At 38.9% G+C, this 144,179-nt stretch overlaps 4 protein-coding genes and 1 long non-coding RNA gene across 9 annotated transcripts; 3 read left to right on the top strand and 2 right to left on the bottom strand.

Moving 5' to 3' along the window:
* The first annotated feature begins 30,803 nt into the window (after window positions 1-30,803).
* On the top strand, window positions 30,804-34,754 carry COMMD3 (COMM domain containing 3). Its single transcript, XM_027593321.2, has 8 exons — window positions 30,804-30,986; window positions 32,303-32,414; window positions 32,520-32,583; window positions 32,673-32,707; window positions 33,071-33,131; window positions 33,224-33,280; window positions 33,374-33,433; window positions 34,372-34,754. The coding sequence occupies exons 1-8, from the start codon at window positions 30,848-30,850 to the stop codon at window positions 34,429-34,431; spliced, it is 588 nt and encodes a 195-aa protein (XP_027449122.1). The 5' UTR covers window positions 30,804-30,847; the 3' UTR covers window positions 34,432-34,754.
* Window positions 34,755-36,005: 1,251 nt separating this feature from the next.
* On the top strand, window positions 36,006-46,353 carry BMI1 (BMI1 proto-oncogene, polycomb ring finger). 4 transcript variants are annotated; one of them, XM_027593316.2, is made up of 10 exons: window positions 36,006-36,255; window positions 41,060-41,190; window positions 41,521-41,617; window positions 42,213-42,268; window positions 42,365-42,415; window positions 42,582-42,690; window positions 42,769-42,814; window positions 43,254-43,352; window positions 43,719-43,799; window positions 43,886-46,142. In XM_027593316.2, the coding sequence occupies exons 2-10, from the start codon at window positions 41,079-41,081 to the stop codon at window positions 44,213-44,215; spliced, it is 981 nt and encodes a 326-aa protein (XP_027449117.1). In that variant the 5' UTR covers window positions 36,006-36,255; window positions 41,060-41,078; the 3' UTR covers window positions 44,216-46,142. The 4 variants fall into 4 exon arrangements, with proteins under 4 accessions (XP_027449117.1, XP_027449119.1, XP_027449120.1 ...); XM_027593318.1 differs by lacking the exon at window positions 36,006-36,255 and adding an exon at window positions 36,637-36,755 and having other exon boundaries at window positions 43,886-46,353; XM_027593319.1 differs by lacking the exon at window positions 36,006-36,255 and adding an exon at window positions 40,233-40,317 and having other exon boundaries at window positions 43,886-46,353.
* A 14,135-nt stretch (window positions 46,354-60,488) lies between these two features.
* Window positions 60,489-122,304, top strand: SPAG6 (sperm associated antigen 6). 2 transcript variants are annotated; one of them, XM_027595445.2, is made up of 11 exons: window positions 60,489-60,651; window positions 60,745-60,840; window positions 76,028-76,194; window positions 79,677-79,860; window positions 96,990-97,195; window positions 98,080-98,253; window positions 99,412-99,564; window positions 102,250-102,441; window positions 110,862-110,978; window positions 114,809-114,954; window positions 121,304-121,509. In XM_027595445.2, the coding sequence occupies exons 1-11, from the start codon at window positions 60,627-60,629 to the stop codon at window positions 121,371-121,373; spliced, it is 1,530 nt and encodes a 509-aa protein (XP_027451246.1). In that variant the 5' UTR covers window positions 60,489-60,626; the 3' UTR covers window positions 121,374-121,509. The 2 variants fall into 2 exon arrangements, with proteins under 2 accessions (XP_027451246.1, XP_027451247.1); XM_027595446.1 differs by lacking the exon at window positions 114,809-114,954 and having other exon boundaries at window positions 121,304-122,304.
* Window positions 122,305-128,971: 6,667 nt separating this feature from the next.
* Window positions 128,972-129,782, bottom strand: LOC118357364 (histone-binding protein RBBP4-like). The gene has a single exon (XM_035729341.1). It carries the CDS (start codon window positions 129,701-129,703, stop codon window positions 128,972-128,974), a length of 732 nt encoding a protein of 243 aa, XP_035585234.1. The 5' UTR covers window positions 129,704-129,782.
* A 3,782-nt stretch (window positions 129,783-133,564) lies between these two features.
* On the bottom strand, window positions 133,565-141,752 carry LOC113922999. The gene is made up of 3 exons (XR_003520135.1): window positions 141,365-141,752; window positions 134,579-134,634; window positions 133,565-133,962 (listed from the first exon to the last, which is right to left on the bottom strand). It is a non-coding gene; the product is annotated as an uncharacterized LOC113922999 (long non-coding RNA).
* Window positions 141,753-144,179: the final 2,427 nt, after the last annotated feature.

Raw genomic sequence — 144,179 nt, 5'->3', positions numbered from 1 at the left:
ACATCTAATCTGGGAGGAAAGCCTAGGGGTTCTACCTTAATAATCTCTCCACACTTTGACCACGCTTACTACCTCTGTCACAGTGCAGGCTGCCATTATCTCTCACCTAAATTCTGGCAATAGTCTCCTAACTGGTTTCCCTGCTTCAACCTTCTTCTCTAACCCCCATACCTAAAGTCTACTTTGGATACAGCAGCCGAGATGATCCTTTTAAAGTCTCCTCCTCTGCTTACAACCCTCCAAAGTATTCCCATCTCAGGCAGAGTCAAGGTCAAAGTCTTCACAACTACCTCAGGTGCCCCACCTGTGCCCTAGCCACACCAGCTTCCTTGCTATCCCTCCAGGCACTCTCTCTCCTCAAGATCTTCGCAATGGTTGGTCCACTACCAATATGGTCTTTCTCCACATAGCTTCATAGATATTTTCAGGTCTGTATTCAAAGTCATCTTGTCAGTGAGTCTTTAGCTGACCTGCCCATTTAAAAGTGCCACTTCCACCTTCCCCCAGCCCTCTGCCTCTTGTCTCCACTTTTCTCCATAGCACTTACTACCTTCTGATGTATATTTTACTTATTAGTTGATTGCCTATCTCCCCTCACTCGAATGCCAGCTCCATGATGGCAGGAAATTTTGTTTATTCATCTAGAGCCATGCCTAGCACATAATAAGTGATCAATAGATATAAGTTGAGCAAATAAATAAGTAAATAGAGAGTATTTATGACTAAGGCAAAAGCATAATTAACAAGTGTGCTTTCATGAAGAATAGACCCCTTAAAAGAAGCCACCGTAACTTTTTCTCTTTGCGATCACGATTATCTAACAGTGTCCGTCATATTGTAGGCATTCATTAAATACTTGTTGGGGGCGCTTGGGGGCTCCGTAGTTAAGCGTCTGCCTTCTGCTCAGGTCGTGGTCCCGGGGTACTGGGATGGAGCCCCTGCTGAGCAGGGAGTCTGCTTCTCCCTCTCGCACTCCCCCTGCTTGTGTTCCCTCTCTTGCTGTGTCTCTCTCTGTCAAATAAATACATAAAATCTTTTTAAAAAAATCAAATAACAAAGTAAAGAATTTTCTAGAAATGGATGATGGTAATCTTTCTAGGGATCAATATGCCTCCCATTTTTACCATGCTTTGTGATTTTCAAAGAGCTTTTACATAGCCTACTTGTTTATAACCATGACCACATTAAAAAGAAACCAAGGCAGGAAAAAAAAAGGAGAGAGGGAAACAAACCATAAGAGATGCTTAAGAATAGAGAACAAACTGAGGGTTGATGGAGGGAGGTGGGTGTGGGATGGGTATTAAGGAGGGCACTTGTTATGATTAGCACTGGGTGTTGTATGTGAGTGATGAATCACTGAATTCTACTCCAGAAACAAATATTGCACTGTATGTGAACTACTAAAATTTAAATTAAAAAAAATAATAAAAGAAAAAGAAAAATTAAAATAAAAAAAGCAAAACCAGGGTAAACATCATTATTTTCATTTTACAGATAAAGAAAGTAAAATTCGGAGAGAAAAAGTGAATTGTTTGAGGTTTCATAGCTGGCAATTGGCATATCCAGGACTAGAAAACTGATTCTTCTGAGACTGAATTCAGGGTTTTTTTTTTAACCATAATCTTCTATTGATAAACCACTGAATTTAATGAGTGGATTTTATATCCCTTTTATATTTAGCACATGTGAGGTATATAATAGATGCTTAATACATGTTTACTAATCAATTAAGGTAAAAGTATATATATTTAATTTTTCACTCTCACTACAGACTTGTCATAGAAAAGGTAATTCACAGGGGTGCCTGGGTGGCACAGTTGGTTAAGCATCCGGCTCTTGGCTTCAGCTCCGGTCCTGATCTCAGGGTCATGGGATTGAGCCCCACATGGGGCTCTGCACTCAGCATGGAGTCTGTCTGAGGTTCTCGATCCCTCTCACTCTCCCTCTGCACTTCCTGCTCATGCTCTTCCCGCTCATGCTCTTTCTCTCTAAAATAATTAAAGAAATCTTAAAAAAAAAAAGATAATTCACATCTTCTGGCAGAAAATAAACAAGTCCTCAAATCTTGCTAACTTTCATACAAATTGAGTACTTTTCCAAGGCACAAAAGCAATTGTAATGGGCCCATGATTTCTATCAGTATTCATATTTACTATACATGTCTCAGGAGTTCTGCAAGATTAATGCCTGAGTTTCATGACTTAAGTCACTTTCTTTCGAACTAAAGAATAAATCATCAGATCTTATAAGATCTTGTATTCCCTTCTGCATATATGATTCTAGCTCCCTTTTCCTTGTATTTGAAGAGTCAGAGAGATTTAACTTTAAATTGTCTTATACCTTATGCTTTAACATTTCTTTCATACTCCTAACATTTTCTAGGAATAATTAAACATAGGAAATAGTACGATATTTACATTTAAGACTTATGTTTGAAAATAATCGTGTTTCGGGCGCCTGGGTGGCTCAGTTGGTTAAGCGACTGCCTTCGGCTCAGGTCATGATCCTGGAGTCCCAAGATCGAGCCCCACATTGGGCTCCCTGCTCAGCAGGGAGTCTGCTTCTCCCTCTGACCCTCCCCCCTCTCATGTTCTCTCTCTCATTCTCTCTCTCTCTCAAATAAATAAAATCTTTAAAAAAAAGAAAATAATCGTGTTTCTAAATGAGCTATGAACAGCACAGCAGATACTATATAATAGACTTTTATCTTTTCTTTTTTTAAGATTTTATTTATTTGACAGAGAAAGACACACCAGGAGAGGGAACACAAGCAGGGCGAGTGGGAGAGGGAGAAGCAGGCTTCCCACTGAGCAGGGAGCCCGATACGGGGCTTGATCCCAGGACCCTGGGATCATGACCCGAGCTGAAGGTAGACGCCTGACGACTGAGCCACCCGGGCGCCCCGACTTTTATCTTTTCTATTTCAACCACACTAAGTAGTAGTTTCTCCAAAGCCTAGAAAAAAACCTCTTTTTTTCTTGCCTGATATGAAGGGGCATCACAAACAAAAACTTTCAGGGAAAAAAAGAAAGCAAAAAAACAGCTTTTTGACCCTTTGGGTAATTTAAAGAAACAAGTATAGGGGCACCTGGACGGTGCAGTCAGTCGGCAGCCCACTGGGTTTAGCTTAGGTCCTAATCTCAGGTTGCGATCTCAGTTTGTGGGATTGAGCCCCACATCCGGTGGGCACTCAACACAGGGTCTGCTGAAGACTCTCTTTCCCTCTCCCTCTGCACCGCCCCGCGCCATGCTCGCACACGCTTGCGCACTCGCGCGCGCTCGCTCTCTCTAAAATAAATAAATAAATCTTAAAAAAATAAAAGAAAGAAACAAGTGTATAGTCTTTTGTAGGTCAGTTGTCTGCTCTAGCTGATCTCACAAGGGGTGGAGATGTTTCCTCCTATTGCCTATACCACTCTGGTGACACTTTGTGATGATTTTCATGCCTTGCCACGGTAGCTGCCACAGTAAAATTAACCTGCAGGCTTTAAAACCTTAAAGACCAGGATGCTCACTTCCCTCAGCCTCTTCTCTTCAACTTCCACTATTGTGTTCTGTGTGTCATCTGTCAAAACGTGTGATGAAAAATGTCATCTAACAAAGGGAGAGGCACTCAGCCCCAGGTTTAGTGGACACCACGTCTAGACATTGGGCAGAGAATACATTTACATTGTCGTGCAGGCTGCTCGTGTAAACTGTTATTCCCTGGCACCTACACACTAGGGCGGGAGTCCAAACTTGTGATGGGCACCAAGCCATGCCAACAGATGGGCACAGGGATGACAGCCAAGGGACTATGTATGTGCATCAAGTATAGGTGTTGAGAACAGGAATTCCAACTGAGAAGATCAAAATGACTGTCTCAAGCTTATGGTTAAGAGCTTGTCAATTCATGCCTTGTTTAATATAAATGGACTGGAATTCAGGAGAATTGACAGATTTTGACAAAATCTCAGATTTATTTTTTTTAAATAGAAATGCAAAAATAACTTGAACATTTGCAGAAAATGGTTTGGTGGTATTTTGTGAGCAGAAAATGTCTCAACTTCTCCAGAAAATTTCGTGATTATTAAAGCTTCTCATAAAGAAATATGGAATTGGAGCATTTTACAGAATTAGCTCATTAGCTTCTCATCTGTTATTAAAATCCTGTAGTGCATTTAATTCTATTATTTCAATGTCATGTATAATTCTTAAGGAAATTTATCATAACAAATCAATGAAATTGAATTTCCTAATTTAATCATCTGTTAGATCTCAAAACTGCCTGAGATTCACACTACTTTGTTTTTAATTTAAGAAAGACCACTCAGAGGGGACACTTTATTGGTGTTTTAAGTTTTCCTTTTAAAAAATAATTTCAAAGCTTCAAATCCGAAAATTATGTGATTTGAATCAGAAGTGGGAGGAGGGGAGATTTGGAATCCCTTAAGATCACTCATGTGAACGGAGAAGGAAACATGTGGTTTATATTACATAACTTCTCTGTGCTTTTTTCCCCTACCTAATAAAATTAGGGAATTGGACTAGACCATCTCAAAGGTCCTTTCCAGCTACAATTCCCTATTCCTAATGTGACCAAATGAAATGATGCTTTTCTTTCAAAATATGAATCAAAATTCCGAGGAGAAGTCACATGGCTGTTAAAACTCCAAAAGAAGGTAGAGCCCAAGGATTCCCGCTACACGATCCAAATTGCCCTGGATTCCTAAGTTTTTTTAGAGGTAAGGAAGTCTCGATTCATCTGCACTCTTTCCAAGGTCTTAGAGACAGGTGTCCCCAACCATTCAAAACTCCTCTGTAAAAATATTTTTTAATTTTTATTGAGGAATAATAATATAAACAGGAAAGAACACATATGATAAAAAAAATAGCTCATGAACTTTCATAAACAGAACATACCAATGGAAACAGCAACAGATCAAGAAACAGAATATCCTCAGCACCCCCAGGAGGCATTCACTACTCCTTCTAGTCACTACCTCAACAACAGCAACCACTAATGGGACGTCTACCCACATAGATTGGCCATAACTGTCTTTTTTTTTTTTTTAAAGATTTTATTTATTTATTTCAGAGAGAGAGAGAATGAGAGACAGAAAGCATGAGAGGGAAGAGGGTCAGAGGGAGAAGCAGACTCCCCGCCGAGCAGGGAGCCCGATGTGGGACTCCATCCCGGGACTCCAGGATCATGACCTGAGCCGAAGGTAGTCGCTTAACCAACTGAGCCACCCAGGCACCCTGTATTTTGAACTTTGTATAAATGGAATCATACAACACGCCCTCTTTTGTGTCGACTTTTTTTACTCGATATTATGTTCATGAGATTCACTCACATTGTTGCATGTAGTTTTAGACTGTTCTTTCTCGTTGCTATATGGTAATTCATTTATCTATACTACTGTTGACAGGCATTTGGCTGGTTTCTAGATTTGGGCTATTACAAATAGTATTCCTGTGAATTTTTGAGTACCCTTCTTTTTTAATAAATGTGTAGGTATGCATTTCTTTGGGGCATATGCTGAGGAGAAGATTTGCTAGGTCGTAGGGTATGCAAATGCAGCTCTGGTAGACCTTGTCAGTTTTCTCAAGGAATTGTAATCAATTTACACACCCACCTGGCAGTATATGAAAACTCCTGTTGCTCTACATCCCTGCCAAAATTTAGAATTTATGTCTTCTTTTTTCAGATTTGCTCTTCTGGTGGATATACCAAAGTGTATTTTTTAAACATTTGTTTTATTGAGGTGAATTCACATAACATAAAATTAACATTTTAAAAGTAAACAATTCAATAACATTTAGAACATTCACAATGTTGTACAATCACCATGTCTATCTAGCTCTAGAACATTTCATCACCCCACAAGGAAACTCTGTGCCTACTGAGCATTCACTCCCTGTTCCCTGAATCCTCCCCACCTGTCCATGGCAACCACCAATCTGCATTCTGTCAATATGGATTTGCTTATTCAGGATATTTCATATAAATGGAATCATATGTTTTCAAGGTTCATTCACACTGTATCAGTACTTCATTCTTTTTATAGCTGAATAATTCATTGTATGAATATACTACAATTGTTTATTTCTGCATCCACTGATGGACATTTGGGCTGTTTCCACCTTTTGGTTATGATGAATAATACTGCTGTACATACGTTGTACATGTATTTGGTTGAATCCCTCTTTTTGATTCTTTTGGAGATATATATATATGTATATGTGTATATATATATATATATATATATATATATATAAATCCTAGGAGTGGAATTCCTGGGCCACATGGTAATTCTGTTTAACTTATCAGGGAATTGCCAGAGTGTTTCAACAGCAGTCTAACCATTTTAGATTCCTACCCACAGTGTATCAGGGCTCCAATTTCTCCACATCCTCAGCAGAAAAATAATGCTTAAATATTTTCCAGATTTTATTTTATTTTATTAGAAGATTTTACTTATTTGACAGAGAGAGAGAGAGCAAGCAAAAGCAGGGGGAGTGGCAGGCAGAGGGAGAAGCAGGCCTCCTGGCTGAGCAGGGAGCCCAATGTGAGACTTGATCCGAGGACCCTGGGATTAGGACCTGAGCCAAGGGCAGTCGCTTATGACTATAAGCCACAGCCATCCTAATGGGTATGAAGAGGTACCTTATTGTGGTTTTGATTTACATTTCCCTAATGACTAATGATGTTGAGCATCTTTTCATGTGCTCCTTGGCCATTTACATATCTTGTTTGGAAATATGTCTGTTTAAGTCATTTGCCTGTATTAATATTAATTGGACTGTTTGTCTTTTTCCTGTTGAGTTGTGAGAGTTCTTAACATATTCTGGATACTAGACCTTTATCAGATATATTATTTGTGAATAATTTCTCACATTCTATAGGTTATCTTTTCCTTTCTTGATAATGTCCTTGAACATTAGCACAAAATGTTTAATTTTCATGAAGTCCAATTTATCTATTTTTGTTGTTGTTGCTTGTGCTTTTCATGTCATATCTAAGAATCCATTGTTAAATCTAAGGCTATGAAGAATTACTTTTATGCTTTCTTCCAAGACCTGTATGATTTTAGCTCTTATATGTAGATTATCAATCCATTTTGAATTAATTTTTAAATATAATGTGAAGTAGAGGACAACTTCATTCTTTTGCATCTGGTTATGACAGCACCATTTGTTGAAGAGAGTGTCCTTTCTCCCACTGAATGGTCTTACCATCCTGGTTGAAAACCAAGTGACCACAGATGTATGGGTTTATTTCTGGAATTTCTATTCTATTACATTGGTCTACGTATATGTCCTTATGTCAGTACCACAATGTTTTGGTTACTGTAGGTTTGTAGTTAAATTCTGAAACTGGGAAGTGTGAGTCCTTCAACTTTGTTCTTTTTCAATATTTTCTGGCTGTTCAGGGCCCCTTGTAATTCCACATGATTTTGAGAATTGATTTTTCCATTTCTACAAAAATTGTCATTAGGATGTTGACAGATTTCACTGAACTGTAGATCACTTTGAGTAGTATTACCATCTTAACAATATTACGACTTCCATTCAATGAGCACAGACTGTCTTTCCATTTATTTAGATCTTCTTTAATTTTTTAAAGCAATGTTTTATAGTTTTCAGTGTATGATTCTTTCACCGACTTGGTTAAATTTATTCCAGGCACTTTTTTCTTTTGGATGATCTTGAAAATGGAATTATTTTCTTAATTTCCTCATCAGATTGTTCATTGCTGGTGTATAGAAATGCAATTCTGTGTGTGTGTGTCTGTGTGTGTGTGTGTGAGACAGAGGGAGAGAGAATATGTGTGTGATCTTGCACTTTGAAACTTTGCCAAAATTTATTAGCACTAGCAGGTTATTTTTTTTCTTTTTGGAAGAGTCTTGGACATTTTTCACATGTAGGATCATGTCATCATGAACAGAGATAGTTTTACTTCTTCCTCTCCAATCTGGTTGCTTATCATTTCTTTTTCTTGCCCACTCACTCTGGATAGAACTCTCAGCACATTGTTGAATAGTAGTGGTTAAAACAGACATCCTTGTTTGTTAGCTCTTAGGGGGAAGTTTTCAGTCTCTCACCACTGAGGATGGTAGTAGTGGTTCTTCACAGATGCCCTTTATCATGTTGAAGACGTTCCCTTTTATTCCTAGTTTTCTGAGTGTTTTTTATCATGGAAGTGTTTTAGATTTTGTCAAACGCCTTTTCTGTATCAGTTGAGATGATCATGTAGTTTTTATCTTCATGCTATTAATGTGGCATGTCACATTGATTTTCTTATGTTCAATCACCCTTTCACTTCTGGGATATTTCCCACATTGTCATTGTATATAATGATTTTAACATGTTGTTGGATTTGATTTGCTAGTATTTTGTTGAGGATTTTTGAACTCATATTTGTAAGGAATATTGGCCTATACTTTTCTTTTTTGTGTGGTATCTCTGTCTGACTTTAGTATCAGAACAATACTGATTGTATAGTATGAGTCCATGTTTGTTCTTCCATTCTTCAGAAGAGTTTGAAAATAATTGTTATTAATTCTTCTTTAAATGTTTGTTTGTTTTTTAAACATTTTATTTATTTGACAGAGAGAGACACAGCAAGAGAGGGAACACAAGCAGGGGGAGTGGGAGAGGGAGAAGCAGGCTTCCCGCGGAGCAGGGAGCCCGATGCGGGGCCCGATGCGGGGCCCGATGCGGGGCTCGATGCGGGGCTCGATCCCAGGACCCTGGGATCACGACCTGAGCCAAAGGCAGATGCTTAATGACTGTGCCACCCAGGCGCCCCATTTCTTTAAATGTTTGGAGGAACCAATGTGGTTTTAATTTGCATTTCCCTATTGTCTAAAGAAGTTGAACATTTTCTCATAGGCTTCTTGGCCATTTTACCTCATCTTTTGTGAAAGTTTGTTCAATATTTTGTCCATTTTCTTATTGGTATTCTGTCCTTTTCTTGATTTATAGAAGTTTTTATATATTTGGATAAGTCTTTTGTCCATATATGTATTGTTGTATCTTTTCCCACACTATAGTTTGCCTTTTCATTTTCTTAAGGGTGAACTTTTTCTCCTTTTGATGAACAGGCTTCTTAATTTTAATATAGTCCTACTTATCATTTTTTTTCTTTTGTGGAAAGCCCTATTTGTATTGTGCTTAAACCATCTTTGCCTACTCTAATGTCATAAATATTTCTCCTGTACTTTCTTCTAAAAGCTCTATAATTTTACCTTTCACAATCTACCTGAGTCTGCCTGAAAACTTACTTTTGTGTAAGATGTGAGGTAAGGGTTAAGATTTTTTTTTTTCCATATAGACATCCAATTGACCCATGCCAATCCTCTCTCTACTGGCCTGCAGTATCACTTTTATCTTAAATCAGTAGCTTGTATATGTATGAATCTTCTCCCGAATTCTTTATTATGTTCTATATAATGGTTTATCTATGCACGAATACCACATTGGCCTAATTATTGTAGCTTTGTAATATACGTCCTAGTATCTGACAGTGAAAGTCCTCCAACCTTGTTTTTCAAGATTGCCTTGGGTATTCTTCACACTTTGCATTTCCATATTAATTTTAAAAACCAGCTTCTCAGTTTCTACAAAGGAAAAGAAAAGAATCTTCCTAGCATTTGGGGACAAGAGTAGGAGAAACATTGTAATTATTCAATGAATATTTGCTCAGTGCCTGATCTTAGCCATGCTCTCTAGGAGGTGTGGTAGTACATCGGGATACAGTAGGCAGGGAGACACAGTACTTGCCCCCAAGGATCAGCCTCACTAGTTTCTGAATTCCACACTGAGACTCTCCATAGAATTGATGCAGTGTGTGTGTTGCTTTTTAATCGTGACAGTTTTATAATGGGTGAGATTAGACACCTGCTGAGGCATTTTATGATCATTTGTAAATGTCTTCCTGATGAAATGGGGTGATTTCCAAAGCCTCATGAGGTTTCACTTAAGAAATAGGAGCTCAGAGTTTTCTGAGTTCTTTATAGATGATTTTATTTAATTCTCATGACACCATCACCCAACAATTAGGTAAACAGTATTATCCCCATTTTACAAATAAGGAAACTGAAGCTTAAAGAGTAATTTACCCAAGATTATACCACAAGCATATTATGGATCTAGGGTTGGAACCCAAGTCTTCCTAATTCTAAAGTATCAAAGTAGAAATATCAAGAATAGAAATTATATAAAATGACTTATCCCTATGATTTAATTTCTTGCAACATGTCTGCATGTGCAATGTCATAACAGAAGAGCCATGATATGAATGTGGTCTTAAATACAGAGATAAACATATTTGACTTTGTTGGTGTTTCTGCAGTGTTCCATGGGTGGGGACAAAATATCTAGAGTAATAGAGAAGATGGAATTAGTTATCTGGCCAGGTTGGGGCTAAATGGAGTAAAAATTCAAGTAGTATTGAAAGATGGGACTTTGGTATTACATGGTGCAGTTAACTATGGTCGCCTGGCATGAAGTGCTAATTCATATAAAGCATTGAAAGACCCAAGGCCTATTCCCAAGAAACAGTATGAAAGGTATGAAGAATTCTAAGACTATGGGGTAGAGTAGGTGCTTCTAATGGTATTGAAGAACTTAAAGGAAAAAAAAATGGCCAAACTCAAAGTTCTAACCAATTGGCATATATAAAGGACTAAAACTAGGAACTTCCTATGATTATTCTTGAAGAATCTCTTACCTATTGTTCATCAGAGCTGATAGACCCCCAAATAAAAACTGAGATTATTGAAAATCAAACATCAGCTTAGATCTTGTGAGTTATCTAATTTCAGAATCAGTTGAAGTACCAGCCTTATAGATTTCTCATGTTCAAGTTAAGGGACTGAATGAAAAAGTGTAGGACCCTGAGGATTGGAATATGGATATTCAGGAGGATTAGAATAACTCAGAATATACTAAACCTCCAACCCCCATTGAGTATCCCTTGCCAACTAAAGCTGATAAGACAGTTCTTGCTTTGCCAGAAGATTCTATAAAGACCTGACCTGATGAGAAATATTTCCCTCATACTTTACCTTCTAAACACCTCATTGTATCTGTCTATTTATCTATCTCTACAGTTATATATACGTTTGTGTGGATATATATGTAACTACAGTTATGTATACATATATAACTACATATACACATAAACATATATAACTGTATATAGTTATATATGTATATATTGTGATATTAACATATATGTCACTATAGTGATATTAAATCTAGTTAATATGATATACATAATATGATTAATTGTATAATTAATAATGATATTAATAATAACTAATTATTATTAATATGGTAGTAACATAATATCGCTATATGCATATATTAACATATTATTATATATACATATATAACTACTATACATACACATACAACTACTGTATATACATATATAGATCCTATAGCTCTATATAGTTACATATATACACATATACATAAATAACTATGTAGTATATGGAATACATGTATTAGTATATAGAATACATATAATTACATATGTTATATACATCCTAGTATGTCCTGAAGGTGATAGGCTATAGTAACACAATCCAATAAAAGAGATACCAACTATACATCAAGAGTTGTAAGATTATGCTAATTGATATTGCTAAACTTTGGAAATGGATTCTGAGGATGTTCGACCAAAGACAATGGGATGGAATTTTTGGTCAGACTGAATTTATTGGGTGCACTGCCTCAAGCAGCTGGGAATGTTTCTAATGGATTACCTAGCTGGTTGCCTGAAACCTGGCTAAATAAAGTTTAGATATCTGAAATTGCTTGATATAATGTCAAGGAAGAAATCCAAATAGTAGGGAAATAAAAATGTTGAAGCGGATTGCTCATGCAGAGGCTGTTCTCCCAACTCCTAACTGTGTCCCTTGAGGGGGTCCAAAAGATAATCCTTGGTGAGAGTTGTGTCAACATTGAAAAACAAATGAATAAACATTGTACTGGCTGTTCTGTGTAGCTGGGGGATGTAGTGATTGAAATGAGCCTTTGATTTCATTCCCCAATGAACTCACAAAGGGAGTACCAAGGTCCCAGTGTAGTATCACCTGGGAAGGTGTATGTGGCAGCAGAATGGGAGTGATAAATAGAATGAGCCTTACAGGAATCTTTGCTAGCAGCTATTTGAATATTGGGTCCCTAGAACCAAATCAGACAGTCAGCCCATTAAAGGCCTACTTGATCTAAATAACCAAAAGTTCTATCTGGTCAACAGAGATTTGCTGTGAGCTTTGATAGTGGGGACTCAGGCCACTCATCTGACTCCTGAGCTGAGTCAGTTAAGTGATCCAGAGTGCATTGAAAGAGAGGCAGGAACCTTTGGAGGAAGAACCCATAGCAACATCACATGTCCGTACTGTGTATCTTCCTCCTGGACTTGCAAGTCATTGATCAGTGTAAGAATATACTGTAAAGATGTTTGGAAGGTTATTGGAAACTGGTTCAGAACTAACTCTAATTCCTGAATGAAACTGTGGTTCATAGAACACGATGGGATTCCTTCCCTTGCTTGCTTTAATCTTAGCTCAAGTAAGTCCATCCCTGACCACCCTATAAAAAATGCAAACACCTTTCCATTTAGAATTCCTTAACCCCCTTCCTTGACTTATTAGTGTACTATATTAGTCAGTCAGTTATTGTCTGTTTCTTTTAGAACATAAGCTCCATTAAAGCAGGGATTTTTGTCTGTTTTTTTTTTTTCCTCGTTGCATTGCAAGCAACCAGAACAATGCCTTTATAAGTATTTATCGAATAAATAAAAAATGAGAAATAAAATTTTGATCTGATGAACTTAAAATATGAAAGGATCTCCACACTGACTCCTGTCATGGCAAGAGCAAGAGCTATTATGGCAGGAAGGGCCACATTCAGAGCTCTTGTAGCATCCCCTGTGAACCTCTCCATACCAACAAGTCACCATAAAGCAATATCCACCCCTGAGGGACCACAGAGGTAAGAGGCATCATAACAACCCTAACAGATGCAGGGTTAATGATTCTTTTTACATCACTGTTAACTAACCTGTATTGTCAGTGAAGCTGATAGATGTCTTGAAAAAGGAAGCACATTATCAAAAATTTAATCTCCTTTTTAGAAAAAGAGGTAAGACAGTGAGTTGAAAGCCATGGGATTCACTTATCTTATAGACATCACTCAGAAGTAGCTGGCCCTATTGAACAGTAGAATAATAATATCTGTCCTTGACAGATTGTTGTGCTCTCTTATGGGATGTAACAAATGTTTTTAACCAACAACCAATTCTCCCACAGCTTGAATAGATGGATTTGGGAACCAAGAAGAGGAAGTAAGAGTGGAATCTTTCACTATTACCCTTAATGATCCATCTGCAAAATGTTTCTTACTCTCCCAGTGACACTGGGCTCTGGCATAGAGGTCTTAGTACCCAAGGAAAGAATGTTTCCATTAGAGGTAAACCATAGATTCCCTTGAATTATAAACTGAGAGTGTCACATGGCCAACTTGGGCTTCTCATGCCACTGGATAACAGTTCAAAAACAAAGTATTACATTGTCTTATGGGGCAAATACCCCTGACTACTTACTCCTACTTAAGTAAAATAAGGTTGCCACGAGATAAAGAGTGAGGGAAGAGTATACACTGATTCTTGAGGATACAGCAGATCACCTCCTAATACTACTTTAACAGTGGTGAAAATTATAAAAACCCAAATATACTGGACCATTAAGGGCTCAGATCTTTCAGGACCATTGGTTTGAATCCCTTTGGGTTAAGAACCTTAACCAGCTGAAGGCAAAGGGAATGTGGAACATGTAGTAGAGGAGGAAAATCGTAACATCAACCCTTGCCTCGTGATTCGTGATATGAACAAGGATTAGTTTCTTCTTTCCTAAGTCAGGTATGTATCTATACGTTTTAACTAAGTTCCATTTTCTCTGCAGGTCTTTTTTCCCCATTATTTTCTACTGACTTTAAATTAATCTAGTGATTGACTTTACAACTTAGTCCATGGATTACAGAATATTGAGATGGGATGGTGATGAAACTAGAAAAGGAATGCACATCATCCCGGGATTCTGACTTGGAACTGGATGCGGTTACTAATGAGACTGGGTTGAGCATTCTGGCAAAGGAGGTGAACACATTTTCCATTGTCCTGGGGCTTGCTCATCATGTTAATTGGAATCATTTCTCTTCTTCTAAGATTCTTCTCCTTTCTCTCCCTCCTTTTTCTCCCTTGCTTCTTTCCACTTTGGGAAGTTTTGAGTATGGGAAGTAGATTGTATGCTGTTATTAGGCAGTCAAAGGGGTAAAATTTAGAGTTGAGCAGAAGCTTGTTATTCTTTTTGCACCCAATATCTGAACTCTTTTTCTGTATTTGTAGAACCCCTCATTTTATGACATGGAGCCTGACGCCAACTAAGCTGAAAATGCGAAATATTGTAGTTCTTTTTTCAGATTTCTTGCACCTACGTGAGAGCTACCAATCAGATGCCTCTACCAATTCAAAGTCTTGGGAGTGAGCAACACAAAGACACAAGTGTCATGGTGACAGATGTCAACTGCAGCCATTTCCTGAAACAACAAGGGGAGTAGTTCTGGCAGAACCCTCCTGGTCCAGCTTGACAGGTCCTGTGCCCAGTGATTCTGCCTGCTATCAGCTATTCCATGTGCAGTGCTATCTTCCATGGAGTGGTGCTGTGGGTGATTTGGTGTGCTGTTTCCTGGCTGGGTGGCCCCAAAGCAATGGTGTGCGAGAGACCATCATACCAGCTTGTAAAATGTGACTGCTAAGTTGCCAGAATTTTGTGAGCCAGTCATCAACCATTAAATGTAATACTAAATATTAAATTATGTAAACTTATACATAGCTAAATAAATTGTATATAAAACAAAGGTAAATACTCAAAACTCATTACTTCCTAATTATTTTTCTACATTTTACTGTTATCTATGGACTTAAGGTTATTTACATCTATTATATCTGTATGATACATCTCTTCCCAATTCCGTGTTCAGTGACATCACATGAGGAGCTTGAAATCAGCCATGATGGGAATATTTACACCACGGAAATTGGCAAACACCACAAAGTAGGGCTTGATTTATTGTTTTGTTGACTGTCTAGAGTTTAAGTTATGGAAAAATGTTAATAATACAGATTAAATTTAAAAGTGTGTTATGTCTATAATCATTACTTGTAAATAGCACAGAAATTAAGAAAGATTTTTTTTCCCAGAGGACTGGTTTCACTGCTCAAAAGCCTCATTATCTGATCTTCCCAGAGATCTGAGAGCAACTTAATATCCTTTTCAAAAATCTTTTACTGAATTAATCAGGTAGCATATGTTTCTAAGGACTAAGAAAACCCGTGGATGTACTAAGCTATCTGCCATGAGACAGTATCTTTTCAGTAGCGTGTAACAAAAATCTCTACCATGAGCCTACAATGTTCAAGGGAAGGCAAGATTCTGTCTTTCATTCTGAAGCTTAGCCTCGACTTGTAACAGGAATATTCCAACCCTTTGAACAACAGCCCAATTCCTACTTAAAATTGTTCATCTTTCTAGGGGTGCCTGGCTGGTTCAGTGGGTGGAACGTGCAACTCTTGCTCTCAGGGTAATGAGTTCAAGCCCCACATTGGGTGTAGAGATTACTTAAAAATACAATCTTTAAAGATAAAATAAAGTAAAATAGTTCATCTTTCTATGCATCCCCATTTAACTGCAATATCTCTTCTACATATTAAAACATATACCTACTGTCCCCAAGTATAGATTTATATTCTGATGTGGGACCGTTTTGCATATTTTTGAGGAAGTAAGCTACACATATTAAAAGTAACAAACATTTACTGAGTATCTACTGTCTGCAAAATACTGTGGCAGGGCTATTGGAGAATAAATAGGGCTTTCTGGACCTTAAAGAACTTTAACATTCAGTACTGGAGAGGACATATACACAATGACTGTAATTCAAAATAGAATGTGTTGGGAAACATGAAAGAGGTTCAAATTGCTATGAAACCTACCAATTTCAGCAAGATAACAACTAAGCAATCATACCATCTATAACAAGCAACACTTGATAATGAGTGTCATTCAAATAAAAGTCTTAATTGTTTTTTTTCCCCAAAATGAGAAGACTAATAGGCACCTAGGAGCCAGACAGATGGACTTGAGAAGATACCCAGCAATTTTCTTATTATATGTTATCAGTTAATAGTTCAATCAGGGAAGCAGAACCAGTAGGTGTAATGTGGAATAAGGAATACATTATAGAAATTGGAACTTACACAATTATGGGAGAAAATGTGGTAGTAAAGATCTGGAAAGGAGGAGATAATTGGAGGATCAGAGAAAGTCGCTACCCTGGGAGCATGAATGGGTCTGTAAAGGCTCCGTGGTGAGCCTGATGCTACTACAGATCAGTAGAGCTGAGTGGGAACCATACAAGTCAGGAAGTTTGGGGAATTCCAGCTTGGCTAAACTGACACAGCATAAAGCCACCATACTATGTTACCTCAAATAAGAGACTAAAACTGTCTTAGCCTCAGTTTCCTCATTGGAAAAGGGACTAATAGCACTTAACCTGGGAGAGTTATTGTAGCTGTAGTTGTAGGCTATAATATTATTTATCCCATGAAACCAATTCCTTTATTTTTATTTTTTTAATTTTTTTTGAGAGAGAGAGAGAGAGTGCATGAGTGCGTGCGTGGGTGGGGAGAGGGGCAGAGGGAGAGAGAGAGAGAATCTTAAGCAGCTTCCATGGCCAGTGCGGGGCTCCATCTCACAACCTGGAGATTGTGACCTGAGCTGAAATCCAGAGTTGGACACTTAACCGACTGGGCCACCCAGGTGCCCCAAAACAAATTCTTGTAAAGCCTTTAAGGCCAATTTTATGGTATTTTCCTCTTTTTTCAAATTATCTTTTTTGATAAGATTATCAGGATGATTTGCTATTTTTAAAAGAAACTACATTTAATTTTTTTTTGAAATACAGTTTAACATTGTGTTTAGTGTGTCCATTCCCTTGGCTATAAATGATTTTTAGTATTACTGAAAGTAAAATTTAGGTGCAGTTAACATTTATATTTACAGTCTAAAATTTGAAAATAGGCATATGATTTGGATAATATGAATTCTCTGTAATCACCAACAGCCTGGTCCTCAACCTATACTGTTTAGAATCTTTAGATTCCTCTAAAAGTTCTGTGATCCTCTATTTTTATTTTTTTACTTTTTTTTTTTTAAGTAATCTCTATACCTAACATGGGGCTCAAACTCATGACCCTGGGATCAAGTATAGGATGCTTTACCCACTGAGCCAGCCAGGCACCTTATGATCCTCTATTTTCATACTCTTTGAAATGAAGTCAAAGTTCTCAGATCCTAGGATTGCCACACTTAGCAATAAAAATATAGGATGCCCAATAAAATTTGAATTTAAGATAAACAATGGATAGTTTTTTTAATATAACTATGTCCAATGCAACATTTGGGACAAACTTATACCCCCCCACACACAATTATTCATTATTCATCAGAAATTTTAATTTAACTGAACATCCTGTTTTTTTATGGCAACCACTCTGACTCTTCATTCCTGCTAAGGCACCCTAGTCTCACAAATTAAGAAATCTCTTCCACAGTCATACTTTCTCATACTATTTTTGCCAACAATTTCCATAGCAGTTCATTTCACACTTAATATATTCCAAGATAAAACATGACCTTGAGCTCTAAAATGGTTACCCTTTCCATCAAGTCACCTCAGTCAGCATTATTGACATTCTTCACCTCTCTTCAGATAGAATCTTGGGTTCATTTTTTAGTGCCCTTCTCCATTTTTACCTACTTCCAGACATTACTAAGTTCTGTCAATTCCTTCTTTAAAGTGACATCCAAGTGCACACTTTCCTCTTCATTTTCACTGCTACAACCTCCGCCTTGACCCCCATCTGCTAGATAGTCTCAACTGCAGTCTTCTTTGATCCTGTTTGAATCCTACTCATCTTCCTAAAACACTATTGTTTCACTGTTCCACACTGCTCAAGAACTTATAACTGCTTGTTATTGTCTATTATATTAAGTAATATAAGCAGTATAAAATCTTTTGTTTTTTGAAGGACAATGTTAAGAAAATGAAAAGACAAGTGACAGTTTTTTCAAGAAAAAAATAGATAATCTGAATACAATTACATCCACTTTAAAAATAAATTCATGGCTCAAGACCTTAAAATAAAACTGCAGTCTCAGATGGCTTCCCCAGTGAATTCTACTAAATATTTATGGAAAAAATATCTACACAAACTCTTACAGAAAATAAAAAAAAGGAGAGAGGTCAGTGTTACCCTGATACCAAAAAGAGACAAAGACATTAGAGAAAAAGAAAACTATAGATCAATGTGCCTCGTGAACATACACACAAAATCTTCAACAAAATATTAGCAAATTTATATCCAGTGATATGTAAAGCAGCTAATACATCAAGACCAAGGGGGCTTTACCTCACAAATGCAAGTTTTTTCAGAATTTAAAAATCAATCAATGTAATTCAACATATCAACAGACTAGAGAAGCCAAACTCTATTGTCATCTCAATAGATACAGAAAAAGGTTTTGAAAAAATTCAACAACTATTCATAATTTTAAAAAAGCTCCCAGCATGCTAGGAATATAAGGGATGTTCCTCATGTTCTTCAACCTAAGAAAAGATATCTATGGAAAACCTACAATTAACGTCATAGTTACTGGTGAAAGATCAAATGCTTTCCCTGAAGATGAGAAACAAGATAAGGATGTCTAATTTCACCACTTTTATTCAACATCATACTGGAGGTCCTAACAAGGGCAATAAGGCATGAAAATAAAGACATACAGATTGGGAAGGAAAAAATAAAAATTAACTCTATTTACAGAAGATATGATTGTCTATGCAGAAAAATTCCAAATATAATCTATAAAAGATCTCCTAGAACTAATTAGTGAGTTTAGCAAGGTAATAGGATATAAGGTCAATAGGCAAAATCAATTGTATTTTTACATACTCACGATGAACAATTAGAAAGTAGACCTTTTAAAAGTATTGTTTAAAATAGCACCAAAAAGCATAAACTATTTAGATATAAATCTAATAAAATATGTACAAAATCTTCATGCTTAACTATAAAACAGTGATGAAAGAAATCCAAGAAGACATAAATAAAAGTAGAGATATGTCACACTCATGGATTGGAAAACTCAATATTGTCATTTCTCTTGGAATTGATCATAGAGTCAATATGATCCCAATCAAAATCCAGCAGGCTTTTTTGTAGAAATCAATAAGCAGATTCTAAAATTTCTGTGGAAAAAGCAAACAAAATGGAATTGTCAAAATGAGTTTGGGAAAAACAAGAATAAAGTTGGAAGACTCATACCACTTGATTTTAAGATTTAACTTTTATAAAGCTGCAATAACCAAGACTGTGTTGGTATTGGGAAAAGGTTAGACAAATAGATCAATGTGTCATAGAAGATCCAGAAATAGACCCACGTATATATCAATTGAATTTTGTCAAGAGTGGAAAGACAACTCAATGGAGACAGTTTGGCAACAAATAGGGCGAAATAATTGAATATGTGCAAAAAAAACCCACAACTTAATTAATATCTCAGACAATATGTAAAAATTGACACAAAATGGATCACAAACCTAAATGTAGAATCTGAAACTGTAAAACTATTGAAGGAAACATAGATGAAAATCTTTGTGAGCTTGGTTATGGAATAAATTCTTAGACACAACACAATAAGCACAATCCATAAAAGAAAAATTGGACTTAAAATTTAAAACTTCTGCTCTCTGAAAGACACTCTTTGTGAAAAGACTATCCACAAAATGTTCATGGAAATATTTGCAAAAACATATCTAATAAAGGACCTGTATCCAGAATATATAAAGAACTCTCAAAATCAATAAGAAGAAAACAAAACACCCCTATAAAAGATGGGCAAACGATTTGAATTCACACTTCACTAATAAAGATATATAGATGGCAGATAGGCACATGAAAAGATGCTCAACATCATTAGTCATTAAGTAAATGCAAATTAAAACCACAATCACATACCACTACACACCTGCTAAAATGTCTAAAATAACTCATAACACTGGGGCGCCTGGCTGGCTTAGTCAGCAGAGCATGCGACTCTTGATCTTGAGATTGTAAGTTGGAGCTCACATTGGGTATAGAGATTACTTTAAAATAATAAAATATTTAAAAAATATATTAAAAATAAAATAACTCATAACACCACATGTAAAAAGGATGTGAGGCAACTGAGACTGCCCTATAGTGCTGGCGGGAATGCAATAGTATATAGCTATGATGGAAGACAGTTCGACAGCGTCTTGTAAAGTTAAACATACACATATCATATAACCCGGCAGTTCCACACTGATAGTTATTTAAGAGAAATAAAAGCATATGTCTACACAAAATCAGCATGTAAATCTTTATAGAGGCTTTCTTCATAATCTCCAAAAACTGGAAACAATCTAAATGTCCATCAACTGGTGAATGGGTAAATAAAATACGATATATTCATACAATTAAATATTATTCTCAATAAGAAGGAAAGAACTACTGATACATGCATCAACATAGAGGAATCTCAAAAACATTTTACTTGGCAGGAGAAGCTAAACAAAAAAACTACAAACTCAATGATTCTATTTGTATGACATTCCAGAAGAAACAAAACTATAGCGAGACAAAGTAAATCAATGGCCTTAGGCTCACGGGTGGAGCAAGTATAATGACTACAAAAGGGAAGAGGGAAAATTGTTGGGATTATGGCAGTCTTTATATCTTCGGTGGGGTGTGGTTACATGACTGCATAAATTTGCCAAAACTCATTGAATTGTTCAGTACTTTGGAGTTGTAGAGTTTAAACCTCCACATTTCAAATTGTGTGTCCTCCATTCCATGGTAGGTAAGGGTTCTTTTTTTCTTATTGTTTTAAATGTGCTTAATTTTCTCAATACCTTATGAAGCACATGGCATTTGTAGAAGGTGTTCCAAGCAGAGCCAAAGGACCACAAGTTATGGATCACTCTAGATGATGTCTATGAGACAACTCCTTGAAACAAGACAAGAAATGTTCCAGAGGAAAATGTGAAGCCATCTTGATTTTGCTCCGAGAGACTTTCTAAAGAGCCGCTAACCACGAATATGATTCAAGAAAAACTAGAGTAAGAACCAGTGGGAAGAGAGGGAATGGCTCCCTAGGTCTTCTTAAGAGGGAGATGTTTACAGGTAGGCTGACCATAATGAATACTGGCCTGGATTCTGATATTTCTGGGGGGGGTCAAAAGATGACAGTAAGATAACTATTGTCATGGAGGTCTTTGAGTGTATCTTATGACTGCTGCTATTAAAAGAGCTCTTTCAGATTCACTTTAGAGTCCCTGAAAGCAAAGAAGTGCTAGGCAGCCCAGAAGGTTTTTATTTAATTTTCTAAATAGGGGCTTATGTGCTTGGGGTCCTCGAATGGTTACATCATGTGCACCACAGCTGTAAATTTGAATGAAAAAAAAAAAAACCTATGCCAGTAAAAACAAAACAATTACAGAATTACATTATTTGGTTATAATTGCATGCATGAAGCACATGCTAAGGCCAGGCACCGAATGTTCTTCAAGAGCCATATGTAAGAGATGCCATTATCACTTCCATTGTGCATTTGAGAAAAATGAGACTTAGAGAAAATAAGTCCAATGTTATAGAACTAGAAGCAGGTGGTATAAAGGTTTGAGCTAAATTTTCTATGACACTATGCTCCATACTACCTTTATTCATTCAATAAATATTCTTGACTATCCACCATGTACCAGGTACTTGTCTAATAAAAAGTGAAAACAAGTAAAAAAGAAACAACCATAAAGGTTCAAATCCCATGTTCTTCAGTATACTTTAAGAAGGCACTGGGGGCGCCTGGGTGGCTCAGTCGGTTAAGCGGCTACCTTTGGCTCAGGTCATGATCCTGGGGTCCTGGGATCGAGCCCCACATCCAGCTCCCTGCTCAGCGGAGAACCTGCTTCTCCCTCTCCCTCTGCCTGTCCCTCTGCCTACTTGTGCTCTCTCTCTCTGTCAAATAAATAAAATCTTTAAAAAAAAAAAGGCACTGTAACTTATAGAACTTTGCTAGTGATTCTATCTTAAGATAAAAAGAACATGTTAAACAAAGTTATGAAAATCTATTAAAAAACTGAATACATTTTTTGGGTAAATACCCCCAAAAGATTTTTTGTATTCCTTTTCACAGAATCTTGTTACCCTAATCAAGTATGTTATTCAAAAAATTGATATTCCACTTGAAACTAGAGATAAACTCTAATCCTTAGATTTGCCAGTTAAACTCTTGTATTTCCAAAATAATTATTCATATAATTATTCAGGTATATTAAAGAAAAAGAGAGAGTAACAACTATTTTCATTCAAAGAATGATACAATGTTATTCCAATACACAGTGTAGCATTATTTATTCTTCTATTATTATATTTAGCTGGAATGATCACTTAAAATTTTGCATAATATAAAACTATGCTGAAGATTCTGATAACTTTTCAATGTAAAGGTTTTTTTTTAAAAAAACCATCTCAGGAATCATGTTAAATATGTTTAAATCTAACCATGTCTTTATACTATTCTTAAAATCTTTAATAAAATAAAGGTAAGCTAAAAGAAAAAGCTTAAGATAAATACAATGAGTGTCTTTATGCCATTTGTGTCAATGGAAGGAGAGTAAAGGCTGAGCTAAAGATTTAAGTTTGACCTTCCCCCCTCTCATGTGCTCTCTCTCTCTCTCTCTCAAATAAATAAATTAAATCTTTTTAAAAAAATAAAATAAAATAAAGATTTAAGTTTGTTACTTTATGACATATTCTCCCCCTACCACCCGCCATTACTGGCCAGGATGTTCACTTACAAAATGACTACTTTCCTATAGTAGCTCTTGATTTTAATATAACAGACTATGATTATGACTCAACTTGAACATTAGTCATCATGGAATGTCATAGTTTCTACAAATAGACAAATATTGATCATAGCAACTTTTAAAAACAGAATAAAAGCAAAATAAAATTAAAATTAACTTAGAAGTATTAGTTTTAAAATGCTTTTAGGTTTCTAAAAACATATAATCATTGGTTAAAATATCTCACAAACATCTGAAATTTAGATCTTCATTTATGTCCACTTTGTTGCAAAAATAATTTAAGGCAAACTTCAAAACTACAATATATGGAATATTATTTTCTTTCTATTATAATTGGCAAATGTAAAATCAATGTTTTCAGTATGTGCTGTTGGCAGGAGATTTTTGTAAAGAATACATATTGTCTATAAAAATTTCTAAAATTGGGGCACCTGGGTGGCTCAGTTGGTTAAGCGTCTGCCTTCAGCTCAGTCATGATCCCAGGGTCCTGGGATCCAGACCTGGATGGGAGCCTGCCTCAGGGTCTCTGCTCAGCGGGGAGCTTGCCTCTCCCTCTCCCTCCTTCTGCACGCTCTCTCTCACTCATTCTCTCTCTCAAATACATAAAATCTTTTTTAAAAATTTCCAAAACAAAACACATATCTCTAATTGATACCATTGGTCTTATAAAATTCATTTCAATACACAAAAATTGTAATTAAATTACTATTTTAACAAAAACAAAAGTTATCTTAAACCTCTGTCAACTATTCACCTATATATTGTAGTGGATCTCATTTAAAATTTTCCATCACCTTCAAATTTTAAGAAAAGCATATGAAAATTTAAAGTTTTCATAGGCCTCATTTGCCCATGGATTTCCATCTACATTATTATTCTTTACCAAATTTCTCCTCATTTCTTGGTCTATAATTTACAGAGCACTGCAAATCACATAAACACTGCCAATTATCTGATTAATTTTGATTTAGAATACTATTGCTCCAAATGATCCAGGCCTGTTTCCTTTAGCACAAAATAAAAAGAAAATTGAGTAATCACCCAGATACCAGTAACCCAGGTTCGTTTCTAATTACATGGACTAAATTGACTATATTAATACAATTCTCCCTCTCCACTCTGTTGTTAGTCATTATTTTCTTGGTATTTTATGACATTAAAATGATTTTATAAGTCTTACTCTCCAATCCCTTTTCTTTTCTTTTTTTTTTAAAGATTTTATTTATTTGACAGAGAGAGACACAGCTAGAGAGGGAACACAAGCAGGGGGAGTGGGAGAGGGAGAAGCAGGCTTCCCACAGAGCAGGGAGCCCTATGCGGGGCTCGATGCCAGGACCTTGGGATCATGACCTGAGCCGAAGGCAGACACTTGATGACTGAGCCACTCAGGCACCCCTCCAATCCCTTTTCATAATATACAGATAAAATGCCTACATAAAGAAATGTGATTTTGAAAATAATACTTGAAAGAGTTAGAACAGCTATATTTATGTTATAACCTTAAGGAGAGAAAACTATGGGGGGAGGGACGGAAAAGTTTCATCTATTTTATAGGTGCTTGTTTTCATAGTCATCTATAAAATCACTTTCTGAGCATTTACCATGGTGTAAAAACTCAGTTATGCATAAACTATTTAAAGTACTTTCTGAATACTTCTATCGATACAAATAATAAAAGTGAGAGTGTTGAACACGATTATCTACTAAGGTTTCTTTAAAATATTTCTAGACTGGGCACCTGGGTGGCTCAGTCGTTAAGCATCTGCCTTGGGCTCAGGTCATGATCCCAGGGTCCTGGGATCAAGCCCTGGCATAGAGCTCCCTGCTCAGCGGGAAGCCTACTCCTCCCTCACCCACTCCCCCTGCTTGTGTTCCCTCTCTCCTTGTCTGTCAAATAAATAAATAAAATATTTCTAGACTGAATTTTGTGTAAAATGTTTTCAAGTCAACGTTTTGTCAAGGAAGATAAAATACATACTCTCTTGAAAATAGCATATTCAAAACAACTGTAATTAAAATGTTAAATTCTTAACCAGTTTTATTTAAAATGTCATATATATTTCAAGATATTAAAACATTTTTGGGGCACCTGGGTGGCTCAGTCAGTTGAACATCTGATTCTTGATCTCAGCTCAGGTCTTGATCTCAGCATTGTGAGTTCAAGCCCCACTTAAAAAAAACAACAACAAAAAACCCACTTTTACTTGGGCCTTTCTTTGCCAAAGAAATATTAATTCTGGTTTGAATGTTTAATTTAAATGAATTAAAAGCACATTGTGTATTTTTTTAGTGTTTGTAATGAATTTAATTCAGATTGTGCATTCTTATATATATAACTTTCGTTCTGAAATGATCTGTTAAGTGATGGTCATTTTTCTTTTTAAAATTACACTCCTTTACACAAAATAAATATGAATATTTGTACATTACTTAAATTTCCCAAAATTTAATATGTAAAAAGCATGCTCTCAAAATACCAACTTTTAAGAACTATTGGCTTTAAACAGTAATATTCCATAGAGTAGGCCCATTTGTTCCTTTTTTTTTTTTTGTCCGAATTCATGGAACTGGCTCAAACATCAATTTCTGAGGTATGAGAAAATACTGTTAGATCCCCAAACCAGAATCAAAAAGAAAGGGAATCTGTTAGATACTCTCTGTTGTTGCAGTCTAAACGTAGGACATCTTGAAACTAAGTTCTAGACGTGACGGATGACCTTCCAGTCCCTTCTGAACGTTATTGTGAGGCTCAGTTGAATTCATTGTAGCTAAGACAATCTCACTGTAATGGACTGTGTCAGAGAAAATAAACAGTAAATAAGCTTTTCATGATATTTCTCCTCTTTTCCTCACTCCCTCCCTCTCTTCCTTCCTTCCCTTCCTTCCTCCCTCTTTCTCTTTCCTTCCTTTTCCTTCTCTTTTTGAAAATATTCAATCTCTCTCTAAAGAACAGTTTATATACATAGGGAATAAGTAGATATATTCCTCAAAGTAAACTTATTTCAATGTGTCCATCTTTCACTTTTATTTTCTTATAGCTAGGCCATGGGTCGTTCTGGCTGAAACCAATCAATGAAGTAGGAAATTGAAGAGGTGATCTTTATAATTTAAGTAGAGAAAAAAAACCAACCTGCTGTTTATTGGCAAATATGTTTATTATCTAAGTTGTCTATTTGACAGAATTTATTGGATGATTGGCCAGCTCCTAATTTTCATAACACTTCACTGGTGAAATAGATATAAATTGTGTGTCTTAAGGAACAAACTTGTTTTCTTTAATCCATACAAAAGATAATTAAATTGTAATCTTTTAAATCATTTACTGAATTTAAAGGGAAACTTTTAGCTTTTTTCTATGCAGAGAATTCTGACACATAATTAAATCTGTTCTTTAAATGTAATATTGAGTATGATTGCTTTCTTTGTTTCTTTCTGATTTAACTTTAAAATTTGCCTTCATCCCTTGCCAAACTGCATTTATTTTTATTTCCTTTTAAAAAATCAATTCCTCATTTCTTCCTAGTTGAACACCACAATTTTAGTCAGTTCAACTCAGGTATTTCCATGTGACACATTAGTTGCTTTGTTTCAGAATAAGGGTTCAAACTTCTTAAACGAGCCCTAAAGAGAAGACATGGCTTTTCTAGTAAGCATAAATTTTTTTCAAAATTATAGGCTGGTTAGATACAAAGATTTGATATTAAAAAATTATCATTTGACTCTTAGGTACATTCCTTTAATGTTATAGAATTATCTCATTCTGACTCAAGTAGCTAACAAAATCATGGCATGGCAATCTTGATAATTTCCAAATTTTACTTCAGAAATTCAAGAAAATTCTCCTTTTTTGACAATATCTTGACTGTAGAATTTCCTATTTGCAAAGCTTAACAAAATTATAGTTTCCTAACTTTAAGAAATGCTTTGAGATTTATCTTTTTAAGAAACTTAATTTCTTACTAGTGTAACAATTTTGTTAAAACAGTTTTAAAATATTTAAGTTTGCTTATTCTTATATCACATTTTGAAGTTTTATACTTGATATTTCCCTGATACAACTATCTGAAAAATAAGTATTTTAAAAATGGTACTGATGAAATTATTGCTTAAATAAAAATTATACTATTTAGTCTAAATGTTTTGAATAAAAGTTTTAGGGGGAAAGTCCAATACATTCATGCAAAACCATAAGCATTAACACTGTATGATTGATTTTCATTCCTGTGGTTCCAGTTTCTCTAATGTAATTGGCATTTCACTTTCCCTCACATATTAAGGCACTAATTCCATTGAAATTAATTTGAGTTTATCTAAAAGTCCACATATATAAGATAGGCTATCTGATGTAAAGGAGGACAAAAGGTAATATTTGTCTGTATTGATTATTGTAGCAATGAAAATTTATAAATTAGTAGGGATTGGATTAAATGCTTTTACTTGAAAATAAGTTTTGTTGCTCCCTCTGAATTCTCAATGTGGTTTTTTGACAATGTATGTGACATAAGATTTAATTTGAAACCACTGAACTCTGTGATCATGAATGTACAAAAACTTGACCATTCAAATTCCAAGTCCTAATCTATGCCTTACCAAGTTAAGGTATTTAATAAGAGAATGCATATAGATCTTACAAACTTCACTGAAATAATTTTGACCTATATGCAGATGCCATGTATAACAGTTAAATATTCCTGTCAACTCTCCATTTTTGGTTAAAATAGCTTCAAAATAAATTCTATTTTCATTAATATATATCTCAAGGCTTTATGATCAGATCACTAACCATCACAGAATGAGTACTGGGGGCAGAGAGAAGATGGTTTCTTGTGTATAGGTAATTTTTAAGTGTTTTTAACTTTCTCTAGAAAATGAGCAGATATTCCATGGGCAAGGATAAAATAGAACCCCACTAGAACACATAGTATGTATGTCGGTTAACACTTCTAGATGTCTCATGAGCACTTAGGCATATTGGCTTCCCTCCCCCCTCCCCATGGATGTTCAATAAACTCTTCACTCTAAAGGAATACTTCCTTTCAACTTTCTTTGCACAAAAGCAACAGTCCTTACACAATCTAAAAAAAAAAAAGAATCCTAGAAAATACTTTATTTCATAAAACTAACAAATGTATCAATGAGGCCTTTGGGAAAAGTTGACCACGTAGATCTTGTAAATACCCCAGCAATTTTAATTGTACTCACAATGCAGAGGCCAATATTAAATTGGTTTCTTAAAAAAATGAACTAACAGCTCAAAGGATACAATAGATTTTAAAACACTCTAAAACATTGTTTTAAATACTTTCTAATTATTTAAGTAATTTCTAGATTCTGAAAAAGAAAAACAAATTTATCAGCATTGTCTATCTTAACATTTGCAATTTAGAAGGGAAAAAGTATTATAAAATGAAGATATTTGAGTATTTAGTTATTTTCAGCTGCACTTAAGTGTTATTTAAAAAGGTTCTGTTAAAGAGGCCAAATTTAGTCTGTTGGCTTTGAGCCTACAGAATTTTTTAAAGTCTAGTGAAAGCTCCAATGCTCTTTGCAGTAATCAAAGCAAAAATTTTAAAGTTTTTTTATACTTTCAGAATGTATTCATACATAGTTTTTCTAACAATATAAAATGCATTGATTTTATTGCTGCAAACAGTAGTCTACATCTGTGCAACCATGCTTTTTAATGATCATACTTCAATATATTTCAATGACTTATTTGTCGAGAGCATATTCTATCTACATTTAAACTTGCTTCCTTCAAAGGAAGTTGAAATAAATGTACCTATGATAGAAAAATTCAGCTTTTCTAGTATCAAAAAACATATAATTAAAATTTTTGTGTGAGCTGTGTCATCACTTGGGCCTAACACGTATTTAGGCAAAAGAGAACAAATAAATGCCCTGTAAGAGAAGGTAATTACATATGTATAAGAGAGTAACATGACAGCTATTTGGGAAACAATCCCTGTGAATTTCTTAACTTTTAGGACCTCCAAGTTACAACCATTTATGGTATTACTTTCCTCTTTTAAAATAACATTTTAAAATCTATGCTCAAGCATTAATGCTTTCTTTTTTGACATTACATTGAGTATGATTACAATTATCAACTCAAATTCTATTAGAGTATTAACAATCAATGTTATGCAGTCATAAAATATATGTGAAATAAATATAATGGTTTTGTGTGTTGTTAAAATTAACATTTACACAACTCTGCCCTGTAAAATATTCCCTACGTAAATCAGATATCTGGACATTTTTCAACTGACATTTTACTACTGATGAGAAACAAGGAGTTTAGGAAGAAGATGAGAGATGGAACAAAAGATGAACATGATTAATAGGTGTTTGTTTCATAAAGACTCTAGGGAGACTCTTAAATCCTTCACTGCTCCTATAAGCTCACGGAAGTGAGGAGTTAGTTCACATGCCTTTCAAAGCCTTGAAAGGAAAATTCAGTAGTTACTCAATCTGTTACTGATGCTAAATTATTCCATTTGTGTCCTGTTATGAAACCAGGTGCTCTCTATATAATGCTGCAAGGTTAAATGTTGACTGTATTCATTAGACACATTTTTTCCCCAAATAAGCACCTAAATTATTCCCACAGAAATGTTTCACGTTGAGTGTTTCAAATAATCGCACCTGAAGACTAAAACACCTTTCTTGTTCCTTATCCCTCCCCTCCACCATAAAGAACTTGCTTTTTAACTTTTCTTTTTAAATTCTTTTGATCAAAAATGCATAATCTACTTTGCTTCTCGTTTTATCCCCCCAAAGTATCACTCTTGTTCTCCAACTGTGTAGAAATATAAAGGGGAAGTTAGAAACTTTATACAATATCCGAGTCTTTAAAAGTATGGATATCCGAGACAATAATCTTGCCATTCCTAGCTGCCTGATATAAATATATGGAAGATTCTTTAATTAAAACCATAGAGATGTAATGAGTACAGTAGCACAAAATTTGTGTCAGCTTGCTTTTGGATGATATTTATTTGCAGCGGTATATAAGATTTTAATAATTCTGTCAAATATGTTTGTGGATAATTTACTAATCCAATTGTTTAGGTACAGTAAGAACACACGCGCACCATATGTATGCATATATGTGTGCACACATACATCCATGCAGGAAGGCATCAACTGCCATATCCCAGAAATGACAATGAAAAAGGAAAAATAAACAAGAATTATATCGTTAGTTGCCTACAGTCTCACTCACAAAAGGGTAATGCGGGGAGGTTAAGCTGTTGAGTAAAACAAAACAAAACAAAACAAAACAAAAAACCAAACCAAAAACCAAACAAAACACAACACAACCAGTTGCCTCAAATGGGAGCTTCCCGCAGGCTTTCGCGCTGAGGAACGAGGAAGACGAAGTTTTCGGGATCCCTCGGGCCGGGATCCCGACACCTTCCGCCAACGCGCCCCCCCCCCCCTCCAAGGGGGTCCTTTCAAGGAACGCTCCGGCGGAGCCCCGCAGGAGCTGGTGACAGACCTAGGTGAGCAGCGAGTGGAAGAGAAAGCACCGAGCGCGTCCACAAAGCGCCCGGGCCGCCCCTCTCGCCGAGGCGCCGCAGCTCTGGCGGCTGGCGCAGAGGGAAGAGCTGGACGGAAGCCGCGGCGCCGGGGACTACAGGGGTGGCGGGCGACGGACGGTGGGCGGCTGGGCGCGCGGGCCGAGGCGCGAGCCGGCAGGCGGGCGGGGAGGCTCCGGGCTGGGAGGCCCGCAGCCCGCGCCGCCGCCCCGAGCCGCGTGCGCGCGCGGCCGCATCAGCTGAGCGCGCGGCGCGTGTCACGTGGTGCGCGTGTCGAAGGTCACGGCGCGCTCACAATGGAGCTCTCGGAGTATGTGCAGAAAGGCTTCCAGATGCTGGCCGATCCTGGCTCCTTCGACTCCAACGCCTTCACGCTTCTCCTCCGGGCGGCTTTCCAGAGCCTGCTGGACGCCCAGGCGGACGAGGCCGTGTTAGGTAAGCCGCTCGGCTCTGAGCTAGATCGGCCTGGGTGGAGGGGCGCTCGGAGAAGAGGAGCGAGACCGAGCGAGAGGGGAAAACCTCGGGAAGAGGAAGTCTCCCGGCTTTGCCCTTCGCTCCGGACGGAGTGTGGGGATGTTAACCCGGAGCGGACCCTGACCATTGTTCTGTTCCCAGTTGGCACCTGCACATAGCCTGCTACACGTTTCTGGTCTGATTTCTCCTCCCAGTCTCTTTGTTCCTTTGTAAGGCCCGTGTTCAAGTCTTTTTTGTGGCCTAAACATATAAGGTTTTCAGCCTGGTCTGAGGCAAAGGCTGGTTGACACTTGGACTTCGTCAGGGTAGCTCCCTGCAATTCAGGCGTTCAGTGCTAGGCTGGCAAAGGTTTTAAAGAGTCTGTTTCCAAAGTAATTACTAGGTCACGTAGTCTTGACATTTCCAACTTAGAGAATACCTCAAGTTCCAATGATCACTCCAACACGCTAGTTAAGTATGTTTTGCACAGGTTCCACGCCTAGAATCTTAAACTATCGTGCAGAGTGTTTTGTTCCGCACCAGTTACCAGGAGAGGAGTCTCTTTTAAGTGGTCCGGTCAGTGATTGCCGAGTGTCCTGTCAGTATGGATTGAAGGCATATTTTAAGACAGATCGCTTTTAGATCATTTTCTTAAATATAAATATCCCAACAATTCAAATTTTGTTTTTTTCTGTAGTTTCATGATCTAAACACTTGTACAAAAAGTATGAAAGTGGAAGTTCTTTAAACGAAAATAGTAACCACCACCTGGGTTAATCTCAAAAAAAGGATAGCTGTCAAAATCTGAAAATATTTTGAAAATTGTATTTTATATTCTGAACTCGTTCACCGCCCCTGATACATTAATGTCCTTGGAGCCAGTTATCCTAAAAGTAACCATTCTTTAGAGGGAAAGTTTATTCATTCTTAAATTTACACCATGTAAAATATTTATCTTCTTTTCCTCTGAATATACTGCAACCAGCATTGTAATGACCACTGTGTAGTTATTTTTTTCTTTGGGGCTACAATGTTTTTTTAAAAACAGTAAGAAATTAAGGCAAAATAAAAGAAGGTAATTGAAACTGGTAACAGCAGAATTATTGATGTGTGTTCTTTTTTGTTTTCCATTGACCTTGTAGTTCATCTCATTTACTTATAATTACCAGTCCTTATAGTTGAATTCTTTTTGTGTTCTTGTTAAAGGGGATTTTTGCCCAAATGAAAATACCCATTTTAGAAATATGACTATAAAGAATTTATTATCACAGGCATCACTAGCAATTAATTTATTTTAGATCACCCAGACTTGAAACATATCGATCCTGTGGTTTTAAAACATTGTCACACAGCAGCTGCAACTTACATACTGGAGGCAGGAAAGCAAAGAGCTGACAAATCAACTCTAAGGTACAGGATTTATTTAAATATCCATTTATTTTCAAATAGTAACTTTAAGATTCAAATTTCAGTTTTTGAAATGGACACTAAACTTTGGCTTTTTCCCCCCTTTAGCACTTATCTAGAAGACTGTAAATTTGATAGAGAGCGAATAGAACTGTTTTGCACCGAATATCAGGTTACTTACTTAAAGTTTTTTAAATTAACAATTACTATTTTTCTTCTCTTTGCAAAGATGTGTTTTCTTTCTTTCTTTCCTCCCTCCAGAATAATAAGAATTCCCTAGAAAGCCTACTGGGAAGGTAGGTACTGTATAAGGTGTCAAGCTGAGCCACTTTTCACTTGCAGGTATGAATGGAGAGTGCTGGTGTGAAACAAAACAGGGAAAGAAGACAGGGATCTTGACCAAAAGAAAAGGGGCCAAAGGGCAAGTGAAACAATTGAAGTTAAGCTAATGTTTTTAAAGACAAAGTTTATTGAGATAATTTTTAAAATGCTCTTTTACTCTTCAGAACTTGAAAATAAAGTTTAACAATGTTTTAAATTCAGAGTAAATTGAAAATGTGTGTGTGTTGAGGGGAGGTAGACACCATTCTTGGTAAAAAATAAATACTGAAAGTTTTTTATGTAGATATTACGTACAAAATTATCATTGTATTTTTTAGTATAGGCAGATCTCTCCCTCATATAACTGATGTTTCTTGGCGTTTGGAATATCAGATAAAGGTAAAGTTTAATAAACTGTTCTCTAGGGGGATTTAGGGAACTTTAAAAAAAAATAGAATTAAAGACTGAAATTATGTATTGTGTTGTTTTAGACCAATCAACTTCATAAGATGTACAGACCGGCATATTTGGTGACCTTAAATGTAGAGGTATTTACATATAAGCCTTATCTAAAATTTAAATGAGAAATGAAATTTTAAATGTCCTTGATTTACATAAACAGCATTTTTTTTCTTCCCTAGAACACTGATTCCCGATCCCACCCAGAGATTAGTTTTAGTTGCAACATGGAACAATTACAGGTACAGTATTAGGATCTGTGAATATACTTCTCTGTTTATAGATGTTTAATTGAGAATTATGCTTATGGAAAGTTCAAAAGAAAAATTAACCATCTGTCAGCAGATAATGAAGGTTGGTTAAGGATTTAATGGGAAATGGCTTCAAAAGCAGTATTTTAAAGTAGGCTTCACTTTTGAAATTAAGATGTTACTCATAAAGAATTGGTTTTATATTTGCTTTTCCCTCTAAGATAAATTTCTGAATTGTAGTATTGAGTATTGTAGTATTGTAGTATTCCTTCTATTTGTGATTAGTTTGATCCAATAGGACAAAGCAAAATTAAGAACATATCTTTGAAAATGTCTTTACTTTCGGAAATTGAATTAAACTTTCAAACAGGATTTTCAATAATTTTTAAATGAGTTTTTATAAAGGAGGAAGTATACATAAAATTCTAAAACTCTTTATGTTGCCAATATAAGACTGGAAAAATTCAAAACTACATTGGTTAATGGACATGATAACGAATTTATTTCTTACCTCTTAAAAAGATGAAGAGCATTACTTGATATTTTGATGAATTTTGAATTTTTCAAAAGGCATCTCCTGTGGAATTATTTTAATGTAACCATTAATCAAACTTTAAACTTTCAGAAAGTATGAATACAGCATAGTTTTTGTTAGGTAACTTGAGAAATTTAGTTTTAACAGGCAATACCTTGCCTGTTAACGAGGATTCGATTGGAAATTATATTTCAAATCTGAGGGAAAGCCCACTTGAAGATGAGATATTTTAGAGGAAAACCTTTTGATCGATAGTAGCTTGTCAAAGGTTAAAATCCTCGTGAATTTTAAACTCGTTTAGAAAGTGCCCCGACTTTTTTCTTGCATCTTTCTCAAACTTGGATACTTGTCTTGTGTTTTATCCTAAAAACGTGGTATTATAAACGTCTTTTAGGACTTAGTGGGGAAACTTAAAGATGCTTCGAAAAGTCTGGAAAGAGCAACTCAGTTGTAACGTGGGGAAGTTAACGATCCGCCCGGGTCTAGAAGACCAGGAACGCCTTGTCGTCGGCCGAACCACCGTTTGTGCGAGCTGGATGTCCTCCTCTTAAGTAGAATTTTTTTTTCCTTTTGGATTTATGCCGCTCATCAATTTTGACACTTTATTTTTTTACACTTGTAAAAGAGTTGAGGGAAATTCTGCCTAAATATTTCAGACATCTTTAGTATAAACTGAACATTGATCCCATTTTGATCTTCCTCAAGTCTTACAAAAGGAAGTAGACAGTATTACACTCTGAATAAATAAGTTCCCACAAAAAGAGTGGTGAGAGTTTGGATCTGAGTTTGTGTGTTAATTATTACTTTGAAGACATACATACGATTAGCGTTAACTTTTAACGATCGCCTTTTCTCTGGATTAAAGTTAAACACAGTGAGCAAGGATGCGATCTCCAGGGTTTGTTGAAGACCCCAGCTTCGGGACGTGGGGAGCGGACGTAGTTGCCCCGCGTCGGGAGCCGGCCGGTCCCGTTACCTGCGCCGGGGGGGGGGGGGGGGGGCCCTCGCCCGCAGCCGGACCCTCGCCTGCGGGACTCCCGAGGCCCGGCCCGGCCAGCCCCCGCGCGGAGCCCCTGCCCGGAGCGAGCCACTGCCCGCGCGCGCCCCGCCTCGGCCGCTGGCGGGTGGGGAAGGGGGCCGGCGCGGCCGCGGGAAGACAGGGGCGGGCGCTGTTGTTTCCGCGAGCCCAACTCGGGCGCAGGTTCCGCGCCGCGCCGCCGAAGTCTGGGCCGCAGCCCGCTGGGCTGGCGGGGCCGAGGCGGGGGCGGTGGCCGGGCGCTCTACTCGGCGGGAGCCAGTGGACGTGTGCGCCGCGGGCGGAGGCGGGCGGCGGAAAGAAAGAAATAACGGGGGGTGGGGTGGGCTGAGCTCTGTGCGGGGCCGAAGCGATGCCCGCTCCGAGAGCAGGGTGGCGCGTGTGGCGCTGTGGAGAAATGTCTCCGCAGCCGCGCCAGCGCCGCCGCGGCCGCCGTGCAGAGCGAGGGGGAGGGGGCCGGGTCGCGCTGCTCGGAGGGGAGGGGGCGGCCGCGGGCCCGACTACACCGACACTAATTCCCAGGCCGCCCTTAAGGAATGAGGGGAGCACGTGACCCGGTGGGGGGGCGGCGGGGGGAGGGGGCGGGCGGACTCTGAGCCATTTTGGAGCCGGTGTCAGTTTCCACTCTGCCTTCAGCGGTGCATTTTTTTTTTCCACCCTCCCCTCCCCCCTCCTCATCCTTCCTCCCCTCCCCCCGCCTCTCCGCACGCACACACACGGCGCCCCCCACTCGCCCTCCTCCCCCCACAGCAACTATGAAATAATAATCGTAGTATTAAAGGCAGAGATCGGGGCGAGACAATGGGGATGTTGGCGAGGGAGCCCCGATCCGGATTAGAAACACCTCCCAGCCCCGCAGAATAATACTGATCGCGCCCCCTCCGCGCGCTCCCTCCCCCGAGTGCGGAGCGGGAGGAGGCGGCGGCGGCCGAGGAGGAGGAGGAGGAGGAGGCCCAGGAGGAGGAGGCGTTGGAGGCCGAGGAGGAGGAGGAGGAGGAGGAGGCCGCGGAGGAGGAGGAGGCCGAGGCGGAGGAGGAGGAGGAGGCCGGGCTCGGGAGGCAGCATGAGCCGAGCGCGGCGGCCGCGGCTCCTCTCGGCTGCGCTCGTTGCCCATTGACAGCGGCGTCTGCAGCTCGCTTCAAGATGGCCGCTTGGCTCACATTCATTTTCTGCTGAACGACTTTTAACTTTCATTGTCTTTTCCGCCCGCTTCGATCGCCTCTCGCCGGCTGCTTTTTCCGGGTACGTAGGAGGCGAGGCGCCTCCGGGACGGGACCGGGGGGTGGCGGGGGCCGCGCGGGGCTCGGGCCGGCCGCGGGTGGATGGGGAGCGGCCCCCCCCCGCGCCTCTCCCGCGCCGGCCGGGAGGGCGCTGACAGCGTGGGCGCCGAGCCCCGCGCCGCCGCCCGCCGCCGCCCGCCGGTCCCGCGCGCCGCCCGGCCCCGCGCGCCGCCCGCGCCCGCGAGCGCGCGCCCGCCGCCGCCCGCCGAGTCCCGCGGCGCCGGGACCGACCCGCAGCCCGCGCCGCGCCGCCGCCGCCGCCGCCGCCGCCGCCAGCCGGGCTCGGCGCCGCTCCAGCCGCCGCCCGCTCCAGCCCCGGACGCGCCGCGCGCGGCCCCACGTTTTAGTTCCTTTCTCCCCCGAGCGCCCCTCTACACCCTCGCGACGCACATGGCCCCCGAGAAGAACACTTCTATTTCCAGTCTCTGCGGCTCTCCCCGCCACGGCGCCCTTTGTTGAGAGGTAGATTTTGATGAAACGGGGACGGGTTCCTGAAATCGGGAGCTGCTCGGGTCAAGTGGCTTCCCTCTTCTCCCGAAGAAAGGGCTTTTGAGGGGTTTAAACATCCAGAGAATGCCCTCATTTTATAGGGACGGGTTACGTGGGGGGCAGCGATCCCGCCAAGGTGGCTGTTAAACTGGAAAGAGCTCAAACAAAAATGTTATTAACTTAAGTTGGAGGGACACTTGTGTGAAATTGGATGGCTTGTAAGATGGCGGTTCCCAGTTGTTTCCAAGGTCTCCTGCATTTGTGTTTAAAATGGTAAAGTTTTCAAGGTGTTATTTGTTGGGAGTCTTAGATAAGTTCTCTAAACATTACTTGGGACGTGCGCACTGGGAAGTGGGCATTTCAAATTTGGAGCTTTTTTTGGAGTGATGATGGTGACTGGACGTTAGTCTTGCAAGAGGTTTCCATCCCCCCCCCCATTCTTTTTCTCTTTTTCTGCTTTTTCTCCTCCGTGACTGCAATTTTTTTCTCATCCTCTATTATGGGATGCACTTAGAACCATGACTTGAGTCCACTACGTTTTATAGGTTTTGCTACATGTCAGCATAGGTCATGTGGTAAAGAGATGCTTTGGAAAAGGAGCACCAAAAAGTTGACTACGTATGTTTACATAGTCTTTTGGGTTTGACAGCGATATAGCATGATCTTTTTCCCAGAAATTTACAGTTAATGATTGGAAGTAAACAAGTAGAGAGACTTTGATCATTCCCAATTGCAATAAAAGGATTTAGTGGGCTTAGTGGTCACGGTCCAGTATTTGAAAGAGAAGTATGTATTTTAACCCCTTCTCTGAAAGTAGGCAAAATTCTGGGCATGTTTATCCAAATCTAAGGGTAGGTTGGTGGTACCTAGAATGTTACGAGTATTCAACATATATTTTAAAGGAACCTTAACCCTCAAGTTCTGAAAACACATTATAAGCTATAATAAAGACTTGAAAGTTAAGAATGCAAATTGTTGACAGTATATACTAACTTATGTGACTATGTTAATATTTGAATTTTATTTTAAGTAGACCGATCAGAATCCCTTAGAGATTGATTTTATGAGCAAACTTAAAAACTTTTTAATATTTGAGTTCATTCCCATACATTTGCCCCAGAGTGCAAAGGTGTTTGAAATAACCTACCTGTGCAAATTATATGCCTAGTAACAGTATCTTTAAAGCCATATAAAAGTCACTATGTATGCATGTGGTGTACACACATATGCTTTTGTAAAAAAAAAAAAAAAAACATTTAATTGTATTTGATAAACTCATTAATACTATACCACCAAGTTCTGGGATGTGCATTAAGTACCCAACTAGGCAAAATTCTCCCTAGGAGTCAAGTTAACCCAAACTTTACCCATACTTCTACTGGGCTGTGAACCCCAACTGGGGTTATGGAGTTCATTTGCATTTCTTAGATTGCTGTAGTCAAGCTGATTGTTAACATGAGAACTTGCTTCTGTTTTGCTTCATTTTGACATTACTGGTGTTAGGCCTCCCAACTAAACTGACAGCCCTTACTGAGTATGTTATAATGGCAAGTTGAGTATTTTTACTGTGATACGTTTGGTGCATTTTTACTTGCCTGCCTGGCAGTTTTCTGTGTTAGAACCTGGAAGGCTTTCATTTCTAAGGTGCAAGAGATTGTTTCTTAAATCTATCAAGCATGTCAAATGTTTTGGAAGTCATCCTTAGGTTGCCAGGACTTTCAAGTGGTATAAAAAGATAAAGAACTGATTTTTATGTAAGTAACAAAGTGATATTTACTAGCATTGTAGATGGTAATAGGACTGTGGCTAAATTCTTCAGAACTGACTTAGAAGAGTTGTGTGAATTAAGACTTAAGATGAATTTGGAAAGGTTTTAGTCAAGTACCTGTGACTTAAAATTAAGAGCTAACCAGTAGATTATCCTCCACTGAGGTTTGACTGTCTTGTGTATTAGTATTTGTGTTTGGTGTTTTCTGTACAGTGGAGAAATAAAGACAACTATTTTTACTGATGTCCCTTCCTAAACTTGATGTTCGGTGGCATTAGTGTGATATGCTTTCACAAGGAGACCTAAGTATCACCTTGCCACCTTTCTAGGAAAGGTCCTGTGGTTTCTACAAGGAGAGTTTTCTTTAAGAATTAAAGTTTGTCTTTAGTCAACCACAATGGATTTAAATATTGCTACTCTTTAGGGACAGTGCTCCACCCACAACTCCTCTGCAACTCCACTTAGATTTATTTTAACAGTATGTTGACAATAGTCTTGTAAACAAGTAATCCAAAGATAACTGAGGAATCACACATGAAGGTTTCTGGTTGAAGTTGCCAGTTGCCACTATGATCACTTTCATAGAAGAAACTTTGTTTTGTTTTTACCGTTTTTTAGTACTGTAAAGCTGTTAGTTTCAGCCATTGAGGTATGTTGATTGGTATTTACTTCTTCATTAAAATTCCCTAAGAATTAAAACCTCAGTTGCATCTTCCAAGTTTCACAGATTCCTAGATTTCTATTGAAAGCGGTTTTGAGAATGTACTTCAGACAGGTCTGGAATCTTGGTCCTATTTTAGGTTCTGAAATGAATGAAGTGGGGGTAAGAAATATATTTTTCAAGAGTACTACACGAAATAATTGACTTCCCTGATTGTCCGCTGGTGTATTGTTGCTGACAGTTCCCCACCGTGACTTTTCTATAATATATGGTATCTATTGGGAATATTATTTCATCGTGTGGGGATTTGTATGGAGGTTAGGTTGAGAAAATGACATTTGTTTTTCTCTCCTATGTTGCTCTGGGTTGACAAGGTGTTGATTTAGCGTTGGGAATGGACTGGTCACATGGTTCTTTACATATTGTCACTACCGTACCGATTAAAGTAGTTTGTCTTGCCTCCAGCATAGTTGAAATAAAACACAAGGCTTTGCCCCCTCCTTGTCTTCTTGTAAAACAGATTTCACTTTTTAGCCTTAGCAAAACTTTGTATCGTTCATCTAATCTGCAAGAGAACTTCATACTAGAGAAGAAAGCTTTAAAGAGGTTCAGTTCAATAAACATCTCTGCAGTCTGAGCCCTGACGGTTTCGGGCTAAGTGCACAGTTGGCAATTCTCAAAAGGTCCCTTCGTGAAATTTTTGACCTAGTGATTGCTAACAGGAGAGACCAAGTCAAGATCTGAAAGAAGCTCTTCGCACCGAGTCGACTTGGAAAGAGGCCCCCAAGAGTGTCCGAAATGGCCGAGAGTGCGGTTTGCATTTTCCTTTACCACTCGCACGCTCCGGGCCCCCCAGGCTGCCCGCCCGGTTGCCGCGGGCCGGGATCCTGCTCCCCAGTGCCGCGGGCCTCGTGGGGCTGCCCCACCCCCGAGCCGCGCCGCGCCGCCCGCACCCCACCCCGCCCCCGCGCCAGCCCCGCCCCCGCGCCGCGCCGGCCCCTCCCCCGCGCCCGCTGCCGCCTCCGCCCCGCCGCCCCGCACGCCCGCCGGAGCTCCGGGCTCGGCCCGGCTTCGCGCGGAGTTGCAGCGGTGGCCGGATGCCAAGTGTAAGTGTAAGTTGCTATGGAAACCCCGACAGAGGCGAGTTCCGAATCCGGAGCGAGACGGAGCCCCGGGCGCCGCCGGATCCGCCCCTCGCATCCCGGCCCCCGGGCGTCCGCGCGCTCAGGCCCCAGCTCGAGGCCGACTGGAGGTGCTCCTGCGGCCCCAGCACCCAGCTCCGGAAATGCCAGGGATGCAGATAGGGCAGAATTTGTTTTCCCTTTGTATCGCGTGAAAACGTGCCAGGTTCTGGTTGCTGGAACCGCCTAAAACAACAAGAACCCCTGGGAAGCCAGGGCATGCTCCCGGATTTTCAATTGAAGATCCATAAGGAAGTTTTACAATAAATTTGGAGACCTGGAACAAGCCCTGGCGGTTGGTAAATATCTGTTGGGACTGCGTGGCGTGTGCAGCAGCCGGGGGGCTGCTAGGCTAGAGGAGGAATGGAAGAAAGAGACCCGAATATTCTCAGCTCCCAGCCCCCACCCCAGACCTTTTCTTCTCCCTCGTGGAATGACCTGAGGGACCAGAAGTTACTTTAGCTGAATCCTTTTTCATCATTTCACTATAATTGATTCAGGTCTGATTAGTAAATTCCTTCTGTAGAAAACGTTGGGACAGTCCAGCTGTACAGTGTTAAAATGAGTTTTATGAACTCAGCATTTCAGAGCGTTCGGTTACGAGAAGTTGGGAGATAATCTCGTTTCTGTTTCTGTGGATTATGGCCAATATTTCTGTGTCTTGCAGGATATTTTATCAAGCAGAAATGCATCGAACAACTAGAATCAAGATCACTGAGCTAAATCCCCACCTAATGTGTGTGCTTTGTGGAGGGTACTTCATTGATGCCACAACCATAATAGAATGTCTACATTCCTGTAAGTACAAAGTTTTAGACCTTTTTTTGTGTGTCATGTATATTTCACATTTCTTTCTGACGTTTGAAAACTGTTAACAATTCCAGCAATCCTTGAGAATGTTGGTACAAAGTGATGGAATCATTTTCTACTCTTGCATTTGGTTAATTTTTGTTAATGCATGGTTTAAAGGTGTAACTATGGGATGTATAAGTGTTCTAAGAATGTTAATTGAGTTCATTGGAAGTATCTTTTGACATTTAGCATTTTACTAGTTCTCTATTTTTGACACTAATTTCACTGCTTAGCATTTAATTTCTAAACTTAAAAACTTTGTTTTTCTACTTCCAGTCTGTAAAACATGTATTGTGCGTTACTTGGAGACCAGCAAATATTGTCCTATCTGTGATGTCCAAGTTCACAAAACCAGACCACTACTGAATATAAGGTAAGAAAAGGTTTAAAATTATTGTCTCTAATTGTTATTGGAATTGCATAATTTAGTGAAGGTTACCCTGTTTTATTTCTTCACACAAAATTTACCGTTGAATCTCTACCTAATGTGTGTGTTTTGTGAAGGTTGCTCTTCATTTCTCGACATTTTAAGGATGGCTAACTTTAAGCAAAGTTTGGTATTATTTAAGTGGATTTTAAGGTTTTTTAAAAACATTTTTTTAAAAACCTGAATTAGTTCTCTATTTCTGCATTGCTTTATTGAGTTTATGACAGGCAGGAATGAGTGTATTTAAAGTGCTTCCATTTTCTTCTCTCTATTCTCTTTCATATTAGCTAATTTAGTAACTTGAAAGGCATACTTCTCTTGATTCAGTGAAATGTGAAGAATTTCTTAATGAATGTAAAAGTATTTTTCCATTGATTTAAAAGATAACTGCTAAAGAATTTTTATTCTCATAACTGTTATCTTACTGATGTAGACTCTCACAATCAAGTAAAACACTACAAAAAAAGAATCTATAATAATTTATGAGCATTTAAAATTTTGCCATTATAATTAATGATTTACTTTTCTAATTCTTTTTCAGGTCAGATAAAACTCTCCAAGATATTGTATACAAATTAGTTCCAGGGCTTTTCAAAAGTGAGTAACTTGCTGACAAATGAATTTTTACAAAGTATTTCATCAGTTTTACCTGCTATAACAAATGTTTAAGTCTTTTTTTTCCCCCCCCTTTAGATGAAATGAAGAGAAGAAGGGATTTTTATGCAGCTCATCCTTCAGCTGATGGTAAACTCTTTAGAGAGGGAAAAGACATTTTATTTGGAGGGAGAATTTATTATTCAATAATTTATTAAAATTGAATTTAACTCAAAGTACCATTTCCATTTTCCTACATCTGTAATATTTTAATTAAATATTAATTTTAAAATTGCATTTCAAAATGTCTTTATAGCTGCCAATGGCTCTAATGAAGATCGAGGAGAAGTTGCAGATGAAGATAAGAGAATTATAACTGATGATGAGATAATAAGCTTATCCATTGAATTCTTTGACCAGAACAGGTAAATTCTGTTGGAAATGTGTTTTATGCTAATCTGTTTGTAGATGCATTGTTCCACTAATAAAGTTATGTTTCTTAGATTGGATCGGAAAGTAAACAAAGACAAGGAGAAACCTAAGGAGGAGGTATGTTCCATGTCGCAAAAACATACAGAAGAAACATTGTTTGGATTCTAGATTTTATGAAGGTGTATTTTGCCCTTTAGAATATTCTAAGGCCAGATGATGCTGTCAAATGGGAGAAAATGATCATATTTGATGTTTAAGAGTGATTTATATGCGATAGTAAGTAGATAGAATTTACTTTATATACGATTATTATTATTGCAAAATGCTTTAAATAATTAATGTTTAATGCTTTGATGTATTTAAAGTTTCTTATATTAACAATTGCAATCACCTTATTTCATATTTATAATAGTAAACTCAAAGTATAGTTGAGAATTTAGTCAATCTCAGTTTTGATATTCATACTTTTTATCATATTGAGGCAATCTAATGGAAATTTTTTTCTTACCCAAAAGTTAGGAATTTTAAAAAATAACTTTTCTAAATGTATTTTTAGGTGAATGATAAAAGATATTTACGTTGCCCAGCAGCAATGACTGTGATGCACCTAAGAAAGTTTCTCAGAAGTAAAATGGACATACCTAATACTTTCCAGGTATCTACTTTATGGTTTTTGTGCATTTAATGTGGATTTTTTTTTAATTCAATGACTTTTTTCTTTTTGGATTCTGAACCCCAAAAAAGCAACAGATTTTTTTAAATTTAGAACTTAGTTGGAACTCTCTCTTAAAATGTTTAGAATGAATTTTGTTTTATGCTGTGAAAACAAATTCCTTAGTAATTTCAGGAAATATTTGTCCTCATTTGAGGTGTCAAGAGGGAGTCTTCCCTTGTCCAGATGTTTGAAGAGAATGTTTGTTAAAGCTTTTTTGGATTGCATTTAGATGACAAAAAAAAAAAAAATCTCAATTTATCTTTGTTCTTCATGGTACTTAGTAAGTGAAATATTATTTTCCAATAGATTGATGTCATGTATGAAGAGGAACCTTTAAAGGATTACTACACACTAATGGATATTGCCTACATTTATACCTGGAGAAGGGTAAGTAGCCTAACTAACACTCCGAGAGTATTATGGTAAAACTGTATTTAAAGAGCACTGATTTTTTTTTCCCTTTCACTTTGTAGAATGGTCCACTTCCTTTGAAATACAGAGTTCGACCTACTTGTAAAAGAATGAAGATGAGTCACCAGAGAGATGGACTGACAAATGCTGGAGAACTGGAAAGTGACTCTGGGAGTGACAAGGCCAACAGCCCTGCAGGAGGTGCTCCCTCCACCTCTTCCTGCCTGCCTAGCCCCAGCACTCCCGTTCAGTCTCCTCATCCTCAGTTCCCTCACATCTCCAGCACTATGAATGGAACCAGCAGCAGCCCCAGCGGTAACCACCAACCTTCCTTTGCCAATAGACCTCGAAAATCGTCAGTAAATGGGTCGTCAGCAACTTCATCTGGTTGATACCTGAGACTCTTAAGGAAAAAAAATTTTAAATCCCCGATTTATATAGATATCTTCATGCCATTACAGCTTTAGAGATGCTAATACATGTGACTGTCGTCCAATTTGCTTTCTTTTGTAGTGACATTAAATTTGGCTATAAAAGATGGACTAGATGTGATATTCATATGGACGTTAATGGAAAAGATTGTTCCTCAAGAATTGGTTTCTGAGAAAGGAGACAAGATGTTTTTCTGTGTGTTAGGCAAGATGTGAAATGGTTTCTGTAACCATTGTTCAGATTTGAAAAATTCTGCAGTGGATATAAACATTGGGCCATAGTTTGTTAATCTCAACTAACGCCTACATTACATTCTCCTTGATTGTTCTTGTTATTATGCTGTTTTGTGAACCTGTAGAAAACAAGTGCTTTTTATCTTGAAATTCAACAAACAGAAAGAATATGCATAGAATGATGCATTCTATGTAGCCATGTCACTGTGAATAACGACTTACTGCATATTTAGCCATTTTGATTCCTGTTTGATTTTTACTTCTCTGTTGCTACACAAAACCGATCAAAGGATAGTAAACTTCAGTTTTACAATCTGTATGCCTAAAAGCGGGTACTACCGTTTATTTTACTGACTTGTTTAAATGATTCGCTTTTGTAAGAATCAGATGGCATTATGCTTGTTGTACAATGCCATATTGGTATATGACATAACAGGAAACAGTATTGTATGATATATTTATAAATACTATAAAGAAAATATTGTGTTTCATGCATTCAGAAATGGTTGTTAAAATTCTCCCAACTGGTTCGACCTTTGCAGATACCCTATGTTTGAGCCTTATCATCATAGAACATTTTTAATGTGGATCTCTAATTCTAAATTCTATTCCATTGGAAGCAATTGGCAAATCATAATACTGATTTTCTCTAGTAATTCATGTTTACTTTGAAAATTGTTGCAGTAAAGAAAAACTTTTAACTAAAGACTTTGGAAACAGTGTCTTCATTTCCTATTGCTTTTGATGGAATGAATGTGTTTTTAAAATGCATATTGATCACTATAATTCTAAAACAAATTTTTAAGTAAACCAGCAAATTGCTGGAAGAAGGCATTTTATCTAAAATTATTTTGACATGTGGTTTAGCAGTTACTTCAAATTTGAGGAGTTGCTTTTACAGTTATAAACAATGACATATGCCCTCTCTCTAAAATCTTGAAATAGAAGCAATTTATTTTTAGCTTCTCCAGGTATTAATTTTTAAATAGAGTGAACATGTTGAATTTAAAATATGAATAACCACAACCGTTTTCAGTTTGTGTTTTGCTTTGGTCGAACTTGGTGTGTGTTCATCACCCATCAGTTATTTGTGAGGGTGTTTATTCTATATGAATATCGTTTCATGTTTGTATGGGAAAATTGTAGCTAAACATTTCATTGTCCCCAGTCTGCAAAAGAAGCACAATTCTATTGCTTTGTCTTGCTTATAGTCATTAAATCATTACTTTTACATATATTGCTGTTATTTCTGCTTTCTTTAAAGATACAGTAAATGAAGTTTTATGAAACCACAAAATACATATATTTTTATTTTGACCTAAATTTGTACAGTACCATTGTAAGTGTTTCTAATTATAGATGTAAAATTAAATTTCATTTGTAATTGGGAAAATCCAATAAAAAGGATATTCATTTAGAAAATAGCTAAGACTTTAATAAAAATTTGATATGAAAAGCACAATGTGCAGAAGTTTTGGAAACCCTACTGTGGATTACAACAGGTAAAACTAAAGAGAATCCATTGCTGTCTTAAAATAGTGATGTTGCTAAGAAGTCCGTGCTTTGTTGTATAATTGCTTGAAAGCCCAACTGAAAGATGTATCTGTTTATTTACTCTACAATCTTTGAAGTAAAAGTTACCCATGTTTGCCAATTTTGGTGAATTTAACTCATTTTTCTAGGCTTCTCAAGTTTTTCATGATGTTACCTAAGAAAGAAAAGTTAGTTGATGGAAGTTTCAAATGATAGTTTTACTTTGGATGATCATGTATGTATATAAAGAATGAAAAAATATTTTTCAAAGACTAAAAACTTCAAATGCTAGTGGGGACCTGTCACTTGACTTGCACAAAACCAAGTTGTGAGATCAACAGGGAACTAAAAGACTTAACATCTCAACCTTTTTATGATGGACTTATTTTTGAAATTGCTTATTAAAAATCAGATCTTGCATTTATGGCTCACTTAACACTGTTTTACCATACTTGAAAACATGCATTTATTTTGTTCGAAAGGATTTTTTCCCCTACTCCATTTGAAAATTTCTTAACCGTTAAAGGATATTTCATCTAAAATGTCTTTGTCTTTTAATAAAACAGAAGAAAGATTATAATGTTTTGCATTCTCCCATAACCAGCTTTCACAGTTCTGACAATTAAGATTTAAACTTTTGCTAAGCTACCACTTTAAAAAGTTTCAATCTTATAATAACCCATATCAAAGCTGTTAACTTTGTAACTCTTAGCAGTAAAAGCAGAGTACATGAAAAGTAGGCTTTAAGTTTGGCTTTTGCTTCTGTAAAGTATTCTAGGATTCTGTATTATAAAGTTAGTGCTAACAAAATATTCCACAGAAAATGCCTAAATTGATTTCGCAGATTTTAGCTTAAATGCAAGAAGAATGAGGCTGGTTACTGCTGTGTAAATAGCGATCTATCTTGCTTTACACATGCATACCACTTTACAAGTACTTTTTGCTTTTAAAATTGCCGGCCGTTAATTGCACTGAGTGGGGAAAAAAAAGAAGCTGCCCATCAGTTGACTTAACCTACCAACCATATTGCTTTGTTTCCATATTCATAACGTGCAAATGTTAGGATTTCTGGAGGTACAATGCGACTTGCAGAGTAAGCTCGCAGGGGCTTTCCTACATCCTTTCCTCATTCTTTTCCCAATATTTGGAGTTTCAGTAGACACGTGGCATAGGCCTATCAAGATCAAGTTTTATTGTGAAATCTCAATAGGAACCCATGTGAAATATTGCTTTCCACTGGCCAACAAGAAATGTAGATGTTTGGTTTTTTAAAAATAGCTTATGGTCATCTTTTGAGGGGATGGAATTTTAATTTTAGAAACAATCTGCACATGGGACCTAGTCTTAGAATCTTGGGGTGATGAAAATGGGGTTTTCCTCCTATTTCTTTTATATTTTAAAGGTTTGGTAAATATATTTTTTTTGTTCTCATTGCCCCTGGAATGAAAGTTGGGAATTCTGATTTAGTCTAGTGTTTCTATGAAATGGAGGCTACATCATACTCTGAAATACGGTGCTTGTTTCCCTCATGCAGTCTTCCTCGCATTTTAGCCAAAGCTAAAGTCTTGATGAAATTACATTTAAGATGATCCTATTTAATAACAGTATATATTTTAAAGACATCTGATGTGCAAAGAGCACAGAAGGCAGCTCCTGCATAAGGCTTTTGGGTTAGATAGCATCATTTCACTTGAGGATGTTTCTTCAAGTATAAAATGAATAGCACAGCCGGTGGTTATTTCTAAGATCGCTCTAAAAAAAATTGACTCCTCCCAAATAAAACCTTGTATTACACTGGGACCACAGAATTCAGATAGGTCCTTTACAAGAAAGAGAAAGTAACACATATTAGAACCTCCTAGTAAGTCAGATTTGGGAAATACCCCCGCGAATACCTTGAGCCTGTGGATCTCCTTGCAAATCTCAAGATCGCCCAGTTTTGATTATGAAAGTCTCCGAAAATGTTTACACAGTCGAGTGTTTCCTGTTTCCGCAGTTAATTTTTTTAACGTTTTTTTCTTCTTTTGGTTCTTGAAACGGATTTCCTATATTTGCACCAGTTTCTTTTTCTTAGTGTGCAATTTCTAGAGTTCTCACATGCAGACTTCACTGTCAACCTTGTCTTCATCAAGTCGACGACATCAAAAGTCATTTACCACTACAAACCTATTCTAGGATCCTTGTGAGTTTTCTGAAGTTCAACATCATGTGGAAAACTCCTCCCGAAATTTCATTTAACCCTCCAAATAAACAGTAAGCACTCAATAAAATTTCCAATGAGTTAAATTACTCCCATTCTTCCAGACTCTTAAAATATACCTTCCAGAGACTTATCAGAAAGAACTTTCAAAAATAGCAGGTGTCGTTCCCTCAGAGTCACCTACATTTCAATAAAAATATTACTTCTTGCTCTGATTGCTGGGTCATCATAAAATCCCAACTTCACAGAGAACATGATTTCAAGTTCGGTGCCGATTTGGTGCTCACAATTCTGTCCCCCTAAGTTAGCTAGAACTCAAACTGAGAGAAGAGACTTTGGAAGACTGCGAACCAGGGTACTCGGGAAAACGCGTGGAAAATTGAGATGGAAGAAATGAGAACGTTACCGAGATGGATAAAGATGTTACTGGAGATTGAGAAATCTGTCCAGAAACTACAGTGTTTGGTCTAAATGCCCCCAAGAGTGAAAGATACACACACAAAGCCGAAGACAGGAGCGCACTGCGCGGCTTGGAAGAAAAACCGGGGGGCGAGGGTGATTGGGGAGGAAAGAGCAACGGCTTAAAAAAGAAAGAAAGAGAAGGCTTCTTATATTCTGGTGCCGCGTGGAAAGGGCACAGGACGACCGCCTGGAGAAAATGACCTCCCTTTCCCGGCCGCGCTGTCTTCTCGGTCAGGGAGCCTTCACCAAAAGGACACGTTAAGGAGGAAACCGCCATTCTCCCTGTCCTTATTTTTTAACTAGCCGCTCTCGGAGGAGTGTGAAGAGCTACAGCTCAGACCTCGTTTACCGCGGCGCCGCCGGGGCTCCGCCAGGCCCTACGCGCCAGCCGAGGCGGCGGGGCGCCGGGAGGCCATTTTGCGCGTGCGCCGCTCGCCTCGCGCCGCCCTGGGTTCAGAGGATTCGGATCCCGCCAAATTTGAAAGCAAGATTCTCAGGCCCTATCGGCTTGGGAAGCAGCGAAAATAAGTCCTTTCTCCAAAGTCGGAACCTGTGGCAAGGGGCGGCGACAGCGGAGGTGCGCGTGGCCTCAGAAGGTGGCCACCTTCCTGACGAAGGCTTGTCCACTGGGCGAGACATCGGCAGGTCGGCCGGGCCGCCGAGGCTCGGCGACCGGCCCCCTTGGGCCTCGAGCTCAGCGCGGGTAGGCAACGGACCCGCGTCCAGGGAGGCCGAGGCTTCGCCCGCAAAGCCCACAGACGCGCATCCTTGCTTTGTCCCTCCACCTCCTCCCGCTTCAAATCCTATGCCCTTTCTCCTTCAAAAACGAGGTGCCCTTGCAGTTTGAGTTTTTATTGGATAGACTGCAGACTATTAACAAAACATAAAGCTGCCATCTTGAAGGTTCCCGAAGGCCGCGCTTCGAAGGCGGTGACTGGAAGGGCCGATGGCTCCAATCCCCTGGGACTTAGCCGGGTGACAGTGTCAAGGAGGGGGTGGCTTCGCGGGAGGAATCTCAAGATCTGGGCAAAGGACCGCACCTTGAAGACCCAAAGGCGACGCCTAAATAGGTCTCGGGGCCAGGCAAACCTGGGAGGTGTGGCACCCTCGCGCCCCCGGCCGGGCAGAGCGGCTGGCGGTCCGAGGCTGGGATGTCGCCTCCGAAAGACGCGGGGACGCAGCTGGTTTCCTACAGAGCCTGCGCCTGCCGGATCCCCAGGGTAGAAACGCTCATCTGACCTGGGCCTCCCACCGGCACCCGAAAACCGGGAGGGAAAGGAACGACTTGCTGAGGGGAGTCGGGGTAACGGCAGGGAAGTGAAAGCGGCCTAAAATGGGCGACGCCGGGCGAGTCCTCTTTATCAGTGCAGCAGACTGCAGGAGCCGCCATTTGGTGGCGGATTTTGGTATTTCAGTAGCACGTTGTGCTGAACGTCACAACTGGCTTGTATACGTGGCAGGGTCATTTTTAAACCGCGGTTTTTTTAAAAATTCAAAATTTCCCCTAACCTTCCCCCTCGGGGGCATTGAACCCCCTCCCCCACTCCCGCTGGACCGCTCCGCTCGCCCCCCGACCCGGGGCGGGGACGTTTCCTCGGGGCGACGGCGGCCTCCACCCGTGCCCAAAGGCTGGAGTGAAGCGTGACGGAGCCCGGCGCACACCTAAAGGGGTGTTTTCCTCCCCGTTCTTCAGAGACGGGGGCGACCGCGAGCCCGCAGCTTTCCTCTCCCCAGTGCGGAGAATCTCATTTTCCTGCGGTCGTGACGGGCATGGCCTTCTCGCTGGCCGGTATCCCTGCCCTGGTCTCCCGCCTCACACCTCTCGGGCGTGACGAGCCCCGGCCTAGCGGGAAGGAACCCACCCGTCGAGAGGCGGCTCCTCCGGGAATGTCGGGTTAGGATCCCGCACTCGCGCCTCCAGCTCTGCCCCGAGCCCTTCGGGGACCGGGAAAGCTAGACAAATCCGTAGAGTGTCAGGAGGCCTGGTGTCCCACCCAGGGTTGCCGGGTCTTCTAGGGTTTCCATTAAAAGCCCCCGAAGCGTGAGGTGCCTACCGAGAGGAGAACAAAGGGCCGAGGGGTGAACGCGAGGCGAGTCCTCGCGCGCCGCAGCCCTTTGCTCGGCGGGTCTCGGAGTCGGGGGCGCGGGCAGGACTGACTCCCGACCTGGAAGGGAGCGGGTGGGCGCTCTGCAGAGTCCGCGCCCAGGCTCCCCCCGGCCGCCCCCCCGGCGGACTAAATGAACCCATTCTTCGAGCCTGAGCTGCCATATTGCATTCACAGAGGGCGCCAGTAATTTGACGCTTCCGAGGCAGCGACACCCCCAACCGATGAGTCCTTCAGCCCTTCGTGCCTCACAGCTGCGGTCAAAGCCCGAAAGGGCCCGCAGGGCGCGGGCGGGAGCGAGAGCCTGGTGGGCTGCCGAGCCGGCGTGGCGGCGGCGCCGCGGCGGCTTCCCCTCGCCACCTTCCTTCCAGGGGCTGCGGGGCTGCGCGCTAGGCAGAGGCTCGGTTGCCAGTAGCAACCACACGACGGCGATTTGCAGCCAGGGCCGCCGCCGCAGCCGCTGGTACCGCTGCATCCTCGTACACCTCGGGGTCGAGCATTTGAAACTCTGGGGGTTGCCTTCGTTGACATCTCTCGCCCCCGCTCCGGGTCCTCATCCTTCGGTACCTTCAGCTCGGCTCAAAAGCCAGCTCCCCTGGCTTGGCCCTGCCCCCACCGCAGACAATAGGGGCGGCTTGGAGAGCACGCTGCAGCGAGCTCCTCGCTGAACAGGCACCTGAGCCCCCGAGATAGGGGCTCTTTGCTTAGTCCCAGCCCCAGGTGCCCTGGTCTCCAACTTGAGCTGAAATGCTTCGTCAATGGCCAGTCCAGTAGAAAGCTTTCCTCGACATCAGAAATAAGGATGGTGGTAAAGAAAGAAGTCGAGACAAGACGCCCATTCCCTTTCTACTAACATGGACACAAAGAAGAGCTTATGGTTGTATCTGCTCTTGGTAACAGTGGCTTTCCTCTGGGTTAGAACCACAGGAAAACGCTACAATCTGCTATTTTGTCTATCGCGAGTATTTTGCATTTGCTCCAACATCACGTCCAGATACTTGCTCTTGTTATGCATAAGTGGATGGAGCATCTCCCCCCCTTCATTTCATCTGATGAACCACATCAGCTCTTGGTAGTGTAGACTGAGTGGTGTGATGCATTAAAAAAATGATTGACCTTAGCCCTCAGGAATCTTTCTGCCTTTCCTAATATCTGTGGTTCTAGGACACTGATTTAATTTTTTTTAACAGAAACTTGTTAGTGTTTTAAACAGGTTTTTATTGAAGAAAAATCTTCAAAGTATCCAGGTATCCAGCACAGTATTTTATTTAGCTGTTAGGATAACTTGGGAAATATGTGCATTGCCAAATTTCTTCACTCTTGATAATTGGCCCTTCTTTAAATAGCGATTAAGTTAGCTGAGTGTTCTTCAAGGATTAAAATTTCATGTAAATCACAGATGTGCTGAAATTTCTAAGTTTAAAGTGCCTAGAGGACAAGCACCTGTCTTATAAATCTTTGTGTGTTCCAGAGTCCTTTTAACATAACTCAACAAATATGGGAATTTCTAGAGGATTCCAGAAGTTCAACAAACCTTATTTAAAAAAACAATTTACTAATAAATACTATAAAGCTTGGGTACCTTTAATGAACTCGGTGAAAAGCTAAACATTTTCCAAGCTAGTGCCATTAATCAGATATTCTCATTCATGCATATTTTTGCCTAGTTATATTTCAAATGTGGTAGAGTGTACTAAAATCATCTGACAAATGTTTCCAGAATTCTAAGGACAATGATAAATTGTATATAAGAACTAGTAACTTTGCTATTTTCCCACTAAAGGGTCTGAAAATTGGTTAAATAGCCATATGTAAGATGAGATTTTAAAGTGACTTTCATACTTTCATATGGCACAAGCATGACATTAACTTTCTTCACAGTTCAACAGGAACACTTAAGAGGCTAGTATTGGATGTTGCACATCTACCAAGGCAATGCATCTTGAAATATCCTTTTTAATTTAAATCAGCTTTAAAACATACTGAAAGTAGTTAATATGTCTTAATCATATCTGATGGTAAACTTAAATCAACATGCATCCTAAAATGACTCTTAGGTATGATGTTTTAAAAGGGGTTCACTTTTAAGCTTCACAAAATGTCAAGTTCATTAAATAAGACAGTTTACTTCAAAGAAGAAAGTTAGCACTACTTGGTTCCTGGAGGCAACATAATGACCTGTAGCTTGCCCAAACACCCCACCACCACCTTAAAAATAGGAAAGCAAGGCTTTAGTGAAAAGTTCCCTTCTACGGTCTTTCAAGAAAGAAAAGCTCCAACAACTTGCTTTGGACCAAGTTAAAGAGATTATCTCCCTTTTTCATTACGACTGTGTCTTTCAATGAATTGAAGGATAAGATCAAAGTGCATTCATATTCATGTGAATTATCGCTATTGACTTGAATAATGATGGATTTCATTGTTTTATTTAAACTGAAACCAGAAATGCTGCTTTTGAGTCTACACCCCTAAGGCTGTAGAATTTCTTCTATGAGGACTCAAAAGCCAAGCAATTAGGTCTGACAACCACGTCATTTCCATAATGTACTTCCGTACAGAGGACTATTTATTGGAATCGGTTACATTTCTATAGAATCTTACCACGCAATTTTGACTCCCTTCCAAGCTTCTGGGGGAAAAAAAAACCCCCAAAGTTTAATAAACACACTACCAAAATACTTAAGTGTAAATCATACTGGGAAGATAAAATGATGTTTAGAAAGCATTTAGTTGTTCATGAATCAGAAAATTAATGTTATCAGTAATTAACCCAGGACAGTGTTTTTGCTTTGAAAATGATTCATTACAGTTTGTTTTCTAATGTAACTGAAGAACTTTGTCAGAGTAAGCTTGGGAAAATGTGTTTACCAGCTGTTTCTTTCTAAATATGCCTCGTGACAATTTTCTTAAAATATTTTCACTTGGGTTCTTTTCAAACTATCCCATCATTTTCTAAGGAGAAAAAGGTTATAAGATGCAAAGGACTCCACTCACTTTTACCAAATGCTCATTCTACTCAAATTATTCACCTATTAAAATTCTTATCACTTTGGAGAATACCCCTAAGGAAATTCATTACAATAAAGTAAGTTTACAACAGAATAATATAAGCATTCTTTAAAATAGACTTAAGAAAATGGATTTCATGAACTTTAATATACTCAATTCATACAGGCTCTCTAAACTGAAAAAGAAACTCTAGTGCAATACAAATCTATTATATTACCATGGTCTGCAATGGGTTCTGGGAATATCCTTTCCCACAAAGATAACTGATAGCAGTTTCTTGGTATCACTCTTAAATTCTTGCCATACATTTAAAGCATTATGCATAAGCATCACATTTTTTTAAAAATCAATGTTTTTTAATCTAATTGTGCTATAAGAAGTCTCTATCTTCACTTTCCCCATTTGGGGTCCATAGTATTGCAAGGCACTCTTTAAGCCCAGAGTTTGTTAGTAAGTTTGTTTCTATTTGGGATTTGGCCATAAACATTCTGGCATTATTTGTATACTTCTAAGTTTATTTGTAAACTTTCAAGAACTTTACTCTTGACTTATAATTAAAATGATAAGCAATTACATATTCTTTCACCAGAGGGTCTATTCACTCCTAGAATAAAAAACATTTCTTTATAATTCATCTCCTGTCTTGCTAATGGGAAAGGTATTAGTATTTTCTTCATATAGGTAGTCATTAATCTTTTATGTTTTCCATATGAAAATCTTTATTCTTCACTTAAAAAATAAATATGGGGTATCGTTGGAGTGGGAGGCAAATTAAAATAACCCAGGTTTAGCAATATTCAGATGTCTCCTCTGGAATCAAAAAATAAGATGACAGGAGTTGTGTTTTATGGCTTACTCGGGCTAACGAGAATGCAAATTGTAGTGCAAGTATCTCCTCTTAAAGAATGAGATGCTGTGCCACCGCGTTTTACAACTTAGTCTACGTTTTAGCGGAGCTCTGATAATCTCTGTGGGGGAAAAAGACATGCAGAGTGGATCAACAGCCTGGGCCGTTTTTGTAAAAGCAGAAACCTTGAATTTTTCTCTCATTACTTTTGCAGTATTTTCGAGAGGTCAGAGCATACAGTCAGTTATTCTTCAGAGTAATCAATGAGCAAGAAGTTTTGGCTTAGGACTTGATATAACAACATGACGTCAAAAATTAAAAAAAAAAATTGAGGCTCGCACATGCGCAGTGAGGTATGGCTTTTTTTTTTCCCCCAAATAAGCTTTTGGCTCTTCAACTCTCCTCTGGGATCTGGCCTGCGCCACCGGGTCTAGGGAGCTAGCTGAAGTAAGGTGGTGCAGGTTTCCCACACCCCACCCCTGGCAAAAAGAGTCGGAACTTCCTCGCTCCCCCCACCGAGGGCGGGGAGGTGGGGGGTCTCTTTAGAACTCCTGGTAGGAGAAAGTCAGGGAGAAGCAGGGCCGACCCGGGCGGCCGCGGCGTTTCTCCGGCTGCGCCAGCGCTGTGGGGCCTTGGCCCCGGGGTTCGGGTCTCCGCCCGCTCCGGGCTGGCCCCTGAGAGTTGGCCACACCATTCCTGGGCCCACGGGTTAGCCGCACCGCGGGGAGGTCGGCCAGGCCCTCTCCCGGAGAGCCCGCGTGGCGGTGCGGTTTTTGCTGGAAGCCTGGCCTGGGGAAGCAAAACGAAAGGATAGAGGCCTTCTTTTTCCTGCAACCCGCCCCCGAGCAGACGCCGGCTCTGCGGGAACCGCGGCCCCTTCCCTCAAGATACCCAAGCCCGCGGACCGCGGATGTGAGGATGCACGCAGAGTGGGACACCCCCCGCCCCATCTCGCTCGCACCCTTGGGCAAAGCCCCCGCCGAGCGCACAGCGGGTCCCGGGAGGCCCCGCGGGAGGGAAGCAGCCGGGCCGAGCCTGCGCCGCGCTTCCGCACTCGCGCCCTCGGGCGGGGCGCCCCGCGTCTTCCCCCTGCTTGCACCCCCGACCCTGATTTCCCTGCGCCACCTTTTCTGCCTAGCTCAGGGATTGACGGCGGGCCCTCGAGGGCTTCTGATCCAAACCACAGACTGACCCCAGCCCCCACCGATTCCCGGCGCCCCCTCCCTTGTTAGAAACTGAGCAGAGATGCTCTTTGGAGTTAAGAGACATTTTAGACTAAAGGAAAAGCCGAGAACGTCCCGGAGTACTGCATTCTCCTCTTCCCCTGGGGCCCCAACACCCCCATCAACACTGAACACTATTGCCTGCCGGGGCCAGCGCCGTCGAGCGGGGAACCCCGCGTCCACACCGCGCGGAGACCCGCCTGTGTCCAGTTTTGCGGTGCGGAACAAGAACCTTCAGCTCCTGGCTGTCGGAGCCGCGGCGTAGCTGTGGCTGGACCCGCACCTGAGGGGTGCATGGGTCGAGTCCTCCCAGGTCTTGGACCGCATGCAGGCGGGGTGGGCTCTAGGGTTCGTTTCCTATGTGACACTTTCCATTTTTGTCTCCTGTATCCTGCACTAATAAAAAGGTGGGAATAGGACAGTATCTGCCTTCCCTGAGACAAGTCCAACAACACCAAGATTTTAAAGAGGTGGGGGGAATGGATAGTGTTGAGAGGGAGTGGCTGACAGACACCTATGTCAGGGCGCTTGGAGTTTTCTACCTGGTGATGCGGGGTTTGGGTACAATTTTTAAGGAAAACTCACTTCCTTAAAAAGATATTCACGGGCTCCTGGGTGGCTCAGTTGGTTGAGTGACTGCCTTCGGCTCAGGTCATGATCCTGGCGTGCCTGGATCGAGTCCCACATCGGGCTCCCTGCTAGGCGGGGAGTCGGCTTCTCCCTCTGACCCTCCCCCCTCTCGTGCTTGCTCTCTCTCATTCTCTCTCTTCAATAAATAAATAAAATCTTTAAAAAAATAAATAAATAAAAAGATATTCACATTACACGCGCGCGCACACACACACACACCAAGCAGCAATAATTTGGTTTTTTTATGCATGTCCCAGTGCCTGTTTCAGACTTCTACGTTAAAAGCATCCATTTTTAGTATCAATCACTTTGTGCTATATGGTGCTTTTGGAAGCGAAATTATTCGTGTATGGAATCCTCCTAATCATGGTTTACTTTGAGAGTGGAAAAGATGAGTTCAATCTCTGCATCCATTGAATTACTGGAAAAGAAAGACATGTACAGGTGTATCCTTAGAACTCTGGGCCAGTTCAATCACTGTCATCTTAACATTTTACTGACCTTAACACTAAAACGTAAACACTTTAAAGTTTAAAATGTAAAGAATTGACTTTAAAAGTCTTGAAAAGCAAAGAATAGGACAAAAGACAAATACAACCCAAGCATAGAAATGTTAATCTTCCCCTCCTGGATAGGAGTGTCCGAGTCTCTTCTGCAGCTGACAAACCTGGTGGCACAAATGGATGGTCTGCTGAGACCTAAATGCAAAATCCTGATGTTTCTCCCCAAAAGAGTGCCAAAGCAACATTTAAGAGTCATATGTTTGCTTTCATCATTATAGATAATATTTTGAGTCCACTAATTTTGTTATGGGGTGTGTAGTGTTTTTTTTTTTAATTCAAGCATGCAAATATGGAGTTGTTTCAATAATTTTAGATTTGTTTTTGGCAAAGTGATTATTGTATTCTATAACTTAAATAATAATTACATGAAATTGCCAAATGAATGCCTATTTAAATGCTAATACTATGTTTTAATTCTTTGGGGGAGAAGGAAGGAGATTTCATATCTAGATAAAACCCAGCTAATTTCTCTCAAAAACAAGAAGCCTTTTATTATTTAAGTGATGTAGATATTCTCATTTTCCTCACCTAGGTTACCCTAAGTCCCTTGTCTTTGCTTCCAAAGCACTTATGTGGCTTAGAGCAATGATAGCTCTTAAAACACGGGCAGTTTGCAGTATATACTTGTTGAATGAATTAGTACTTTGTTTATATATCTTTCTCCCACTAGATTTCATGTGCTAGAAGACAGGCACATTCTGTTATTAGCAAAGTGTCTGGCATACTTTGATACTTAATATGTGTTTGTATCAAAGTATAAAGCTTGATAGAGGAATATATATACACTTGATTCACCTCAACAATTTTTAAAATGTGGATGTTAATATCTAATCAGCACATACAGAGCCTTAACTTTTAAAATTCAGCTAGGAGCTGAAGAAAAAAATACATGTATGGTAAAATTAGCATAATTTCTTTTAGGCATATGGAAAATATATTCCCATGATAATGAGAGTTTTCTGAATTCCCAAACCAGATTTTTAGAGAAGTAGAACAGGATATTTAAACTGGCTTTATAATGTTGTCTTTTTAAAGTCTAATTTTCATAAGTAAAAAAATCAAATGCAAAAGTGATTTTGAAGTTACACATGATTACCTTTTTACAAAAGGAGCCAAAGTCTTCCAAACAAGTCTTTCATAGAAACACGTTTGCAATTTGTTCAGATAATGTGTTTCATCCTCAGTCAAATGTATAGTTTAATAGGTCAAGTACATTGTATACCTGTATTTAAAGTTAGCTGGTACTTTAAGAACAGTAATCTTAAATAGCACTTTAAAAAAAAACCCTGAAATATCCCTTTGAACAGTTTTCTTTCTCACTACTTAACTGTTACAGTTGTATATGTGATCATGGGGCATTCAATTAGCTTTGTAAAACAGAATGGTATTTTATTTTGAAGTTAGTAAGTTGAAAAGTGGGTCAGAAAACATAGATTGGCTTTCTTGTCAGTAAAAGTAATCTGCCATATTTTATATTTGAATTGCTGATAATTCATTTATATGTATATTATAATCATTCTGTTGCATTTCTCTATTTAATTTTAAAGACTTTTTTCCCCAAAAAGCTAGAATAAAGAGCAAAGATCTAGCTTCTTTAATGTGTCCAATTTCAGATATAAAGTAGGACTCCTATATTATGTTTTACCAGGAACAATACAATTTAACCCTCAGACCTTGTTAATGATACATATTCAGAGTCTATAGTTTAAAATAGTTTCTATAGCATTTGAACTTAAGTTTTTAAACTTTGTAGCATTCCATAAGTAGACTTGTATAAGTAATATGTTTATAGGTTTAGACATCTTTTTCACTATCAAGCTCCTATCTCAACACTTTTAAAGTAAAAAATCATAGTAAAGCAATCACTAAAAATGACAGCTGTGGTAGCTTAGGAGTTTGAATTAAGGACTGAAACCAAATATGGAACCTCTTAGTTTTAAGGGGATTTTTTTTCATAATGCAACAAGGAACTGAAAACAAAATTACAATGAAGGTTTTATTTGCCACTTTAATTATTTGCCCAATTGTTTTCCCCCACGTCTCTAAATGGGGACATACAAAAACTTCAATTTTAAAAGACCTGTTTCCTTAGAGAAATGTGGAGATCATTGTGAAACTTATGACTTTGGAGTTAGGTAAAGGAATTGTGAGTATTACTGGCTTCTGAACTGCGGAGCAAAAGACATGCACCTGTTCCGGGGGTAACAGGGAACCTGACTGAACACACTTACTCCTCTCTTTTATTGCTGGTCCATTGCCCAACTATCTGGGGCTCCACAAAATATCAGGACTTCATCAGAGGGCTCAAGTCAGAGGGAGAGCTAAAAGATCATTATATAGGATTCACCCCAAATATGAGAACCAGCTAAGTTTGCATACTCCCTTCTATTGAAGAGCTATCAAGAGGTTTCTTTCCTGTCTTGGCACTACTCAGCAGCGGCTGTGGCTATCTATTCACTTGACACCTGGTGAAATTGTAGTTTCTGATGGAGAAACATTTAAAGTTAACACCTGTCATTAAAACATTTCGTATACAGTTTTCAGGCAAGCTAGAAACCAGTGATAGACTAAGTACTTAATTTCTGTTAAAAGTTTCTGGGTAAAAATTTGAACTTACCCAAGCTAGGGAAGTCTGGTTAAGATAATGTGATTCAAAACTTTCCAGGTAAAGATTCTCTCTCCCTTTCTTTTGGAAATGTCATTTAGCAACAAAATAAAGCTTAAGTTTAAAAGACAAAGCCAACTGTTTAAAAATCACAAAAGTGAGGAAACAGCAAAGTTGGTGGTTAGGTAGGAGAAAGTCACGGAGGACAGGACATTTATCATATTCCCCATCTACTTTTCTCATTGAATCTCTAGGAGTGTTTATTAAATACTTTTAAAGCAGCATGCTTAAGTTATGAACATAGTTGTCTTGACCTTCCAGGAATCCTGAAACCAGAAATGTCAGGCACATGAAAGCTGGATTAAAGGGGAAAACCATTCGGCGTTAAGGTTGCGTTGACAATGTATATATCAGATTACACAATGTCATATGTAAGATGTCTCTTGACCGTCTAAGCCAAAGACGACTCCACTGACTTAGTTTACTAGCCTCGCCGCGCTTTAACTGGGTTCTCTCGGGGACTCCCCCTCGTCGGGATCGAGTCCACGGCGCAGTCAGGAAACTTCGCGGGTGCGGTTCGGTTTGCAAAGAACCCTAGGCTCCTGGCGGACGCCCTGTAGGCGCGGCAAAACCGTGACATCGACGGTGCACGATTTCCGCGGCGGCTTGGCGAGTGTGGCACGTCTCGGGACCCCTGCAGGAGGAGCTCCCCCGGGGCTGTCCGCCTTCGCCCCACGCCCGGTGCCGCGGCCGTGACGTCACGCCCGGGACTGGCCGTTGCCGCGAGACGGTCGCGTTCCGGTTCCGGTCGGTTGCCCGGGAGACGCGGGTACACAGAGAGAAAAGGCTCCCGTCGGTGGCCGAGTCGTCGCCGCGGTCGCCCCCTCGGCGTTCTCGCAGGCCGGGAGCGGACGGGCCGCGTCGGCGCCGAGCTGGTCGCGGGCCGAGAGCTGCCGGCGCCATGAGTCAGAGGCAGGTGTTGCAAGGTAAGGCCCGGGGCGGGCGGCGCCCCGACGGGATGGCGGCGGGAGACGCGGGGGCACCGGGGCGGCCTGCTCCACCGTGTTTCTCCTCCGCAGTGTTCGAGCAGTACCAGAAAGCCCGGACCCAGTTCGTGCAGATGGTGGCGGAGCTGGCGACCAGACCCCAAAACATCGAGACGCTGCAGAACGCGGGTGAGCCCGCACAGACCCCGCGTCGCTCAGGGCCCCTCGCCCCGCTTGGCGGGTCGCTCCGCACCCCCGGGCTTGCGTCACTTGGGGCCCCTGCCTCGTCTTGCACCTCGAGTTTCTAGTCACCCCGGGTGCTCAGCCCTCTGTCGCCCCTTACCTCCTTCCCCCTCACCCCGTGATCCCTGGCCCCTTGTCGGCCAGGGTCCCTGACCTCGCCTAGTCCCACGTCCCCGGTCCCTTGCCTCAACCTCGGCCTTACCCCGGCTCCCTGTCGCCCCGCTCCCCTGCCAGCTGAGCTTTTGGAGAAGGGCAGGGTGGAGACAGGACGGCGTCCCTAATTTCTTCCAGTCCACCGCGGAGACAGTAGAAACATTCTTTCTCTTTAGCGGGTCTTTTTGGGTGTGAGACCAAGAGCGTGAAGCTTCCAGATTGGTGTGAGAGGGGCCCGACGTCCCTATTTCCATCTTTATCGCAGGCCAAGTGTTAAGTTGAAAGTCAAGGCCAGAAGAATTGCCTGGAAGTCATTTTACGTGAATGGGAATCTACCTTAATCAGACCCATTTTATCCGGGGGCCGTTGCTTGTCACCCTGCCTTTGATCACCTTCGACTTCCTCACACCAAAGGAATTCCAGAGCGGTTGACACATTATTTCTCGCCTTGCATTAGTGAAAGGGCAAAGATTTGCTTGAATAATTTCTAAGACACTCAAAGTAGGTAAAGTGCTAGCTTTGAGAAGTCCTTACGGCGCTGTCATTCCACCCCCTCAGTCCGAAATCATGCATACTCTAGAAAGAGGAAGAGAGAGTGTGTGATTTGCTTCTTATCAATTAACATAAACAGATGGAGAAGATAATGGTGGATTAAGGATGATTCCACTGCCATCAGAACTCAAACGTAGCATTTTATCACTACTGTGTCATAAGAAATGTTCAATTTATAGTTTGTAATCTTTAAAACTCAAATTAACACAGAATTAAAAGAAATTTAAGGACATATTGACAGGACAAGAATGTTTAGAAATAATGTTTACTCTGGTTTCTTTGAGGAGAATTGCACCTAAATGGCAATTTTTTTCTGTCACTGAGAGGGATTTTGGTGTTTATTCCTTGTATATTTCTTTGGAGGGGTGTATTTATAGAAAGTGTATTTGATAATCATGTTTTAAAACTTTTTATTTTGAGATAATTGTAGATTTACATGAATTGTAAGAAATAATACAGAGATCCCCTGTACCTCAAAACTGTGGCATGATATCACAACAAGGATATTGAAACTGATAAAAATCCATCCATTTTATTCAGGTTTTCCCAGTTTTGCTTGTACTTATTTGTGTGTGTGTGTGTGTGTGTGTGTGTGTGTGTGTGTGTATTTAGTTCTATACAGTTTTATCCTGTGTGTATCCATCATCACTATGGTCAAGATACACAACACTTTCATTACTGCAAGGATCACTTTTATTGTCCTTTTATAACTACACCTACCTTCCTCTTGTCCCTAACCCTGGACAACAACTAATATATTCTCCTTCTGAAATCTCAAATTGATCATCTTTTGTTCTGTAGTTGTTTCATGTGGATTAATTTTCTTTCTTCATGTGTGTGTGTACTTATGTGCATGGATGTATACTCCCCAAAGTACCCAGAACAGTGTTGGACAGTGTTTCATGTATACTGACAAATATAAATTTATTAGAGTATATTACATTTTTAAAATGCACTTAATTTTTAGTTCTTCCCCACTCTCAGTCCTACTTGTCAATGGCTTTTGTGAATGGACACTTACTATTTACAAATATCTAATTTCTGAACTATAGCTAAACAGCTAAACAAACATTTTTTTAAAAGGGAAAATGAAATTATTTAAAAAATTTGATACTGTAATATGGGGGTATAAGTAACACTTAAGATACAGAATATAACATTTTAATATAGTAGTGTCAGGTTATCTCTTCCTATAAGTGTACAATATAGAATGTACTATGGAATTTAATCAATCCAAACCATTAGGCTAAGTGATCACCAAAATATAAGGGACCTACCTATGACATCTTAAATAGCCACCTATTTCCACTTATGGTCTGGCTTATGAAGGAATGGAACACAAAAGGAATATAACAATGTTTTGAAGTTGTCTGCACTTGACCAATGTTGATGGAATGCTAAATTTTTCTTTTCTTGAGGAACTTATTTTAACATAATTCATGTTATCTAGATTCAATTTAAGCACTCCTTTAATAATTTTAAATAGATACAGCTAATGAATATTCCAGTATATTTATTCTTTTAATTAAAATAAACTGTAAGCTTTGTTATGAAACCTTAATAGCCTATAAACTATTGAAATGGTTTGTTCTTTAAAAAAAGATCAACATGGATTTAAAAATACTTTTGAATGAGCCACAATACGTATGCATCACTTACGTATTTTGATCAAGTTTTTTTTTCAGTCAGGTGACTTCATTTTGATAGCATAAAATACCACTGCATTTTATTCCTGACTTTGACATACTCTCTGCATACCTGGGAAGGTTTTGTTTTGTTTTCTCACTTTTCTCCCCTAATGAACTGCTTAAATAAATATGTATCATGGATCCGAGATAAGGTAAAAAAATTTTCTATATAGGCATCATGATAAATCAGTAATTCACTTGTTAAGAATTTTTTAAGTCATTCACTGTGAAAGGAACCTTAAAGGTGAAAATTATCAATGGAGTTTTATTTCATTTTCTATCTCTGATCTTTTTCATTATATTTTTGATGTGCTAATAAGAATATTTGCTTTGTTACATATGCCGAAAGTAATTACTAAAGCAAACAAAGTGTTGCAAGATATCTTCTTCAGAGTCTTTGGACAAAAATAAGTTTGATTTCTAGCCAAAACTGTTACTAGAAAGAACGGTGTACAATGTGTCTATAACCTAGACTTATTTTTTTCTTACTGAGATTTTATTCCTTCTAAATCAAATACATACAGGAAAACATTAAAGTTTGATGTTTGTTATAAAATCTCTTTATGCACCTTCCAACCCTGTACGTTTGAACCATTACATCTTGCAGCTATTTAAAAAATGAATTTTGATACTTCCCCTATTTGAATAATCAGTAACACATGTAACACAATTTAAATAGTAGAGATAATACATTATTACTTCTACCAGTTGTAGAATTTCAGCAAATGGCGGTGGTTGTTTAGTTATAAAACGGAATTTAATCAAGTTTTGTGGCATGTTGGACTATCAGGCTCTCTTACTTAGGTTGTTTAGAAAGTCTTTTATACTAAGCTAATATAAAAACTTATTTTTAAATTGCTCAGTTTCATAAAATGAACTTTCTGAAACAACTATTTATGTAAGAAAAATTGGGATAAAGTTTAAATTAATACTTTGTAATATTTAACATATAACCTATAGCAGAACAATAAACATGGCTGATCACTAGTTATACACATTTTCAGAAGAGTAGGAATAGAGAAAATTGCTAACACTTTAAATATGCATCTCTGTGAAGCTAATTTGCAAATTTAGGCAATTTAATGAGTTTACAATTCAAGAAAATAATAATGATCTTAAGTTACACGTGTCTGGGGCAGGGTGAAAGTGTTCAGATTAATGATTTAACACCTCAGTTTGCTGAGAAGGAAAAGTCTGTGGTAAGAATTTATAATATGTTTAAAACATAGCCTGGTAGGTACAAGTACCATGGTTCTCTTACAAAACCCACTGTTCCAAAGGATATTGAAACTGAAAAGATAATTAGTAGAGCAACTTCAAAAAAATTTAACCAATCATGCTATTTAAATTTCATGAATATAAAAGGAGTCTTGGACTTTTGAATGCATGATAATTAAAGTACTGATCTTTTCTCAAAAGATAGGGATGGTGGGTTTTGTGTTTTGCTTGTTTTACATATGCTTAAGTGGAAAACATTTGAGGGAACTATAAAAGTTCTGAACTTGTATGCACCTAATAATATGTCCTAAAAACAAGATCATTCAAAATTTTATTCTGTGTTCCAAACCCTTGTTCGTACATGGACATTTATCTGTTTTGTTATCTAAGCATTGGTACATAAGTAGAAAATAATATGGCCAGGGCTAGGATATCCTTGTTTTCTTAGGAAAAACTGGATGATTAAAAAAGAAAAATCTAAGCTATGGATGACCCTATAAGAGTGGGGCTTAGAAATGGCAAGTTTGTGTGGGTTATTTTTTTAAGAATTTATTTATTTATTTGACAGCAAGAGACACAGCAAGAGAAGGAACACAAGCAAGGGGAGTGAGAGAGGGAGGAAATGTGACAATTTAATGTTTTTGAAAAGTTATTTAGGTATTTCCTAACTTCTCTTCACATTTCAGTGTTTTCTCATGGCTTTTGCTCCTCTGACTAGAACCTTTTCTTGTACTTCTTTGTCTAATTGATTTCTACTCATTCTTTATAGCTCTGTTTAGATGTTGATTCCTCAGGGAAACCTTTCTTGAGCCCTGTCAGTAAGTTAAGTCTCTTGATTTATGCTTTCCTTGCTCCTGATATTTCTCTTTCATGATACTCATTACAATTGCAATGATTTAGTTTCTGTTTTCTCCATAAACTAAATTCCATGCCTAGCATAATGCTTAGTATAGAGCAGATGTTCAAGGTATTTAAATAGAATGAAAGGAATAATTATTATTATTGTTTTTAAAAGATTTAATTTTTAAAAGTAATCTCTGTCCCCAACATGGGGCTCAAACTCACAACCCTGAGATCAAAAGTCACATGCTCTACTGAATGAGCCAGCCAGGTGCCCCAGGAGTAATTGTTTTTCTAAGTGTTTTCACATCATCTCTTAAAAAATTAGGTTATTATAACAGCTCAGATAGGTAGAATAGGTATCTTCTTAATTAAGCCCCCAAAAGGTTGGGTAAATGCCCTCATCACTGAGTTAGTCTCAGACAAACTGGGACTAGAAGATGTTTAATTGCTGCCTGACATTGCACTCTTTCTGTGTTACCTTGTAGGTATTAGTAAGCTATTTCTAGATGGTTCTAGGAGTTCCTAATAAACCTTAATGTTAACTATTAAAACAAGTCATCTTTTCAGGCCTTTGGGTACCAAAGGCTATCCAGTAATTGTGTGTAATTAGCTTTTGAGATTTCCTTGAGGACCGTTATGGGAGCTTGAGTGGAGTCCAGATGCAGAGAACTAACTTTAATTAATAAGTATCTAGAGGTTTGAGGGAGTGGGAGTTGTATTTAGGGCTTGCACTGGACTTAGAACTCTAGAGGACCTTCAGCTTCCTCTGACTTCTAAGGAAAGCCTTATCAAGCCAGGAACTCTTTAAAAGCACCCCGGGAAAAGTGTGTAATCCACTGGAAGTTGCAAACCGAGATAATACTTCAGAGAGTTGTTGGACTCAGTCCCTGCTGGGATCAGGGAGAGTGCAGCAGACGGAGACTTCGTCAGAGCCCAAGGTGGTCAGCTACCCTGTAACTGTCTGCTCTGTTTTTGAGAACATGGGGTGTAGAGCACCATGAAGAGGCAGGCACTTGGTATTTGTTGGTTGATTATATTTAATACTTCCCTTTGTTTTTTACTTAATCATGCTTTGTGTGAAGGATTTTTACTCCACGTTGATTGGGGTCTCAACTTTGGGATTTCAGTTGAGTAGATGTACTGGCCCTAGGGGAAATCCAGGGCCACCCTTGAGAAAAAAATTTAGTCTTGCCTTGTACTGGGTGGGATGGCCCCTCTGAACATGTCAGACTTCCCTAATTTCAAAGTGACATATTGGTTTTGCCATATGCCCCATGCTTTCTGTCATAGGGTGGCTCAATTTTAAATTTATTTTTTATTCAAGTTCTGTTATAAATCCAGGTGAAAACAAGTGATATTTGTGCTGTATGTACGTGTGCATGTGTCTACAGAGGAAATGATTTCTATCCACTTTTTCTGTATATTCTATTTCTGTGTCATGAGAATCACTATTTTTTTTAAAGGTTTTATTTATTTATTTGACAGAGAGAGACACAGCGAGAGAGAGAATACAGCAGGGGGAGTGGGAGAGGGAGAAGCAGGTTGTCCACGGAGCAGGGAGCCCGATGCGGGGCTCAATCCCAGGACCCTGGGATCACGACCTGAGCTGAAGGCAGACACTTAATGACTGAGCCACCCAGGCGCCCCGAGAATCACTATTAAGTTATATACATAGACTAGCTTACATTAGTTTTCCATTGAAATGTCTTTGTGGAATGAGTCTAATAATGTGCCTTTTTTTGAGGGCTTATTAAAAAATAAATTTCCCCATAGTTTCTTTAAATCTATCATTGAAGACATTGTCCATTTTGATGTTAAATGTTTTTTATGTAAAGATACACTCTTTTATTCAACCAATTTTTATTATTATGTGTCAAGCTAGGCCTACATATGAAATTTCAGGAAAAAAATTTGTTCCTACTTTATTTCACAGTCGTTCCCTTTTTACTTTTGCTTCCAGGACACTCAGTGATATGTTTAGAGTTCAGAGTTGCAGCAGCTACTTTTAACCTATATTTTTGTAAAATTATCAGTTCTCATCTCTCTAGTACATGGCTCTTTTTTTTTTAAGATTTTATTTATTTATTTGACAGTGAGAAAGAGAGCACAAGCAGGGGGAGTGGGAGAGGAAGAAGCAGGCTCCCCTGTGAGCAGGGAGCCCGATGCGGGGCTCGATCCCAGGACCCTGGGATCGTGACCTGACCCAAGCCAAAGGCAGACACTTAACAGACTGAGCCACCCAGGCGCTCCTACTACATCGTTATCTTTGTATATATATCTTTTAGAGAAAACTTTCTCAAAAATTTTTAGAGTAAGTGGAGTATGAATAAAATAAAACATTTTATTTGAAGAAAGAATTTGAACTGATTACGTTCCAAAAGTGACCTCTTCAAATATTACCCATGAAACCTCTTGGAGCAGACAGCCCTCTTATAATTGCCCTAGTTATTCTCTACCTACCCCACTCACGAACATTCCAATTTTCTGCAGGCAGGTGGGTATTATAGGTACAAATTGTAAAAGAGAAAACACCTTGACAAAAGAAGACAGGACTAATTCAATATTTGCAGCCCTCTAGAAAACTTCCAAATTAAGATACAATTATATCTGTTTGGGGTGCTGTGGGGCAAAGGGTATGTTTAAATGACTCATATACCTAAAAAAAGAACTATGAACATATCCATTTTGTTATTTTTTATTTTTAAAAAGTTTCTAAAAATCATTTTATTGAGATATAACTCACATACCATATCTTTCACCCATTTAAGTGTAAAATTCAGTGGTTTTTGGTACATTGAAAATTTTTTGATTTAAGTAATCTCTACACCCACCATGGGGCTTGAACTCATGACCCTGAGATTGAGAGTCACAGGCTCTTTTGATTGAGCCAGCCAGGCACCCCAATACATTGTTAATTTCATAAAATTGTGGTAAAATATAACAAAATTTGCCATTTTAGCCATTTGTAAGTGTGTAATTCAGTGGTATTAATGACATTCCTAATGTTATGCAACCATCACCACTATTTCCAAAACTTTTTAAAAGTCACCCCAAACAGAAGCTCATTTTGTTTTTTTTAACTAAAATTTGCCTAAAAAGAGAAAATTGCACATTAAATTTCACAGTTTGTTCATTCATCATTCAAAATTTATTGAGTGTCCAAGGGCCAGATGCATGCTTAGATACTGATCATGCAAAAATAGAAGGCATAGACGATGCCCTTAAGGAGCTTATTTGCTAAAGGAGAGCTATATGAATCTTGTTTGATACGTGTCCATTACATAGACATATGGAGCACACATGAAGGGTACCTAACTCAAGCTTTGGAGGGGTACTTTCGTGGGAGACTTCTAGAAGGAGGTATTATCTGGCTGAATTTCTTAGGAGTTAGCCAGATGAAGAAGGGGGAGAGGAAAACTGTAATAATGTGAACATTATGAGCAAAGGCACAGGGGCAAGAGGAAAGGTGGTGCTTGATAGAAAAGGCGAATGTTTAGATATGGCAGGAGCCTCTTGAGGTAATAGGGCTACAGAGAGGCAAGGCATGGCTGGAGAGGAAAACAGGCCTACCTCTGAAGGACCTCATCTGAAGTTTGGATTTATCCTGGAATTGATGGAAAGCCACTGAAAAGCTTTCATCAGAGAAATGAAGGGATCCATTTTGTGTTTTTGAGAGATGATTTTCACAGCAGTGTGGAGAATTGATTGGAGAGAATTAAAACAGAATCAGGAAGACCATGTGCCCATTTTTGTTACAGCTGTTGTACTGCATAACAGATCTGTAGGATTTGTGACTTAGTAGAAGGGGAGGGGGAGGTGAGGAGAGAGGGAGTTCAGGGTGACTCACAGTCTTCTGGTTGCCAGCAGAGGAAAATGGTGACTTCATTCTCTAATAGTGTAGAAGTTGAAGTGTCTGGGATATCTATGTGCCAGTGACTAAAGTGAACAGTTTGGATATGTAGGGCTCTGGAGCTCACGAGAGTGATTTTGGCTTGGAAAGAGAGGTTTGGATATGTGGAATTAACATGTTCATTTGAAAACTGTGTTAAAGGCCCATCTTATATTTCTTCATGTGATTATAAACACGTAAGTTCCAATCATTTTATCTAAAATATCATGTAAATTGAAGTTGCCATAACTGTTGTGATCTGTGTACTTAATTCAAATCTCACATATAGACAGTGGTGGCTATGACCTAAGCCAAGAGTCAGACAGTTGCACTGGAAGAATGAATGAAATTTCAGTTTAATGCAGTAATCATGGAAGAGAGCTACAGTAATGTTAATGGTAGAATTAAATGAATTCAACAGATTATACCCTTTATTATGCATTTGAAACCTGGCACATATAGGCTAGTTTTCATTGGCAAATGGGCTGTGATTGATATTGGGGAGGGAGAAACAGGAGAGCATAGATGCTAGAGTTATAAAATTGTTTCTACCTCATAGGAGTGTAATGAGGATTGATGGGTTAATATTTGTAAATTTCTTTTTTTTTTTAAAGATTTTATTTATTTGAGAGAGAATGAGAGACAGCATGAGAGGGAAGAGGGTCAGAGGGAGAAGCAGACCCCCCACCGAGCAGGGAGCCTGATGCGGGACTCGATCCCGGGACTCCAGGATCATGACCTGAGCCGAAGGCAGTCGCTTAACCAACTGAGCCACCCAGGCGCCCTATTTGTAAATTTCTTAAGGGAGTCCCTGGCACATGATAAATGCTATGTAAGTGTATGTTAGATCAGTCAAGAAATACCTACTGTGGGAGGCGCCTGGGTGTCTCAGTCGGTTAAGCGTCTGCCTTCGGCTCAGGTCATGATCCCAGAGTCCTGGGATCAAGCCCCACCTCAGGCTCCCTCCCACTTCATATTTCAGGCCAGCATGAATTTATCATGGCTTCTTCAACAGGCTGCAACAATCATGCATCTTTTGTCTAAGCCAGAAACTTGGAAGTATCACTAATTCCGCCCTCTTCTTCACAATAATCAGTTTGTTTTGTAAATATCTAGACCTTTCACTTTTCTCTTTCCCTTTGCCATTAGTATTCTCCAGGCTATCCTCACATCTGGCCTACATTCATACAATAGCTTCCTAAGTGGTCTTCCTGCCTCCCATGTTGTCTCTTTTCATCCTTTCTCCCCAGTGTAATCAGTGATCCTTCTTTACAGAGTATAGAAACACAGGGTGCCTGGGTGGCTCAGGTCATGATCCCAGGGTCCTGGAATCGAGTCCCATATCGGGCTCCCTGCTCAGCGGGAAGCCTGCTTCTCCCTCTTCCACTCCCCCTGCTTGTGTTCCTGTTCTCGTGCTCTCTCTCTGTCTGTCAAATAAATAAATAAAATCTTTAAAACAAAACAAAACAAAGAAAGTACAGAAACACTGATGTTAATGTTCAGATTAAATTCAAAATACTTAAGATAATTTATTGGGCTCTTCAGTACTTTTGTCTCTGTTAATCTCTTAGCCTTCTTTCCCAACAATTTGGTCCCCTCTTGTACTATGGTCATACTGCATTCTCAGTTTTGTCAACATATCAAACTCTTGGTTCTGAGCTTCATTTATACAGTTCCTCCTGGTTGGAAAACTGTCCAGTCCTTCCCTTCTCCATTCCCTCCAATTATTCAGACAATCTGTGATCTGCCTGAAAGCCTTCAAATCTCCACGTAGATGTCCCTTTCCTGGGGTTGTCTTCCTTGTGTCGCTCAAGGCCTAGGTTGGATGCTTCACTGTATATTTGCAAAGCACCCTCTACTTCTCTTTTAGTTGCATATATCATAATGTGTTGCATTTGTTTATTTCTCTTGACCCATCTTTAAGTTCCTTGAGGTCAAGGATGATTGGGTTTTCAATACCTTGTATATTCTTAATATATATTTCTTGAATGCTGAATAATTATTCATTCATTCTAAAATATATGGTAGAAAAGGGGAAAAGGGGGAATTATAGAGTGTTTGTTAGGGGACGATGAAAAGTTCTGGAAATGATAGTGGTGATGGTTGCACAATTTTACTTAATGCATACCTAATTGTACATTTAAAAATGGTTGAAATTATCAATTTTGTTATGTATATTTTACCACAATAAAAAAATAAAATTTTTAAAGATTAAAAAACAAAGAAGGTGAGAGGTAACCAGGGTAAGCAGAAATCTTTACTAGGACTTATGTGGACCCAAAGACCCAGTTTGCAGGTACTTGTTTTTCTAAAGAAACAAAGTTGAGATGTTAACTATCTTTATAAAGCACAGCAGATTGAGGTAATATGTATATAAACTATATACATGTAATACGAGAAGGGGATTTTTTGGGTCTTGGAAACGTTTGATATTTCCTTCCTGATTTATATCTGTAATTGGTGTGTACAATCAAAGTAATTAGGCCTATGTTGTGTTAAAAAAAATTAAAGAGTTGTGATTATTTTGAGGCTAGTTTATAATCTCTTCCACTAGGTTATTAGTTTCTTGAGGGAAGGAACTGCCTTTGCTCAGGTATGTAATCCTATTGCTTGCCAATTGATAAGCTCTGATCTATTTTTTGAATGAATGCCTGGAGGCAGGATCAGCAAAGTTGTTTTTGTTGTTGTTTTTTTCATAACTGAATTGAAATGTGGATATTACAAACAATGTCACCAGTATGGCACTGGAACAAGAAAAAGAGAAAAGAAACTCAGAGCTATAAAGTTGGGAGGGGAGAGATTGTAAAGATTTATCTAGAAGTTTCAGAAAGACTTTCACACCATTTGATCAGTTTTTATAGAGGAAACAATTGTTTTATCGATATTAGAGTATAATATGTGAATTATTATTATTTTTAAAGATTTTATTTATTTATTTGACAGAGAGAGACACACAGCAAGAGAGGGAACACAAGCAGGGGGAGTGGGAGAGGGAGAAGCAGGCTTCCCACTGTGCAGGGAGCCCGATGTGGGGCTCGATCCCAGGACCCTGGGATCATGACCTGAGCTGAAGGCAGACGCTTAACGACTGAGCCACCCAGGCGCCCCGTGAATTATTATTTTTAATATTAGTACCTGTGGGCTCCTTCAGTAGAGACCTTACTGAGGTCATTAGCTGTCACTAGAGCCCTTGCTTATCCGATGTTGTAGTAGCCACTATTCAAAGTGCTGTAATTTATGGACTCTAAATTTTCATGCATTCATTCACCAAGGATCAGACGCTATGGATACCTAATGGACAGGCAGGTAAGGAAAAATTTCTTTTTATGTTATATATGCTTCTTTTCTCCTTTCTCCCACCCCTGCTCCCTCACGTGTTTCCTTCCTTCCTTCCTTCCTTCCCCCCTTCCTTCCTTCCTTCCTTCCTTCCTTCCTTCCTCTTGTATCGTTATCTGTATTTTTAGGACAGACTTGTAATTAGAATAACGAGGTCTCCATGCTTAATCTGTGTAAGAGATTAAAAAAACATGTCCCTGGGGACTGATAATTATGAAGCACTTAGAGGCAATTCAAGGACTAGAAATTTGGGCAATATTTTCTCTAATAAAGATGACCTTATTCAAGCAAAGATATATTTTTTAAAAGATTTATTTGAGAGAGAGAGAGAGAGCTTGAGCAGGGGGAGGGTCAGAGGTGTGGGGGAAGAAGCAGACTCCCCGCTGAGCATGGAGCCTGACACATTGAGAGTTAGAGGCTTAACTGAGTGAGCCACCCAGGTGCCCCCAAACAAAGATTTTGAACTGAAACTTTAGCTTTTACTTTTATAGGTTCAGAAGTGTTAAATTTTTCAAAAGTCTTATTGTGCTACTGTCTGAACTAAGGAATGTAGGAAAAGAATGATAGACCAGAGGCATCTTCATAGAGGCCTCACTTTGATACTAAATACAGGGATAGAAGGAAAGGAATGGTGTGTCATCTTGTTGATCTTATTTTTCCTGGGCCGGATGTAGTAGAAAAATGGAGGAGAAAATATATAAAGCAAAAAATTCCTTTGAATATATGGACAGGTGAAATACCTGTAGGGGGTAAAATATTTTACTGCTAAAACTGCAAATTGAAATTTTCCAAAATTGGGAGACTTATGGTATATTAGCTAAATACTGTAACTAATAATAAACACTTATAACTAAATTAAGCATTACAGACCCAGATAGATGAATTCATTCTTCAACTTCTTAACACAGAAGTTCAAAATTTTTGAGATTGAATTCAAAATACCAGGATGAATAACCCAGTATAGATTGATTTTCCAAATTATATTTCAAAAGACAATAAGCCACTGCCTTCACACACATATATATAAATATATCAAATGAGGGGAAAAAAAGGAAATACCAGAATCATCAGGAAAAAGTAACATGAAACATAATAGTAATTCTTTTAAAACTGTTTGAAGCATACTTATTATACTTTATATTTTTTGACCTTGTTAATGTATTTATTATGAAACTTCAAATATATGTTAACAAATTTAGCTCGTTTTTTAGAGTATTGACTTATTTTACTTAAAACCATACATATTTGTTATAAAAAATCAAGTTATATTCAACAATAACCAAAACCAACCCAATTTAAAAATAGCCAGAGGACTTGAATAGACATTTCAACAAAGAACATGTACAAATGGCCAATATAAGCACATAAAAAGACATTCACTGACATGAGTGCTAGGGAAATGAAAATCAAAACCACAATGAGATACTACTTCACACCTATTAGGGTGACCATTATTAAAATTAAAAACAAAAAACAAAAAATAACAAGTGTTGGTAAGGATGTGGAGAAATTTGAATCCTTGTACTTTGCTGGTAGGGTTGTAAAATGGCGCAGCTTCTGTGGAAAACAATTCTGCAGTTCCTAGGTAGTGGTGATAATTACACTAAATTGTACACTAAAAATGGTTAAAATGGTAATTTTTATGTTATGTGTATTTTACCACAATTAAAAAACTAAAAAAAGAAATCAGGTAATAAAGCGACTACAAAGAAGAGATCAACAAATTGTTCCAAATCCAACTTTCTAGGAAGAACCCATGTTAACATTTGGTAGTCATTCTAATACCTTATTCTGCACTTTAAACTTTTTGTTGTGAGGTATTTCAGAAATTATCACTGTAAAAAGTATAGATAGTAATATTAGCAACACTTATGAGTAGAGAGATGTTGATTTATTAAATGTGAGCTATGACCTAGGTGTGAGTAGAAGTGCTGTGTGCCTGCAAAGCCTGAGTGGGGTTCAGACTTGCAACTGTGGTCTTATGTAAGATGATCTCATCAAGCTACCCTAGCCATAAAAATGATCACTAAATGAACCTGGAAACTGTGAAAAGCCACGGGTCACATCATTACATGTATCTGTGATAAGCATCATTGTGCTCTGCTTATGTTATTGGTAGTACTGTTCATCTTAATTTGTTCTAATCCTGTTATTATAAATATTTGCCTTTTATTCTATATCAAATGTTTCTGGATATAACATTATAAAAGAATATTGATAATATTTGCTTTTCTAGATCACTGTGGTATGTTTTTAAAGAAGAGATGTAATAGCAACTAGTTGAATAGCCTGCTGCAAATTAAGTAAAGTTTAGAAAGTCAAGGGGTGTTTTGTTCCAGTTTGAACTCTGTCATTACCTTTCTTGTAACCTTAGACTAAAACAGCATCATTAAGGCCCAAATAGCAGTTGACTATTTTGGGTATTTTATAGTAAGGCAAAGGTACTATAAAGAGTTGGAATAGCCAAATGACTAAAAGGTAATTATTTTTTATCTCCCTTTCCCCACCTCCTCAACTTTCAATATGTATTATTTATTTAGCAATTATTAATGAGGAAAGTCTGAATTTCTAACCGTGCTCCATCATTTATTAGTTTTGTGATGATTTCTTAACCTTTCTCAGCCTCCATTTCCTCATCTGTAAAATATATATAATAATAGGGCCAACTTCATAGGTTTGTTATGACAGCTCAGTGAATTAATATGGAAAACAAGTCCTTAAAACAACATGTGCATATAATAAGTGCTGGATAAATATAAGCTAACTTTTACTATTGTTGCTGTGATGATGATATACCTACTATGTATTCAACCCTAGAGTGAATATTATGAGAGCTAGTAATACAAAATACTTATCTCAAAGAATTTGTTTCTTTGGAATACTATCAGAAATCTGAATTTACGTCCCTTCATGAATGTGAGCCCCTAGCCAGTTGAAATCACAGTAAAGATCCAACAGTTGGAATCAGAGGAAAAAAAAAAAACCCAAACAAAACAAATGGAAGACTCCATAGAGATGAAGGACCTGAACTGAGCCCTGAAAGATAGGAGTTGCAAAAGCTGGGGGAAACCTATCCCCCACAACTCCCCTCTACCCCTTACCATGTGCTAGGTAGGCATTAAACTACATGCTCCACAATCTTTCTGTGCATTCCTCATGACAGCCCTATCAGGTCACATAGCTACTATTTGCCAAATCGGGGATTTAAACTCTTAACCTAACTCCAAAGCCTTTCTTGTCATGCTTTGCTCCTGCTTTGATAATTACAGGTTGTATTATTCTTTGTCTTGGCCAGTTAGATGCTTCTAAATATACCACTAGTTTTTAGTGGATAATTTTTTTTTGTTTTTACTGATTTTTTCCTACAATTTTCTTATCTGCATATATGCTGAATTGTATATTTGCTTTTTCATTTAAATTTTGCTGACTTCTGTTCTTTCATAACTAAACTCAGGTGTAATGTCTTTGCTGAGGCCTCTTCTTCTGGATGTGGTCCCAACAATTCAACAGACTGCTGCGTTGGCTCTTGGGAGACTGGCTAATTATAATGATGACCTAGCAGAAGCAGTGGTGAAGGGTGACATCCTTCCACAGCTTGTTTATTCACTGGCAGAACAGAATGTAAGATTTTTAAAAAATTAGTTATTTTTTTTGTTTTGTTTTAGATTTTTAAAAATCTGCTTAGTTTGGGTACAGTTGTAAGCTTATAGGCTTTAGAATTTTAGGATGTTAATACAACCTTTAATTCTTTAAACTGCACATAATAATACCTTTAGGGTATTTTACTTTGGGAGTGATAGGCAGCTTTTTTCTATTACTGTTAATATAAGAAAAAAGATTACACAATTTTTAATGGGATTATATATAAAGCAGTATTTCTGTATATGAGAGTCTTAAACCTGTGGGATCAGTCTTTGAGAGCTGTATGGAGCCTTAGGCAAATAAAAAGTTGTTTTCAGCATTCCTTATATGCAGGTGAAATCTGGTTAGTGGAAACTGTAAGAGACAGCTTGGAAGCGAGGGGTAGAGAGGCATACAAAAGGAAGGAGAATACATGTAGTGGAAGGTTTGATAAAGCATTTTATACCAAGTATGTAAACATATCAGTCCTTTTAAGGGTCATCTAAGAGTGCCCCAATCTTTCCCCCTCCTGTCTGGTTCTACTCTATGTACAGTATCACCTAACAACAGTTAAGGACCTCCCTATAGATAGGGTCTTGGTCTGTTTATTCCGTTCTGTTAGTTTATCATAACCTAAGGATATATGTTTCTTGACATATTTTTAAGATTAAATTCCTACTTGTGTAACCAAATGACAAACGATCCAATTTAAAAATGGGCAAAAGACTTGAATAGACATCTATACACATAATAAGAAGATATACACATGGCCAATGAAGATGAAAAGATATTCAACAGCATAAGTCATTAGGAAATGCAAATCAGAACCACAGCAAGATATCACTTAACCTACTAGGATGCCATGATAAAAAAAAAAAGGAAAAGAAAAAAATAACAAGTGTTAGTGAAGATTTGGAGAAATTGGAGCCCTCATACATTGCTGATAGGAGTATAAAATGGTGCAGCTGCTATAGAAAACAGTCTGGCAGTCAAGTTAAACATAATTACCACATGACCCCGCAATTCTACTCCTAGTTAGATTTCCAAAAAAATTGAAAACAGGTGTTCAAACAAAACTTGTACACAAATGTTTATAGCAGCATTATTCACTATAACAAAAGAATGACTGAATAAACAAAATGTTGGACATCCATATAATGGAATATTATCAGTCGTAAAAAGGGATGAAGTGCTGACACATGCTACAACATGGATAAACCTTGAAAAAGTTACACTAAAAAAAAGAAGCCAAATACAAAAGGCTACATGTTGTATGATTCCACTTATAGGGAATGTCCAGAATATGCAAATCCATAGAGACAGAAGCAGATTAGTGGTCACCAGGGGTGGGGGGAGAGGGGAATGAAGAGTGACTCCTTAACATGTATGAGGTTTCTTGTTGGGCTGCTGAGAATATTCTGGAACTGGATGGTGATGTTTGTACAACACCATGAATGTGCTAAATGCCACTGAGTTGTATACTTTAAAATGGGTAAAATAGTAAATATGTGTATTTTACCAGAATAGAAAAAATAAATCCTAATTGTTTAAAATTTTGCTTTATTTTTATAGATTGGAGAGTCATTTACTGACTGTCTTTTCTCTACAAGGAATCTCAGAAATTTTATTTTTCTTGCAGATGTTCCTTCTATAGTCAAATACTGTTAGACTTTGTTCTTCCTGGACTCTTAACTCCTTCTTTCAAGGGCAGGGTCTGTGTTTTGGTATCCCACAAAGAAGGTTCTCAATAGATCTAAATGTGAATGAATGTCCATTAGTTGTAAAGAGACAAAAAAGTGCTAGGGTCGAAGTGAGGAGAAAGTGAGAATGTGAGTCAGGATTCCCAGGCTTCTGTGTCCTTCACCTACCCGTCCTTTAACTCATTTTTCACAGGATTTAATGTCTTCTTTATGAGGTACAAAGTCCCTGGCGTGGAGCTTTTTTTTTTTTTTTTTTTTTTTTTTTAAGGCAATTCTTTTGGTGAGGAATGAGAGAGAAGAGAGAGGAATTTGGAAAAGTGGAAATTAGGAGAAAAGGGAAATGAGATCAGGTGTGAATTATAGGCACTGTAGTTAGCAGTGACGATCTATCAATGGCCAGTAAATTGTGAATTTGAAAATTCTGCCATATAAAAAGTTACCTTAGCTTAAGGTGATGACAGGAAATGTATCACCATTATTTTTCCATGATTATAAGAAAATAATGGAAAGCTACTTTAAAACTCTAAGTTTTATAGTAAGTTAGTAGATATTTGGTTACTGACATAAAAGTAACCTTTATAACAAATATTTTAATATCTATATATGTTAACATTTAAGAAACTAAAGAAATATATCAAATCAAAACATCATTATTAACACAGCATATTTCTTATATCATCAACATATACCAATTTTTGAGATATAATATGTTAAAATATACTTGATGTATTTTTTCCCTCTCCTATAATTTTTGTTGTATCTTAATCTTTTAGCCAAAGTAAATAACATGCTTTCAAAACAGGTGCTATAGTCACCTAATCACTTTTAGTCATCAGTGTAAAGAAATAAAAACTTGGAATCTACAATAGGGGGTTAATTGGATTCTATTAATAAAAGACAGAGACCATTACTGTGTCATTATACCAACCTTGAAACAACAGTGAATGCTATAGCCAAATACTTTCTATACATTTAATTTTTTTTAGTTATATGAAGAAAAACATGTTAGTCTTGTGTTTCAGTTTTATTATTTCTCAATCTGATAAAATTTTATACAGAAAATTTTATAAATATGAAGCATTACTTAAAATTCACCTAACAGTAAGTCATTTGTATTTGTTGTTTTAAAAAAAGCATTTCTAAGAGGGGATAAATAACACACCTCCTTGTTTGGTTAGTTTATTTACCAGGAAAGGTTTTAAAAATGTATCATGAGTGTTTCGCCTTTATGTTTATCCAGCAATTGGTAGTACATCTTGAAACATGGTTGTTATTTCAGGATAACTTGGGACACCAAAAGGTTGGTTGAGGTCATGAAAAGCCTACCATGCTTAGAGACTGAGGGCAAGTAAAGGAAATGAATTTGTCAGTGGACAGTTTTGTTGCACATGCTAACAATCTAAGAGTTCCCATGGGTCAAACAAATACTTTTCAGTGTGATGCAGATACAGAAAGTCTCATTATTTTATGAATTGGTAGGAAATACAATGTTTATATTTTATTTTATAGAGTTTCCAAATGAATATTTCAGAATAAAACATTTGAAATGTAATTTAAGACATATTATTTCAGTTTAGTTACTGAACAAAAACAATAGGGGAACATCAAAAAATAATTTTGCAGGATGTTTTTCATCTTTTGGATTTGAAAGCTGTTGAGCTTTATTTATATTAATAGATAAAATTTATAAAAATTTATAAAAAAGCTGGTTTTGGTCTATTTTAACTTCTGTTTTTATAAGTGCTTAATTCACTTTGAGTTTTATCTATTTTATCATTGTAGCGTTTTTACAAGAAAGCAGCTGCCTTTGTGTTACGAGCAGTTGGTAAACATTCTCCTCAACTAGCTCAAGCTATAGTTGACTGTGGAGCACTGGATACACTGGTGATATGCTTGGAAGATTTTGACCCCGGAGTCAAGGAGGCTGCAGCTTGGGCACTTGGATATATTGCAAGACATAATGCAGGTAATGGAGCATATCTGAAAACAGGATTATTAAAATTTAGATTTATTAGGTAAATCTGGTTTTGCTTGGTGAACAATAGATGCAGTTTTAATGATGTTTCCATACATTATGGGAGATAAGTTCTGAATGATGGCCAACTTATTTGGATCACAAATTCACAAAAACCTACACATTTCAGTCTTGGGAGAAGATATTTGCAAATGACATATCTGATAAAGGGTTAGTATCCCAAATCTATAAAGAACTTATCAAACTTACCACCCCAAAAAACAATCCAGTTAAGAAATGGGCAGAAGACATGAATAGACATTTTTCCAAAGAAGACATCCGGATGGCTAACAGACACATGAAAAGATGCTCAACATCACTCATCATCAGGGAAATACAAATCAAAACCACGATGAGATACCACCTTACACCTGTCAGAATGGCTAAAATTAACAACACAGGAAACAACAGATGTTGGCGAGGATGTGGAGAAAGAGGAACCCTCCTACACTGTTGGTGGGAATGCAAGCTGGTGCAGCCACTCTGGAAAACAGTATGGAAGGTCCTCAAGAAGTTAAAAATAGAGCTACCCTACAACCCAGCAATTGCACTACTAAGTATTTACCCAAAGGATACAAAAATACTGATTTGAAGGGGCACATGTACCCTGGTGTTTATAGCAGCATTATTAACAATAGCCAAATTATGGAAAGAGCCCAAATATCCATGAACTGATGAATGGATAAAGAAGATTTGGTATATTGCTGGAGGAGAGGTGGGTGGGGGAAGGGGTAACTGGGCAGTGGGCATTAAGGAGGACACTTAATGTAATGAGCCCTAGGTATTATATACAACTGATGAATCACTAAATTTTACCCCTGCAACTAATAATACACTATATGTTAACTAACATGAATTTAAATAAAATCTATAAATAAATAAAATACAAATCTATTAATATATATTATATACGTATATAATATATACATATATAATATATACATATATAATATATACATATATAATGGAATATTACTCAGCCATCAAAAAGAATGAAGAAATTTTGCCATTTGCAATGATGTGGATGGAGCTAGAGATTATGCTAAGCAAAATAAGTCAGTCAGAGAGACAAATAACATATGATTTCACTCATATATAGAATTTAAGAAACAAAACATAAACATAGGGGAAGGGAAAAAAAAAAAAGAGGGAAGGAAGCAAACCGTAAGAGACTCTTAACTATAGAGAACAGAGGGTTGCTGGAGGGGAGGTGGGCGGGGGATGGACTAAATGGATGATGGATATTAAGGAGGGTACTCTTTGTGATTAGCACTGGGTGTTACATGTAAATGATGAATCACTAAATTCTACTCCTGAAACCAGTATTACACTATATGTTAACTAAAATTTAAATAAAAATTTGAAAAGAAAAAAAAAAACCCTGCACATTTCAGTCCTTATCCTAGTTAGTAGAAGAGAAATTTGAAGATAGAAAGGGATGGTAGTGGGGAATGAGGAGAGTGAGATACTGATGGATTCTCAAAGATGTGGGTAAATTGGTTCACTGAAAAAATTTTAGTTTTTCACACTTCAGGGGATATTGGGTCTTTACTTTCTCTCAGGACAGGGGTATTCTAAACCAAGCAGGAGCCATATCGCATGAATGAATAATGTTAAAGAGATATGGACATGATAACTTTCTGGAATATATTTGTATTGAACCCATACTGGGCAAGAGGGAGGGGAAAGAGTAGTACCTCCTCTTATAAACTGACAGCTCAATGAATTCATCAAGAAGGACATGGAACTCTTGTGTGAAGTTTGTGCTGACACACCTGATTGGTAAAGAATACAGAGAGAACAAAACTGCCCCCACCACTTTACGGAAGTTGCTAAACAATACAAACAAATAATACAACAAGAAAATACAGTTTTAAAACAAACATATGTAAAAATGATCAACTTTGCTAGTAATCAAAGAAATGCATATTAAAACATCAGTAAAAATGTCTTTCCCCACTTTATTATTATTATTATTATTATTTAAGGGGAAAAAAGAGTAAAGCAGAAATATAGCCAAATGGTTAAGAGTACTGTGGACAGGATCTGAGTGTGAGTCCAAGTTCTACCATTTAGTTTCTGTATAACCTTGGACATGGCTTTTAAACTTCCTGAACCTTAACTTCCGCATCTGCAAAAGATGGTACCTAAAAGTAGGTGTTTCAGAGATTTATTGTGAGCACAATGAGATAATATATGCAAAGCACTTAGACAAGCACTTGGCATATGGTAAATATTCAATAAATACAAGATATTAGTATTAATACTGATGTTTGTGGCCGTTGGTGGAGGCACTACAAATTGTTTAAACTTGTGGTAAGCAGTTTGGCAAAATTAATCTAAGTCATGAAAGAATTCGTGGTTACTCTAAAAAGCCTGCTTTGGGAATTCATCCTAAGGGAAGAATTCCACAGAATGAAAAAGTTATATTCATGCAAATGTTATTGTAGTAATATTTGTAGTATCAAAAACCCTCAAATATTTGGCAGGAATATAGCGGTTAAATTATGGTAGTTTTTACTTAATGGAATTTCACTTGGCGAATTAAAAAGGTAATTATGAATCTTACATGGTAATATGGAAACATGATTGTAATGTAAAAAGAGAGATAAAATTATATATTGCAATTATAATAATATAAAAATAAGTTTTTATGTGGACATAAATTACAGAGAAATACATGTTTGTGTTACTAGGGTGATAGAATTAAGGATATACTTTCTTTGCTTTCCAGATTTTTCAGTGTGTGTGTATGTATAAAACAATAGCTACCACTTACTGGGTACTTACTGTGTGCCTGGCTCGGTGCAGTATGCTTCAGATACGTTATCTCATTTTGATTACAGCTACCCATAGGGTAGGTATTACTTTCCCTGTTAAACAGAGGAAGAAAATGTAATTCAGAGAGGATACCCGAAGTTATGTTAATGGTGGAACCAGAATTTGAGTCTAAATCTGACTCCAAAGCCCATGCTCACCATTGACCATAACAGCGTCACTACATATTTCTTAAAAGAGCATTGAAGAAGAAATTCAAAATGGAAATAGAAGAGGCTCTCCCATGGTTATGTTTAATTTGGTTCTTAAAATGGCGACACCGTTAGACAAAAAGGAAAGAAAATGATAGAAAAATAAATGGAGAAAGAAAACTATTGTCATGCTTAGAATGATTCTGAATTAGTATATTAAAATGATTTCCTTAATATCTGGATTTTGGTTTTCCAAATAGGGTCACCTTAGCACTATTGTTTAATATATGTTGATAGAGGAAACTAAGGCAGTTTTTTATTTTTAAGATTTATTTATTTGTTTATTTATTGGAAAGAGAGAGTGGGTGGGGGAAGGGGCAGAGGGAGAGAGAGAATCTTGAGCAGACTCCCCGCTGAGCACGGAGCCGACAGGGGGCTTGCTCCCACGCCCCCGAGACTGTGACCTGAGCCCAAATCAAGAGTTGGATGCTTAACCAACTGAGCCACCCAGGCACCCCTAAGGCAGTGTTTTAAATCAGAAGCTGGTTATCATGGGAAGCTGGTTATCATATTTAGGTTGGGGTTTTTGTGGTTGTTGTTATTGTTGCTTTTGGTCAGAAGACTTTATGGCAAACAGATTGTAACATGAGTATTTCAAGAGGTGCAGCAAAGGAGCTTTGAGGGACTGCCGTACAGATATACTCTCAGGCAGGTGCCTATAGATAACCTTTCCATATCTCCCTTTCGCTGAGTCTGAGGCTAAATGATTATAGTTCATAAATAGGATCTGTCTTAGGGATTCCATTCCAATTTCTTGCTATAATCTGGCTCCCACATGGAATTCCCACTGTAATTTCAATATTTCACAGTAGTTAGGGGTCTGGGACCCAGAAGCTCCCTGAAGAGATTACTGCATAGATTTCTCAGAAGGAAAAGGAATTGTTACCCAGTAGGCAATAAAAGAAGTCATCATTCACATCCCGAATCAGTGAAAATAGAGGATTTACTTCTAAATAATCTGATTTCTTTTTCAATGATTTCCTAAAAATAGAATATGTTAGATTAATGGGAAGACATTCATTCAGTGTTTTCTTCTTAGTATTAGAAGAACATTTTATTAGTTCAAGAAATAGAAGCCTTAAATGGAGATGCAAAAGAAATAAAGTGTACCTTTATGGGCAATAGAAGGAAAACATTTTATGTCTAGGAAACAAAAATAAAGTTAAGTGTGCAATTGGTAGAAGAGAAAAACCAATAGGCACCATCTGACTTGTTCTTATTTGAAAAATACAATTTCTGAAAGTTACTTCTATGTGTAGATTTTAAAGTATTTTAGATAATCAAAGGGAACTGGGGACTAACAGCCCAAAATGGTGTGGGGTTTCTTTTCTTTTTAACTCTGTATAAATCGTGTCCTTAAATTTCTGTGGTTGAATCACCAGTTATCGAATATTCTTGATGTATGTACCTCTTAATTTGAAGATAAATAAGCTATTTCTTTATATTTTCTCTGGCGTTTAAAATAAAAGCTGAGGTAAAGTCTTCTCAGGCTGGTTCTTCTTCCTTCTTGCTGGATTCTCCCACTCTGCAGCATTATTCTAGTGACATTATTCTATTAACATATTTACCTCATCAGTGTCACCCTCTCATTGTTTCTGAGGATTAGTCTTGCTTTTGGAGATGAAAGGGATGAGGCGAGAGGCCTGTGTGGACCGGAAGTGTGAGGGGTGAGGAAGGAACCTGAAGGAACTCTGCAGGTGCAGGGCTTCCACCCGGAGAGGCCCAGAGGAGCGCTTCGCCCTCTCCAGGCCCTGCTTCCCTGTTCCCCACTGGCAGCCTCTCTCTGGCTTCCTTAGTGTGTGGAGCACAGCAGCTTCATGGAGGAGAGCTTCCAATGACCTTGTAGCAAGGGTGTGGCCGCAGTGAGGGCCGCACTTGGGACTAAGGTGAGAGCAATAGCCTGGCTGGAGGGGTGAAGAAGGAGGAGCCATACAAGGGTTTTGTAGGAATCATTTTCCACATTCGGGCTCAAAAATAAGTTTTAAGTGTTTCTTTTGGGAGCTTTAGCTAAATATGCCGTCTCTTATAAACTTTTGCTGTCTCAGAGTAAACTTTGTTCTCAAACCTGGCAAAGAGGAATACAGTACATTTGGTTAGGTGTTCTAAAACATTTTAATCATTAATATAATTGTCATATTATATAGATGAGGAAACTGAAGTAGAGAGAGGAAGGATTTATTTTGACCAGACAGCAATTTATGGTGGAACTGCTTGGCAATTACTCAAAATCTTTCAGAGATTTTCTTTTTTATAGTGTGAGAAAGTAAAGTGTATGAGAGCTCATCATTCTTCATTTTAAGCTCCTTGTTGTATCTGAAAGTCTTGCCAGATACCTCTGTTTTTAATCCCTGATGGCTGGTTTCCACATGTGTGACTATCCTTTCTCCTATAGACTTGATTGATGTCTACAGGACTAAATCAAATGAGAGATTTCCATCCCAGCTCAGTGGCAGTTAGGAGAAGAGATGGCCAAGATGAGCAGTGCTGACAGGAATTGGCCAGTTTGGACACTAGAGAAACACTTAGTAGATTATATTCTATTTGCTAAACAGATAATATAAACGAGGAATCCAGACCAAGCTGGCCAGCTTGATTCTTTTCTGTCTTGTATAGAATGATGATGTGATAAAAAGAAAAGAGAATTTTAAAATTCAGAATTTTTGCAAATATTCTCATGTCACCCATCTATAAATGCCAGTAGGCCAAATCATGTAGAACAGGCTTGGGAAGCAGTAATTAACTTTTGAAAAATCCACATATTCATGACAATTCGTGTTATCTCAGAATAACAAGGGACTTTGTGTGGTGGCGATGAAGGGGTGAAGGGGACTACAGCCTGGTAATTAAAAATTATTTTAAAAGCCCTACAGACAACTGTCTTTACTGATGCTTGTAGATAATAATGTTGATTTCTGTACTATCTTTTTGTTTTTACAACTTCTTTTATCTTGGAGGGGTTGAGGAAGACATAAGCATAGAGGCAAATGATGTATATGGGATTATATGTATTACATGTTACACCTATTTTGATCCTAACATTGATTTCCACAAATAAGTTTTCTACTTATTTAAGTGTTGGTGAAAAAAAAGATGAAGTGAAAATAAATGTCTCATCTATGTTCTTTTGGCATGGAGACCAAATGTGTTAAACAAAGTAACACTTTAATTATAACTACTCAGTAGTTACCTCATTTGTTAGTCATTTTTAGGGTAGTTTGCATGCTAGTAGAAGAAAAGATATGTTGTGAATTCTTCTGTATTTTTATTTATTGTGATTTTTAAAGTTATAAACTCTTAGTTGACAAAATCTTCTGAGATTTTTTTGTGCGTGTTTTTTTTATGATTCAGAATATAGAACAATACCATATCATTCTGTAATCTCAGATTCCTAAGTCACTGAGACCTTTAACTTTATATATGAGGCCAGCGAACAATTTCTTTATCACCATTGTCATCATTGTAATCATCAAAAAGTGTCTGAGGCACTTATGTGTCTTCTGTGTATGTTACCATGTCTTCAAAGTAAAGTAAGTCGGCTAATATCTTCTCTCTAGGACTTTACAATCTAAGATAGAAAAATTGATAGAGATGAGCATAAAAGTCATCTAGACAGCTGGGCACATTAGACAGAAATGTACTATACTGTCTTAAGAGTACATATATAATACACTGGGTGATTCTAAATTGGATCAAGTGAAAAATGAATTAAGAGTTATCCTTTTTGTACCATTGCAGAAAGGGCAATCTTTATATTATTCTTTAAGAACCTGTTACCTCCAGATAACCGCTGGACAGACTTTGGGCATAGAAATAAAAAGAAGTGACATTGATCGTACAGTTATAGGAAAGGAAAGCCCTCTACCCACCAAAATACTTCCCCTACCTGATGCCACCTAATATTCTTTTAGTCTGAGGCTTTGTTTTCTGTTGGGTGCAAATATCTGCACAAGAAATGTCACGAAATTGTGTACTAAGTAGATAAAGAGAAGGGTATTTGTATCCTACTAGTCTAGAAATAAATCAAGTTTGAACGGTGCCTCATAACATATTTTTAGGGTTTGAACAAAAATGTTTTTCAGACTTGGTTTATTTTCCAGTCACTAGTGTATAAAACCTTCCAACACCTTTTAGATATTGAGGGGAAAAAACTCTTTATTTATGTTTGAATTTCTAGAAGTAGTCTAGTCATAGTGTATTTGACTGAAATTTGAAAGTACTGCATTCACAAACATCTACAAGAGTATTTGCTTCTTAAAAGCTTAGGACTTTGTTAGCATAAGAATTGTGCTTTGAGCGTGCCTGGGTGGCCAGTTGGTTGAGCCTCCAACTCTTGGTTTCTTGGTTTCCGCTCAGGTTGTGAGGGGTGGTGAGATGGAGCCCCACCTCAGGCTCTGCGCTCAGCAGGGTGTCTGCTTGAGACTCTGTCTGCGCCTCCCCTCCACCTAAAAAAAAAAAAAAAAAAGGATTGTATTTTGAAATAAGTCGTGTTCATCCTTATCTTACCATAAATCTTAAAATCCATTGTCTCCAGGGAAAATAGTTATTGTATAATTACCATGTTATCTGGCTGATTTTGCAGTTAACTTTTTGGCCTACTTTGCTCTCATCTGTGGCTGTAGATGAATGAACCAGCTTGCTATAAAAATGTAGTGTTAAGTTAATTGCATCAAAGCATTTTGCTGAGGATAGGACCTCTGGCCTTGAAAAAGTATTGACTGCAGTTATTTATTTGTGTGATAATTCTATTACTAGCGATTTCTCTGTATCTCCTTTGATTTTAAACTACAGCTTTACCCAATATGGTCATGCACTAGTCACATGTTACTGTCACATACTTGAGTGGTTGACCTACATGAAATTACCTATATTCAATTGGTTTTGATTTAACAAAAAGAGCAGTTTCATGTGATTAAAAATATCAAGAACCTCAAAAAATGTCAACACTCTCCCCCTTAGTAATTGTAGCTCTGAGCCACTACTGGAAGTAAATACACACATGCATGTGTGTTTGTGTAACCTGTGGAGTTCTAGATGTGTGTATGTATGACCAGTGGAAACCAGCCTCCATGATACCCCACAGAGCTCCCGTGTCCTGGTATTCACACCCTTGTATAGGCCCCTCTCCCCTCATACCGGGACTGGTCTGTGTGGCCCCTAGAATATGGCAGCGGGGATGGCAGGTTTCTTCTGAGAAGAGGTGACCAGTTACAAAAGACTGAGGCTTCTGTCCTGGCGTTGTTCTCCCTTTCTGTCTCTCATTAGTTGTTCTGAGGACAGCAGGCTGCTTTGACACGAGGACAGTCAGACAACCTAGGGAAAGGCCCACATGGTGAGGAGCTGAGTTCTCCAACAACCAGCAAGAAACTGGAGCTTCCCAACAACTACACTCAGCTGAGTGAGCTTGGAAACGGATCCTCCCCAAGTTGTGTCCTCGAATGACTACAGCCATTTGTGTGATAGCAACTTCATGAGTAACTCAGAGCCACAAGCACCCAGCTAGGCTGCTTCAGGATTCCTGACCCACAGAAAATGTGAGATAATAATGATGATGTTTGAAGCTGCTGAGTTTGGGTCGTTAGTTACACGGCAATAGATAACTAATACATAATCTTAATGCACAAAGAGGTTCACTACACTGTACTTTATAATGGCCCAAACCCAAACCACAATCAAACAAAACAATTAAATGTTCTAAAGCGGGGAACGGTTAAGTAAATTATGGCATATACTTACTCAGTGGGATATTATGCAATTATTAAAATGTTGAGCTGAATCCATCCTTAGGAATAAATGTGGGCAGAGGAAGCCCATGGGCAGCTTCTAGGAACCACTCAGAGGGAGTCACACCAAGAACCTCTCCGACCAGGGGCCATTTTTATAAAAGCACCTGGCAAACTTTCTAATCATCCAGTGTTCCATTTGTTTCCCTTTTCTGTTTCCTCTCTTTGTGTGCTCTTGTAGAGAGTCTAGCAGAGCCCCAGCCGCTCTTGACTGTCTAGCCTCCTCCGGCCACCCTTGCCTGAGCAACTTGAAGGCAGGGACTTAAAACTGGGCTGGAGCAAAGAAAGTGTGCCAGGGATGTCGCAATCATAAAATGCACCCTTTCCACTTCAGTTTACTTTGTTTGAAGCAGCATGCAAAATTGCAGGCAGAGGAAAGCTACAGCCATGGCTGCAATATTATCTACTCATCTAGCAATTGGAAAACAAAATGAAAACATTTCTAGATACAAAAACTATTTTTTGTAAAAGATCTGATTCCCAGTAATTTATCATCAGTTTCTTCATGGATAGAGCACCACAATTAGCTTTTGCCTCCTTCTCTTCAGCTTAGTCTTAGCTGTGAAGTCGTTGTAAGTCAAAAACAAAAAAATTGCCAAAATTTGGGGGTTTTAAAAATTGCTCTAAATCTTATGTTACCTATTAACTTCCAGGCCATGACCAGGTCTTTCTCATTTCCCACATTCTCTTGCTCTTGTCTCCACTTCTTTTCCTTAGCATATTTTGAAGCTGCCTTTTATATTTGAGCCCTGTAAGTGCATCGTCCATCCCAGCTGATTGTAATTTCTTACTACGGCACCATTAACTCCAGATCAATGGCTTACTTGACTCACTTGTCTTTTTAAAGGAGCCAGAATTATTTAACCTTCAAAGCATATGTATGTATGTTAACCCTTAATCTCTCAAACATTCAACCCATGTGTACGAGTTAGACCAATGGCTCTGAGGACTGGAGAGACATGGTGTGGAAATAATGAGAGTAGGAAAAATGACATCTGAGGGGCGGGGGAAATAAATAAAAATCATATATTAGATTTTTTTCATAATAATATGCAAATTATCTCTCCACCTTTTTCTCACCCTGAAACTGGAGAGGTCTGTGTCTCAGCTCAGAATTATAGAAGACTTGTTACCTACAGAGGGATGTTGCCTCTTGCAGATGTGTTGGCGAAGAATAAAACCAGCCTCTGTGATGGCCTCCCAACCCGCAATGATGCCCAGCTCTTCCTAGTCACATCCTTGTGTAGCCTCCTCCCACATTTCACCAGTGAAATATAGCAGAAGTGATGTTATGTGACTTCTGAGGTTAGATTATGAAAGACTGCAGGCATTGTCTTGGGTTCTCTCTTTTGGATCACTCACTCTGGGAGAGGCCTCATCATAAGGAGCCTATGGAAAGGCCCCAGAAATGGGGAGGACCTGATGAAGGCTTCTTCCAGCATTCCTGTGAGTGTGCTTAGAAGCAGATCCACTAGACCCAGTGGAGCCCCGGATAATGCAGCCCTAGCGGACATCCTGACTGCAGCCGTGAAAGGCCCCAGCCTGAACCACCCAGCTAAGCCGCTCCCACATTCCTGACCTACAGAAACCACGACATAGTAAGTGTTTCCTGTTTGAAGCAGCTAAGTTGGTGTGATTTGTTACATAGCAGTAGATAACTAAGCAGTAGATTTGCTGGGTTAGACCAAAAACAGGACAAATTTCTTCCACTTTGGAAGTCACATTCCTATACTCACACTGGAGTATGGTCGGTATATAACCAGCTTTGGCAATTGCAACACCATATTTGGCTTTTACTGTAATTTTACCAAATCATGAAAAGTTTGGTTGAATGGGGTGACTTTTATAACGTAAGATTAACGTCATAAGTGTGTAGTCAAATTTAAATGTATCTTTTACCTGCTTTATTTCTGAAATGCTAGTGATATCTTTTATATCCAGATGCAAAAACTGTCCTATCTTTAAATGGATAAACAGAGAAATGATGATTCATGACTTGCTTTTAGTTTTTAATATAACTTGTAGGGCTTAGAGACATTGATTAAAAATGGTGTTTGAAAAAATAATCTTAAAAAGCAATAAAGTTAAAAGAAATTAGAGTTCCTGAGGTGTTCGATTTGCCTAATTATTTCTGAATTAGTGTGCGAAATTCATATTTTTTCTTCCTTTTTTTCTTATTGGAGAGTCTCTTCATTTTGAGTCCTTTTTATGAATTCTCCTGCTAGATCACTTAGTTTTGCACAGTCTTCTCTCCTACATCTCTGTTATGAGCAGAAAAATTAGCTAAGTATCATAATATATATTTAGGTTAATTCTTTTTTTGCAGGCCAACTATTAGGTTTTCATCAGTTTCTTGAAATTTGGCGCTGAAATTTTTATTTTTATTTCACTTATAGTGATTCTTTTATGACTCCAAAACATGACTTCAAGAATCAAAGGTAGAAAGCACATTACCTTTCCACATCCAGAGCCTCCCACAGGTCATTTTAGAAGGTATAAAGTTTAAGCCCAGGGTTGTGAAATGATGGTTGCAGGCTGTAGCTGGCCCACAGTTGGATGTGTTTTTTTTGGCCTGCACTATATGGTCTCACAGAGTGTTCTTAAAAAAAAAAAAAAAAGGTTGCCCACACTTAAAAAACCAGGTGATTTCACATTAAAAACCAGATTTCTGGCTTCTCTTGAAACATCATAGGGTCTGATGACAGTAGGCTTATGTTCCTACGTGGCAGCACCCGGCTCAAGCGAAGTAATTCCGCTGCTGGGAGCTGGTGCGTGTGCTTTTCCAGGCTTCGACTGCTCCCCTTCTCAGTGTTTTTCTTATACCCTCTGACTTCACTTATTTGAGGTCCTTGCCTGGGCCCTGTGGACATTTGAGTTCACCCCTCCAGATCTAAACAAACAGCCACAGCAATTAAGAGGAGGGGTGGAAGCCACCGGGAGCACCATTAAAGCAAAATCCCTGTTTTTCCTGCTATAGCCATGGCTGTTATACACTGATGGGCACTGGCCTCTTCTGGCCAGCATAAAGCCATTTCTAATATTCCATTCATCCAGCTCTAGGCAGTACTAATTTTATGAGTATTGTTGTTCTTAAAAGTCCTCCCTTTATGCTGTGTCTTTTTGTTTTAAAATCAAAGTGTCCTGAGAATTTTTTATTTTTCTGTATTAAAGACTTTCATCCATTGAAGTTGTAATCCTTCACACCTCTCAGTGAGAGAGTGCCACAAGTTCAGCCTTTATTTTGTTAGGAAAACAAAAACAAAAACACAAACCCAGGTCCCAAGAACAGCACAGAATAAAATCCTTAAGAAAAAGCAACTCTGTGAGAAGCAAGGAGTTCTCACCCAAAAATTTCATATTAAGAATATTCAAAGAATTGTATGCACATAAGCCTTTACAAATGCTAGTAGAAAGGATCATGGAAAAATTGAGAGAGGCAGAGAGAAGTGTGACGGATGACCACCCATGTCACAGTCCCCTGGAGGAGGCTGCCTTCCTTCCTTCACTCAACAGTGAGCTGTTCCTGCGGCCCAGTAGAACAGTTGTTCCTTTACTGAAAACAGCTGACCATCAGGTCTGAGGACTGGATATTCAGTTGTCTACATGTCTGCAATAAATGGCCTTCATTACTATTGATGAAAAAGCAAGTGCTATTGGATAGTTTTATTCCCTCTGACAATTTGCAGTCTAAAAAATTGTTACAAATGAATAATGCTTCACATTTTAAAAATGTAATTTTAACTTAAATGTAATAAGGGCGTAAATTAAGGCAAGAGGGCAAGTGTGAAAAAGTAAACGGATAATACTTCTACTATGTATTAATAATTTTCAAGATTTTTAATTTTCAGAATGCTTAAAGGAGACATAGATTCCCACCATTTTTTAAAATAAGAAAATTCCTGCCATCTTGAGAAATAAGCTAAAATGTTTATTTTTCCTTTGTAATAGTAATACTAGTATAGTTAATGCAGCAGTGGCTGTATGTATGGACAAAAGACGTGTTCACGTTTCTTTTATTTTTAAAAAATTTATAACCACATCGAAGAAAATTTGGCAAATTGAGAAGAAAAATATATCAGCAATGGTACCATCAATTCACTATAAATTCTTAGTGTGTTGGTATAATATATAACCTTCTTTCTCTGCATTTTTCATTGTATAACTACTAATCTTGCTTGTTATCTAACGGTAATGATTATGTTGAATGTTATTGCATAAGAGATTTATTTTTTTTAAAACTAATTTTTGAAGATTTATTTAAAATTTAAAATGAAGCTATTTTCGGGTCCTAAGATAAACTTCTTGATTCACTGCTTTGCTTTGGTCAAACCTGTAATCAGCATCTGAGTCTGTATCAATCTTTGATTTTGTAAGTATGATAATTAACAACCAAAACTTATTTTCAAATTAGAGCTAGAAATGAACTCCGTGAGATTTCTGTTATGGGAAGTAATTTTTAGATGTACCAGAATTGGCATGTGCTTTGGTTACCATTGCTTTTGTCCGAATAGAGAAGTGTAGGACACAGGAAAGGGGAGAAGGAAGTAATATGGGAAACACGGCCTGTGACACCCCTACATATGCGGTTTCCCCGCCTGCTCCACAGACTTGACTCTTTGCTCTTACTTGGTGTGGTCTGTTTGTACCTTCACCCTGAGCCAACTCTGTTAGAACAGAACAATGTTTTACTCTATTCTGCTTCCCCAAGATCTAGGCAGGTTTCTAGCACATAGTAAGCCCTTAATGAACACCCAATGACCAGAGGAAGAGAGGAAAATATGTAAATGTACCGAGCATGAGAGAGGACAGGATTACACTGGGATGTTTTGGGCTGTAAGTTACAGAATATCAAGTACAAATGGCTTAAAAATAAGGACATTTTTTATTTTACATGACACACAAGTTCAGAGTCAGGGCAGTTCCAAGGTTGGTTATGCAGCTGAACAGTGTCATGGAGGACCCAAGTGTTTTTCATTTTTATACTCAGTCATCCTCAGAATATTGGTGATTTCTTCCATTATCATTGCAAGATGGATGTAGGAGTTGTAGATGTCATTCATACACTTGGCCATTTCCAGCAAAGAGTCAGAGTTTCCTTCTGTGTGTATCTATTGACGACAGAGAAAAAACCGTTTCACAGATGCTTCTAGTTGACTTCTACTCATGCCTTGGCTGACAAAGGCTACTGGGTCGACACCAACAGTGACTGGCACAGAAATGCCAGAGGAAGCAACCATAGGGAAGAGGAGAAAGATATGCCATAGGAAAAAGAGTAGCAACGGAGGGAGGATGAAATAGTCTGTAGTGTGTGTAATATAGTACGGTGTGCATTCTTTAGGCCTACTGTATTTTTACCTGTATATACACTGCTTTATGCCTTATATGTGTATGAAGGTAATAGAATACCATCATTTATAAATAACAGTGTGTTTCTGATCCCAGTTTTTATAGGACCACATAAATCTGGAGATGTGATGTATATGAGATCTCAAGTACAGAACTGGTAGGCCCAACCCATGTTCTTGGAAGCTTCATTACCTTCACAGTAAATATTTCTCCAGTGCCATCCCCAGCCTTCCCCACATTTACCATCACTATTCTGGAGAGAATATAAAACAGCTGAGGATGGGACTGGGTAACAAGTCAGAAGAACAGAGTTTGCTTTCTTAATAACATTATAGATTTCAGGAAAAGGAGGATATGGCACTCTAACAGTTATTCAAGGAAAGGATAAAATGCATGGGAATTACAAAGATAGTAGATTTTTTTTTAAAAAGAACCTTAGTTTTTATTAATAGTACTTTTATTTTTTAAAAATATTTTATATGACAGAGAGAGAGAGAGCACAAGCAAGGGGAGAAGCAGAGGGAGATGGAGAAGTAGGCTCCCTGTTGAGCAGGGAGCCTGATGCCGGGCTCAATCCCAGGATCCCAGGATCATGACCTGAACCACACAGGCTCCCCTGTTAATAGTACTTTTAAACAGTTGTAGTTTACTGCACATTCTTACTCCTAGAAAATAGAAATAAAACTGAGCAAACATAAATAGATAAACTACTCTTTATACTCTCCCAAAATAAATGCAGCCTGTTTCAGATCTCACTCAACTTACAATAGGGTTATATCCTGGTAAATCCATTGTGAAACTGAAAATATCCCAAGTTAAAAATGCATTTGCTACACCTAACCTACTGCACATCATAGCTTAGCCTAGCCTACCTGAAACGTGCTCAAAACACATTAGCCTACAGTTGGGCAAAGCCATCTAACACAGAGCCCTTTTTATAATAAAGTGCTGAATGTGTCATGTAATTTATTGAATACTGCACTGAAAGTGAAAAATGGAATGGCTGTGTGGGTGCAGCATGCTTGTAAGCGTATTGGTTGTTTAACCTTTCGGTCCTGTGGCTGGCAGAGCTGAGGCTCGCCACTGCCCAGCATCACGAGAGTATTGTATTGTGTATGTATCACTAGCCTGGGAAAAGATCCAAATTCAAAATTCAAATTGCAGTTTCTGCTGAACGTATATTGCTTTTGCATGATCATAAAGTTGAAAAATCTTAAGCCAAACCATCCTAAGTTGGGGACTGTCTGTGTATATGTTCCAGGTGCCCTTAAATATGTACACATAAAGTTGATATTACCATATGACACCTGTATAATTTGGACTGAACTGAATTAAGTTACTATTATGTTCCTATTTTATGTTAATTAACATAAAATATGAAAATTATGTCTATAAATTACATATAATATCACACTTTATGCTTTCTTTCCATTTCCCTTGGGTGGGGGTGGTAGGAGAGATACAGTAATCACCTGTTTCACCTGCTGGCTTATTGGTCTTAAGGCAATCACAGCAGAATCCCAGAGAAGCTTCTGAGGAATCTGTTATATTTCGAGGTTGATATTCCAGTCTGTTGCTGTTGTCTTTTTTTTTTTAACCATCGTCCTCTTACCTGCCTCTTGTTCTTGAGATTACATATTGACTTCCCATTGTAGTTCGTATTCCACGTTAGATTTTTTTAATTGAAATATATTTGCTAATCAACGTAGTGTTAATTTGTACAAGTGTGTCATCTGTACCAGATTTGAGTCTGGCACATAATAACCTTTGATTGATACATGTTTAATGAAAGGATGAATGAACCATTTATATAATACTATAACTTCTAAGATAATTATAATAATTGAAGGAAAACAAATATTGGATAGTATAACCTGTATTTTCTAACATTATTTCCTTTTAGAAAATGTGATATCACCAATCTTTTGAAAAATTAATACTATTTTTTTAATTAAAGACTTTAAGTGATATGCTAAATAGATATCTTAGCTTGACTATTAAGACATAAATTACCAAGGCACTACAAATCTGGGAAGATGAGAACATAATTTGAAAGGAAGAGATTCTAGAAATGGGTATATGTGATTTAGTAAGAGAGGCCATGGATACAATGAGGGGAGAATCCATAACTATGTATGGTGTTTTATGCTTCTCAAAAGACATTTTCTACATATATTTTTATGGGTCTGCCTGCTCATTTCCCATTCTCTACAATTTAAAATGTGTTATTTTTATAGCTGTTTGTCTTGGACACACAAGCAAATCAACATGTATATTCAAAATATTTTATTTCTGATATGAAAGTTTACGATAAATTTATTCCTTTAAACATTAACATTTACATATAAAATATGTTGTTCTGTTGTAGATCTCATTTTATATGTACAATGAAAATGCACCTTTTAATTTCTGAATAAGTTAAAATCTTTTAAAAGTACTATAAGATGAAAGGAATTTAAAAATTGACATTATTGGCACAAGATTCATGTTAATGTTTACTCATGTAAATAGCACAAAATACTGCCTAATTAGTGTGGTTGGTAAATTTTTGGTACTTTAATTTTCTCTGTTATTGTAAACCATGCATAAAATGCTTGCCTATTGAGAAGTGCAGAATTGTCAGAGCTTAAACAGCTGACATCTGCTTACTCTCTTAAAAAAAAAAAAAAGAATAACAAGCCATTTCAGCCTAATCTACCTCAAATGTGTTCATGTAAATGGAGGTCCATCTATTGACCTGTATTCTTTTCAGCTCAGGATTGGTCCACATGGTTTATGAAACCAGAAAGGCTGATTTGAAATGCAGATGTCGAGACAGTGAAGTACACCCTCCCCTTTTTTCTTTGCTGTATCTGTCAGGGTGAAAAATGGCTTGCACAAGGGTCAGTCACCCATACTCACTTAATTACTTTTCTTGGACCCACAGAACTGTCACAAGCTGTGGTGGATGCGGGAGCTGTTCCTCTTTTAGTACTCTGTATCCAGGAGCCAGAAATTGCTTTGAAAAGGATTGCTGCTTCGGCCCTCAGTGATATTTCAAAGCATTCTCCGGAGTTAGCACAGACGGTAGTGGACGCAGGAGCTATTGCTCACTTAGCCCAGATGATCCTGAACCCTGATTCTAAATTAAAGGTATTTAAAAATAAAGTTAAAAAACAAACAAATCAGCCTTCTGATTACCTAAGAAAATAGAAATGTGGGTAGATTAATATTACACATTTAGAAATAATTAGAAAATTTATCATTTAAAACAGAGAGGGTATGTTATGTGTTTGGTCTTTTAATATGTGAATCTTATGCTGTAAAGATCGGACAGTGGACGGACATATCTGGTTAAAATATGTCCAATGCTGAAAACTGGGAGTAGCATCGGTATTAACATTACTCATCAAAATAAGGAATTACATAATACTGAATCTCAGGGTTGGAAAGGATCTAAAGGTCTTCTAGCCCACCACTGTTTTATGTAAGTTTCTTATGAAAATTGCCATATTTATCTTAGTCTTTTTATAGCTTTCTAAACTTTGATTTTCAGTAAATAGTTAATTATACTTTGCCATTCTAGTAGTTACATTCTATAAGATTCTAAAATTGTTAATGTTAACTAAGTAATGGAAAGTTCTTTGAAATGTTATCAGCATGATGCCAAAAGTAAGATGTTACTTCTGCTTGATCATTTTTGTACTACATGTGTTATAAATTAACCATGTAAGTATTAATTAAGAATACTATTCATCCAAAGATCATATTCTTCGATCATCTGCATAGATAAGGAATTTAAAGAGTCCACAGAAGAATGAAGGCATTTAATTTGGGAATTAGGGAATTTAAGAAATTGTCTAGGTATAAGACTAGGAATTGATAGTCTCAAGGGTCCTAAATCTAAGGTTCTGTTAGAAAAGTAATTGTTTTTTCCTTTTTATAAAGGAATTTGAGTGTGTATAAAGCTGTTTAAATCAGAACTCTGCAGCAAGCTCTGTGTCATGTTTGGTTTTATTTTGGTTTTTGTTTAACAGCGTCAGGTCCTTTCAGTTCTTAGTCAGATTGCAAAACATTCTGTGGATCTGGCAGAAATGGTGGTGGAAGCAGAGATTTTTCCAGTTGTACTCACCTGCCTGAAGGACAAAGACGAATACGTGAAGAAAAATGCTTCTACTTTAATTAGAGAGATTGCAAAACATACACCTGAGGTAAAAAAAAAAAAAAAATTAAGGTTTTAAAATACAGTAATATATAGCTAGTTTTAGTATTTAAACAAAACATCAACTTGTTTACAGGGCACAAATGCTGTGCCACATGATCTGATTAGCTCAGGGCTTCTCATCCTCAGCACTATGGACATTTTGGACTAGGTAATTGTTTGTCGTGGGGGGCTGTCCTGTACATGGTAGGGTGGATGTTCAGCAGCATCCCCTGCCCTCTGCCCACTAGATCCCAGTAGCACCCCAACCCCATCCTGATAAAAAAAGTCTCCATATATGGCCAGATGTTTCCCAGGGGATACAAGTGCCCCTAGTTGAGAACCGCTGGGTTATATCAATGGAATTTGAGTCTAAAATCTCAGTTTTTAATAATTTCCTGCTTTCCATTTCTAGATGGTGGGGGGGGCGTGGACTTTTGTCATCCTAGGTTAGCTGGGAGTAGTGAGAGACAGCATGCCTCCAGGTCTGAGGGGACCACCAGGCCCACAGTCTGGGACAACCTCTGTACTGCTTGAGTTCTCAGATGCTGAAGGAGTAGAGAGGAAGGAAATCTGGGTGGATTCTGAAGTTGTATCTTTTTCTGTGTATATTTTGACTAATCAATTTCATTTCACGAAACTTTAAAGTCCTCATTCTTTATGTCACCTAACATCTTCATTTGGTTGAGATTTTTCAAGAGTGAAGTGCAATCCGCTAGTAGTCATTGCTAGCAAAGGGGGGATAATTCAGCTAGAATAGTTCAAGGCTGACACTGTCTTTTAGCATTCAGTGATTGATGTGCTTCACACTCACACATTGTGATTGGGGGTTTCAGTAGTTAGCTAGTTATGAACCAGCCCTAGGCTTAGTGTCTAGGTGAGGAATTTTGACATCTATTGCAATAAGGATAAAAGTTGTGCTTTTGATGCATGAAAAACTGAACCACAGAGTGGCTCCTCACAATGAGTATGTCTGCACATTTGAAATAGCAGGATTATTCTACTTATATATTCCTTAATGAATACAACAGTCTCACTAAATGGTATTTCAGATTTCACCAGATGGTTTTTAGGTCCTAAATAAAAAAATTGGGCAAGACTAAAGTTAAGATTTAAAGATAATCTCATGCTTCATGGTCACGAAGCTCTGACTCTCTTCTCCTCCTAGCTTTCGCAGTTGATCGTTAACGCCGGAGGAGTGGCTGCCGTGATTGATTGTATCGGGTCCTGCAAAGGAAACATAAGACTGCCTGGCATCATGATGCTTGGTTATGTAGCGGCTCATTCTGAGAACCTGGCAATGGCAGTGATCATTTCCAAGGTCTGTGCTTGTTTCGTTTCCTCTAGTTATTGCAGTGAGATGTGCTAACCCAGAACCACACGTGAATGCCCTCCCACAGAGAATAAAATAGAACTGACCGGGGTGAAAGAATTACCTCAGAAAATCTTCAGCTTTTTTTCAAGGCTTATTAGTAAGTTTCCCAAAGCAATGCTTGAAGTAAGATTTACTTTGCAGAAGTTTAAAGTTTTAGCCAGTGTTTAGTATCGACAAACTATCAACACTTCCGAGTTTTAGTATTATCTGTACTTAAATATTAAGTATCTATCTCAAAGGATTGACTACATATTTACAGTCATATAAAGCAAACTTTGATTAAAAACAACTGTTTTAGGGGCGCCTGGGTGGCTTAGTTCGTTGAGCATCTGTCTCTTGGTTTCGGTTTAGGTCATGATCTCGGGGTCCTGGGATCAAGCCCCACGTCGGCTCTATGGTCAGTGGGTAGTCAGTCTGCTTAGGGATGCTCTCTCTTGCCCTCTACCACTTACCCACCCCCCAACCCCTGCTTGCGCATGCTCTTTCTCTCAAATAAATAAATATTTTTAAAAAATACAGCTGTTATAAATGACATGCCTGGTATTCATTTTCATTATTCTCTGAGGTCTATACATTACCCCCTTTCCTGTCATTTGGGTAAAAGATGACAGGGCTAGGACATCCCTTCTTTATCTACCTTCTCTCTGTTAGCTTTCATGAACTGATTTCTCTTCTTAGATGGAGGCAATTCAGAGCACACATCAGATAGTAATGTTTTTGTTTCCTTGCTCTAGGGATTTGGCCTTATCTCAGGTAGGTATTAACCCAGCATGGAGTGTAGCCTTGGCACATAGTAGGTGCTCAGTAATATTTGTTGAATGAATAAATATTGATTTCCCAAAGAATACTTCAAAGGCTGTATGCTTACAGTGTCTCTGGCAACCCTCTAGGGTGTGGGTTTCTTATCAGCATGGAAAACCTGCTGCTGTGTGCTAAACAGAAGTGCGGGGGGGGGGGGGTGTGTTTTTTTCTTCTTTTATCTCTTGCTAATCCTCAGAATAAAGAGGAACCTCAGATCTTTATTTTCTACCAATTCCTTGATAATTCTTTGCTTCACTCCCATTTTATCCTGCGCTTTTCCTTTAGTTCTTCTATTACCAAAGACTATGAGAGTGACTAGAGCAGTAGTGCTTTCTGAAGGGTCGCCATGGGGATGTTATTGGGATTTTTGATTTGCAGTTCTTTTGTGCATAGTCAGAAAGCTTACACATAGGAAGAAGGATGAAAGAAGCAATTACTTTTGCTTCCTGTATTTCTTCCCCCAACTAACCAGGAGGCACTTCCCTCCTTTGGTCTAGGGTTGCCGCTGGCCTCTCCTACCTAGTTTGCCTTTCAGTTAGTGAAGATGGGGGTGGTGGCGGCAGCAGTTCGAGGCACGCGAATGGGCTGCATGACTCTTTCCTTGCCCTATGGGGCACTGTAAGGACCAGTAACAACAACTCCCATTTACATCACACTTTATAATTCTCAAAGCACATTCATGTTCCTTATATCATTTGATAGTCATAACATTGGAGGCCCATAAGTCAGAATTTGGGGGATGGGGATAAAGGTGTCTTCTCTTCCTCTGCTTCATTCGTGATATATCCCAGAAGTATGGGGTTTCTGGAAGTTGCCTCATTCTGAAGACAGATCTGACCTTTTTTGTATTGGCAGACACACATTTTTAGTTGTAAGAAAGAAGCCAGTGAAGAGATACGGCAGATTTCTTCAGGAAATTAGTCTTACTAATAACTGAATTTTAAGGTGGACAAAAAGAAAATATATATGATCATTTGGCCTTTGCTATGGTAGCCTGACCTTGTGATAATGGCTTTTGTGATACTAAATTTAAGGTGATAATTATTATAGTCTCAAATTCACTAGAAAATGATGCCTATATAGAATCTGGAATTATAATTTGATTTGGTTATTTGAGTCTTCCTTGGGAATATAACCCTTTAGTTAATTCTGTTTTGCTTATTGAGATAAAATTGAAGCCTGTGTAAAATATAAGTACATGATACCTATGTAACAAAAGTAATCATTCTATTTTGACATTTAGTCATGTTAAAATGGGCAAAATTATCATTTAAAACTCAGCCAAAAGAAGTGAAAATTATTTACTATTTCAGGAAAGTTTTTAGTGAATCTATTTCATCTAAAAGTTACTTAAATAGGATTCTTGCTCATTCATTTGATTTTGGATCTATAGTGGTTATTTTGTTCTCAGATCTATTATACTTGGTGAAAGGCATTTTTTTTTAAAGGATTCTAACTTTTTAAATAAAGGACAATGAAAGGTTTTAAAATCCTGAACACTTTTATTTTGTCACAGTGGAATCTGGTTTTGCCTATAACATACTAGTCTGGGGCATCTGTTGTTTAGTTAAATGCCTCTCTATTTGGGGAGTAAATGCTAGCAGAGATATTCTTAGTTTAGTTGGATTGTTACAGATAATTAAGGTAAATTAGTTCTAGTCATTTTATTGACTTGAAAAATGACAGCCCCTGTGATGTGCTCATTTACTGAACCATTTAGGAAAAAAAGGATCAAGGCCAAAATGATTTCTTCTAATGTTTGAGAGACATGGAAGACTCTTTAATCCTGCTCTAGATTCATAACACTTGCGCTTTTGATCAACCCTGCAGGGTGTGCCCCAGTTGTCAGTCTGCTTGTCAGAAGAACCAGAAGATCATATTAAGGCTGCTGCTGCTTGGGCCTTAGGACAGATCGGGAGACACACTCCAGAGCACGCCCGGGCTGTTGCAGTCACAAACACCTTGCCGGTTCTGCTTTCATTGTACATGTCAACAGAAAGTTCCGAGGATCTTCAAGTAAAGGTAAGTGCTTAATTTTTAACAGTTGTATGAAGATTTGTTAGATTTGACTCATTCTGAAAAATATGTAATTTTAAATGTTTTAATTATCATTATGGATAATATTGATTTTATTAGTCGAGAAATAGAAATTTATCAGAAGAACTGAGGTGGCTTTTCTTTGAAAATGGGTTACCCTTATCTCTAACAGTGCTATAGTTTAAAGGAAGTTCTCTATAGGTGCAAAGTGGTTTGTAAAATGAATGTCTGGTTTTTGCATTCTACGTTCATGTTGACTTTTCTTATGGAATAGGAATTGAATAATAGGATTTTGAAGGTGGAATTAGAACTTTAGTCCAGTTAATATTAAAAAATTGAGTCCAAAAGAATTTAAGGTGCTTTCAAAAGACATAATGCAGCTTGTCAGAGGGTATTCCTGAAGCTATGATTTACCTCTCCTAACTCTGCTTGATCTTTTAATTATATGTTTTATGTTTGTTCCTTACAAGAAAAATGCCCATAAATTCACTAAGTTAAACATTTTAAAATCATGTGTTTTTTAAAAAGCAAGGTTTCTTAAAAAAATATTAACTTCTAGAATGATTCACAAAACATACACTTAATTAGGATGGGTTGTTTAATAATTTTAGAATTTCAAAGAAAGAAAAAAATGTTTCCCAGCATAACTCCCTTAAGAAAACATGTACCTTTTTGAAAGCAGTTTTCAGAATTGACTTAGACTGAGGAAAGTACACAGAAAAGATAATAATAATTCAAAATAAAATTAACACGAATAAGTTAAATGACATTTAAATTTAGTTAAAACAATAAATTAACAAATAGGAAAGCACATTTCCTGAAGCAACTTTAGATGGTATAGTAAGGCAGGAAGTTTACTTGAACTATATAGCTGAGGGACTCTGAAAGTATATAGTGTGTCATTTATTGGATTTATAAATCTTATAAAGGTGACTTTATGTTTATTTGGTTATGTTTATGTGTTGTTTTTCTACACATTCATTAAGGGAATTTCTAACATTAACATTTTTTCAATTTTTATAAGACTTTCTAGATCAAAGCAATGACTTAATAGATTTGGGGCTCCCCTTACATTTCTCCACAGTGTTGAGTATATTCCTTTGCAATGCTTGGTAGAGAGGACGATTGACAATATGCTAAGGCCTTTCCCTGTTTAACAGTTCTGTGATTCTTTGGCTTTCTGGTGAGAAACCACAATTACATTTCCAGTTTTGAGTTGTCCAAGTACAGCTGATTTACATATGTATAATTTTAGCTTATGCATGTAGTTCACTTTTTGCCTCATATTTCTTTAGCCCATTACCATGCTTGCCTTTTCGTGCTCCCTCTTCCCTCTCATTCCCACCCCGGCCTCCTCCTCCTCACGCCTCCTCCCTCCTCTCGCTCGCGGTCCAATGACTATGGTCTCCTCTGCAGGGTCTCTGCAGGTATAAGCTGTGTCAAAATATAATAGTAATCATGTTCAACTTCTAGACTATCATGAGGCAAATTACTAATAGTCTTTATCACGTTCAGATTCCTGCATGTAACAACTTTTATTTTCCTTTACATTTTGGAAATAAAGGAATATATCAGCTACAGCATGAGTAATAGTGAATCAATAGTAATTGTAGTTTGAGAAACCCTTGCAAATAGTGTCTTAGGTAGCACTAAATACTTTTTATATACTACTAAGTTTATGTAACTTGGTTTTTAATGAATTATTATGCTGTTTTGTTGTATAAATATCACTAGAGTAAAATAAGTTTGAAAACTTCACCTTTTGAAGTAAGATCATTTTTATTGTAAGTTTAACAGAAGTAGTTTTATTAAAACATTCAGGTTCACTAATAGAAGTTAAGGTTCCTTCTGCCTGTATTTGATAGAATATTTACTTTCAGGATATACAATGGGTATTAAATTAAAAAGTGGGATCTTTATTAATCGTTATCCTGTCAGCAGTCCTTCCAAGGCTTTAAGTCCATCCAAATATTTTCTTATTGTAGGGACTTATTATTTTTGCTTCTGCAAGCTTTCTTGGATTCTAACATTGGTTGTTTTAAAGGCTTTCGAATGAAAGTCCAAGTCTGTTTGGTTTGACATTATCTCAGTAGGGAAAAATGTATCCAAGAGCTTTAGGAACTGTCTAATGGTATTTCTCATTTGTTACTCTGTGGCAGCTTTCAAATTAAAGGCCATGTTCAAGTTCATTTTGTCCCAAAGACATGTCAGCTTCTGTAAGCATTCTCTAATTGGTTCTGATCCAGGAGAACCAATGAGCAGTCCCTTGGAATTGCTCACATGTTTTCACATAGCTTTATATCTGCCTGCACCTTATTAAAAATGGGAAAAAAATCCATCTTTTATCTAATAAGCTCACCTACATATATTTTGAAAATGTTCACACAGTTGCATTTTCATATGTTTTGATTTAGAGGCATCATATTGAAACGGTCCATCGTAGTTTGGCATTTGAGTTAAGTTCATTCTATCACCTTAGTTATGAAAGTATTTCTGAGATTATTTGATTTAATTATTGTGTTCTTGTCAGCATGGTTGTTTCCCTTCATTTTTTAACAGCTTTATTGAAATATAGTTCATATGCCATACAGCTCGCCCATTTAAAGTCTATAGTTCAGTGGTTTTAGTATATTCACAGATGCAACCGTCACCACAATCTAATTTTAGAATCTTTTCATTCCCCTGTGAGCAGTCACTCCATACCCTCCCTGCCTAGCCCCAGGCAGCCATTAATTTACCTTCTGTCATTGGAGATTTGCCTCTTCTGGACATTTCATTTAAATAGAATCATACATTATAAGTGGTCTTTTGTGCCTGGCTTCTTTTCATTTAGCGTAAGTTTCAAGGTTCATCCATGTTGTAGCATGTATCAATATTTTCTTCCTTTTTATTCTCAAATAATATTCCATTGTATCACTATACTACATTTTGTTTACTCATTCACCAGTTGATGGACATTTGGGCTGTTTCTACTCTTTTTATTATGATAAATAATGCTGCTATGAACATATTTGTACAGGTTTTTGTGTGGATGTATGTTTTCATTTCTCTTGGGTACAAACCTAGGAGAATTGCTAGATCAAACAATAACTCTTTTTAATATTTTGAGGAACCACCAAACTTTTCCAATACGGCTGTACCATTTTATATTCCATTAGCAATGCATGAGGGTTCCAATGTTTCCACCTTCTTGTTGACACTTGTTATTACCTTTATTTTTTTTTATTGTAGCCATTCTAGTAGGTGTGAATTGGCATCTTAATGTGGTTTTGATTTGCATTTCCCTGATGGTTAATGATGCTGAAAAATCTTTTCATGTGCTTATTGGCCATTTGTGTATCTTCTTTGGAGAAATGTCTAATCAGACCCTTTGCTCATTTTTAATTTGGGCTATTATATTTTTATTAATGAGTTATAAGTGTTCTTTATATATTTTGAATACAAATCCTCATCAGATGTATGATTTACAAGTATTTTCTTCCATTCTGTGGGTTATCATCACTTTATTAATGGTATTATTTGCAGCAAAAGTCTTTAAAATTTTAAAGGTTCAATTTATTTATTTTTTCTTTTGTTGCTTATACTTTTGGAGCCTTATCTAAAAAGACTTTGCCTAACCCAAGGTCATGAAGATTTATTCTTATGTTCCCCCTTCCTTTTATTTATTTTTAATTTTAATTTTTTGGGGGGAGGGGCAGAGGGAGAGGAAGAGAGAGATAATCTTGGGTTCCATGCCCATCACAGAGCCCCATGCAGGGCTCAATCTCACAACCCTGAGATCATGACTGGAGCCAAAATCAATAGTCAGACACTTAACCGATTGAGCTACCTAGGCGCCGCCCCCCTTCCTTTTAATAAGTATAACTCTTTGGGCCAGAATGCTTTCAGAACAAAATTAACTTTTGAATAAGAAACATTATTTATTTTAGGCAATTTTCATTAAAGATCATCCATTAAGGAAAGCAACAATGAATAATTTTTGTTATTTCTTTCATTTTCTGTGAAAAACAATTGAAATGGTATCAAATATTTGCATAGTATTGACAATTTTAGTTTGTTAATTACTCCTCTTAAGTATGTTGTTAAGAGATTAAAAAATAGTGTTGCTAGTTACTGTGGTTTTTACAATAGCTTTTATCATTGTGGACAGAGTCAGTTTTTAGAAATGACAGAAAAATGAATGAATGTAGAACTGGTACATGCTATGCTACTTTATAGGAAAACCAGGCTCAAACCCAAGTTGCCCTCAATAGACAGCTCATGACTCCTTCTCCAACATCATCATCTATTATACATGTCTAAGGATAAACACAAGCTACTAAATGCTGTGACAATTAGAAAAATTCATAATCTGTTATTATTTCAAAGTAAAATATTACTTGATTTACTGAAATAGGAGAATAAAAGGGTGTGTTTACTCCATATAAATTCTGTATAATTCACAGTATGAAGTTGTAAGAATGATTTTATTTTGCTCAGTGCCATAAATAACCAAACACAAGGCACATTTTCTAAAGGCTAATAAATTTTAAACCCAACATACGACATGATCTTGTTTGTGAAAATTCTAAGGAATACAGACACACACACATACAAAAATGCTAGAACTACTAAGAGTTAAAGATCACCATATATGACCAATATATAAAAATCTATCATATTTTCATAGGCTGGTAATGAACAATTCAAACATGTGGGGCACCTGGCTGGCTTAGTTGGTGGAGCATGCAACCCTTGATCTCAGGGTTGTGAGTTCCAGCCCCATGTTGGGTGTAGAGGTTATAAATAAGTAAACTTTAAAAAAAAATATGAAATTAAGACAAGAGTTTCATTCACAATAGCATCAAAAAGAATACTTAGGAATAAATTTAATAAGAGAAGTATAGATTTCTACACTGAAAACTACAAAACATTGCTGAAAAAAATTAAAGAAGGTCTGAATAAATGGAGGGACACTCCATGTTCATAGACTGGAAGATTTAATATTATTAAGATAGCAATGCTTCTTCCCAGATTGATCCAAATATTCAATACAATCTCTATCATAATCCCAACTGGCTTCCCTCTCCCACCCCAAACTTGAGAAGCTGATCCTAAAATTCATATAGAAATGCCAAGGACCCAGACTAGCCAAAACAATCTTGTAAAAGGACTTATACTGCCCAATTTTAAAACTTACTACAAAGCTGCAGCTATATCAAGATAGTGTGGTGCTTGCATAAAGATATATATATCAATGTAATTGAATTTTGAAAATCTGAAATAGACCCTTTTCTGATTTTTCACAAAGGTTCCAAGGCAACTTAATGTGAAAAGGATAGTCTTTTCAGCAAATGGCACTGAGACAATTACTGTATTCTCCAACAAAAATATTAATTTGGACCCTTGTCTTAGACCATACACCAGAAGTAGCTAAAAGTGGATCATAGATCTAAATATAAGGGTTAAGACTATAAAACTCTTAGAAGAAAATAGAGAAGTCTTTGAAACTTTGGATTAGGCATAATTTCTTAGAAATGACACCTAAAGCTCAAGTGATAAATGAAAACATTCCTAAGTTGGGTTTCATCAAATTTAAAACCTGGTATGCTTTAAAAGATACCATTAAGAAAACCAAAAGACAAGCCACAGATTTGAAAAAATTATTTGCAAATAATATATTCAAGAAAGGCTTGCATTCAAAATATATAAAGAGCTCCTACAACTCAATAATATGAAGACAAATAACCCAATTAAACAATGGGCAAAAGATTTGAATAAGCATTTCACCAACAAATGATCCATCAGTACATGAAAAAATGTTCAACATCATTAGTCACTAGAGAAATGCAAATCAAAACCATAATGAGCTACTACTACATCACACCCACAAGAATGGCTACAATTAATAAGACAGATAATAACAAGTGTTGATTATCATATGGAGAATCATGAACCTTCTTACCTTACTGGTCGAAATGTAAAATGTTACAGTCACGTTGAAAAACAGTTTGGCAGTTTCTCAAAATAGTAGACATAAATTTACCATCATCACCCAACAGCTTCACTCCTAGGTATCTTCCCAAGAGAAATGAAAACAGGGGCACCTGGGTGGCTCAGTCGTTAAGCAGCTGCCTTCAGCTCAGGTCATGATCACAGGGTCCTGGGATCGAGCCCCACATTGGGCTCCCTGCTCCACGGGAAGCCTGCTTCTCCCTCTCCCACTCCCCCTGCTTGCGTTCCCTCTCTAGCTGTGTCTCTCTCTGTCAAATAAATAAATAAAATCTTTAAAAAAAAAAAAGAAATGAAAACATTTGTCTACACAAATATTTGTATATGAATCTCCATATAAGCATTATTCATAATTACCCAAAGTGGAAACAACAACCCAAATGTCTATCAGCTGGTAAATGGATAAACAATATGTGATAAATCTGTATAATACTATTTGACAGTGAAAGGAATGAAGCACTGATACATGCTATAACATGGAGGAACCCCCAAAACATTATACTTAGTGAAAGAAGCCAGACTCAAAAGTTCACATATTAAATGATTCCACCTACATGAATTGTCCACAAAAGCAAAATTTATAGAGACAGAAAATAGGTTGGCAATTGCCCAGGGCTGGTGGGGGAGTGACTACAAATGGAATGAGGTTCCTTGTTGGAATGATGAAGATGTTCTAGAATTAGGTTGTGGTGATGGTTGCCTAACTCTGTAAATTTACTAAAAATCCATTGAATTGTGCATTTAAAATGAGTGACTTTATGGTATGTAAATTATATCTCAATAAGGTTGTTAAAAAATCTTAAGCCCAGAAATTGACAAGTAAATAAAATCTTACTAATATACTAATATTTCTTTCATGTTGGGAAATACAGCTGATTATTAATCATGACATGCATTCCTATCTAGAAGTACATGTAGTCATAAATCAAGTATATTTCTTGACAAAGGATAGTAAACCTCAGTGAATTTGTAGGATATTAGACCCTTTTTAGAGTTCTTAATTAATAACTTGACAGTACATCACCATGGCACAGTGGATGTGATCTGTGCTATACAATTAGTAGACCTTATTACCAAGAGCAGTTAAGTTAAATTTGCTGACCTGCTAAGGTCACCATGATCCTAAGATGGCTCACAAAGATATAACTAGGTATGTTGGGCATTGAGAATTTAATTCCAATTTAGGTTATGCTATTGTGGAAGAAAGTTGGGTGGCATGTCTTACATTCCTTATTTTGTTTCATTTAGTTTATGAAACAATGTTTGAGGACAAATGTGTCAAGAGATAAGAGGTTACACAGGACTGCTTAGCCTGGGCCTCTGGGAAACCATGAAATTAACAGAGCCTCTACTGATAGCATAAATGTGATGAAAGTTTTTCCTGAATCCATTTGCCAGTTGTAAAATTCGTGATGTGAAAATCAAAATGCTCCTTGGGAAAAACAAAGCAAAACATCAAAATGCTCCTTGACATTTCAAAAGGACTAGACCAGGTTGGCTAAGGCCTGAGAGAGAATCAAAGAATCTGAGAGATCAGAGGAAAGGATACACCGATGCATAAAACCACATACAAGCAAGTGTGGAATTCCAGTGGAAAACAGCTGTAGACAAACCCAACTGCGAAGCCTTCCAAAGTGAAGAGGGCAGGCTTGAAGACAAGGAAACAGAGTCACAACGAGCTGTGTCCTGAGAGCTGGCCGCAGTGACGGCTACAGTCACATCAGGACCCTTCTCGGTCACGCCCGGTGTCACTGTGAAGTACAGAGTGCTGGGGAGAATGGGGAAGGTGCCTGCTGTTTTGCTTGTGGGTGATAGGCTCCCTGCTGCTGAGGGGAGCTTTCCTTTGCAGCCAAGGAGATCCTCTCTGTTTTGCTTTGCCTGTGAATGGGGCAGTTTCTCCCCACGAGCTACAGCCGCATGTCTGCAAATGTTCACTGAATCACGCACACAGTAGAATCCTCCTGACTCTGTACTATAGGCCACGAAACCTTTAGAGAACACAGAGTGGTTGATAATGACTTTGTACAATAAACTATTTGCTATTTGTTGACTGGGAGCAGTAGGACGTGTGGGTTATCTCACAGTTTGTACATTTGTACCAATAAAATAGAAGACGTATTCAGTTACAGTCTATAGCTTTATGCTTTTTAGTTTTACTTTCCTCATGGGTGATTTTAGGACATCAGTGATACACTGTGCGTTCTAAAATTTAACATGAAGACAACGGGCTGGGTATTCTATGGTAAAACCAATGCCAGATAAGAAGTCTCTCTGACAGCTCTCTTCAACAATGAAATAACTGCAGATTAGACCTGGAAGTTCATTTCATTTTCAAATTCTAGGAACATGAGGCAGGAATTTTGGTCAAGCTTTGATTACTACTTTGGTCTATATTTTGCTTTGTATTTCAATAGAGTAAAAAAGCCATAAAGAGTATCCTACAAAAATGCACCTATTTACCAGCCCTTGAGCCATTTCTGTATGATGCACCTCCCAATATTCTGAAGCACGTGGTTGGACAGTTCAGTAAGGTAAGAAATGCTCTCTTTTCTGGAAGTAGGGGAAGAAAATTTAAATGATTTGTTAACTTTTTTCTGTTGGGTCAATGTCTTCCGAAAGATGGGTGCAGGCATTTACTTCTTAGCTCTCACTGACTGTAGTGACGGGAAGGGTAACATAGGTTAATAAAATTAACATAAATTAATAAAATTCACATATAAATGATTCACACTTCCTTCTTCCTCACATTTTCTTTACAGCCTCTGTACTGTCTTTCTCAGTGTTCTTGCGGGGTAATAGTATGCCAACATATAAACACCTCATAATACAGATAATTTATATTGATAAGTAATTTAGTAATTATCCTGGTGTCTGTTAGTCTCACTCACCTGGGAACACTGCAAAGATCTTATAAAGAAAAATATAAAGGTCTCTGAGCCATTTATGACAGAGTCCATGCACTTTTGGAGATGCTCTCAGACACTCATTTGGAGTTTATTGACTTATTTTATGAACAGTTTTAACAAATATAGCCATCATATTTCTTAGATCATTGCAGATTAAAAGTAGTAAGGTAGAAAGGTCAAGCTGCTGGACGTGCACTTAGCCAGCAGGACCCACTATTGATAGCAAAGGCTGAGAAAGAACAACTGTTTCCCCATAGCCATTGATGGCCAGGGGGCAACCCTAAATATAAAGAACTAATTACATTGTGCTCAGGAGATTTGATTTAAGAAAATGGGGTCTTTGGAAGTAGCATCCCATAGTGTGAGCTCAGGCTCTGGAATTAGCATGCCTGGATCTCCTATTTACCAGCTGTAATATCTTTAGCAAAGTCTTGATGTTTCTAAACCTTAGTATGATTACCCATAAAATAGGGGTAATAAGAGTTCCTATTTTATAAGGTGACTGTAAAGATTAAATGGGATATTATATGTAAAGGGTTTAGCTTAATCCCAGGCACATATTAAGCATTCAAACCCCCTCTCCCCACTGAAAAACCCAAAATGTTGTTTTTAAGAAATAAAACATAGAAGTGGTAAGGTTAATTTTTAAAAATTAATAAAAATGGGGAGGGCAAATTCATGCGAATAGTTAGGTATAATGCTATATAAAGGAGGTATTACTATTTGTATACTGTATTTCTATAAACAATAAACAAAAACTACATATTGTTACAACCTTTAAACGAGGCCCCGCAGCTAATAGGTCTAGTTTCAGGTACTCATCTGAAAGATAATACTATCTACTAACAGCCTTCTGTTCTCTGTCTTCCATGATCTCCAATAGGCTGACCCTCAAGCACCATAGTCACTGGATAGCAGAAGGTTTTACATTGCTGAGGCTGCCTCAGGATATAGTTCTAGGTATCAAACACTTAGATTCTGTCTTCCCCTTCTAGGAAAATAAACAAACCTTTTTTTTCCCCCCTTTGGGTACTAGGTAAGAAACTGAGCAGTCAATTTGATCAACTAAAAGGGGGAGGGAGTAAGTTGATGAGTGGCTCATCTAAGTGTCATCAGCTCTTGAAAATGAGTAGCTGACATTATTTCTGAAAGTTTTAATTTATGGTCTAATCTTTTAGGCTACTGAGGGAGATATTCTAGTTTATTGAACCTACTGTGAAAATGAACACTAACCTGAACTGAGTTCAAAATAAGTCACTAGAGTGAACCAGTGGGATTTGTGGACGTTAGGCAGCCTAGATAAAATACAGTACCACATATGATACACTCTTACAAATGTGCCTTGTGAATATTTGCTTCAGGCAGAATTTTGTGTTTTCTTAATCTAAGGATACCAGGACACTAGGAAGAGATGAGAAAGCTAGGCAAAAGGTAAAAAGACATTAGTTTAATGTGGCTGGGGTCAGAGATAGGAGGTAATGAAAACTCTCCAGGCCAAACAATATATTTAGAACAAATATATCTATAGGCTTATTTCACTTTTTAGAAATACATACTAGTGTCATCTTTTTTTTTTTTTAGAGCGAGAACACAGGCGTGAGTGTGAGCTTAGGGGGGGTGAGGAGGGGCAGCGGGAGAGAGAGAATCTTAACCAGTCTTCACGCTGAGAATGGAGCCCTATGCGGGGCTCGATCTCACAACCCTGAGATCATGACCTGAGCTGAAATCAAGAGTGGGACACTTAACTGACTGAGCCACCCAGGCGCCCCACTAGTGTCATCTTTTATTGTCCAGTTGATGTGTATTATCAAGATCTTTTTGTAATTTTGAGTATCTGCTAAGTGCCTACACGTACCCAATACTCTGTTAAACACTGGGGGATAGATTAAAAAAAATCAATGAGACAAAGTTCTTCAAGGAACTTTATAATCTAGCTGAGAGACCAGACAAAACAATTCAAAAACACTTCACTGTGCTAGATTTCATGATTTTTTTTTTTTTAATTTAAGAAGGAATAAGTGAATGCAGTCTGAAGTATTCAGAGAGGCCTTCGATGCAGGAAGTACAAGGGAATAAAGCTGGTCTTTGAAGAAAGAGAGGGAATGGAGGGGGAAAGAAAGGCGTTTCTGTCAGAGAGCATAGTAGCAATGACCAAAGAAGGGAGCAGGGATTCCCATAATGCAAACCCGCCCCCTCTTCAGGACCTTTCTTGTCTGGTCAGTCATTGTTGTCTTGCCTAATTTATTTCTTCATCTCCACTGGCTCTTTCCCCTCAACACACGAACACCCACTGTCAAATCCAGTGACTTTTGGGCACCTGGGTGGCTCAGATGGTTAAGTGTCTGCCTTCGGCTCGTACTGGGATCGAGTCCCGCAGCGGGCTCCCTGCTCCTTGGGAGACTGCTTCTCCCTCTGCTTCTCGCTCTCTCTCTCTCTCTCTCTCTCTCCTTCTGTCTCTCATGAATAAATAAATAAAATCTTAAAAAAAAAATCCAGTGACTTTTTAAAGTTCTCATTGGTTGCTTCTTAAAATCTTCTCTTGGATTTGTTGATTCCTTACTTTTCTGATTTGTCTTACCTTTTTAACATCTCCTCAATTTCCTTTCTTTGCTTACTCCTTAGTATGTCCATTCATTTGTTAAACATTTATTGAGCATCTGTTAGGCATCAGGTACTAGAGAAATGAATGAAAAAATGAATGAATGAATATATAATTTCTGTCTTCAATGACATTTATGTGTGACAGACATAGAAGCTGGTAGTTAAAATATTATGTGGTAAGTGCACTGACAGTTGTTCAACAGAATGCTATGAGAGAAGAAAAGTTATCTACGTCATCCTGAGATAAGAGGGTAGATAGGAATGTCCCAGAGAAAGTTTCTTAAAGGAGGGGATGCCTGAGCTGAGTCTTAAGAGATGAGTAAGAGCCAAACAAATGTGGGAGAAGTGTGGAGGGTGGAAGGGCATTCTGGGAAGAGGAAACAGTATCGGCAAAGGCAAGAAATGGCCCAACATGCACCTGTCGAGCTTACCGAATCGAAACTTAGGATAGAGATTGGTAGGGAAGGAAGCTGGAGAGGTATTTAGGACCTGAGTCACAAAAGGCCCTCTGTGCCTGCTGAAGGATCTTGCCTTTAATTTTGTGGGTAGTGGAGAGACCCTGAATGGGTGTAAGCAAAGGAGGGACACTGATTTATCTTACATATATGAGTGGATCCCCATACTTTGCTCATGTTCAAGGCCTTTACTCCAACTCCACAACATAAAAGGCTAATACATATCTACAAACACTACATTTTACTTCTAATCATTAGCAAGTTTAGGCTCGTTCTGTTACAGATATATTGTACATAAATTCTCCTTTATAGTTTCTCAGATAGATTATTTCTTTTCACTAATAATAATCCCACTTGGAAAAGAAAAGCTGATTATTTTCATGTGCTTGACTTTTCAAGGTACTGCCACATGACAGCAAAGCTCGACGACTTTTTGTAACAAGTGGTGGACTTAAAAAGGTTCAAGAGATAAAAGCAGAGCCTGGCTCTCTCCTTCAAGAATACATCAACAGTATTAACAACTGTTACCCAGAGGAAATAGTAAGGTGGGAAAAATGGACTTCGAGTAGTTCAAAATTATAATGTAGTTTTTCTGTTTTCAAATCTAGATTTTATATCCATTGTGTCAAAATGTGGTCTTGAAATACTACATAAGACCAATGTACACATTTACTTCTCTCATGATCTCTTTTTCCCCTCAAATTTAATAATGTTCTGATTGACACACACCTCTCCAAATCAAACTGGAATGTCATTTGAGACATATCTATACTAATCCAACACATGCTTTACCAAAGAGTACCTGCATACAGAGTGCAAGTTAAGTTAGCAATCTTTAATGTGACCCTGATTTAGAAGGGGCCTGTAGATCCTGATTTTCATAGTTCCCTGCATATTATTTTTCTGCCTTAAGCTCACACTTATATCAACAGGAGTATTACAAATAGAAAAGAGATGTTGAGTGGCAAAAAGAAAGTTACTATCTATATTTGAAAAAAACGTTTGTGATATGCAGGTGCCTCATAGTAATGTAGTAGGAAGTTCTTTTCAAGATTAATTTTTTTAATAAGGTTGATTTACAGAGCATTAAACTTAAGCCTCAGTCCTTGTAAGTCTAAAGAAGAACTATACCACTAAACCCAAAATAAACAAAAGCAAAGTTACCAAGAAAAGATAGAATGATTTAAACAACTGAATCTTTTTTTTTTAATAATTTATTTATTTATTTATTTGAGAGACAGAATGAGATAGAGAGAGTACATGAGAGGGGGTAGGGTCAGAGGGAGAAGCAGGCTCCCTGCTCAGCAGGGAGCCCGATGCGGGACTCGATCCCAGGACTCCAGGATCATGACCTGAGCCGAAGGCAGTCACTTAACCAACTGAGCCACCCAGGCACCCTAAACAACTGAATCTTGAAAAACACCAGTAAAACATTCAGAATTAAAGGCCATATTTATCCGTATTTGTCCAATCCTACACTCATTTATTTTCCCTAGTTAATGTTAGAAAATGTATATTACAATGTTTAAACCTTATGTTATAATTTATATATGTTATATAAATGCTTCTTCCTATTTAATATCAGTGGTTTTTAATGTATATGGGTAAGACTCATTGTAAAATCACAAAACTAATTTTCTGTTCATATATATTCTTCCAGCAAATTCTTTCTAGAGGTAGAGTTCATATACTTTTGTGAGGTTCATGAGTACTGCTTGACCAAAAGAGTTCCAATGAGTTAGTTTTAAGAATATTAATATATAAAAATATATCTAAGGAGTATATCATAAATGTATATCTACTACATATAATATACAGATAAAATAATATACAAAAAAGCTTATGTAAAATATGTGTAAAACCACTAAATGAAAAAAAAATGAAAATCTTTTATCAGGAAAAGAAAATAAAGTTAATTTGCATACATTCATCCCTTCAGGGAGAATGCTATTTTATGTAAGTTTAGAATGGCTTTCAATGGGGGCGCCTGGGTGGCTCAGTCATTAAGCGGCTGCCTTCAGCTCAGGTCATGATCCCAGGGTCCTGGGATTGAGCCCCGCATTGGGCTCCCTGCTCAGCCAGGAGCCTGCTTCTCCTCCTCCCACTCCCCCTGCTTGTGTTCCCTCTCTAGCTGTGTCTCTCTGTCAAATAAATAAAATCTTTAAAAAGTAAATAAATAAAATGGCTTTCAATGTAATTTTCTAACATAAACAAAATTATAGGAAAAAAACTAAAAAAGCTAAAGGGCTCAAAATGGAATGACCTATTAGAATTAACCAGCAGTAATGTACTTTCTTGAACAGAAGTCTTCTTTCTACTCCTTTCTAGAATTATTTTACAGAGCACTAGGGGAAAATGAAAACTCTGTCATATTATAATTTAATCTGCTGCTTTGTCAAAATACCTTTGTATAATTTTAACCTCACATTCTGTGATCTGGGATTACATTTTTTTATTTTATTATGTTATGTTAATCACCATACATTACACATCATTAGTTTTTGATGTAGTGTTCCATAATTCATTGTTTGCGTATAACACCCAGTGCTCCACGCAGTACGTGCCCTCCTTAATACCCATCACCCGGCTAACCCATCCCCCCACCCCCCTCCCCTCTAGAACCCTCAGTTTGTTTCTCAGAGTCCATAGTCTCTCGTGGTTCGTCTCCCCCTCCGATTCCCCACCTTCATTTTTCTCTTCCTACTATCTTCTTCTATTTTTTAACATATAATGTATTATTTATTTCAGAGGTACAGGTCTGTGATTCATCAGTCTTACACAATTCACAGCGCTCACCATAGCACATACCCTCCCCAATGCTTATCACCCAGCCACCCCATCCCTCCCACCCCCCACCACTCCAGCAACCCTCAGTTTGTTTCCTGAGATTAAGAATTCCCTCATATCAGTGAGATCATATGATACATGTCTTTCTCTGACTGACTTATTTCGCTCAGCATAACACCCTCCAGTTCTATCCACGTCGTTGCAAATGGCAAAATTCCATTCCTTTTGACGGCTGCATAATATTCCATTGTATATATATACCACCTCTTTTTTATCCATTCGTCTGTTGATGGACATCTTGGCTCTTTCCATAGTTTGGCTATTATGGACATTGCTGCTATAAACATCGGGGTGCACGTACCCCTTCGGATGCCTACATTTTTATCTTTGGGGTAAATACCCAGTGGTGCAATTGCTGGGTCGTATGGTAGCTCTATTTTCAACTTTCTGAGGAAACTCCATACTGTTTTCCAGAGTGGCTGCACCAGCTTGCATTCCCACCAACAGTGTAGGAGGGTTCCCCTTTCTCCGCATCCCCACCAACATCTGTCGTTTCCTGACTTGTTAATTTTAGCCATTCTCACTGGTGTGAGGTGGTATCTCATTGAGGTTTTGATTTGGATTTCCCTGATGCCGAGCGATGCTGAGAACTTTTTCATGTGTCTGTTGGCCATTTGGATGTCTTCTTTGGAAAAATGTCTGTGCATGTCTTCTGCCCATTTCTTGATTGGATTATTTGTTCTTTGGGTGTTGAGTTTGATAAGTTCTTTATAGATTTTGGATACTAGCCCTTTATCTGATATGTCATTTGCAAATATCTTCTCGCATTCTGTCGGTTGTCTTTTGGTTTTGTGGACTGTTTCTTTTGCTGTGCAAAAGCTTTTTATCTTGATGAAGTCCCAATAGTTCATTTTTGCCCTGGCTTCCCTTGCCTTTGGCGATGTTTCTAGGAAGATGTTGCTGCGGCTGAGGTCGAAGAGGTTGCTGCCTGCGTTCTCCTCTAGGGTTTTGATGGACTCCTGTCTCACATTTAGGTCTTTCAACCATTTGGAGTCTATTTTTGTGTGTGGTGTAAGGAAATGGCCCAGTTTCATTCTTCTGCATGGGGCTGTCCAATTTTCCCAACACCATTTGTTGAAGAGACTGTCTTTTTTCCATTGGACATTCTTTCCTGCTTTGTTGAGGATGAGTTGACCATAGAATTGAGGGTCCATTTCTGGGCTCTCTATTCTGTTCCATTGATCTATGTGTCTGTTTTTGTGCCAGTACCGTACTGTCTTGATGATGATAGCTTTTAATAGAGCTGGAAGTCTGGAATTGTGATGCCGCCAGCTTTGCTTTTCTTTTTCAAGATTCCTCTGGCTATTCGGGGTCTTTTCTGGTTCCATACAAATTTTAGGATTATTTGTTCCATTTCTTTGAAAAAAGTGGATGGTATTTTGATAGGGATTGTATTAAATGTGTAGATTGCTCTAGGTAGCATTGACATCTTCACAATATTTGTTCTTCCAATCCATGAGCATGGAACGTTTTTCCACTTCTTTGTGTCTTCCTTAATTTCTTTCATGAGTATTTTATAGTTTTCTGAGTACAGAATCTTTGCCTCTTTGGTTAGATTTATTCCTAGGTATCTTATCGTTTTGGGTGCAATTGTAAATGGGATCGACTCCTTGATTTGTCTTTCTTCTGTCTTGTTGTTGGTGTATAGGAATGCCACTGGTTTGTGTGCATTGATTTTATATCCTGCCACTTTACTGAATTCCTCTATGAGTTCTAGCAGTTTTGGGGTGGAGCCTTTTGGGTTTTCCTCATAAAGTATCATATGTTTGACTTCATTTTAAAAACTGGCTAATTATCTTGAAGAATTCTGATTAGCTGACTTTTCGTGGTTCTTATGTTTTTAAAACATTAGGTTCTATAGAACTTAGAGGTGTTTTGTAGAAATCTTTGAAACATTGTCTATGAAAATGGACAAATATAAGCTCAAAATGGTTTTATTTTTGTAATCATATGATTCTCAAGAATCACTTGGTGACTTTTAGAACTAATTATTCTTTATAAGACAGATTATCAATGGATACATTCTTTCAGCTGTTATTAGCCTAAACATTTATTTCATATTGCCTTGCAGTTTTAGTAATCTTTAAAGATCTCTAATAAAGGTAGCTGGTGTGATGAGCAGAAAGGGGCTCAGGCCTAGATGTTAGAAGGCTTGAGTTCTAATCTTGACCCATTCCACAGCCAGGAATATTTCTGGAACTCCTCTGTCTTCTGGATCTCTGCCTAGACTAGACTATATTGTAATCAATATAAAAAATTATTAATGAGTTATTTCATTTTTTATGCTAAGTTTTTGAAATCTGGTAGGTATTTTATCACCTCCAGTTCATCTCAATTCAGATGCTGAATTTTATTAGAAATACCTATCTGTATTTGGAGTATATAAAGTTTACAGTTGAAAAGATAGATTCACAAGTTGTTTCAAAGACACCTAAAAGTTTCACCTGGGGGCACCTGGGTGGCTCAGTGGGTTAAGCGCCCGACTCTTGATTTTGACTCAGGTCATAATCTCAAGGTCGTCAGATTGAGCCCCACGTAGGCTGGGTGTGGGCCTGCTTAAAATTCTCTCTCTCCCTCTTCCTCTGCCCCTCCCCGCCACTCACGCACACCCTCTCAATCTCTTGAAAAAAGTTTCACCTAAAATATCTGAACTGAATATCAGTTTCACATTTTTATGACAATTAAATAAAAAAATTCAGTTCTTTAGTCACACTAGCCATATTTCTAATGCTCAATAGTCACATGTAGCTAGGGGCTACCACATGAAACAGCACAATTTTTTAAGTTTTGGTTTTTCTAAATCTACTTCTTACCATTTATATAAAAGGTACCTATCTTGTATCTGACCCATTTATCAGGTCTAGGAAGGTGAGGCCTGTTTTAAAATTTGTAGCTAACTCATTGAGAGAAACAGCTGTGACTTCCTCAGTGTAAGAGTACTTCAGAGAGACCCACTGTTGAAGGACAGTTTTTTGAAGGGTAGGATGCCTTTAGACGAGAAACATTCTTTAGGGTAAATTTTGTATGTGTCTGTTTAACTATGACTGCCTATAAATACTCTATTTATAAATACTCTATTTACTCTAACAGAAAATACTGTTGTTTTGTTCACCTCCACTTGACAAATTGTGGGAAAAATTAGTATACAAGTTGTGAGTTTTTAAGTCAAGCATCTGAGGATAGGTAAAGATAACTAACAAGGACAAAGCAAATCTTAAACATTAGATTTTATCTGGAGAGAATACCTTAGGAAGTTTAATTATTTTGAGTGTTTTGGAAAATTTTAAATTACACTTAGACTTTTTGTTTATTATATTCTAGAATGCCTAACAAATTTTATTTGACATACTTTTATGTGCATATAAATTCTTTCCATAGATATGAAGCATTCCATAATGCATTGATCAATATATTTAATACTTTTATACTATCTATTTTATAAAACATTCAATTTATAAATATAAATTTTTAGTACTATAGATGCCCCAAATCAATGAAAATGACTAATTTCCTAAGTTTGTATGATGGGATATTTGTAAACCATTTATTAAATAGTTCTTTAATGTGAATTATACTCCCAGAAATTTTTGTTTTTATTGGTGACCAGATCTGATTAAGACATACAGTGAGAATAATCTGTAAGGCAATCAGAATGCAGTCATTGATTAGTAATGTCTACTTTATGAAAAAAACAGTTAGCTATGATCACTAAAGCAACACCAGTCATTTAACATAATAAAAACAATCTCTGTAATAAAACACTAGCCCTGGATCCAAGTATCTTGCTTTGAAAATACCCCTTCTGTGCCACTGCATTAATAGCCTTTCAATGTTTTGCTATTTATGTAGCACAGTCTTGTGAGTTGGTGTTCTCTTCCTTGATAGTCTCTAACCCTATGCACAAAGCATTACTGGAGCATAAGTATTCCGAGTATATTTGAGGTTTCACTGATAGAATTAATTTAGATAAATATCTTATATTGCATCTTTTGTGCCTGCTGTGCTGAACCTTTTCATAAGTATCTAATAGAAAATTTTCTTTTTCAGGTATTATTCCCCTGGATATTCAGATACACTTCTGCAGAGAGTGGACAGCTATCAACCACTTACTCACTAAGCAAAGTTCTGTTTTCATACTCTAATTCACAATGGAGTATTTATGAATGATAGTTGTTAAAGCTCTTTCTAAATATTTGAACTAAGTGCATTCTAGATTTATTCAGTGTGAAATACCTCTGGATAATATTTTCTAAATTTATGTAATACTTTGAAAAATTAGTGGTCTGAATAGATGAACTACTGGTCATTTGTATAGGATTTGCTCTAAGGGTAAATTTTTCGAAGACACTAAAAGGTCTTAAGGCATTTGTTATTTTTCTTTTAAACCCCTCTCCACAGCCCCCAAACACTTACACCCCCAACTACATATAGATGAAAGATGGTGTTGAAAACTTCTAGTTACTTTGGCCAATTCCTCCTAGACACAGGCAAGGAAAACTGGCCTTGCAAATTCCTCAGCAGGACATAGACGGGAAACAGCCAAAAGAGAAAACTAATGACAGAAGTATGGGGCACTGGAAGAGACTCTGATGTTCTTTGCATCAGTGCATTATCCAAACACAGGGAATCTATGGATAACCTGTCAGGTTCTCCTAATAACTTAGGAAGCTCTCCTCTTCATGGCAAATTTTCTAAGCTCTTTTCTCATCTCCCTGAAACTCTTCCTTACCTTTCATGGGGCTGGAGAGGGAGGGAGTCAATATTAAGCATTATTCCACTACAGACATGCTTCCCATTTCATTGAAAAGTTTCTGAGTCTAGCCCTGCTCATGAAAAAACAAGTAAGCAGGCAAATAAAAGGGGTCCTCAGTATACCCTGTCCTCGCTTCACTTCCCCAAGTTTTAAAAGCCACATTTTCAGGGATTTAAGAAATAATTTAAAAGAATACCACCAGACTTAGACTTTGCATGCATTTTCACTTAGAGAGCTGAAAGGAGGTGAGAGGGAGTTTCAAAAAAATTTTTAAATAAAAACAACATTAGAATCTCCTTTGCCTTTTTTTCTTGTGGTGTACTTCTGATCTTGGGGATTACATGATTAGGTTTAAAAGTTCTGGCTAGTTGGTGTGTGTGTGTGTGTGTGTGTGTGTGTGTCTGTCTGTCTGTCTGTCTGTCTGTCTGTCTTTTGATCTAGAAGGACATTCCTTACAATGATCTTCCCTAGATATCTCACTTAGCTTATATAAACACTTTATTTTTACAACTTCAGGAATAGGATACTTGAATCTTATTGGTTGAAACTTATTCATACAGTTTGCTTGTTATGAAAACAGGTGCATATCAGTGGTGCTGAAGAGAGATGTTGAAAATCTAGGTTCTAAACATATCTGTTACAGAGTAAGGAGTGATAATATTCGTTCAGCTTACTCTTAAGATGCTTATGAATTAACCTCCAATGATACAGGTAACAGTTTTGTAAACTGTTCCATTCTGTGCAAACTGACATATGAACGAAGGGGAATCTTGACAGTCAATAACAGATCACACATTTTGACCGGCAGTTGCGCACATCCTTTTAGGTAAGTGGAGTTGATACCAAATGATTAGGATAAAGAAAAGCTACATTGCCTGCCCTCATGGAGTTTTCTAATAGAAACACTTTGCCCAGACCCAGGGAATAAAATAGGCACAAGATACTGAACACAAAACAGGCATATTTCATGTAAAAGCAAATGACAGTCTCATATTTACAAGAGGTTGTCCTGTTTTTCTTTTCAAGTTTTTAATTCTAGTTGCTTTTGACCTGTTTTTCTAATCTTTTCCTCTCAAACTACCCCCTTAAAGGATTAGATTTGCTCATTTCTAATCTTGATTTGAGGTCCTGCATAACATAAACCTTGGCCTTAAACTCCTGGGTGAGGCCATCCCTATTCCAATGTGTCAAGTTCAGAAACTAACCTTGAAAGAGTGATTTGTCTGTTTTCAAATCACCAACTCTGAGTAAGTTAGGTGCTAGTGAATGTTGAGGCTGGTGTATACTGTAGCTTATTTTGCCACAAAATTCACTGTCTAGAGAATATTGATTTGTAGCTACTCTGTTTCAGAGATTAAAAGGATTAAATGACAGTCATAACTGTAACTATTACATTTACCAGTCCATTCAGGGACTTTGGACTTTTAAAATATGATTTGGCTATGCAATTATTTTTCTAGTAATATGGATACTTATTTTTTGTTAAAGATTTTATTTATTTGTCAGAGAGAGAGCGCATGCAAGAGAGAGCTCAAGCAGGGGGAGCAGCAGGCAGAGGGAGAAGCAGGCTCCCCGCTGAGCAGGGAGCCTGATGCGGGGCTCAATCCCAGGACCCTGGGATCATGACCTGAGCCGAAGGTAGATGCTTAACCGATGGAGCCACCCAGGCGTCCCCTTATGGGTTTTTAAAAAAAAGAACCATTTGAGAGAGAGAGAAAGAGCAAGAGTGGGAGGGGAGAGGCAGAGGAAGAGGGAGAGAGCATTTTTTAAGCAGACTCTGCACTGAGCGCAGAGCCCCACACAGGGCTCAATCTCACCACCCCAGGATAACGACCTGAGCCAAAACAAAGAGTCTGATGCTTAACCAAATGTGCCACCCAGGTGCCCCACTTTTGTTTTTAAGAGGACCTCACAGGGCATAAAATTAGATAATATTCAGTGATATTGCTTTAAAGAATGGTAAGTTTTATTGTATTTAATCTTTTAAAAAATTTAGGCAGTATACGAGAGGATAAAGAAAAAAGCAAAAACATCACTCCAAATCTCACAACCCAGAAAATAATTGTCATTAACAAGCTGACATAATCCTAGATACCTCCCTGAGACTTTGTACAGATATTTTAGAGAAGTGTGTTCGTGCTATCCGTGCTGTTTTAAAATAAAAAGCAAAAGTTGTAATAGCTTGTTTCACAAAAGATGGAGCTTTTTCATTTATTTTATTTTATTTTAGTGGGTCTAATAGGGGAAAGGTCTCCTCGGTGGTAAATTAAGGATCAATATAAAATATTTATAAGTGGGCTCCTTTTATTAATGATTGACTAGTATTTGCTATAGAGATTTTTATATTTTTGGGGTTTTTTAGCAGACATTTTATTTCATAAGTTCATAAATGATTCTATTAAAACAAACCATGAAGTTTAATGTCTTTTTCTTTCCGCTTCATGACTGAAGCTATGACTTTGTGAATGCTACAAAGATTTTATTCTTATTTTTATTTTTTATTTTTTTTAGAGAGAGTGCACATGGCGAGGTTGGGGGGCAAAAGGAGAGGAAGTTAGAGAATCTTAAGCAGGCTCCACACCCAGCACAGAGCCCAACACGAGGCTCGATCTCACAACCCTAAGATCATGGCCTCAGCTGAAATCAAGAGGTGGACGTTTAACCGACTGAGCCACCCAGGCACCCCTAAATGCTACAGAGATTTTAAATTGAGTGCTATTTATGGTTTATCAGTTTTACAACACTGGATCAATATTACACTAAAAATATAACATTTTGCAAGGTGGGTTGGTGTAGATATTTATATATTAAAATAAAGTTTATAATTTTTCCCATGTATACAGAATTGGTGGTAATACATTCCTGCTAAAATTTATACTAAAATATAGAATGTATACATTACTGATGGTAAGTATTTACTCAAAGTATTTTTGGATATAAAGAAGTCCAATCCTTTGAGAACTACTGTAACCTGTTATTGACTTCTCTGCTTTTTGAATTTCTGTAGCACATATAGTTTAAATCACACAAGTGTAATTAAAATTCCAAAGAGAATGTTATCATTCTCCCATTTTTTTTTTCTTCATAAACTTAAGTATGATCTTTTTCTTGGATGAAGCGCCCTGTGCTTTTCTGTCCCCAGTGCCACCCAGCACTGTTGTAAGCATGCGGGAGCACCAGTGGCTGGCTGGGCTGAGCATCACGGCAGTGCAGCCCTCTGTGGTCACGTCTCTTCAAGTCCCTACACCTTGCTTTACCGAAAGATCTTTTTCTTTTCTTTTTCTTTCCCTTTTTCTTTTTCTTTTTTTTTCTTTCTTTTCTTTCTTTCTTTATTTCTTTCTTTTCTTTCTTTCTTTCTTTCTTTCTTTCTTTCTTTCTTTCTTTCTTTCTTTCTTTCTTTCTCTTTCTTTTTCTTTCTTTCTTTCTCTTTCTTCTTTCTTTCTTTTTCTCTTTCTTTCTTTCTTTCTTTCTTTCTTTCTTCTTTTCTTTCTTTCTTTCTTTCTCTTTCTTTTCTTCTTTCTTTCTCTTTCTTCCATTCCTTCCTTCCTTCCTCTCTCTCTCTCTCTCTCTCTCTCTTTCTCTCTTTCTTTGGCATAGAGAGAGCGTGCACAAGCAGGGGGAGCAGCAGGCAGAGGGAGAGGGAGAAGGAGAAGCAGGCTGTCTGTTAAGCGGGGAGCCTGACGTGGGACTCGATCCCAGCACCTGGGATTATGACCCGAGCCAAAAGGCAGACCCTTAAACCGACTGATCCACCCAGGCACCCTTGAAAGACCATCATTTAGTGTAGAAGAGCACAGGCTCTAGTTAGAGACCCATTTTAGAATCTCAAAACTTCTATACCCTGACTCAGTGGCCTTCAGCTAGTTCCCAAGAGTACCCATTTTATAGGATCCTGAGAATTAAACAGGGTGAATGAGCACAGGGCCTAGCATGTAGTAAGCAGTGACAGCACTAACTATATGGTGTCTTTGCGTAATTAGAAAAAGATGCACTCTTCTCAAGACACTTTACTTTCATCTAGCAGAAATTGTTGTAATATTCTGATTTTTAGATTAAGACACTTTACTGCCATCTGCTGGAAAATTCTCTTAGTAAATATGCAAATCCATGATTTCTATGATGTGAACCACATCCCCTTAGATGTGCAGGTGCCCTTGTGCAGTACACAACCTGCACAACTGTGCACATACGTGCTCAGTAGATCATATTTGCTACTCTTCTTTTCACTTTTGTAAATGGGGTTTGGAAGAAAATTCCAGATAAACAATGCTATTGTATGAAGCAATTCATTAAAAAAAAAGTCAAGGAGTCAAAGTTAATCTCTATAAATAGTTCATCTCTATTTTGTTACAAAGCCTGGAAACATTTGAGCTTACTACTTCTCTCGCTTCCCACTTCCCACACAGAAAGGTATGTTCTACAGTAAAACCTGCAATTTAAGTTAGCAGAGATACAAACTAAGCCATTATTCTGGCATTTATAAAAACCGAAAGACCAAATAGGGGACATATATATGCAAAATCAAAGTATGTTCTGGAATGATCCATATAGCATTTTAATCTTGATTTTAAAAATTGGTTCCAGAATATTACATTGTTAATGCAAAATGGCAGATCTCTGGAAAGCAACTCTGATGGGGCTCTGCTACTCTTTCTTCATCCCAGAACCTGGGCTGGGATATGACGGGTACTCTCTCTTCTAGCCAAATAGCCTTCATTGAAGGGGTCATTTTAGGACCTTTTTGTACACAAAAGGCGAAAATCTGGCTCATTTTCATACCTAGCAGTCCAATCATGAAGATTGACTACATTTGGGTAAGGGAGAGTTTATTGATAATGGGAACTCTCTCAGGATACAGGATTCATCTCCTTGGCAAGGACCCTAGGAGCTGGGATGGCTCTTGGAAGCTTGGAGGAAGCGACTTCCCATAGTAAGTGAAGTGGAAATGCTGCATCTGCCATGGCAGACAGGACGAAGGTATCACGTGACTTGAGGGCTGCGCATGCTGCTGCACAGACCCTAGATAGGACCGGAAAACCCACTGGCTGGCAGACTCTGTTCTAAGAGAAGCCCAGAGAACACCCCATTTACCAAGCTGGTAAGAAATGAACTGTTAAGAGGGTAACAGCCATTGAGAATCTCAGTAGTAATGCTCTTCCTATGCCAGGGTTGACTGGTGGAGACAGTGTTAGAAAACTGAGCTCCTTAGTAGGGATGATGGGGTCCTGAAATAATGGAGGCCAGGTGAGTACTTAACTGTCAGAAGAAGCAAGGTGTGTACAATTATTGCAATGAGTTGCAAAACTGGAGTGGCAACCAAGGATCCAATCTGTAGATAGCCATGAAGACAGTTAAAGGAACTTGGTGTTTCTAGAGGTAGTCATTAAGGGTATCCATTTATAAAATAAAAATAAATGAAAAATGGATGGTCAGTAGGCTAAGGGCAGCTTAGTCACAGTCACTTGCCCAGTTTTCAGACCTGAGTCAATTCTCAGATCTGGAACCAACTGACTGAAGGACAGGCTGGTCACCATGAGGATGGAGCCTGAAATGCCTCATCCAGTGTATTCAGGGGCTATTTCCCATGCACTTCAAAATACTGCCCCCATCCTTTTAGTGGGTGACAGAGCACTGCAGCAGGGGTAGGCCCCAGGACAAGGGGCCCTGCCAGATCACTCAGCAGGCCCTGTGGTATTAGAGGGATCTGTGGTGGGAAAGGATGCTGTACAAAGTTACTGCTAATCCCAATAGGGGAACCAGAGCATAGGCTTCTGGGATTTGGGAGCAAGGTCATACCGTCTATAGTAATGAACTGTACACCATTTGAGAAGAAGTTCTTATAGACTGAGGGCCCTGATTGAAGACAGAACAACTGACCATGGGACATCAAGTAACTAACTCTGCAACCAGAGATAATCATGGACTAGATTCTATCAGACCCATCAGGTCATGCTTTGGGTGGGCCCAGCAGCAATCCATCATAAAATGGGAATGAAAGATCCAGGATTGGGCATGGGCAGGAGGGCCAGAGGCCACAAGTCAGTGGTTCCAGCTGGTGGCCCAGATTGCCACGTCTTCTACCACTATTGTGCTGGCATTCACAACTATGGGTTCACAACTAGCTCATGACTGTGGCTACATGGGGGTGTCTTTTATGGCCAGCTGACAGAAGAGGAGAAAGGCCAACCTTCATTTACAAATGGGTTGGCCCAGCACAAGAGTGTAAGCCAAAAAGGGGCTGCTGCACTGCAGGTCTACTTAGGTGGGCCCTGAAAACAGTGTTGAAGGAAAATTTCTGGCGATGTACCTGGTTGTCTGCTTTGTGTGGAAACAAGAACAGTTCAAGGTAAGAATATACACAGGCTCATGGACAGTGGTAAATGCAGTGGCAATTTGGGCCAGAGGCTTGGAAGGAGAAATATTAGAATATCACGGATAAGGTGTGGACACAAAGTGTGAAGAATGTTGTGTCCCAGGTTCATGCATATCAAAGTGCCACTATCAGGTAGGCACTAAACAACATTCATGACCCGGCCAGTCTCTCATCAGCTACTGTAGTGCTAGCACTAATGGGTACTTAAGTGGAGTAGCCATGGTAATGGGGACGGTGGCTATGAACAGGGCTTCGACTCACCAAGGCTGATCCAGCCACTGCTGCCGCCAAATATCCAACCTGTCAATCAGAGAAATGAATGCTGACCCCCCCAGTTACAACACCATCCCTTAAGGCAACCAACCAACCACCTGGAGGTAAACTGACTACAGTGGACCTCTGTGTTCATCTTGACTAGGGTTGTTATATTGTCTGAGAATTAGTTTTCCTTTTCTATCTACAGGACCCAGCCAACATCACCATCTGAGGAGTAAGAATGTTTGATCTACTGACACAAGATCCCATACAACACTGCTTTGGACCAAAGAGTACACTAGTACACAGGTCCAATCCCATACTGCATCTTAAATCACTGGCATGACAGAAGGGTAGAATGGCCTCTTAAAGACATAGCTGAGGCTCCAGCTAGGCGATGATACGCCTTGAGGTTGAGATGCCACCCTAAACCTTTAACTGTTAGATGGTACTGTGTCCCCAACAGGTAGAATATACGGGTCCAGGAACTATGGGGAAAGTAGGTGGCATTCCAAGAAAGTCCACAGCCTTCCTTCTGATGTCCATGCAGACGCAAGTCTGGGTTGCACTCTCCAGAAGGGTCTGGTTTGGAAGGATGCTTTGTATAGTCAAAAACAAGAACATCACTGGATGGAGTCTTTGTTGCAATGATGCAAGGGTTCTGGGGCATATAACGTGCCCGGTTTACTTCTCCTTCATGGTTGATCTTGATTTCTATTTCAATTTTTCCACTAACTGAGCCAAAACCTCCAAATTCTCCTTTCTCACTGTCGTAGTGTGAGGCATCAAACTGAGCATCATCGTTAGGGAGCTGCACACTGGCTATCACGAGATGGTTTTGTTCATCTGACGTGTGTGTTCCCAGGACAAGTCGATGAATGCTGAAGTCTTTCCCTTCCGGTCTGGTTACATCTGGAAGCCACTGTGCAGTTAGGCTAGGCCACTCCAGAGCATGGGTCATCACCAAATCGTAAAGAAAAGGGGTGTTCTTTTTCCATATTTTGTACTCTTCGTTGATCACACGTTCTTCTACTGCGTCATCAAAGGCTGCTTCCTTGTCGGCCATGGCGGGCAGGCAAGCTGGGGGGACCCCGGGGTCGAGCGTTGCGGGAGGGGCGGGGAGGCTACGGGCGCTCGCTCTGCGCGCGCGGCCTCTACTGTTTCCTGTGGCCCCTCAGTAGGTGGCATTCCCAGTGGCATACCTGGAGAGTTCCCAGTGGTACACTTGGAAAGTTTGTGCTTCCTGTCCCCAAAACTTTAGACTCTGTGGGTCAAAAGGTTTTGTTCTCAGAGGGGTAATGCTTCATCAGTGGACACAAAGTCCCACTGTACTTTATACGATGGCTGCAACTCTAGTCACTTCAGTCTCCTTCTGCCAAGAGACCAGGAGGAAGGAAAGGAGTGACTAAACTAGCAAAGATCATTGATTCTGATCATCAAAAGGTAGAGCTCTGTTACAGAATGCAGAGAGGGAACAATGTTTGGCACACAAATGATCCAATGAAGTCTCCTGATACTCCCATGCCCAGTTTTTTTTTTTCCAAGATTTTATTTATTTGACAGAGAGATAGATAGAAGAGCACAAGCAGAGGGAACGTCAGAGGGAGAAGGAGAAGCAGGCTCCGCACTGAGCAGGGAGCCCGATGTGGGACTCAATCCCAGGACCCTGGGATCACGACCTGAGCCAAAGGCAGACGCTTAACCATCTGAGCCACCCAGGCGCCCCCATGCCCAGTTTTTTTTTTTTTTAAGATTTTATTTATTTATTTGACACAGAGAGAAAGAGAGAGAGAGAGAACATGAGAGGGGGGAGGGTCAGAGGGAGAAGCAGACTCCCTGCCGAGCAGGGAGCCCGATGTGGGACTCGATCCTGGGACTCCAGGATCATGACCTGAGCCGAAGGCAGTCGCTTAACCAACTGAGCCACCCAAGCACCCCCCATGCCCAGTTTTAACAGTAAACAGATAAGAACAGAAGCCATGATCTAAGATGGGAATGATGACCAGGTCTTAAGACTCTTGGAGATGAGGGCCTGGGTCACCTACCAGGCAATATCCCTCAACCAACATGGGTGCTAGCTGAGGCAAATCTAGAATGGGTGGTGGAGAAGGAAATAAAGTATCAATTACTGAAGGCTTGAGATCCACTGCATCTGTAGCAACTGTAGTTTTCCCACAAAACGTCTTGTAAGTTTCCCCAGCAATAAAGGCCAACCAGAATCCTAGACTTGCTGGTTATTAGGTGGATGAATTTATTATAAGAAACAGTTGGTGGCATGTGAAAAGATGCTCAACATCACTCATCATCAGGGAAATGCAAATCAAAACCACAATGAGCTATCACCTCACACCTGTCAGAATGGCTAAAATCAAAAGGACAAGAAATAACAGGTGTTGGTGAGGATGTGGAGAAGTAACTCTTGTGCACTGTTGGTGTGAATGTAAACTGGTGCAGCTACTGTGGAAAACAGTATGGAGGTTTTCAAAAAATTAAAAAGAGAAATACCATATGATCCAGTATTCATTTACCCAAAGAAAACGAAAACACTAATTTGAAAAGATATATGTACCCCTATGTTTACTGCAACATTGTTTATAACAGCCAAGATATGGAAGCAACCCAAGTGTCCATCAATATAGGAATGGATAAAGAAGGTGTGGAATGTGTGTACATATATACATACACATGCATACACATATATATACCCACTGGAGCATTACTCAGCTATAAAAATGAAATCTTGCCAATTGTGACAACATGGATGGACCTAGAGAGTATCATGCTAAGTGAAATAAGACACAGAAACACAAATACCATATGATTTCTCTTATACAGAGAATCTAAAAAACAAAACAAATGAACAAAGAAACACATAAAAAGCAGAAACAGACCCACAAATACAGAGAACACACTGATGGTTGCCAGAAGGGAGAAGGGCGAGGGGCTGGGCAAAATGGGGGAAGGGGAGTGGGAGGCCCAGGCTTCCAGTGACAGAATGAATGCGTCCCGGGGAGGAAAGGTAGAGCGTAGGGAACACAGCAGTGCTGTAAGAGTGTAATCTGGGGGCAGATGGCAGCTACACCTGCAGCGAGCACAGCGTAATATATAGAGGTGTTGAACCACTACGTTGTACACCTGGAAACTAATGTAACACGGAGTGTCAACTACACTTCATAAAACAAGGAAAGAAGCAGCAGTTGGGTCTAAGCAGGGATGAACTGTAATGGACGCGCCTCTTCAAAGCCAAGGGCCAACGCACCCACCCATTCCCCAGCTGTAGCTCTTTCCTAGGCAGACCTTTTCTATCCTTACCACAAATATAAACTGAATTAAATACTCAACCCACAACCTGAATGAGCCTTAATAATTTGCTAACTCTTAAAATTAACACCTTAAGTTGAACCCCCCCAAAGCTTAAGAACACTTAGGCAACTAGTTTAAATTGGAACCAAACCAAACCAGAACATCAAATTTTCTCAGATCTAAACCCAAACCACAGTTTCAGACACTTTGCACATTTAACCCTGGCTAGCCTCTCTTTGGCCTTAGTAACTCTTGCTAATCAGAAGCTTCTAACTTACTCAGATGGGGAAGAAAACATCAGTTGTATTTCCAAAAGTAATTCCACACCCACGCAACATCATACCACCCAAGTCACATCTACAAGTAAGTGACACCTGGCAGTGGTTAATTGTAAAGTCATCTTGGTTCTCCTTGATTTTAGCCTAACGAAGGCTCTGAATATAAAGGGTGAAATAACCTCATTTACGATGAGGTTGCCTCACAGCTCAGGAAAAATCTCTGGGCTTCTCATCCAAGGGCAGGGGTGGGGGTGGGAGTAGGGAGGGAGTTAAACAGTATTCATGTGGGAAATTATTCTTAGAAGTCTTTAGATTGCTGCTCACATGAGAGATACCGGTCTGGGTTTCAGCAGCACGAGGTCAGGAACCATTCATCTCTGTATCCAACATATCACTTAGCATGGCTGCCTGGCCCTCAGTAGATCAGTAGAGTCACTGCAGAGTTCCTTGAGCCATGCTGGTTGTTGGCAGCAGGGACCTTGGCCAGGACACTGGGAAGTAGCCTGCCCAAGCAAGAAGAGGCTCCTTCCAAGCTGCACTCTGTCCAGACTGCTGCCACTCTGTTCACACTGGGCATTGGAATCTGGCTGTATTGTCAGCCACAGCCCCTCAACTCAAGTTAGTGCTGCCTCACGTAGTTCTTAGAACTTTAAGATGATAGCAAAAAGGCCCAGTTTCAAAGGAATGAACCCCCATGTAGAATAATTCTCAGAGTTTATTAAACTGTGTGAGCTTGAATGCATACTTCAAGGGTGTGAATCAAACTCTACGGGGATTTTCGGGTTTGACACAGAGAAACATTGAGCAGGGGCTAGTGGCTGAGTCGCTGGTGCTGGGCTTTGGAGGAACCAGTGGACTTCCTGGGCAAAGTCTCCCAGAGGAAGGCTTGGCTGTTCCACTCTTCCCTGCATTCCACGAGGCCCTGAGTATCCTTCCTGTAAATCTGCACTTTTACTTAGGTTCTCTCCATTTGGTTTCTGTCACTTGCAAATGGAAGCAAAGTGCTGTAGAGGAAACCAGCGTCCAGAATGATGGTGTCACCGAAGGAAGAGGTGGGATGCAGGAAGGAAAGTGAGTGGAGCTGGGGTGAAGTCTCTAAGAAGAATCACCTTTCTTCAGCTACAGGCAAGGGGCTGCACGTGGATGGCTGACTGGAGCTCAGCAGAGGCCTGCCAGGGGCAGCGCCCAGGAAGGGTGGGTTTTAAATATTCATCTTAAAAGCTGAACGTTGGGGCGCCTGGGTGGCTCAGTCATTAAGCGTCTGCCTTCGGCTCAGGTCGTGATCCCAGGGTCCTAGGATCGAGCCCCACATTGGGCTCCCTGTTCAGCGGGAGCCTGCTTCTCCCTCTTCCACTCCCCCTGCTTGTGTTCCCTCTCTCGCTGTCTCTGTCAAATAAATAAAATCTTAAAAAAAAAAAAAAAGCTGAATGTCTTCCTCTCTTCTCTGCTTAGGAATCTCTCCAACAGTTCTTGCTCCAACTACTTGTTTTGAGTCTCCCTCCCTCAGCTTCTTTTCTTTCCAAGGTGCTGCCAACAAGAGGGCCACAGAATTCTTTTGATTCCGGGATTGTTTCTCTGAATTATCAGCCATGTTCACTGAGCCTGAGGAGGGAACTCAGACCGAATCCATGCCCCTTCTCTCCATCTTCCCAAGCATCTCATTGTGAAAATGTCGAAGTCAAATCCTGCCTCTGGCTCAAGCCATCTACTTAGATGAGTTTACTGGCTCTGCTGGAAGGGCGGGCTAAATCAGGAAGGGGAAGAGAGTTGTGAATTTAAGAGAAAACTACACCAAGTCTGTGTGGGAGGAGGGAAGGAAGAGAGGAGGAATTTGGACCATTTATTTGCAGCATGTCTTACTGACAGTTAAATACAGTGGTTTGTTCTGTGTTCTGCCACTCGAGGGTTATTTAATTAAATTCATGACCTAGGATGCTAACCAGCCCCACATCTAAAATAATTGCTTCTCTGTTGGTGAGATGTAAAGCCGGGATTGATTTTCCCCTGGCCGATAGCTCTCCTTTCTGAGTCATGAATGTCATCCCCACTCTCCTCCCCACGTAATTTGATCTCTGTATTTGATCCCTATTTAGTAGTACACTTCGCTAAACAGATGTCTGAGTAATTAAAATCCCACATGGGCACACTCGTCCGTGAGTTACGTCTATTTAATAGCCAGCTCAGAAACTTTTCACCCTTGGCTTTTCTGCTATCCTGGTGTCCTATGTCACTGGCCTTTAGCAGGCTTCAAATATTAGAGCTCCTGCCAGCTATGTTTGTTTTCCGGCATTCACAGAGCCTCTCTTCAGTTCTGACTGAATTTTCTCACAAATCCCTGATCTCTTTCTCTTTCAGCTCACCTGGATTTTCTGTACAGTTTTCCACCAGCGTTCAAATTCTCATGAGATGAATCATCCTACATTTCATTCATGCCAGCACCAGCAATAAAAAAAAAGAAAAAAAAAATCAGAACAGTGTTGTTAGAACCATGGATTAAGAGTGCCTTTTATTTTTTTCCCCTGAGGCATAGCCAAATATTTTAGTCTGAACAATCCCCCCATTTTTTTTTAACTATTTGAGATCAAATACTGGAAACCTGTTTGGTTGCTACAGGTCACTGAAAGATTTTGATGGCCAAAAATTATAGAAGAAAGTGTGTTTGGAGCAGGAAAGGGAAGTTAGGAAGGACTTATTACATGGAATTTACTCGCTTTTTTTAAAAAAGATTTTTTATTTATTTTTTGACAGAGAGAGACAGCGAGAGAGGGAACACAAGCAAGGGGAGAGGGAGAGGGAGAAGCAGACTCCCCGCTGAGCAGGGATCCCAATGTGGGGCTCGATGTGGGGCTCAATCCCAGGACCCTGGATCATGACCTGAGCTGAAGGCAGATGCTTAACCGACTGAGCCACCCAGGCGCCCCTGAATTTACTCACTTTTGAGAGACAATTTAGACGGAAATTTATTTATGAAAATATATAAAGAGATAATGTTAAGACAAATCTTATGATACTGATACAACATTACATAAAACTTGAGTTTAATACTGTAATTTATAGTAGGTAAAAGAATTTCCCTTGTAATTGATGGTACATATTGACTTTAAGAATATTTTGAAATGAGTTTAGGATATATTGATCTTTTTTGATACCTATCAATTAAAACTTGAACAAAATCAGGTAAGGTGAGAGTCATATAGCAAAACAATTCTTTATTTTCCTACTTTTAAATACAGTTCCAGTGCATTTAACATGGATTATTTTATAAAAGTTTCTCAGAACATGTATGCTTCTTGAGAAGTTCCTTTGTATTTGCAACATTGCAGAATAAAAAATAATGTAATCAAAAAGCAAGCAACAAGTTCAGAAGTTAACTAATACTATTTTGGTTATAGGTAAGGAAATTCTAAAAGTATTCATCTAAACTTTATTATCATGATTGTATTTAAAAACTAGGTGAAAACCCTATTGTGCAATGGGAGCTTTGTTTTGGTGGTTTACACAACTGCTAGCCTTGTTATCTGAACTAGCAAAGGCCAGGTACATAAACAGAGACATAAATTAACAACAGGCTTCTCAGACCAACAGTGACACGGAGTAGCAGCTAGTATTTCAGGAAGGGAGACGAGTTCGACATGATGGGTGGGACTTCTTTCGCTGTTTATCATCTAGCATCGTTATATTTACATCGTTACAAAGCTGATGGGTCCGAAGCTAGTTGTGCTCAGGATCACCTCCCCTTGGTAAAAAGGAGAGCTGTTCCCAGCTCCTTTCCCGTCCATGCAGCTTATGCTTAATCTACTTAAAGTTTAGGGCACTTCTTTCTCCAAGCCTTCGAAGCCTTGTTTTCCCTGCAGTCATTTCTTATCACATGCTTATCCATGCTCCTGTCAGCTTCTTTCAGATCATTAAAAAAAAGATCACTAATTCCAATAACCCATTTATTTCTGGCTTCCCACTGCCTTGGTGTACACTGGGGAGAATTTTTCCTGACTTCACAAAGTTGTGAGGGTCAAATGAGCTCCTGTGGATGAAAGGACTTTATACATGGTTACATGTGGCCAAAGAGCTTGGGCTCCAGCTCCAACTGCCCGGTTCAAATATTGTTTTCTAGCTGTGACAACTTGAGCAAGCTACTTAACTTTTCTGGACTCCAGTTTCCTAATGGGGAAAATGGACATTATAAAAGTACCTAAATCGTGGGGTTGTTTGGTGGTGGTTACATGAGACAATTCATGCATATTACGAGGTCAGAACATGCCTGGAACAGTCCCCGTTTTAAGCCCCAGTAAGTGTTAGCACAAGTGTAGGCATCAGTTCACGTCCACAACTTCATCTCCCCCCAGGCCTGGGCCTTCGGGGACCTGTCCTCATTTAGTAACTATGGAATGCTAGGCTATATCCCTTGGGCATGGTCTGTGACAGCTAAGGTTGGAGCAGGATCTAAGAATCCTGGCTGAGCACACGTATAAACTGGCAGGTACCTTTAACACCTGCCTCTTTCTTAAATCTTGTCCACTTGCCTTGGCTTCTTCTCCAATGACTTTGTTTAGAATGATTTATCTTGATATTTCAGTTTGCTGCCTATTTGAACATACAGTCACAAAGATAAACCCTTCCTAATCTGGAAAATGGGGAGAGTAAGCGTATCTGCCCCTGGGTTTGTAATGAGATAAATCAAGTGAACCTCCTTCAGAGGAGACAGGAAGCACAATATTCTAGGGGTGCCTTTGAAAAAGAAAATGGGCAAAAAGCATTTGTAATCCAACTATCATCACATGAAATGATGTGCAAACAAACAAAACATAAAAACAACAAAAACCTAGCATTCTAAAAATGGGATAAATGATTCTTCCAAACCCTTAGCATTATTTTTACAAAACTTCCTTAAAGGATAAGATGTTAGCTCTTGGTTTAGTATTTACCAAGTTTTTAAAAATTTTGTTGTTGTTTTCATCAGGAATGTTAGATTTTTATCACCTATTTACATGATAGGGGTTTTCTTTTTTTTTTTAAAGATTTTATTTATTTATTTGAGAGAGAGAGAATGAGAGAGAGCACAAGAGGGAAGAGGGTCAGGGGGAGAAGCAGACTCCCTGCTGAGGAGGGAGCCCGATGCGGGACTCGATCCTGGGACTCCAGGATCATGACCTGAGCCGAAGGCAGTAGCTTAACCAACTGAGCCACCCAGGCACCCCATGATAGGGGTTTTCATATGTGACTTAATGTATGATATGTTACTTCAATTATTGTGTTATTAAAATTCCTGGCATTTCTAGGACAAAATCTACCTGTTCATGCTAAAAATTACTTAGCTTCATTGAAAATAATTTGCTATTTTCTTTTTTTTAAAAAAGATTTTATTTTTAAAGATTCAAGACAGAGAGAGCATGGTGGGGAGGGGCAGACGAAAAGAGAGAATCCTCAAGCAGACACTCTGCTGAGTGTGAAGCCCAACACAGGGCTCAATTCCATGACCCTGAGATCATGACCTGAGCTGAAACCAAGAGTTGGACACTTAACCAACTGAGCCACCTTAGGCACCCCCAAGATTTTATTTTTTTAAGTAATCTCTACACCCAATGTGGGGCTTGAGCTCCCAACCCTGAGATCAAGAGTCACATGCTCCATCAACGGAGCCAGTCAGATGCCCCTGATTTTGTCATATTTTCAAGGGGAATTTTGGCATTGAATTTCTTATGAGTTTGTATTTTCTGAGTGTACTTTTGTAGTATTTTTGACAGGCTTTATAATAATTATATTTGCTTCATAAAATGGGTTAGATTGTTATATCTTTATGTATTTAGAAAGAGAATTATATGTCCTTAAAAATTTGCAAAGATTTGCCTACAGGGCTGAGCCTTTTTTGATTTCTTCTGTTTCTGATCTACTTATTTTTTTCTATTTCTTGATTCAGTGTGGGTGATTCATGTTTTTCCAGGAAAAAAAAAAAAATCTAACAGCATGTAGTTAACTACACATAGTATTCTCATATAATTAAAAAAAAAAACCCAAAAACTTTTCCATAGCTATTATGTCTTTCTCCTTTTTAATTTACACTTTCTCTTTTTTATTAAATAGGTCTGCCAGATATTTCTCTACTTTCTTCCTATTTTTTCCAAAAAAATTACTTTTGGAATTGATCAATAATTGTGTTTTTGGTTTGTTTTCTAATTCACTGATTTCTGCTTCAGTCTTTCCTTAGTTTTCCTTTTCTCAAAGTTAATTTAAGCATTACTCAGTTCACTTATTTTTATTCTTTCTTGTTGAATTTTCTCCTGCTAAACAATGTTACTAAGGTTGGTCTGGTTTCAAATGACTTTGGGTATTTCTAAAAATTAAATCTAATCTCAGAGGAGGAAGATTTTCTATCACTGATGCGATGATGTCATTTAAAGAAATGTTACTCAGTCTCCTGTGGCACATTTCTAAAGAAATTTTTAAATGTTTGAGTAATGGAAATACAATTGCAGCAAGCTTATGGCCTATTCTGAAGGGGACAACATCTATTTGTATATATAAAATCTGTGCATTTGCTAGAACATCATCTGCCTTTCCATATTTGAAAAGAATCAAGTTTTCTTGATTCTAAGCTAGGACTTAAAGAGTAGCTCACATTTGCTTAATGGGATGTCCTCTGATATTGCCTACTGTAACTGAAGATATGTTTAAATAATGTTTAGTTTTGTGAAAATGTGTTTACATACCTTCTGTGTACAGCCTGGCTTCATATTTGCTTGTAATTGAAATTAATCCCAAATAGAAATGCAGATTTTTCAAGTGCAAAGATTAAAAATTGTTCACATGATAGGATGACAAAGTTTTCTCTGCAAAAATCAATTCACTATGATGATGTAGATGAAGGCAGAACATTTTTTCTAAAATAATTTTTTAGGGCACCTGGGTGGCTCAGTCAGCTAAACGTCTTCGGCTCAGGTCATGATCCCAGGGTTCTGGGATGGAGCCCCGCATAGGGATTCCTGCTCAGCGGGGAGCCTGCTTCTCCCTCTCCCACTCCTCCTGCTTGTGTTCCCTCTCTCACTCTGTGTCAAATAAATAAAACCTTTCATAAAAAAATAATTTTTAACACTCTGATAGGCCACATTATAAGCAATAAAAAGAAGTAATAAATACTGTGCCAAGAGAAAGGCAGATTTGCAAGTGTGACCTTTGCCAACATATGTAGCAGAAGATCATCAGATCCACGTGTTTGTAGACTATGTAACAGTATGTAAGTGGCCAGGAAAGGAAGGATTTTGCGGACAAGAAAGTGGAAATGTCCTTTTTAACATATGACCCTGACGAGTCCCATCTCAAGTAACTGTTGATCAAGTTACAGATGGTTGGCAAGCCAGGTGGGAGGGAAGAGAAACGTCTGACAAAGTTGCAAAAACACAGGCCACAAAGCAAGTGGCTGTTATCATTAAAAATACAAACTTACTTAAATCTTCAATAATTAAAATAATGGAAAGAAAAATTGTTTTGCAAAGCATTCCAGAAAAAGTTGTTTCAAAAGGCTTTTACATAAAATTTTAGGGAAGACAGAACATGGCTTTATGAATAAACCAAAAACATAACTAGACACCCCCCAACTAGTAACTTTATGATCATGATGGAAAACATTTTTTTGAATATATTTGAAATATACATATATTTCTTTTGCACCTACATGCATTTCAAGTTTTTTAAGCTTCCAAATGTTTAAAACTTATAAGTGTCTGTGCTCTAGGAATTTTCTTTTGAGACATTAGGAACCAATAAATGGAAAAGCAAACTTTTATCTCTACCAGCTTTAAACAGAGGCACGTATATATAAATTTATGTATTCAGTATTGGTCGTAACTGGTTGCCTTTTAAAGTAGTTTAGGGTTAACAAGACAGTGAGCCAGAACCAAAAATAACCGTAATTGTTTGTTATCGTGGCTGTGAAATTTTCAGTAAGGCACAGACCTAAAGCCAAATGCTGCTAAAGGATTACCTTAGAAAGCAAAGCCTGAGGCCAAGTTTAAGTGCTAACGCTTTATTAGGAGGTACAATCCCAGGGCAGCAAGGGTAAAGGGAAATGCAAAGGAAGCAAATACAAAGCAGTACATCACTGAGGTGAAAACAACTTCACTAGAAAGTAGAGCTGATTGCTCAGTCCCAAAGGAGCGCTTCCAGACAAACCATACAAAACCATCTTGTCTTGAGACCTGTCTATGGAGAAAAAGGGGAGGAATTTATATGCTGGCTACTTCTTACTTCCCGTCCTTTTTGGCGCAAATTTGCATCTTGGGGCTTTAATGCTCCGCTCTTCTGGGTACGCCACATGACCTGTCCACGCTGTTGCCTGGGAAGCAAGAGCATGCTGAACCTCAAGGTTTTTCACCTGAGTCTGGGACTGATGGAAGGAGCCAGAGGCTTCTACCTCAGAACCATGGTATGAGAGGCAGTGCTGAAGCCTGACCCTCAACAGGGGAGGGGAGGCTGTCCCAAGAGGAAGCCATGGAAGCAGAGGCCAGGCCTCTGCCCTGAGCGCGAAGTTAAGAGGGGGCTTGGGGGTGCGACTGAGCAAATCTGGGGAGGTGCATAATAAACCGGGTCTGGTCCAGTGTATCCCTCTAGGACTTGAGCTATTCCCAGGGGTGGTGGTCACTGATTCTTAGGGGAGGAGGAGCCCCTCAATTCAGAGGGGGCACACATTTAGGTCTCAGATTTTGTAAACCAGCACGTCCCTTATTCCTCAACTATCCCTAGCAACTACTTTTAACTCTTTTCTCCCCCCTTTTTTGAGGGGTAACCTGGATATACTACAATTCGCCCCCGTGGAGACGACGGTGAGATAAATTTTGTCAACTACATGTCTTACAGCCACCACGCCTATCAAGATACGGAACCGTCCCATCACGCCCCAGAAAGTTCTCCCCTGCTCCTCCGCTCCTGCTCCCATCCCAGGCCAACCGCTTTCCGACACCACAGCTTGGCCTCTTCTAGAATTTCATATATACACGGCATCATACAGACTAAGGCCTTCCGTGTTTACCTTTTTCCCCATAGCACCAAGTTTTTCAGGTCCATCCACGTATGAAGAGTGTGTCCCTTTTTATTCCTATTTTGGAGAACTTACTATGTATGCGGGACGTGGGGCATTTTTACCCGCATTCTCTCACCTGCAGTTCTCACAACCATCCCGCTTCACAGTGGAAGGACCCAAGGCTCAGGGAGCCCAGCAGCGGAGTCTGGGGAGGGGCCCGGGGCCGACTCCTGCCAGTCAGGCAGCCTGGCGGCTCCGCACACCGTGCTCCGGAGCCCGACCTGTGGCACCTGTTGTCCGGTTCGACGGGGCAGATGGGGCCTGGCCTTGGCCAGCTCGGGACGTAGGCCCCGCGGAGACTCCCCGGCGTCGGAGCCGCCGCCCCCAGCCGCCAGCCTCCCCGGCTGCCTGCTCCCGCCGAGCGGCCACTTCCAGGAGCGGAGGCGGGGCGGCCGCGGGGTTCCGGAGCCACGCCGGGCTGGACTCCGGCGGCCGAGGGCCGGCCCCGCCGCGTTTCTGCGGACGCGTCACGGCGCGGGCGCCCGATCGCGCCGCGTGCCCGGGCGTTTCACCCCGCGCCGCCCGGGCGTTTCCCTCCGCGCGCGGACGGCGCTACTTCCCGCCACGGCCACGGGGCCCGGGGGCTGGCGGGGGCGGAGGGGCGCCGAGTCGTCGGCGGGGGCGCGGCGTCAACCGTCGCCGCCGCGCTGCCTCCTGCGGCCGAGGGGAGCCGACGAAGCGCGCGGGCAGCGCGCAGCGTCCGCCACTTCCAGGGCTGGCCGCCACGTCCCTGTCCCCAGAAAGGAACGAATGAGGACCGTGGTCCGCAGTCGTTTTCGCCGCCTCCACGTCCTCCTCGCTACGATAGTACCCGGAGACTTCGTTTTAGGGATGCAGTGGAAACAAAGATGACGGTGTTTTGCCCTGTGGCGTGGAGGGGCCCGGCCGCCCCTATTGTCTGGCTGCCTGACGGGAGCAGCAGCGCTATTTTTCTTACTCCGAACGTGGTGATTCGGGGGCAGCAGAGGGACTTACAAGGAGGCTTTGTGTGCAGTAAAAGAGCTGTGGCGAAACGGCCTCTCCTGAATGGCCGCCGGGCCGCCTTCAGCGGGGACCGCGCGCGGGGGGACCCTGGCGATTTTTTCCATATCAATTAAAGAAAGGAAAAATCTGCATGTCCCTCGCCACGTTTTCATTCAGATTTGAGCCCTAGTGTCTGCCGCCGTAAAGAGTACCCTCCGCCTTGACTTGCTTCATCTCCTTTAATATTTTAGTCTTCAGCTACTCTAAATTTTTTCACGTAACCGAGTGCCTTTTGGACCCTTAGCACATCCTCTGCTCTCTCAGAAATAATGAGAAAGCTGTGGAGGTGGACGATGCTCACACACAGGGATGGCCTGCATTTGTTGGTGTTTTTTTAAAATCTACCCTGGTGCCTCAGACGCAGGCCCTGACAGAAACAGCTGGGCTGGGGGTGAGCGTGAGGACAGGGGCGGGGCGGGGGGGGGGGGGGGGACGACGACAGGGCTGTTGGAGGTTCAAGTTATTTGGGGATCCCATAACTGTGTGACTTTTATGAATATCCAGTGAAAGTGCCTGGTGGGAGAAGGTGAGAGGCAACTGGAGCTAAAAAAAGGGGCTTGCAGTCAGCTGAGAAGCCATCCCTTGTGTGATTACACAACAACCTGCAATGACAAAAGAGGGAAGCGGAATATTTTTTGATAGCTCCAAAGTAAAGTTTGGATTTACAACTCGTTCCTGCTTATCTCCCATACTCCTCTTTTATTTCTCTTCATAGCATTTATGACCATCTGATAATGTGCATTTTATGCATTTATTGGCGTCTCTCCCCACTTGATATAAACCTATTGAGAGCTGGGAGTTTTGTTTACTGTTGTTCCCTGGAGCCTAGTACGGTACCTGGCAAAGTACTTGGGGCTTTGTAAATATTTACTGAAATCAGTGATTACCAAACAGACATGACATGTGATTTAAAGGCATTGTGAGAGAAACACAAAACCAAAAGCCACATGACACAAGGAAAACTGATCTCTTCAAACCTGCTCTTTTCACCGTGGAGCAATAATTGATAAGGAATAGCCAAAAGATAGTCACACCACCATTCCATTTTCCAAAGAAGAATAAGAAAACAAATGAGCTCGCACGTCTAGGTTGCTTTCCCTTCATTCTAGGGATTGATTTTCTGAGGTGAGCCTACCAAAAATCTGTGAGGAAAATGAGGTCCTTTCTTACTATTCCTACGTAACCCTCTGCACATGTTCACTTCTGTCTGGGATAGGTGGTCTGTCTGACGAGCAAGACATGGCACTTCCAGACATTCAGAATACAAGACTTTGTCAATGTTCCATAAATATTTTTCTGTTCTGCAGTGTCTATGTCATGTACAGGACACCTCTGGGGAGTGTGTTTCACATGAAAATTAGCTGGCTAAATCCTTTTTACTACCTGAACACCGTTTCAAAAATGGCCCCAAAGGATGATGATTAATAAAGGATGGATTAGCTTTTTTTTTTTAATTTTATTTATTTTAGAGATCCAGAGTGGGAGCGTGCATGCGTTCACGTGAGGAGGGGGGAGGGTAGGGGAACAGTGAGAGGGACAAACAGACTCAGTGCTGACGGGGAGCCAGTGCAAGGCTGGATCTCACCACCCTGAGATCATGACCTGAGCCAAAACTACGAGTCCCACATTTAACCGACAGCCATCCAGGCGCCCTGGATTAGTTTTGAAGGGAGAGAAAATGGAGTGTTTGCGAGTGAAGAGAATCAGTATAGCCAGCTCCCTTGAGGAATTATCCCTGTCTCAACCTCCTTTTCTTTGGAACTTTGGTTAAGAAAGGACCACATCCACGCCTTGGCTAGAATAGTTTAAAATACCTGTCAGAGTATACCTGACAGGTTGGAAAGTTCTTCATAAAATATAAGTTTAAG

This window comes from Zalophus californianus, chromosome 9 (assembly GCF_009762305.2).
Source record: "Zalophus californianus isolate mZalCal1 chromosome 9, mZalCal1.pri.v2, whole genome shotgun sequence".
Classification (NCBI taxonomy): domain Eukaryota; kingdom Metazoa; phylum Chordata; class Mammalia; order Carnivora; family Otariidae; genus Zalophus; species Zalophus californianus.
This window is presented reverse-complemented; position numbering and strand designations above follow the sequence as displayed.

What these genes read in the sequence shown, in the direction of transcription:
- COMMD3 (XM_027593321.2), top strand. Translation starts at nt 30,848, where the DNA reads ATGGAGCTCTCGGAGTATGTGCAGAAAGGCTTCCAGATGCTGGCCGAT. An exon ending in TGGTGACCTTAAATGTAGAG is followed by an intron (nt 33,281 to 33,373) that starts GTATTTACATAT and finishes TTTCTTCCCTAG; the next exon opens with AACACTGATTCCCGATCCCA. An exon ending in GCAACATGGAACAATTACAG is followed by an intron (nt 33,434 to 34,371) that starts GTACAGTATTAG and finishes AACGTCTTTTAG; the next exon opens with GACTTAGTGGGGAAACTTAA.
- BMI1 (XM_027593318.1), top strand. Translation starts at nt 41,079, where the DNA reads ATGCATCGAACAACTAGAATCAAGATCACTGAGCTAAATCCCCACCTA. An exon ending in AATAGAATGTCTACATTCCT is followed by an intron (nt 41,191 to 41,520) that starts GTAAGTACAAAG and finishes TTCTACTTCCAG; the next exon opens with TCTGTAAAACATGTATTGTG. An exon ending in AGTTCCAGGGCTTTTCAAAA is followed by an intron (nt 42,269 to 42,364) that starts GTGAGTAACTTG and finishes CCCCCCCTTTAG; the next exon opens with ATGAAATGAAGAGAAGAAGG.
- SPAG6 (XM_027595445.2), top strand. Translation starts at nt 60,627, where the DNA reads ATGAGTCAGAGGCAGGTGTTGCAAG. An exon ending in TTGCAAAACATACACCTGAG is followed by an intron (nt 98,254 to 99,411) that starts GTAAAAAAAAAA and finishes TTCTCCTCCTAG; the next exon opens with CTTTCGCAGTTGATCGTTAA. An exon ending in TACCCAGAGGAAATAGTAAG is followed by an intron (nt 114,955 to 121,303) that starts GTGGGAAAAATG and finishes TTTCTTTTTCAG; the next exon opens with GTATTATTCCCCTGGATATT.
- LOC118357364 (XM_035729341.1), bottom strand. Translation starts at nt 129,703, where the DNA reads ATGGCCGACAAGGAAGCAGCCTTTGATGACGCAGTAGAAGAACGTGTG.